Source organism: Phascolarctos cinereus, unplaced genomic scaffold, assembly GCF_003287225.1.
Source record: "Phascolarctos cinereus isolate Bilbo 61053 unplaced genomic scaffold, phaCin_HiC Scaffold_9;HRSCAF=440, whole genome shotgun sequence".
NCBI classification, from domain to species: domain Eukaryota; kingdom Metazoa; phylum Chordata; class Mammalia; order Diprotodontia; family Phascolarctidae; genus Phascolarctos; species Phascolarctos cinereus.
Genome location: NW_027556402.1, coordinates 109,747,452 through 109,891,630, shown reverse-complemented (window position 1 = coordinate 109,891,630; position 144,179 = coordinate 109,747,452). Strand labels below are relative to the sequence as shown.

The 144,179-nt window shown below is 38.4% G+C and overlaps 1 protein-coding gene across 2 annotated transcripts; it reads left to right on the top strand.

Annotated features, from left to right (window-relative positions):
• The first annotated feature begins 47,583 nt into the window (after positions 1 to 47,583).
• On the top strand, positions 47,584 to 132,789 carry EDNRA (endothelin receptor type A). 2 transcript variants are annotated; one of them, XM_020994059.1, is made up of 9 exons: positions 47,584 to 47,995; positions 52,593 to 53,076; positions 92,210 to 92,337; positions 109,989 to 110,187; positions 121,066 to 121,218; positions 125,563 to 125,664; positions 126,359 to 126,492; positions 127,174 to 127,282; positions 129,629 to 132,789. In XM_020994059.1, exons 2-9 carry the CDS (start codon positions 52,657 to 52,659, stop codon positions 129,767 to 129,769), a joined length of 1,386 nt encoding a protein of 461 aa, XP_020849718.1. In that variant the 5' UTR covers positions 47,584 to 47,995; positions 52,593 to 52,656; the 3' UTR covers positions 129,770 to 132,789. The 2 variants fall into 2 exon arrangements, with proteins under 2 accessions (XP_020849718.1, XP_020849719.1); XM_020994060.2 differs by lacking the exon at positions 125,563 to 125,664 and having other exon boundaries at positions 47,587 to 47,995.
• The last annotated feature ends 11,390 nt before the right edge of the window (positions 132,790 to 144,179 follow it).

Genomic DNA, 144,179 nt, shown 5'->3' with positions numbered 1-144,179 from the left:
CTGTGTTCAAATCCCATTTCAGACACTTACTAGTTCTAGTCTCTTCGTGAGCTCCTCAACTTAGCCAGAGATTATGCAATGAGAAGGGTTGGACTCAGTGGCTTCTAAGGATGATTCTATCTATAAATTTATGATCTTAGAGTAATTTGATCCTGCCAGGGCAGCTAGGTGGTGCAGTGGATAGAGTGCTAGGCCTGAACTCAGGAAGAACTCTTCCTGAGTTCAAATTCAGCTTCAGACACTTAGGAACTATGTGACCCTGGGCAAGTCACTTAACCCTATTGCCTCAGTTTCCTCATCTGTAAAATGAACTGGAGAAGAAAATGGCAAACCACTCCAGTATCTGTGCCAAGAAAACCCCAAATGGCATCACAAAGAGTCGGACATGACTGAAATGATTTAACAACAAACAAAAGTATGATCCTATGATAAGCAAGTATTTATTAAGTGGTTACTATGTGTCAGGCACCATGCTAGACGCTGAAGATTCAAAGACAAAAATTTAAAATCTCCCTGCCCAAAAGGTGCTCATAGTCTATCTGTAGAGAAAACACATGCATTTTTAAACATATGCAAAATATGTTTGAAATAAAATAAATATTAGATAATAGGAAGGAGGGCACCAATAGCTGGGATGATCGGGAAAGGTTTTTGTGGTATAGGAACTGAATACTGAGGGAAACAGTGGATTCTAAGAGTCAGAGGTGAAAATCCCATATATTCTGTGCATGGTGGACAGCCAGTGCAAAGGAACAGAGATGGGGGATGAATGGTCCCTTAGCTACATTTTAGGTTAGGGCTGATTTAACTCTAAGCTGTTTGTGCATCTCTTTTGAGAGAAAAGCTGGCTTGTCCTCCACACAAGAAAGAATGGTTTTTAACTCCTCTCCCACCCATGATGCTGCCAGATGTCGCCACTGCCCACTTGTCTTTTGCAGTTCAATAGAGCTTTGCTGGCCTGTGTTATGCTACTTTACTAATAATGCCAAGGAATTGTTTGTGCAAAAAGAAAATAAAGCTGTCTTTCATAATTGTCTCAGGCTGCTTCTTCCATTGGCAAGAAAGAAAGATGGTAAACCCTGCATCTGAGGCAAAAGTAGAAAATATGAAACACTGGTAGCCTACCCACATCCCTACCTTCCCCTCCCCCCAATATCATTTACGTCCATTCCTAGGTGGCCTCTAGCTAGGTTCATACTTTTCTGGAAGGAGTAGCAGGAAGTAGTAGCATTTGGTTGCAGAACTCCCTGACTTGGGCCCTCAGGGAAATTAAGGGGGATGTCACCAGGCTCCATGAAGTCCTGACCTGCAAAATTCCTGCCTCCTGGAAGCTCTCCGCCCAGTGGCCTGGAATCCTGCGAACATTGCTGAAGCTGTGAAGTACAGGTGATTTGACTTCAAGTGGGCCTTGAGCTATTTGTCCTCTTTACAGCCTCAGGCTATTTGGAGAATTGAATTTTCCTGAAAAACTTCATCAAGCCTGAGGGAGCCTTGAAAAAAGTATGTGACTTCCTGTCAGGGTTTCCCCGGGGAGACTAAAATCTGTATATGTATGGGAGTTTCCAAAAGGCCTTTTTAAGAAAGCATTGGCTCTCAAGTAAAGGTAACATGTCACATCATATGCTAAGAGACTAAGTTTTACAGGGGAAAAAAAAGAACAGAGTAATGTTTATAAAAGAAAGCTCCATAAAAGTCCCTTTTGCTATCTCCTGTTGGAAGTCAAGCCTCTGTGTTTTTAACCAAAGGCACAATGGATCTGATCCAACCAAAGAGTAGGGAGCTCATTGTTTGCTCCTTCAAAGGATGGCTAGACCATTAACTGTTTCCAGCCTCAGTTCATAAGTATACTTTCTTTTTTTTTAAGAATACTTTTATTTTCCTCAATTACACATAAAAATAATTTTAATGTTCCTTTTTTTATAACTTTTGAGTTCCAAGTTTCCTTCTTCCATCCTTTCCCTCTCCTCTCCTTGAGAAGTCTAGCAATTTAATATAAATTATGCATGTGCAGCAATGCAAAACATATTTCCAGATTAGCCATGTTGCAAAAGAGAGCACACCAAAAACAAGAAAAAGAAAGAAAGTTTCAAAAGCATGCTTCGATCTGCACTCAGACTCCCTCAGCTCTTTCTCTGGAGGCAGACAGCATTTTTCATCCCAAGTCCTCTGGAATTGTTTTGGATGACGGCATTGCTGAGAACAGCTATGCTATTTGCAGTTGGTCATGGTACAATACTGCTGCTACTGTGTACAGTGTTGTGATTCTGCTCTTGTCACTTTGCATTGTTCATCTAAGTCCATAAGTATACTTTATAGAGCTCTCACTAGACCTCTCACTACCCACCTAAAGCATTAGGTTATCTTTTCCCTCCCTGTCAAGTTCCATAAGAAGTCTATTGAACAAAGCAAAGGTTTTGAAAGGATTTTATGGAAGCTGGAAAGCCTGATGTCTAAATCCATACTACATCCTTAAGTCCATGCCCATCTATGCCTTATAGACTTAAGAAATAGATGCTTGAAACTCCACAAATTAAATGATTTCCTACTGTCATACGGTGAGTGTCAGAGATGGGATTTCCCACAAACAGGCCAGTTTAGGCCTGATATTGGCAAAATCTCTCTAATAATTAGAGCCATACACAAGAGATACAGGCTGCCTGAAGAGATCATGAGTTCCTTCTCCTCAGATGTCTTCAGGAGTATGTTTAATGTGGCAGCTAGGTTGAGCAGTGGATAGAGAGCCCTGGCCCTAGATTCAGGAGGACTTGAGTTCAAATCCAGCCTCAGACACATGATACTCACTAGCTGTGCGACTGGGCAAGTCACTTAACCCCAATTGCCCTCACCAAAAAAAAAAAAAGAAAAAGAGCATGCTTAAAGACCACTGGTCAGGTATGTTATAGTAAAGATTTTTTTCATATATGCATTGAATTGGCTGGCTACCAAGGTCCCTTCCATATCTCAAATTTTATGATTCTATGACTCTCTAGACCTCTGTTCTCTCATCTGGAAAATAAAGGGGTTAAACTAGGGACTAAAGTCCCTATCAGTTCTAGATCTATGATATTATAATTCCAAACACAGCATTTTATATCCATTAGGCCATACTGCCCATACATACTTTTGACCTCAGAAAAAAATCAATAAGATGCCTATTCACTACACCATTAGAGCTTAGGACTTTCCATAAGCATAGTTGGTGGTTCCTAGGCTTTTCATTTCCTTCCTGTTAAAATCTCCCACTCAACTCAAAGACCATCTCTATGATGGTGATCTGTGAAGGTTTCCCTGATTCTCCAAGTAAGAAATGATCAACAGAATATACTCATCCTTTAGTACAAGGATGTTTGTTCATTCTGTCTCTGTATCTCTAACACTTAGATTAGCACTTTGCACAAAGGTAGGCACTTAATAAATTCTTGTTATATGGGTTTGGATTGGCTCTTTCCTTCCTTAGAACTCTTATAGGATTTTATCCCTGTCAATTGCACTTACCATAGTTATTCATAATATATGTAATATGTAACCTGATATGTATATTAGATGTTATATTGATGTTATATATTATGTGTTTTCATTATATATGTGCACATATGCATACACATGCATATATACATACATATACACATACATATGTATATTATATAGTGTGTTTTCATTATATATGTGCACATTTATACACATATACATGCACATGCATGTGTATGTTATATGTTATGTGTTTTCATTATATATGTGCATATATGCATATACATGCACATACACATACATATACACATATATATTCTTTCTCTGCCATGCCACAGAAGATTCTTCATCTTGGAAGCTAGTTCATTCTACTCTTGTACTTCTCACATTAGAATTACTCTCTGCTCAGCGAACCTCTCCCTCTGTTTGGCTGGTTCCTTCCAGAACCTCCATTTTAAGGAGAAAACCCAAGCCAGTCACATCTTCATTCCTCTCCAGGCTGGACTCCAGTCCCTCTAGACTTTTTCTGCAACATCCCATCTCCTGTTTTCCTCTTCCCACTCCCCCCAACCCCCAAACCCACTTTTCAACTTCTTTTTATGTGTTATCTTCCCTAGTTAAAATGTCCTCCTAGAGAGCAGGAATTGTATTTATTTCTGTTTATATTTGGATTCTCAGTGTTTACTAAGCCCCAGGCACTTAGTAAGTGCTTAATAAATGCTTGTTGACTTGGCTTTAGCTCCTTCAGGTTTGGGACCATGTCTTATTCTTTCACGTCTTATTTAGTTTCTTAGGTCTGAGTGCCTAATTCATTGTTGGGCTTGTGTTAGGCATTTAATAAATGTTTAATGGAAACTTTTTTTCAAAATTCAGAGTAACATGCAACATATATGCTTTTGTTACCTATGGCTGATTAAGTAATGAAAAAGTACTCTACTGGGCCACTTGGGGATACCCAAAAAGTCACCTCTAGAAGTGTTATGATGCGGTTCTAGAAGGATGTTCTCACCTAAAAATCATAATCATAATCCTTACTGGAGCAATCACTTTTAGTGATACTACACCTTTTGATAGCCCACAAACCTTGAATAAAAATTAAATAAAGTGATATGATATTCTTCACATTAACATTTTCTTTCTACATCTTATTGCCTATCCTTACTTATTTTAGGGTTGGGGAAATCAAAAGTTTTTCTTAGTGTGCTGTAGCATCATTGCCCATAAATAATTTGATGGAATGTTATTTTAAGGTTATAGCTTTAAGGATACCAGATATTTATGCCAACAGTTTGGGGCTAATTAACAAATTGTAGGAATAAAGCCTTCACATGCTTGCTTTGTTTACATCTTAGTCGCTATTATAAGAGAGCCATAACCTCATTCAGGTAGACACAAATCATGTCTAACCTGTATGGTATGCGCTGTGAAACAAGGCTTTATTTTCCTTATGCACCTTTTGAATGAAGCAAAATTTATTAAAATGAAAAGTGAGGTTTGGGGTAGTCTCTTTACTCCTATAGTATCCAACTATTCATTTCAGGCATGCAGAAAGTTCTTCTTCCCAAAGAATTGCAAAATAGGTACAAGCCACTTAGAAATGGTTCTAACTAAAGGATGTTAAACCATCTTCCCACAATTCCTCAAGGTAACTGATTCATCCTAAAATTTCCCTGTAGTATGTCATGTTTATGTGCGTCACTGGCAACACTTCTGGACAGATGCTAGATTTGATTATGTATAGACCCAGGCCGATATTGTAAGGGAAAAAAAAAACACGAATTCCACATCTGACTTGGGAGTTTGAGACTCCGAATTCTGTGATTCAGCATCCCTGACTCAAGCCTCTCCCTACTTCAATCCATCCTCAACAAAGTACTGCCAAAATGATTTTTTTTAATTGCAGATTTGATCAGGCACTTCTCTATTCAATAAACTCCAGTTGTTTCTCATTATCTTAGAGAACAAATATAAAGTCCAGTTTGGCATTTGAAGTTCTTCACAATCTAACCTCTTCCTACCTTTCCAATTTTCTTAATTTTATTCTCCTCTTCATACATCACACCATATGCCATCTGTCTCCATGCCTTTACACTGGCTATCCCCCATGCCTAGAATGCTCTGCCTGCTCACCTCAGCCTCTAATAACCCCTGGCTTCCTTCAAGGAACAGGTCAAAAGCTACCATCTGCAAGAGGGCTTTCCGAGTCCACTACAACTATGAGAGACTTCCTTTCTAAAGCTACCTTTCACCGTGTACCAAGATAAGGTCAAAATGGGTACATGATTTAGACATAAAGGGTGATACCATTAGCAAATTAGGAGAGCAAGGAATAGTTTCCTGCCAGATCTATGGAGACAGGAAGAATTTATGACCAAACAAGAGATAGAGAACATTATGAAATGCAAAATGGATCATTTTGATTACATTAAATTCAAAAAATTTTGCACAAACAAAATCAATGCAACCAAGATTAGAAGGCAGGCAGGAAGATAGGAAAAATTTTACAAGTGTTTCCAATAAAGGCCTCATTTCTCAAATATATAAAGAACTGAGTCAAATGTATAATACAAATCATTCCCCAATTGATAAATGGTCAAAGGATATGAACAGGCAGTTTTCAGATAAAGAAATCATAGTTACCTATAGTCACATGAAAAAATCACTATTGATTAGAGAAATGCAAATTAAAATAACTCTGAGGTACCACTTCACACCTATCAGATTGGCTAATACGACAGAAAAGGAAAATGATAAATGTTGGAGAAGATGTAGGAAAATTGGGATACTAATGCCAGTTGGTGGAGTTGTGAACTGATTCAACCATTCTGGAGAGCAATTTGGAATGATGCAAAAGGACAATCAAACTGTGCATACCTTTTGACACAACAATACCACTACTAGGTCTGTATCCCAAAGAGATCACAAAGGGAAAAGGACCTACATGTACAAAAATATTGATAGCAGCTCTTTTTGATGTGGCAAAGAAATGGAAATTGAGAGAATGTCCATCAATTGGTGAATGGCTGAATAAGTTGTGGCATATGAATGAAATGGAATACTATTGTGCCATAAGAAATGATGAGCAGGCAGCTTTCAGAAAAACCTGGAAAGTCTTATATGAGCTGATGCCGAGTGAAGTGAGCAAAACCAGGAGAACATCATACCCAATAATAGCAACATTGTGCAATGATCAACTATGATAGACTTAGCTCGTCTCAGCAATACAATAATCCAAAACAATTCTAAAAGATTCATGGTGGGAAATGTTATACATATCCAGAGAAAAAACTATGGAGTCTGAATGCAGATCAAAGTATACAATTTTTTTTTCTTTTGTGGTTTTTCCCTTTTGTTCTATTTCTTCTTTCACAATATGATTAATGTTGAAATATATTTAACATGATCATACATGTATAGCCTATATCAGATTGCTTGCCATGTTGGGGAAGGAGGAGAGGAAGGAGGGAGGGAGGGAGAAAAATTTTGAACTAAAAATCTTATAAAAATGAATGTTTAAAACTATCTATATGTGCAATTGGAAAAAATTAAATACTATTAAAAGAAAAATATAAAGTCGCCTTTCATCTACTCTATATGAATCTTATATGTACCAAATTATTTACTTGTTGATTCCTCCATTAGAAATGTAAGCTCTGGAAGGTCAGGGATTGTTTTGTCTTTTTTTGTATCCCGAACACTTAGTACAGTGCCTGATACATAGTAAATTCTTGTTGATTGATTGATTAATCAATCACAGGGCAATGGACCATTGCTGCAAAACACCACCTTACAAAAAACAGTGCAAGTAAATGACCACTGACCTCTTAGTTCTAAGTGAAAAAGCTGCAAGTTAGCTTGATGTGATCAGATACATAGGTCATTTATTAGTTCTAGAATCACCGTCATTGGTCTTGTGTTTTCCATTTTAATCCATAGGGTGTTCTCTGTGGGAGGAAGATAGCCAATTCATCTGGCTGTACACTAAAATCAGTAACCTCTGTCTTCAATGTTTCTATCCTTCTCAAGTTTCTGTCATCTAGAACCTCTTTCTCGTGAACTCTTTCTCTTCTCAATGTTATCAGTAAGAATATTACTTCTCGGGGAAGGAGATAAGAGAAGGGAGGAGGGAGAGATAGAAGAGAAGGCAGACCAGGGGAAGGGGTATTCAGAATGCATGCCATCTTGGGGTGGGGGGAGAAGTGAGAAATTTGGAACTCAAAAACTTGTGGAAGTGAATATTGAAAACTAAAAATAAATGAATTTATATTAAAAAAAGAATATTACTTCTCAAGATAAAATCTAAAAAACATGAAGAAATACACACGGAGAATCTTATGCAATTAGTATATATCGTTGGCTTGAGAGGTACCATGCTATACTGGAGTAAGCACCGGCTAGGGAGCCAACATTGGATTATGAGTCTCACACAATATGGCAATCCCAATCTGCCTATATTCCTCATCTGAGTTAATTCCATTTAAAATTCGTATGCAAAATGCGAAATTCTTTTGTAAGCACATGTTATATGATGATAAGAGCAACAAATAGTTTCAAAGAGGCAAATGTAAGCTTAACATTAAGAAAAACTTTCTAAAATTTAGAGCTATTCACAAGTGGAACAAACATTTAATAATTGGCTCTTACCAGCCATTTTAACCCGGCTCCAGCACTCTCCTACTTATCTGTAAATACTGAAGACTTATAGATGTCCTTGGATCATAGCATTTAGAACTAAAAGGGACTTTAGAGACCATCTAGTCCAACTACTCCTTTTTATAAATGAGAACACTGGGTCTCATAGTAGTGATGGGGCTTATATAAGTTCATACAGTTATAGACCAGTATTTGAACCCATCATCTAACTCTAAACATAGTACCCTTTCCACCTAACTATACCACCTGTCATGATTAATGTGAGTGATTACTTTTTTTGGTTGTAAAGTTGTAAAGCTGGCTTTTTCCTCAGATAAAAATAAACTAAATATTTATATAAAAATAAACCAAATAAAATAAACTAAAAAAAAACTAAAAATAAATAATGCTTTAAGACTAAGCTGAATGGTTCAATTACCAAACAAACAAAAATATGGAGAGATAGAAGATCTTAGCTCCTACACCCATGTATTCCTAAGGAAGCTACTTTGAAACAAATCAGAAAATGAATTCTTCAGCTGTTATCTGCATAATTCCAGCCACACCCCACATAAACATAGAAACAAAAAATCAAGAAAGAGATGCAGACAACATGATACAAATTCATTTATGAGAAATTAAACTTTATATTTCTACTCCCCAGCAAAGGGTAGCACAGGTCAACCTCCAAAGGAACATGATATTAATAGGCTAAAAAGAAAAGATCAGTAACTGAGAACAGCTGAAACTAAACAGAATGCAAAGTATTCCCTAGACATTAGACTATCCAAAATGCAACCACAGTTGTCTGTTTTGATTATTTTCCAGCTAATCTTTTGTGCTGATCATAAAACTAGAGCCATAAAGCAAAATGAAAAGGCAACTTGGAGGACAATGGAGATCAAAATCTAATTAAGATTCTGAACTTGGTCTCTTGTGAAAAGGTAGAGAATTAATAAAACCATGTAAATCTTGGTTGGTAGGGAAGGTGTGGTGGAGTTGGGAGTAGAGCTATAAAAAAAGGAAGAACATTTTTTACACAAAGTCCTAAGAATCTGGGGCAGCTAGGTGGCACAGTAGATAAAGTGCTAGGCCTGGAGTCAGGAAGACTCATCTTCCTGAGTTCAAATTCAACATTAGACATTTACTAGCTATGTGACCCTGGGCAAGTCACTTCACCCTGTTTGCCTCAATTTCCTCATCTGTAAAATGAGCTGGAGGAAGAAATGGCAAACACTCTAGTATCTTTGCCAAGAAAACCCCAAATGTGGTCACAAAGATTTGGACACAACAGAAAACAACTGAACAACAAACCTGAGAGTTTTAGGAGGGGTCCCAGGCCAGCTGCCTTTATTGCTACTCCCTCATAGCTTTCATGATTAGTGAATTAATGACAATTGTGGAGGTGGTCAGACACTCAAGGACCCACTGGCAGGTTCAGAGGATCACAGAGTTAGAGCTTGAAGCAACCTTAGTGACAGACCATCTAATGCAACCCCCTCATTTTACATATAAAGAGACTCAAGCCCAAAGCTGAGCCAGGATTTGAACCCAGGTCCTCTGACTCAAAATCTAATGTTCTTTCTATTACATTACATTGCTTTTTAAAACTTAAATCATATTCCTTCTTCATATCCACGGGTAAGGCAATTAACATATGGTGGTTCTTGGTACATTTTCAACTGATGTGCCTGATAGCTACCTACACTGAGAACTAAAGAGGCAAAAGGGATGGGGAAAGGAAGAAGAAAGAAGAAGATGGCCTTCTCCAGAATGTGGACTCCATGAGGTCATCACACAAACTGAAAATAGTGTCTGGCTTTCAGATATTAAACTCCCCCACGGGATAGTTAGAGGATTAATGAGATTTTGTTGGTTGTTTCAAGCTCTTAGGAAAAATAAGTCTTTTTGAAAGAAAAGAAAATGTTTTCATTGAAAAAGACTTCCAAGTTTCTAAAATCAACTTTAATTTTCTCTGATACTGCTGCCTGATTACTTCTTTCAAATACATCTTATGCATAAGCAAAATAGCTTATGAAGTGGGTCACCCAGGACCAAATCTCAAACTATATTACAAATCCATAATCATCAAAATAATTTGATACTGGGTAATAAACAGAGAGGTTGATCAGTGGAAAAGATTAAGTATATAATATACAGAAGTAAATGAGAATGGTAGCCTCATGTTTGATAAACCCAAAGACAAGTTCCAAATGGGTACACAATGTAGACACAAAGGGTGACATCACAAACTAGAGGTACGTGGAAGAAATTAACTGTCAGATCTATGAATAGCAAAAGAGTTCACAACCAAACAAGAAATAAAGAGATTCATAGGAGGCAAAATGGACAATGTTGATTACATAAAATTCAAAAGTTTTTGCAGAAACAAAACTAATGCAGCTTCAATTAAACGAGAAGCTGGAAATTAAGGAAAATCTTTGCAGCAAGTCGCTCTGATTAAGGTTTCATTTCTAAGATACTTGGAGAACTGAGTCAAGTTTACAAAATAAGAGCTATTCCTTAATTGATAAATGGTCAAAGGATATGAAAAGACCATTTTCAGAAGAAGAAATCCAAGCTATCAATAGTCATATTGATATGGAAAATATGGAAAAAATATTCTGAATCTCTAATAATTGGGTAAATATAAATTAAAACAACTCTGAGCTACCACCTTACACCCATCAGATTGGCAAACTTAACAGAAACAGAAAATGACAAATGCTGAAGGGACTCTGGGAAAACAGAAACATTAATATACTGCTAGTGTTGTAAACTGATCTAGCAATTGGGGGGGGAGATTTGGAACTGTGCCCAAAATTCTATTAAACTTCATACACTTTGACACAGCTATACACCTACTAGTTCTATACCCCCCCCAGAGAAATCAATGAAAGAGGAAAAGAACCTATATGTACAAAAATATTTATAGTTGGTTTTTTTCTCCTGGTGGCAAGGAATTAGAAACTATAGAGGTGCCCATCAATGGTATATGGCTAAACAAGTTATGGTATATGTGATTGAATACTAATGTGCTGTAAGAAATGATCAAGGGGATGATTTTAGATAAACCTGGGAAGACTTGTATGAACTGATGCCAAGTTAAGTAAGCAGAACCAGGAGAGCAATTCAAGCAATAAAAACTACTTATATAGACAATTTTGAAAGAACCAGAAACTCTGATCAACACAATAACCAGCCAGAATTCCAACAGATTCATGATAAAACATGTTATTCATTTACAGACAGAGAGAACTATTTTTTGGGAATGGCTAATACAGGAGTTTGTTTTGCTTGACTATGCATATTTGTAACAGATTTTGTTTTTCTCATCTTATCAATGGGATAGGAAGGAGGTTGAGGATTTTGGAACTAAAAAAATTAAATTGAATTTCAGAAAATTTAAAGAAAATGTAGCACCACATATAAATGAGGTAAGGGGAAAGTCTGCAAATAAAGTGAACTGAGGCATATCTTTTAAAAAAAACTTTGAGAAATATAAACGTAGGTAGGGAGAACATTGCTTTGGTTGTTAGAGGAAAGTAGAACAAAAGTCACCAACCAAACCTTTCTTCATTCTCCATCTAACATGGCCAGTAATTGGTACCTTGGAAATAAAGTGAAAGATTTTCTCTTGACTAAAAGAGTCCCAGTGGTAGCAGGAAAAGAGGAATTCAAAAAAACAAACTTAAAATGTCTAAGAGCTTCATTAACTAGGATTTGGGGGAGCTGTTCTTTGCTTGTCATATTTCCTAAGCTGCTGCTGCTCTCTGCTGCCATCACCAGTCCTCATTTGATGTGACATCTTTATTTTTTATTTATTTACTTATTTTTTGGTGAGGCAATTGGGGTTACGTGACTTGCCCAGAGTGACACAGCTAGTGAGTGTTACATGTCTGAGGCCGGATTTGAACTCAGGTCCTCCTAAATCCAGGACTGATGCGCTATCCACTGCACCATCTAATTGATGTGACATCTTTGCAAAGCTACATCTGCCCTCTGCTATCATCTGCTCGTCTTGGGCTGTGAAGTGTTTTCTTCCTCATGGCAGAAAGCATGTTTCAATTGTTTAGCTTATAGTTTCAGGGGCTATCTTAGCTCTTTTTGTGATGCAGTCTCCAGCCAGCCTTTTGATTTCGACTGTCATTTCATTTAAAATAATATAGTCCTTTCAATTTCTTTCCGCTCTCAGGATGTCAATTATTATCCATTCTATCACTAAGGAAAAATGAAAAAGACTGAAAAGGGCCACTTACTTTTGCCCTACTTCCCTATAATATATTTCCTACAACAATAAAAACATTGTCACCTTCATAATGCAGGCTGGAAAGTCATGAATATGTTGTGCTATGCACCATTGGAGAAATGACCCACATTCATAAGACAGACATAGCAAAGAGATACAAGACCTTTTTTTTTCAGGCAATGATAAAGCTTTATAGCCAAATGCATACCACAAGTAAATGACATCTATGAAAATTCACCTTATTTATCTATTTCTCATTTGAAGCACTTTCTACTTATGATTATTTTCAGTTGTATTTTTAACTCTAGAGTAACTAGCCTGTAATAATGTTGTCTAAGGCAAGAGAAGAAACTTAGTTACATATTCAAATAGAAATCCTCTCATCAACATATTGAATATTCACCATTTATCAGGTGTTAGACAAGGAAATTTACCTCTCAGGCCTTCAATTTCCACATCTGTAAAACGGGAGAAAGGAGTGTTGGACTACATATTTTCTAAGCTCTCTTCTAATTCTAATTGTTATAAAGGATAATTTAAAATTTTTCAGATAGTAGCTTTCATTACAAAGGTCTGGAGATGACTTCCTTAACTATCCATAAGGTTTCAGATCACAGCCACAAACACCTAGTACATTATATCTATATCTTCCTGTCTTGGCATAAACTGGTGACATCATTTTAATAGCATGCATTTGGCCCCAAATATGGAGCCACAAAGTGTGCCCTTTGTTATAAAACAAGTCACCTATCCTGCCTCTGTTCATTCCAGAGACACCACCAAACCACACATTTTTTCAGTTACTTCCAGCTCCTGACAGAGAGGAGGCATAATGAGATGTAATTTTTTTTAAGAAGTAAAATAAAACCAGAAAAAGTGATTTTAAATGAATTAAGTCTTTGAACGTCTCTCTGGACTCAATCCCCTTTGTAATTAGATTTTAAGTTGCATAAGAGTAGTATACAGTTTAAAAAGTCTAGATTTCAGATAGTTAAGGGGGTGAGCCTAGTGAATCTTATAGTCAGAGGAAATAAGGAAGGAGAGACTGAAAGCATATTCCTCAGATAGGAGCTGGGGCTGGAGATGAGGTACACTGTGGTTTGGCTGCTTCCCCTGTTTCTGTGATGATCAACTCATCTCCCTATAACAAGGCACCCTGTCCCAACCGCACAGGGCCCCAGAGGCAGGAGAAGGAAGAAGAAAAGGATGATAATCAAGAGAATTAGGAAATAACATAAAGAAGGAAAGATCAAGGAAATGAGTCCCAGGGAATGAGGGGATAAGGAGGGGGGCAGTGCAAGACATTTGAGCAGACATATTTGCAAGGCAGGATAGGAAGACCAAACGCAAGACCAAGAATTAGTTATGCTGCATATAGGAATGGGGTAGAGCTAGTGCATGTGAATTTGCACATAAAGTATTTGAGCAGTTATAACAACAACAACAACAAAAAGCCTCCTAAAAGGGCAATGGTCCTCTTTTCACTTCATCTACCACCTCTAAATACTGGCCATCTCCCATGTCTAGAATGCGCTCCCTCCCCACTTCTACCTCTTAAAATCCCAGCTCATGTACCATGGCTCATGTGCCACCTCCCAGAAGAACCCTATCCTGATGCTCTTGGCCATTAATGCTCCCTTCCTCCTCAAATAAGCAAATAAGCTTATATTCACTTATCTGTTTAGATATAGTGTCCCTGTAGGCCAGGAGTTCTTAACCTTTTCTGTGCCATAGATCAATTTGGCAACCTATGGAAGCCTATAGACCCCTTCTCTGAATAAAGCTTATAAATGCATAAAATAAAATCATTAGATTACAAAGGAAACTAATTATATTGAAATATAATTATCAAAAAACATTAAAGTTCACGGCCCTCCTCCCATCCCAGGTCAGGTTAAGAACACTCTACTAATAAAATATAATCTACCTGAGGTCAGGGACTGAATTTCATTTTTGTCATTGTAGTTGGATTATCCAGCATAGGCATTCAATAAATGCTTGCTGGATTAGATTGGAGCTCAATGTCGCTTGATTTCCTCCAAAATTTCTTTTTTAGCAAATTTTGATTACAATTATCAGCTGAGACAGGAAAATACAGAGTTGGAAGAATCTGAGCCATAAGAGGAGGGTTAATCTTCCTGTCCCCCCACCCACCCACTCATTCTGCCTGTAAGACATCTTACTGCTTCTGCTCTGGTAGCAGCTTCACCACTGTGAGTGGAGGCAAAGCCCCAGCCAAAGTCCTACACATATTATTAAGTGGATTAGATGACCTCGAAGGTCCTTCTGGCTCTCTCATTCTTATGGTCCTTCTTGTTGATGGTGGTGTTGCTATTATTATTCTATAAATTTAACTTACCTCTTATTGTTGTTATAATGGGAGTGCGGGAAACTTAACTTTCCTGGGCTTCAGTTTCCTCATCCATAAAATGGGGAGGTTTGATAAAATTATCTTGAAGATCTCCTCTAGCACTAGCATTTTATGTTATATGTTGTTCTCATCCATATCATTAAGTGATAATGATGAGGATGAGGATGAGGATGATGATAAACAACTGTTAACAACAACAATGTGAACTCTAGAGTATGTTAGATCCAGAAGGGATCTTTGACATCATCCAATCTAACCTTCCCATTTTATAGATGAGGAAACTAAAGTTCAGAAAAGTTAAGAAGTTTTCCATACTCCTGTCATGATAGCAACAAGAAAGTGAAATTAAGTCAACAAGCAATCATTAAGGACTAAATGTATATACATACATACACACACATATATATACATATATATGTAAATATACATATATGTGTGTGTGTGTGTGTGTGTGTGTGTGTGTGCCAGGCACTGTGCTAAGCGCTAGGAATACTAAGAATGGCAAAAAACAGTCCCTGCCCTCAAGGAGTTCACAGTTTAATGGGAGAGACAACATGCAAACAACTGTGTTCAAACAAGATAAGTACATGATAAATCGGAGATGATCAAAAGAGGGAGACATTAAGGGGAATCAGAAAGGTTTCCTGTAGAAGGTAGTATTTTAGCTGAGACTAGAAGGAAGACAAAGAATGCAGGAAGTGGAGGTGAAAAGGAACATTGGACAAGCCTCATTGTTTTCCTAAAACTTAGAGGCTCTGCATCTGTAAAATGAATTGGACTAGATCATGGAACCTTTAACCTTTTTGGAGTCATGGACCACTCTAGATGTCTGGTGAAGCCTATGAACCATTTCTTAGAAAAAAGTGCATAAAATGCATAAAAATTTAAATGCATAAAACAAAATACATAGGAGTACAAAGAAAAACAACTGTATTGAAATATAGTTGTCAACATATTTTTTTTAAATTTCACAGATCCCAGCTTAAGAATTCCTAGACTAGATAATATTTGAAAGTCTCTCCCAAATCTAACATTCAGTGACTCCTCCATAATTCTTCCTGTTTGACCCACAAACCACACTTTTCATGCAAATTCACCCAAGTATATTCTATGCTATCTTTCAGATTTTAGGTGGAAGTAGTGAACTGATGAATCCAGACTTCCATTTGTGTGTCTGAGAGTGGATATAGACCCTTTGCCTGAATGCTTTAAAGTCCTAACAATCTTCCTCTCCTCAGAAAGAATATTTCTGGGAGAAGGTTTCATAAGGGTAGGGTAGAGTTCTTGGCTAGAAGCTGTGTCAAAAGAGACAGCCTGTAAGCCTTTCATATTCCGTTTCATGAACATGTAACAAGGCTTATTGAAAAATATGTTTTAGGGAGTGGAGCCAAGATGGAAGAATAAAGGCAGGAACTCACCTTAGCTCTCCTCTAAACACCTCCAAATACTTTTTAAAGTGACTCTAAACCAATTCTAGAGCAGCAGAACCCATGAAAAGATGGAGAGAAACAAATTTCCAACCCAAGTCAACTTGGAAGGTTGGCAGGAGAGGTCTGTTGCACTAAGGGTGAGAGAGAAGCACAGTCCAGCGCAGGCTGGGCCAGCACAGCCCCAACCCCAGCAAAGCCAGAGCAGGGCTCAAGGCTCCTGAATCACTCACAGCAGTGGCAGTTTCCAGACTTCTCAGCCCACAGACACTAAAGACAACTTAGAAGGTCAGCAGGAAAGGTCCGTTACACCAGAGTGAGAGTGGAGCACAGTCCAGTGCAGGCTGCAACACCACAGCCCTGGCCCCAGCAAACCAGGAGCAAGTCTTGGGAGGGACTGAATCAGCAGCAGAAGCGGCTGCTTCTGGAGCTCTTAGCCCACAGACAGTAAGGGGCTCAAACAACTGGTCAAAAGATTAGAGGGATCTTTTTACTAGCACTGAGGCAGAACTATATTGCTTTGCCCATACTCATATCCAGGTCCTAGGTGGCAGTCCCAGGGTGAGAAGGAGCACCAACATAGCAGAGCTTGTAGCCACAGTGGAGGGAAAACCCTCCTCATAGTTTCAGGGCAGAAAAGACTGTTTGTGGTCTCTCATAGACCAGAGCACAGGCCAGGAGAGTAGTAAATACCTCTCCTTAGATCATACCACCTTGGAAGAACTGAAAACTTACAGGTCCCTAGAAGTATCTCTAAAAATAACTACACAAACTCTCTGAGATTTGGAACAATGTGTCCTCTACTCTGGAAGCAGAACCCCTACTTTTTTTTTCTGGTGAGGCAATTGGGGGTAAGTGACTTGCCCAGAGTAACACAGCAAGTAACTGTTATGTGCCCGAGGCCAGATTTGAATTTAGTTCCTCCTGATTCCACTATGCCACCTAACTGTCCCCAGAGCCCTACTCTTAACAAAGACTTAAAAGTCAACTAATAAGCCAGCAAAATGAGCAAACAATGGAAAAAAACTCTATTAAAAGTTAACAAGAAAGATCAAAACCCACATTCAGAAGACAACAAAGTCAAAGCTTCTACATCCAAAGCCTTCAAGAAAATTATGAATTGGTCTCAAGCCATAGAAGAACTCAAAAAGGATTTTGAAAATCAAGGAAGAGAGGTAGAGGAAAAATTGGGAAGAGAAATGACAGTAATGCAAGAAAATCATGAAAAATGAGTCAACAGCTTGGCAAAGGAGACACAAAAAAGTACTGAAGAAAATAACACCTTAAAAAATAGACTGGGCCAAATGATAGAAGAGGTCCAAAATGCCAATGAGGAGAAGAATGTCTTAAAAAGTAGAACTGGCCAAATGGAAAAAGAGATCCAACAGGTTAAAACTGAGGTGACTGTAGGACATCCAGTCATAAATGTCCATGAAGCAATTGGAGACACATGATTATAGCTTAGTAGAGGTTAGGGTTACCTCTGAATATACATACATACACACACACACACACACACACACACACACACACAAATGCATGCATAAACACATGAACACACATCATCTTTTTTTTAGTATTTTTTCCCAGTTACACATAAAAACAACAATTTTTAACATTCATTTTTAAAACTTTGAGTTCCAAATTCTGTCTCTTCCTCCTTCCCCACCCCACCCCAATGAGAAGGCAAGTAATTCGATGGAGGTTAAACAAAACTGAATGCAAAACTAAACTTAGTTCATAACAGAAAACATAGTTCATAATATAACATAGAACATAATAGTCATGTGAAAGAAAACATAGACAAAAAAATAAAGAAAAATAAAGAAAAAAGTATGCTTCAGTCTGTATTCACACACCATCAGTTTCTCTGGGGATGGATAGCATTTTTCATCATAAGTCCTTCAGAGTTATCTTGGATTATTGCTGAGTATTTCTGGGAATAGCTAAGTCATTCACAGCTGATCATCTTACATTTCATTTTGCATCAGCTCATATAAATCTTTGTAGGTTTTTTTGAGAGTATCCCACTCATCATTTCTTATAGTATAATAGTATTCCATCATGATCACATACCATAATTTGTTCAGCCATTCCCCAATTGATGGGCATTCCCTGAATTTCTATCTCTTTGCCCCTAGAAAAGAACTGCTATAAATATTTTTGTACATATAGGTCTTTTGCCTTTTTATTTTTCATCTCTTTTGGGATACAGAGCTAGTAGTGGTATTGCTAGGTCAAAGGGCACATACCATCTTTTTAACAGAAATATTTTCCCAGGGATAGTACATGACTGAATCAAAGAACATCATAATACCAAAGAATCCAAATTGTGGGTGACTCAAAGGATACAGGAGAGGTGCATAGAGGGAGTGAGTATGGTTACCAAGGATGACTTTCTTTTAAGAATTAGAGTGAAGAGATAATATCTAGCTCTAGGAAGTCTAAGATTAGAATAGATCTAAGCCATGTAGTAAAAAAAAGGAATGAGATGAGCAACCTGAGTGCTTCACTAATACCCACAAATTTTTAACGAGCCAGAGGAAACCCACCTGCCTCAAGAAACACTGGGTAAATCTTATATGGGGATTATGTGTCTGGTGGCAAACACAGGAACTATGGGTATAATGCCTAAAAAGTCATAATGACTCTCTTTACAACTGTCCTTACAGCACCAAATTTTTAAAGTGACAGCAACCGTCACAAAGTGGTTTCTCAACCTCAACACATGCATGTGTGACACCATTTTTAATTCAAGTAATACTCCCAGGAGCCATAATTTTCATCAGTGTGAGTATTCCTTCTACTAACACAGATCAAAATGCCTTAGAAATGCAAGAGTCCTAATAGCCAAAAAATTCATCCCTTTGTGACCAACTTGGTAATGAACCTCCCCAAACATTGCTGGGGTTCTCAAAAAATGGAATCCATCTCAGTGATGGATAGTCCATTGCTGGGCCTGTGCTCTCACTCTGACTCTAGCCAGTGTACTTTCACTCTAACTTGCCAGGGTTTGATTAACCTGACACAGCCTTCGAAAACCTAGGGTCTCTGGGCAGCTAGGTGGCGTAGTGGCTAGAGCACCAGCCCTGAAGTCAGGAGGACCTGAATTCAAATTCGGCCTCAGACCAAACACTTGGTACTTACTAGCTGTGTGACCTTGGGCAAGTCACTTAACCCCAACTGCCAAAAAAAAAAACCAAAACGAAAACCTAGGGTCTCACACAACAACAAGACATCAGAATAAATAAAAAGTAGCCTCATTAAAGTTAATGTCCTGTTGCCTTGTGGAGCAATATGGCAAGTAGAACTGACTCAAATGTAGCAAAAACTAGCAATGACCATACTCACCCCAATACTATTTTTGGAACAATGATTTTGTTTTAGAATTTTTAAAGTGAGGAAGAAAGTTCAACATTGTTTTTCTTACTTGGAATCTTGGGAAAACAGTGTTAGAACTCTTCAAAAGGGCAAGACAAGAATGTGGAAAGAGATAACAAGTGATTAGCAAGTGAAAAACATAAAAGGGTATTAAATGCTAAGACACCCAAAAAAGTATGTTGATTGCCTAAGAGAATAAAGTGCCAGCAGAAGGGACTTCAAAGGATATGATGATGTACAAAGGAATCATCAGAGAGAAGTGAGAACTTGATATGACTTAACTATTACCTTTCTTCATTGGGGTGAAGGGAATCTGAAGTTTGAAAAAGGAAGGGAGTAAAAATCCTAAAGCCCATATATGGAAAGTAGAATTATAGGAGTACCTGCCCAACTATCAAAGCAGATTTGATGAGTAATTTACAGGGAATCCAGAAATACCAAGACTATAGATTACAGTAAAAGGAAAGAGAAAGAGAAAGAAAAAACATATCCCCTTTTCTTCAGAACTTCTATTCATTTCTTCTTCCATTCCTTCCTCCAGCTACTATCTGTCCCTAATACCTAGCAGAGTCAGAACAAGTGTGTAATTTTAACATGTGGGATGTCCATGGAAAGAACAGGACAATATAAGGAAGTATGGGTGTCATAACCAGGCAAACTTTAAATAAAGCAATTCAATGAGCATTTATTAAGCACTTATTTTAGTGCAAGTTCTTGTGCTAAGTGCTCAGCATATGAAGACAAAAAAAAAAACTTGCCTAAAAAGAACTTAGATAGAAAGTGGGGAAAATACAAAAGTAAAAGAAAATAGAATTTTTCCAAGAGAAAGTAGGAAAAGAGATGTCCACAGAAATCAAAGAGGAACAACGGGATGGTAGATTCAAAATTATTCTGCTATGTCACATGGAATCATAGAATTTTAGGGTTGGAAGGAACATTAGAAATTACTATAGTCCATAGAAGAGTAAATTAGAGGCCAGAGAAATTAAGTGACCTACTCCAGGTTATATAACTAGCTAATGGTAGAACTGAGAAATAATTCCCTGGTACCCAGGCCGGATGTGTATATATGTATGTATATAAATGTATATCTATATAATATATAGTGGTTATATTTCCACTTTAACAGCAGCCCTAGGAACAAGGATCATCAATAACCCACTATGTCCACCAGTCCTGCTTGCAGCACGCTCTGGTCCAGTCCCCACCAGCACCAGCTGCTGACCATTAGACCCAGACAAGGCAAACCTGCCTGCCTGATGAAAGCAGCTAGAAGCTCTGAGGGTGAGTCAGAAAGCAACAGGGTCAAACTCAAGCCACTATCTCTCCTTAAAGCCCTAAAGGCAGCTCAGATCCCCACATCCAAGATGCCTACCCCCTATCCCCAAACATGGCCCCCCCTTCCAGGTTGGCCATATTTATCTATACTCCCCAGCCAATATTCTTGGGAGCAATCCTTGTGGAGAAGGGCCCATCCCCAACAGCACCACTAGCACTGATTGTTGACCAACTGCCATTGACAAAAATCCCAGAATTGTAGCTCCCCCCCAGACCACCACACCTGCAGCCATCAAGAGAGTCAACCCTTGTGGAGATTTGACCTGGCACGTGCCTTGCCAGTGCTGCAGCTCGTGCCTCCTCAGCAGCCAAATATGCTGAAAACCAGGAAAAGAAAGTGTTTGCCACCAAAGTTCTTAGCACTGCCAAATGGTTCGATGGATGTGGTTTTATTGATAGAAGTAACAGTAAAGAAGATCTAGCATCTACTCTCTACCTAGTTGCCTCACCCTAAAGCCCTGGGACCTTTCCAGGAGGCTTGTAGCCAAAACCTCCTACACATGTTGTCTCTCCTCTTAGAACGCAAGCTCTTGGAGGGCAGGGATTGTCTTGCCTTTTCTTTTTGCATCTCTGGCACTTAGTATAGTACTTGGTATTTAATGAGTACTAACAAGTGATTTTTCTTTCATTCATTCATTCATTCATAACATATTCTTCCTAATGTGAAGGTTGATATATTGAGTGCTGGGGAGGGGAGTACAAAACAAAATAAAGAGCATAATCAGTTGAGTTCAAAATGTGCTGAGACTAACTGCAGGAAAATAATGGCACTTGTATATGTTTTAAGTGCTTAAAAGAAAAATTCTAAGGGAATGACAGGTGATTTTGGAAGTATAGGGATACCTTCTATGGAAGCACACAAGTCTTAGGGACCCATCTGATATGTAGAGACTAAATGATTTGAACAGAACCACACCACTAGGAAGAGTGTTTAGGGCTAAGGAAAGTAGGGTTACTAGAAGTGAGATTTTAGCTAATATGAAACCAGCTCTATCCTCTAAGCCATGCTATGTCTACTTTTTGGGGAGGGGGTATATAACCACATTTAGTACTGTTGAATACAAGGAAGAATCTCATTTTCTACTTTCCTTCCTCCAGCTTCTCTTCAGCAGTCTGCACCAGCTCAGCTTGTAATTTGTAGTCTTAGAGACTGGCTGAACCTAACATAGGGAAAGTGACTTGGCCAGAGTAACAAAGGTAGTAGATGTCAGAGGTGAGATTTTTAACCCAGTCTTTCTGACTCCAAGTCAAGCACTTTAGCTGCAATTTCTCCCCCCCCCTCTCTCTATCTCTCTCTCAATAGAATAGCATTATCTCTACTCTACTCTGTACGTGAAGAAACAAATGTGAGAAGCTGAGCAACTTGCACCATTCATGTAGAGAATGAAATTATGTAAAGAATGTATCATCTCTAAAAAGGAACACCTTAAGTTTCAACCTAGTGACTAGCTGCTTCACATCCTAAATCAAGGGTTGTTCTTATTTTTGTCACTTACATTAACATTTTACCCAAAGTATTAAGCATTTTCTTTATTAGAGGACTGCCAAGATGAGGCATGTAGCCTCCTTGGAAGGTAAATAATTATTAAAGGAGTGTTCCCTTAAACACCATCTCAGAAGATTCAGCCCAGGTATGTCAATTAATACCAGAATCATTAGACCTTGACAGCCTGTAGCTGTTTTATGCCAAATCCTCACAGCTATAATAATCCCAAAGATTCTTTTCAATGATCTGTAATTATTTTTTTTATCATAGCAAGTCAAAGGAATTTCTTTGAGGATGTTTTGCCAGAAAAACAAAAGTCTTCCAGTGTACTGATATTCATTTTATAATGTGATGATTGGAAGGAACTCTGGGAATATGTTTAGGTCTACTTTTCAATTGTTTCCAAAGATCTAAAATATTTTGGAATGGAGTTTGTGTGTGTGCTTGTGTGTATATGTATGTGTGCACACACATATGCATATGTGTATATATCAGAATATCCACTATGGAGGCCTTATAAGCAATATAGCATAGTCAATACATCTCTGCACTTGGAGTCAGGAATATCTGGGTTTAAAACAAATCTCATACACTTCCTAGCTGTGTGATCTTGGGCAAGTCACTGTACATGTTTCAAATGGTGCTTTTGAGGCATTCAAAAAAGGAAGTATAGGCTTTCTTTTTTATGTAACATTTTATTTTAATTTTTTTCTCAGTTAAAAGACATGAGAGATAAGCCTGCCAAAGGTGTTTACCATGCTCTTGGAGCATGCCCATCTCAGAGTCCAAATGGAAGAGACATTTCCTTAGAAGGTAAAGTCCTCCAGATGTTTCCGTTTGGGGATGTCTTTCAACTATGTCAAGGCTTAGGATGATATAGAACCTCCTGAATTAAATTCATCAATCCTCAAGAGATTATGTCCAGACTAACAACAAGGAAAAATCAAATGGATAAAGAATGCCTATTGTTCAGATTATATTATGTTTTTGGATAGAGCTGGTCTAGCAGTGCCTCTATTTTATATCAACACTGATATAAATCCCCATTTTACAGATGAGGAAACTTGAGTTCAGAGAAAGGAAGTTACTGGTACAAGATCATAGCAGTAATAAACAGTGGAGCCAGGACTAGAATTGAAGTTTCCTGAATCTCAGGGCATTGCTCTTTCCTTCAACATTTGGGCCCTTTGAAACAATTTAATTACCATTCTTGGCTTTTTTTTTAATTAATGCAGAGAATTTTAGAAGATAACATTCACTTTACTATAATTTCATTTTGTAAATGGGTTTTCTAAACAAATGAAGAACTTCAAGACCCACATTTCTGGACCAGGTCCTAGAGCCTAAGCCAAAAAGTCCATGTATATACTGTACTGCAGTAGACAAGTGGGATGGCTACAATTAGTCTACAGAGAAATTAGTGTGTGAATACATGATAGACTGTGCTCTCCTCAGTGCGAGGGAACTCCTGGTATAGGTATTTCTTCCACTGATGCAAGTAGCTATGAATATGTCAATCCATTAACAAGTATTTAGTATCACTTGCTAGGCACCAGTGATGTGCTAGACACAGAAGACACAAAGATGAAAATGAAAGTCCCTACTCCCAAGGAACTCCAACGCTATTGGGACAGGGATACCTACATATGTGTGTGTGCACATGTATGCATGTGCATGCATGTATGTATACATGTGTGTACATATATATACATTATATATGTAGATACAAATATATACAAAGTAAATACAAGAGAATTTAGGAAGTCCCTTAAGACACATAAATGTTAAGTGACCTACATAGAATCATAAAACTAGTCAATGTCAGAGGCGGGATTTAAACCTAGATTCTTCTTGACTCCAAATCCATTTTGCCAAACTACTTTTACCTACATAATGGCTCTCCCATCTCATAAATGTGGGTATTCATTGTCTCCAACAATGCCAGATTAAACTCATCACACCTGCTCACCTATATCCAATGTGACTCTTTTTTTATGTGCTTCCATGTGGAATTTCCTCAATATGCTGTGAACTTTCTTTTGTAATCAGAAGATGACATTGAAGCATATACAAAGAAACAAGGAGAATTATTCTAGTCAATTCAATAGACTCAGATGACAAAAATGGGGCAAAATTGCTCCTCAAGCACTTTGAGATATTTATAACTGTTGGAGGTCAATACAAGTCTCATCATTTAATTCAATGCATAAACATCTGTTAATTAAGAATATGCAATACAAGGGAGTGCCATCATAATCTGTTGTATTTATTAAGATTCATGTGAATAAGGTGGAGCCGTGGGCACTAATAAGATCACTTAAAAAGAGTTACAGTTGCTATCCTCATGCTATTTAGTATCTGGAAAGAAAAAAAACTAAGCTAGACATAACAATGATTATCTGACACCTCATGAGCTACACTGAGTAACCATTCTTGGGCAAGAGTACAAGCTTTAAACAGAAACAAAGATAAACATTTTATCCTAGTTTTCATGAGCATGGTTTGTATGTTCTGCAAAGGGTGAACGTTGCTTCAAAATACTGGCGATTGTAATGGCTGTATCCTCCTGAGACAGGGAAGACATCACAGATCAGATCACTTGAAAGTAGCAAGACAAAAATCAAAAATATGTGAAATCCACTTACTTAGCTGTGTGACTCTAGGCAAGTCATTTAACCCCAATTGCCTCACAAAAAAAAAAATGTGAAATCCAATCTCCCCAAAATTAATGGAGTTGTTGTTTTGTTTTTGGTTTTTTTTTTTTTAAAGAAATCCCAGGAATAACCTCTCATTGTTTCATGTCTATGTGATTACATGTCCTGTCTATTCATTATTCCAGGGGGGAGAAAATGCAATTTCAGATCAACCAGTGTTTGGATAGAGTGGATTTTACCCACTGGAAAATAGTGCAGAGTTCAGAAGATTTCCATTCTGCAACAATACATCCACTCATTTTCCAGTTCTATAAAATATCTTCCCCAACATCTGACACAAACCTTCAGCTTTGTTTTTATTGAGGGTAAGAGGGAAAGTTTATTTCTATGACTTCAGGTAAAAAAAAAAGATTTATGGGAAGAATTTTATATGAAGGAACCCTTCTCTTCCCTGAAGGCTCAGTCCCAACACATCTTCTGCCATATATCCTATGGTTATTTCCCCTGGCAAATGAGCTGGTCATAAGGAGGCTGAGTTTTCATGGCCTGACTTTAAAAAAAAAATTCTCTTTTCAATTCTCTTCCTGGCAGAATTTGCAGATTGAAGACTTGAACTTCTGGAAGCTGCCAGACTGGACATTCTTTCCTAATGTATGAAATTCCCCAACCTGGAATGCCTGCCCATGGAAGAAGGCAGCTAAGGGAAGAAGGTGAGTCTTTATGTCTACACAGAAGTTTCTTGGTTTAACCAGCCCAGATATTCCTGTGGAAACACCACCAAATCAGTTCTCCTTGGGTAAAATCTATGCTACACAGGTTTTTGTAGCTGATGGGCTATTTATGCATTATTGAAAGTGAGAAGGTATTTACATCTTTTACACTCCTGATTCTGTTGCATATCACTTATAGGTAATGGAGTAGAATAATGTTTCCTGGATTCAGTTAATGCTCATCTCCCAAGAACTCAAAACTTTGGTTTTTTCTTTCGTGCAACTTTCATAGTTGCCGATGATCCTAGGGAAGTTATAAGGACCCATCCAATCAAGAGCATTTAAAAGTATTTACTAAGGTTTGTTAGTACCCTCCTGCCATTGTCAATGCAGCAGCTGAGGACACCAAAAAACCATCGTAGGGAACCAATGCCTTAGACCAAGATTGAATCTATTCTTTTGATTTTTTTCCCTACATCTTTTGCACTCCTGACTCTGTTGTGTATCACTTATAGGTAATGGAGTAGAATAGTATTTCCTGGATTCAGTTAATGTAAATGTCCCAAGCACTCAAAACTTTGGTTTTTCTTTATACAACTTTCACAGTTGCCAGTGGTCCTAGGAAAGTTATAAGGACCCATCCAATCAAAAGCATTTAAAAGTATTTACTAAGGTTTGTTAGTACCCTCCTGCCATTGTCAATGCAGCAGCTGAGGACACCAAAAAAACCACCATAGGGAACCAATGCCTTAGACTAAGATTGAATCTTTTCTTTTGATTTTCCCCCCTCATTGAAGGACTGAATCAAAACCAACCATATGACTTGGGGCTAGAAAAATGACTCCTGCTAAATCTATGATTGTGAGTGTATATCCCCAATACCATTTTGGGAAATCTTCATCCAACAAAACCCTACAGGAACCTGGAAAGGGCTGAAGTGATACAAAGCTATACTCAGTTCTCTGACTGCTATGCAAATAAAGCTAGAAGCAAGAGCCAAAAGGTTCTGGGAATCCAGCAGGGTCATCAGCCTCCACTCATGTTCAAAATTCTTGCCTTTATTATTCATATCTGTCAGCATGAAAATGACTGGCTTTAGTGCTGATTCAGCATACACCTCACCAGACTCCCTACATAGGGATCACCAAAGTGAAAACTCACTTTCCAGTGATAGCATAACTGAAATTTATTGAAAGCAGATGTCCTGCCAAAGTTCCTGAGAAATTTCCACAAAAGAAGCTCTTAAAGAGAAGCCTTTTCTATTACTCAAATGTGTTCTTGGCTGGGTCAAAAGAAGGAGCAAAGTATTGATTTAGATGTAAGGCAAGCGGCAGTGGTGAAAGTCCAGGAAAAAGCAAGACTAGTTTAAACTTCATATGGAAAGCATTTCAGGGTCTCTGCAGTGTTCCGAGAACATAAGTAACAAGAAAAAAAAATAACTTTTGTGACTGAAAATGATTCTCCAGTAGTTCTAAGAATACTTACGTGTTGGTTCTGAAAGGGCAAAAATAAGAAACCCATCTTGGGTTCCTTGCTTGATTAAAACCAAAGATCCAGAACTGGAAGGAACCTCAGAATTCAAGCCTTTTGTTTTACCACTGAAGAAGCTGAGCCTCAGGGAAGTTAATAAAATCTCAAGTGAGCTCCTACTACCATTAGCTCTGACAAACTGCTTGCTTGAGGAAGTCATTAGACCTTTCTGGGTCTCAGTTTCCTCACCTGTGAAGGGAAGGGGTTCAATAAATAGCCTCTGAAGTCCTTTTCAGCTTAGATCTATGAGCCTATAACTAGATGACCCTTTAAGCTCCCTTCTAGTGTTAAATATGACTCTATGGTGGGCTGACATAGTAAGAATGGAAAAAAGAAGACTACCCAAGGAAAACTTTGCAGATGTCTAAAACTGCAAAGGAAATATGTCTGGCAGTGATCAAAGAAGGTCATGTTCTTCTTTGAAGTGGTTGAGGATATTATATAATGCTGAAGGAAACCAGATATGCATTAGTTTGGGGGTTTTTTAATATAGTCATGCTATAATAAAGAAAAATAAAGGGAAAGAATACTATTGTAGAACAACTGAAGCATAACAGTAGCACGAATAAGCAAATGGTAACCTTCAGTGACTAACATCAATATATCACTAATGTAATAGGTAAATGACATACAAAAAACATATCCGTGAAATTCACTGAGATTTACTGAGGAAATATGAGCTCATGTATGCATTATTCTGCAAATACAATAGGAGCATGCACTTTTTTCGTGGAGAAAAATGATACTAGTGATACACTGTCAATAGGGCAAAATAGGGCTGTTTATCACACACACACACACACACACACACACACACACACATATATCCTCCCACCACCACCATTCCCATCCCCCAGGGATAAATTTATACTGATTCTTTTATTCTTTCTTACAACCAACAACAGTCCACTAAGATACATCAAGGCAGTGCATAAAGAAGTAGAAAGAGTGCTGGATCTCAAATCCAGACTCCAGGGCTCAAATCCTGACTCTGGGTGCTTACTAGCTGGATGACAATGCACAAGTCAATTTAACCCCCTGAGTCTCAGTTTCTTTATCTTTAAAGTGAGAGTTTTTGTGAGAAACAGGCTTTATAAACCTTAAAACACTATCGATGTGAATTGTTATCATTTCATGGAATAAAACTGCCTTTGCATAGAAGATACTGGGGATGTGTGTGTGTTCACAAAATCTTTTCCTATCTCAGGCCCAGAGCTGAAGTTATCCTGATCATCCTTACTTCCAAATACAGAACCCAGGGCACTGGATCCAGGGCACCAAAAAGACAGAAAGATACCTTGAAAAGTTACCTAATCTGCCCGTCTTTCTTCAGAGAGGGCCACAACTAACTCATCCCAACATCATCCATTTTCCCACTTCACCTCTTTCCCCGGTGTTGGCTTTTGCCAAGCTTTAAATTAAAAAGAAACTGTCTTCAACTCTCATTTATGGAGAAACCAATTTGAAAAATTGAGTCAATTGCCAGGATTGGAGCAGGTTAGAACCCTCCCCTTCTCCTACCACCCACTCACTACCTCCATTTGCTGTAATCCTCCAAGGCTTGACTTAGATCTTTCTCCATAAAACTTCCCATGATCTCTCCTTCATCTGATTTGAGTATTTTGTGGTCTTAGGCATTTATCTTCTCTTCTGTATTACCATCTTTGTGCCTGTGTCTTATTGGTCCTACCAAATTAAAATTCAACTATCATTTATTTTTCACCTACTATGTGCAAGTCATTGTGCTTGACACTGAGGCTATCAAGATTAAAAAATGACACATCCTGTTCTTGGTAGGCTATAACCTACATCACATTCCTCTGGGAATCCACATTCTTTGTAATGTTTGTAAATATGTTTATATTTCCCTTCTCCACCTCTCCCAGGCTTCCCTCTATGTTGCCATCTGTCAAGCCCACTGGCATGTGATATTACAGAGGCTTGTAACATAAAAGGTAGGCAGTCAATAAATACTGAATGAAAAAGAATGGCACAGTTTCTAGGTTCAAGGAGTTTATGTGGCAGATTAGGAAAGGGGAACAGGTTTTGTGGGAGGGGACAGAGAGATGAGTTCAATTGTGGACATGTTGCACTTATGTTGCATAGAGGCTAGGTCCACAGCTGCCATCTGGCCTGAAACCATTTCCCAAGTGAAATGAGTAGGTTTCACCTTCATCCCCCAGGGAGCAAGAATTCTTGTCTTCTTATCTATGTGTCACTCTCTCTGCCTAGTACAGTGCTCTGCACATAGTAGGGGCTTAGGAAGTACAGCAGTCACTCATAGGTACAATCAGGTGCTAATGAGTATGGAAGCTTGAACATGCCTGTTTTTCCAACCTAATCCTTCCTTAGACAGACTGGTGGCCCTCCCATTCTGAGGGCTACTCACCATATTAATGCCAAACAGGACAAATACCTGATTGGTTTTAGTCCAACTTCAATTCAGAACTCCCAACTCAAGCAATTCACCAGCCTCAGCCTCCCCCAGTATCAGGTTTTAAAAGGCATGTGCCACCGATACGCCTAACCCAACAAGTTTTTGCTGTTTTCTCTCAAATGGGAGATTTAAAGCCCTTGCTTGAAATCAACTGGGGAATTTTAACAAAGATCCTGATGCTGCATACACTAAATACTGTCACAATTTGGTTCATGTATTTCTAAGCTTTGATCTTTCTGATTAATTTCAAATGAATGGATTCTCCTCAGAACTGGAAAATATCTTAGAATTTTCACAAGTTTTATGAATTGATTCTTTGGGGGGGGGAATGCCACCCTGAGGAAACTTGGAAGGCTTTAAAAAGTAAACAATTCAATTTAGTGAGTTCATCAGAATCTGCTGTTCAAGTAAATTTAAATTTTAAATTAAGGACTGGAAGTCTCACTTCCTTATTTCAAACCAGCTTTCATCTAAATCCATCATTCCATTACCCAACTGGTTTCTTCATGGATATGATAAGGGTCTTAAAGTGAGTTTCATCACATTTAAGAAGAACAAATCATAAAGATATGATCATAAGTTAAAAGGCATTGGCTCCATTTTCACATATGTAGCCCTTATATGAGGTGCCTAATAGATGTCAGGCACTGTGCTATTTACTGGGGATAAAAAGGCAAAAATGACAGAGTCCTTGCCCTCAAGGTGTTTATGTTGTACTGGGGCTAGGTGCTATGACATGTAGGCAGACAATGACATACAAAGTAACTGTAGGATGAAGAGGAAGTTAGCAACTCACCAGATAAGGAAAGATTTTTGCCTAGGGTATAGCATTTGAGGTGAGCCTTGAAGGAAACTAAGGATTCTAAGGGCCAGGCAAAGAAGGCACACATTCTGGCCAGGGGCCATGCTTGCACAAAAGCACAGAGATTTAATATGGCACATAAATTTTGGGAAACAGTTAATAGGCTAGTTTTACTGGAGTGTGCAAAAAGGAATATGTAATTGAAAATAAGTCTTGAAAGGTAGGTGGGAATCAGATAGTGGAAGGTTGAGAATTTTGTGTTTTATCCTAGAGGCAATGCAGGGAGCCATTGTTTGTTTTTTAACAGGGGAGTGACATGGCCATATCTACCTTAAGAAATAGCAATTTGGCAACTGCATAGAGATTGGATTAGAAAGGACAGAAACTGGATGCAGAGAGCTCAGTGAGAAAATTATTGCAATAATTTAAATGAAAGTTGATGAAGGTTTGACCTATTGTAGGGTCTACATGAAAAAAGTGAAATAGATAGAGGCAAGAGATAACTGTGGAGGAAGAATCAACATCCAATATATTTCAATCCCAAAGAGTAATGTAGGATATAAATATCCATTCTTTGAACTTAACTTTTAGATCTTTTAACTTAGTTAAAATATCTGTATTAATTTATCTGTATTAATTGTTGAAATCATCAACTTGTATCTCAAAATCCCAGAATCTCAAATTCCTAGAATTCTCTCCCTCCTCATCTCTGCCTCCTGGAATCCCTGGCTTCCTTCAAGTTCCAGCTAAAATCTCACCTTCTACAGGAAGTATTTCTCAGTCTTCCTTAATATTAGTACTTTCCCTCTGAGGCTACCTCAAATTTATCTTGCATCTATCTTGTTTATACATAGTTTTTTGTATGTTGTCTCCTTAGACTCTAATCTCCTTGAGAATAGGGATGTGGAATTTTGGGGTTTGAGGGAGTTTGCCTTACTTTGTATCACCAGGGCTTAGGACAGTGCCTGGCATATAGTAGATGCTTAACAAATACTTGTTGGCTTGAAACACTCATTGTTGACTCAAAAGTGTCTATTTTAGAAGAATTAAGTCATGGGGAAAGACGTATCATACAAGAAGACAAACACTTAAGGAAAAATAAATCCTTCTGCATGAAAGAATTATACATAAATATAAATAGAATTGTTTTCAAATTAAACTCTTTATTCCATGGGTGACTAAAAACATTTTAAGATAGCTACTATAGTAAATGTTAAGAGATACTTTACAGGGCCAATTCTTCTTCCATACATTAAAAAAAAAATTTAGCAAAATATTTTACACTCATTTATTACACAGTGTTTCTGTATGTCCTTTCCCATCCGTTGCTAATTACCAAGTCATTTTGAACACGTGTAAAACTAGTAAACTTGGCCCCAGAGGCCAAGCCTGACATCTTTCAAACAATGGCCTCCTTCTTGCCAATTCTAAAGGTCTCTTCTCAGTCCTCATCTCTTTCAACCCCTCTTCAGCATTTGACACTGTTGACCACCCACTTATTCTTGAAACTGTTTGCTTCTATTCAGCAGCACTGAACCTTGCCAGTTCTTTTTTCTGAACATTCTCTCTTGATCTATTCAAGCCCCCTTTTTACCCAACCCTACCCAGCCTCCTAATTGTGGCACCCCACTAAGGTTCTGTTTCACACCTTTCCTCTTCACTCTCTACACTCACTCCCTTGTGAATGCATTCATGTCCATGGCTTTTACTATTAAGTATACAAAGAAGTTAGTGAATTTTAATCTTAATTTTAAAAAGTAACTCAATTACACAAAGGAAAAGAGGATCAATCAATCAATAAGCATTTATTAAGCACCTATTATGTACCAAGCACTATGCTAAGTGCCTGATGAGGCAAAAAAAGATTCCCTGCCCTCAAGGAACTTACAATCTAATGGGGGAGCAAAGGACAGGGCCAGGCAGGGAAGAAGCTAATGAAGGGTACATCTGCTACAGGAAGGAACATATGTTAGTTTCCTATTATAAATTTATTGTTCTCACTAACTAGGCATTAAATTCAGTTGCTTCTAACAGCTGAAGGTACTGTCAGTGCCTTCTAAATTTTGGCACCCTGGGGCAAGGTCTCCATTATCCTACCTTCTTTTCTATTTTTTCTAAATATTTTCCTTTCTCAACCCTATTTCCCACCCCCACAAAAGATTTTTGCATACATTGCTTTATACTTTCTGTATATTTCTTCTCTATATTTCTTCACACTTTCTATATAATAAGGTGAAGTAGTCACCAGTTCACAAATTGTATTAAGATGATGTATACCACTAACTTACTTCAAGTGAGGACACATGATTTTAAATTCTTTTTTCTCATTAGTGGTGATGGAATTAAACTGACCCTCTCACACAGTCTTACTCAGTTCCCTTTCATATTCAACACATACTACTGATTTATTTGATTTCCCAATTAATAACAACTTTTTTTAGTCATTTTCAGTTGTGTCTGACCCTTCATAACTCAATTTGGAATTTTCTTGGCCAAGATACTAAAATGATTTGCCATTTCCTTCTCCAGCTCATTTTACAGATGAGAAAACTGAGGCAAACAGGGTTAAGTGACATGCCCAGGGTCACACAGGTAGTAAATGTCTGAGACCAGATCTGAACCCAGGAAGATGGGTCTTCCTGCCTCCAGGTCTGGTGACCTGACTACGGTCATACCTGCTGGTAAATGTCTGAGGCTAAATCTAATACATTACCTACTGTGCCACCTAACTGCCTCTATCCTCTTGCCTACAGAATGAAATATAAATACCTCAATCTGACATTTAAAATCTTTCTCTAATCTGGTTCCAGCCTTCCTTTCCAGCCTTATTTCTCCTTGATCTCCTTCACATATCCTCTGCACTACTTGCTGTTCCCAAACTTGGCATTCTACTTTCTACCTTCTAGGGACCATCATGGCAGAACTTTGCCCTGATTGTCCCCCATGTCTGGGATACACTTCCTACCCCAGTCCTTAGCTTCTTTCAAGACTCAATTCAAATGCCTCCTGCCATGGGAAAGAAGCCTTTTCTGATTCTTTCATTACAAAGTTTCTCCCCTTGCATTTATTTCTTTTATGCTATGTTACCTCCCTTCACATAAGCCCCTTGACAGCAGAAACATTTTTCCATTTTTTTTCTTTGAACATAGCACAAGTGCCTTGAACATAGTAAGCCTTCAACAAATACTTGTTGACAATTACAAAGGATGATGAAAAATGCAATCTACATCCAGAGAAAGGACTGAATGACTCTGAATGCATATTGAAGCACACTGTTTTCACTTTATTTTTGGTGTGGTTTTTTTTTTCCTTTTGGTCTATTTCTTCTTTTACAACAAGACTAATATGGAAATATGTTTTACATGACTACAAATATAATATAACCTAAATCAAACTGCTAGCCATTTTAGGAAGAGAGTAGAAAGGGAGAAAAATTTGGAAATCAAAAGTTTGTTAAAATGAATGTTAAAGAGTGTTTTTACCTATAATTAGAAAAATACTATATAAAAAAAAGTTACCTTCTAGCCAAAAAAAAAAACCAAATACTTGTTGAATTGCATTGAAGATTTTCTCTGACAAATTCAATCAAAAGGTTTAATAATTCTCCATAAATCTTTTACCTCACATTCATGAAACTTTGTTACCGTTATTATTTAAAAGGTCATTATGTAGGGAATCACTAAAGACCTTGCCTAGGAGATGGTACTTGTACTGGGCACTACAAAAGACTGGAGACTCTTCAAGGCAGAAGTGAGGAAAGAATGTATTTCAGATGAGGAGCCATTTGATTGACTGATTTTTGGTTTAGGGACCATCATTATTGGTTTTAAAGAAATAAGTAAATAATAAAATAATAAAATGATCAGCATAGTCTCTTCTTAAGAGGTACAGAATACATTAGCAGGGATCCTGTCTTCTCTAGGTTCAGTCAAAACTTCTCATCTTCTTTACTAATTGCCTTAAAGCAATTAATTCCCTAATAAAGTCTTTCTGGCTACTCCAGATAGTTCAATATTATGATTTACTGGGGAGAAGAATGTACACTGTCTGCACAGACTTTAGAGAATGAGCATTTATTATTATTACAACCATTGAATTTTCAACATTTAAAAGGACTTCGAATTGCTATATTTTAATTATTGCAGAATTAAGGAAAATAAGATTTCCTCCCTTTCAGTTAACTTCAAATCATAAACTAGACACATTAAAGAATGAAGCCTCCTGGGAGCGTGATGAAAGAAGGGACGAGATGCAAATTTTGGCCCAGGAAGAGAGGGTTTGTTTCTAGGGCATGTTCTGTAGGTGGAATCAAAGCCATAAATATGTCAGTACTGGAAATTTATTGTAAATAGAGACCCCAGAAAACAGTAACTTTCCACATTGTTTTGCTAATAGGGTATTTATGGAAAATCCTCTTTTTGTACACTGGCCAGGAGGCTTTCATCAATGGGATCACTTTTTTCCTAAATCCAAAACATCTAATCTAAGACTCTCCCCACTCAAATCCATCCTGCATTCTGCTGCCAGACTAACCTTCCTAAATCAACACTCTCATCTTGATGGTCCATGGCTCCCATTGTCTGGGAGATGAAGTCCAAACTCTAAAGCACTCAAGCGGTCTTCCTAACTGACCTGACCTTAACTTAGTCAACTTCATCTTTCAGGCCTACCAAACATTAACTTTTTGTCACAGACAAACTCACTTTTTTCTTTGTCTCCTGACTGCCACCATGCTCCCTGCCAGCTGCAAACCATTGTTTCTATGCTAGTCTCCACACCTGGAATGTCTCTGCTCTTCCGTCTTTCTACCTATCCACCTACAACAAGGGTTCTTGATCTCTTTTGTGGCATGGCTCCCTTTGGCAGTCCAGTAAAACCAATGGACCCCTTCTCAGAATACTGTTTTTAAATGTATTTTTTTAATTCATATGATTACAAAGAAATGAGTTATATCAAAATACAGTTACCAAAATATATTTTTTTAAAGTTCATCAATCCCACACTAAGAATCTCTGCTCTAGGAATATATATCCAAGTTCTCTCCCAACCACAACAGCCCACATTGACCTTCTCTGAACCATATTGACCTTCTTTGAACAGCTAGAGCATTTATAATTTCTATCATCTACTGAGTGCATTTCATTATATGTTACCTTATATTTATGGCTTATCTCTTTTATGTGTGTATATCTTCTCTCCTCAACTAAATTATAAGCTCCCGGGGATTTGTTTTATTTTCCTTTCAAGCCCTAGCATGATGAAAGGACATAGATAGGCACTCAATAAATATTTGTTAAATGTCACTCACCTCCTTAAGAAGAGTCAGAAGCTTTCTAGTGCCTCTAGGATACAATACAAACTGATCTAATTCTTGTTTAATAAAGTCCTTTACAATCTGGCCCCAGCTTACCTTTCTAGGCTTAATTTTGTGCCTCAAGCCAAACTAACCTATTTACTGTTCCCAATGTCCAGCATTCCATTTTCCGAGGCTATGGCTTTGCACAGGTTGTCTGTCCCCCACACCTGAAATGCTCGCCATCTTCACTTTCACCTTTTAAAGTCCCAACACCTTTCAAAGTACCACTTCCTACAAGAGATTTTACCTGATCCCTTTAGCTGTTGAGTGCTAGAACCCCGATTTAGATTAAACACAAAAGCATTATATCTATATAGATGTAAGCCATTATTAAGTGGCTTGCCCAAGATCATACAGCTAGCAAGAGCCAAAATCAGGCTTCCTGACTTCAACAGGAAGCTTTTTCCTTGACACTATTATCTGGTCAATAAAATTAATGTTTATTTTTCCCTGCCCCCCAACACTATCATCAAATGGAAGACTTGTTAATTATTAAATGACCATATGATGTTCCAGAAGACCTAGAGCTCTGAGTTTTCCCCTCGGCACTGTGACACGAGGCAAGTCACATTTAACCTGTTTGGGCCTCATTTTCTTCATTTGTAATAATAAGGGATTGAACTATAAAATCTGCAAGGTCCCTTCTAGGTAGTTTATTCAAGTTTTAATTCAGAATTTAATTAGAATATTTTACTTAAATATTTCAAGCATCTGTAATTTCAAAGGGATGAATCTTTTCCCACCAACATAAATCAAAACTTCTCAGTGTTCTACCCTGAAGGCCTTGTGAGCACTTCTTCCATAGAGTAAATCACAACTAAATCATACCCCTCATTCTGAGCTGTTTTTGTCCCTGACCTCCCATAAATCGTCTTAAAAAGATCTATTCCACACTTTGGGGCCTTCCTGTAGTCAAGCATCCTTAATTTGTGATCCGTGAACTTGTTTTGTTAATATTTTGATAACCGTATTTCAACATAATTTGTTTCCTTTGTTAATATTTTGATAACCGTATTTCAACATAATTTGTTTCCTTTGTAATCCTATACCTTATGCTTAATGCATTTAAAACATTATTCTGAGGAGTCCATAGGTTTCACTATACTCCCAAAGGGGTCTATGCCACCAAAGAAGTCAAGAACCCTTGTTTGGATGGGCAGAGGGGAAGAGGAATAGAGACATTCCAGGCATGGAGACCAGCATAGAAATAAAGGTTTCATTGGACAAGAACTTTATATTTAGAGTAGCAACAATTAATGCTGATAAACAGTTTAAAATTTGAGTATTTCTTAGCATTCTCTGCCCCCTTTTCTGCTACTTTCACACAATCACTGACAAAACAATAGGGGACTAAGGGTCATTTTTAATTTTCCTGCTTTTGTACATGGTCAAAGTTGTTTAATGCATCACCAAGTGGTCAGTCTATTATGATGTGGTCTTTGTACTTTTGTAGACTTGTCCTCAGAAAGCAGTCTGTTGTCAGGACTGTATTCAAAGCCTTTACAGACTGTTAGAATAACAGCAACAGCAAGACATATAGCACTTTAAGATTTTGCAAAGCACTTTATATTTAGTATTTCATTTGGTTCTCAGAACAGTCCTATGAGATAGGTGTTATTATGCCCATTTTATAGATGAGAAAACTGAGGCTGAGAGAGGTTAAGTGACTTGCCTAGAGTCACATAGTTAGTATGTTTCAGAAGCAGGATTTGAACTCTGCTCTTCCTGACTCCAGGTCCAACACTCTATCTCTAGAACCTGTGGGAGTTTATGGTCCATTGTCATTACATCCAAGAACCCAAACCAAGAACTCCACGCCATGATGGGACATCAGAATAAGACTTTCATTATCAATACTTAAAAGAAGCTAGATCTCATCAATGTGGACGCTCCTTCCATTGGTGCATATCACAACTCATCCATGCCTTCTTATCTTGTTCAACTCCTATCCACGTCATCTTATGAATCTTCCATAACAGGTTCACTGAACATACTAGGGGCCTTTCTCAAGAGATCCTGGCATCTTGTGAATGCCAATGGAACTGTCCATCAAGGTTATCTCATTATTGTTATGTGACTAGCCATATTTTTATCCAATCATACATTTCTCTGACGATAACCTTCACACTGCTTCTCCAGGGCAATTCTCTGTATGTAATTTGTGGCATCTCATTCATATCAACCATGTAACCTTTCCATTGCCCTTTGGGTGATGCTAAACTTAAATTCTTTAGAAACTGTTATATTCTAAGACTCACAGACATACAACATCACTAGAAATATACTGGTGTTAAAGCAAAGAACCTTTGTTTTGGGGGAGGGAGAACTATTTGTCATTTTTATTTTTACCAACATATTTTTACTTCATTAAACATTTCTCAATTACATATAAAAATTTAATACTGTTTTTTTTTGAGTTCCAAATTCTCTCCCTCCCTTTCTTCCTTCCCCCTCCTTGAGAAGGCAAGCAATTTTCTATAGAATTAGATTATACATGTGAAGTCATGCAACATATATTTCCCTATTAGTCATATCATGAAAGAAAAAGACAAAAAAATTAAAACAAGAAAAATAAAGAAAATTAAAAAGTACACTTCAATCTGCATTCATGATATATGTGTGTGTGTGTGTGTGTGTGTGTGTGTGTGTGTATATATATATACATATATATACGTATATATATATATATACATATATATACATATATATACATATATATATACATATATATATACATATATATATACACACATATATATATATATATATATATATATATATATATATATATATATATATATAAAATCATGGATATCGTTTAGAAGGCTTTACAATCAGGGACTGTTGCCATTAGCACAACGTCATCTGCAATTTAGAATAACTAGAGGACCTTACTATTTACATCTACTTTAGAATAATAAAAACTGGTAAATCCCCTGAATGCCAGTGTTTCAAAGATATTTTAATAGGGCTCAAAAGGAAGTAGGTCATTAGAATTCACCGTCACCAGAGAGAGCATCACTACAAGACTGGTAATCATGAGAGTCAATAATACCATTTGCGTCTCTAGGAATCATTTCTTATAAATGTACCTCCAAGTCCTGTTTTTTAAGCCTTTAAACAATCATTATGGCTTTCTGATTCTTCTCTAAGTGTTCCATTTAAATCACAGTATTCCTAGTAAGCACTGTGATACTTAAACACATGAATTCAGAGTTCAAGGAACTGCCCTGTGGGAATTACCAGTTATAAGATGCATCTGTCATTTATTTTTTTTAAGAAACTTGAATCAATTCCCACTTTAACCCAAGGAAGCTAAGGTTTCATTGAAGCATAGGATGTTAATGCTAGGAAAGACCATAGAGGTCATCTAAACTAACCCTCAGCATTCTGCATATGAGGTAATTGAGGCCTGGAGAGGAAAAAAGATTTGCCCAAAGTCACACATCTACTAAGTGGGAGAGATTAGACTCAAATGGGCATTTTCTGGATCTAGGTCTATTGCTCTTTCTAAAACCAAAAAGCTAAGTCTTACATGCCTCACAATCTTTACCAATTATCTTTTCAGTGTGGGTCAATAATACCACTATGTTTGTCAGAATAAATGCAACTATTAATACAGCAGCACTATAGTTAGCTGGCAACCCACCAACAAGAATCCTCAAGTGATCTCAGAAGCTAATAGAAAGTTAAATGTAAGCTACATGGAACCCAGACCAGCTCTGATCTGTAGATTTTGTATTCCTTTTTCCGTATTTTATATTTGCTCATCTGTCTATGCCCAGGACCCCTCTTCTTTCCAGTAGAACATAAGTTACTTAAGGGTTGGTACTGTTTAGTGTTTGTCTCTGTAACTCTGGCAGTATAGTCTCTTTCTTGCACCTAGCGGGCATTTGAGTTGAATTAAATCCAAAAAGTTCAATTCAAAGGCTCGACTCACAGAAAAAAAAAAGAAGAAACAAGCTTCAGAAGTCACTTTGAACAATTTCATAAAAGGCATTTACATATGTTAATAACACACATAAATCAGAATGAGAAGGGATGAGGTAAGTAGAGAAAGATCTTTGTTATCTTGGGGGAGGGGCAGGTGTTGGTTTAATGAAGCTTTATGCTGAATCTATCTACTTGTCATTTCAACTTCTAAAGCATAAATGAGAAACAGGTCTTGATGGGATTCCCCCAACTCCTGGGCTTTTTGTCAAGTATAACCTTAAGGCTCTTGGAATGAGGCAACCCTATTCTCTGAAGAATAAAAACAATCCTGGTATTGCTTGCTGTGTGTTGATTCAAGTTGATTCAAGTATACCTTAGTGAGGATAATAAGAATGGCTGGCATTCATATCATACTCTGTGTAGCACATTTATAAAATCTTTCCCGATAACAACTCCAACATAGGTAGTGTAAATATTATCCAACCCATTTTGCAATAAGGAAATTGAGATTCAATTGATTAAGCAATTTACCTGTGATCAAACTGCTAGTAAACAGCAGAATAAGGGTCTGGTTTTCTGGTTTCCCATCCATTACTCAGTCCTCTACGTGGTTGCTGCCTCCTGATCTCTAACCCCAAGGAACACTTCTCTATCCCAGGGTGTCCCAAAATTGGCCTCTCTGACCTTTCCTAGCTGCTTCCACCCCAGTAGGTCCTCTCCTCCCTCAGGCAGCCCCTTGGTGGCGTCCTTTTTCTTTCAAAGCTGCTCCTGATGTTAATTTTATCCTGATTCACCTCCATAAAAATGGCCCAGAGGTTCCAGACACCGTGATTAATCCTGGGTAAATCTGCAAAGTCCATAAATTTTGCTTTGGCAATTTCCCTCCTTTCCTTACCAAGTGCCTCCCTCACCTACTGTTGCCCTTCTCTCCTGCAATTGCATTTAAATGCATTTATCTGGGAATACCCAGTTCCCATAGAATCTAAGTTTTTTGAAGACTGACACCGTTCAGTCTTTGTGCTCTGATAGTACACAAAGAGTGCACTCAAATTGAATTTTTGAAAAAAAGTCATATTCAAAAAAATTTTTTTAAATTAAAAAGTCATATTCAAAGACCTTGTTTAATTAAGGCTTTCTTCATTTTCAACAATGTCCTCTCCAAAACTCTCCATTTTGACATTCCAGCCAGGCCTACTTGCCAATAAAGTTCTTGTTTTCTTAAAAAATGCCTTTCCTGTCTTCAATTCTGAGCTCTTCTCCCACTTCCTAGTACCCCCTTTTTATTTCATAAGTTTTAATAAAGCCATTATTTTTATTAATATATTTGTATTTAGATATTCCTTTATTAACAAGTTGGTGAAATAAATTAATTGATTGATTGATTGACTGAACAAGTTGGGCCAGTGGAAAGGTGCTGGGTTTGAAGTCAGGTAACTGCCAGTACTACCTGTGTGACCTTGAGCAAGGTCTAACAATTAGGGCTGCCCAAATGTGAAATGGCTTGCCTTGAGAGGTGGTGGGGTCCCCATCCTTGGAGGTCCTCAAGTAGAGGCTGGACAACCATTTATCACAATGTTATAGATGAGGAATCTTTCTGTATATGGGTTGGACTACATGTTCACTGAGGTCCCTTCCAACTCTTAAATTCTGTGCAGTCTCTTCATAGCTATAAGCCTCAGTTTCCTCATCTGTAAAAATGAATGGGCTATGTTAGGAGATTGTTAAGTTCCCTTCACTTTTCACTCCCTTTTCTCCTTCTCACTTCTCCCTCCCCTCTTTCCTCCTCTCTCTCCCCCTCCTTATTTTCCAGGTTTTCTTCCTTATTTTTCCTGTCCCATTCTATTTCTTCCCCTGGCTCTTTCTCCTCTTCTATCTTCCTATATCCCTTTCTCTTCCTTTGCTTATCCTTTCTCTCCCTCCATCTCTTCTTCTTTGTTTCTCTTCTTTTCTTCCATTTCTTTTCTCTTCCTCTCCTAAATTCCCTTTTCCTTTGAGTTTTTTTGCACCATTCAATAGAGTTTAGGTCCCTGTTCTTATTTAAAGCAGATGGAATTTTATATCTCTCTTTTTAAAAAAGCTAACGTCTGAAATGTTTTGGGTTTTGTTTTTTGTTTTTTTTATTTTAGGCAATTGGGGTTAAATGACTTGCCCAGGGTCACACAGCTAGTAAGTGTCAAGTGTTTGGTCCGAGTCATATTTGAACTCAGGTCCTCCTGACTCTATCCACTATGCCACCTAGCTGCCCATGAAATGTTTTGTTTTACTTTAATGTAATGCTCATATGTCCTTTTCCCTCTCCTTAGGTACATTGCCATTAATCAAAAGAAGTTACACCAGGCCTGCTCTAAAGTTTTGTTCCTTCTCCTTCTGTATGTCCACTATATTACAAAATATCAGAGTACAGTAGAAACAGAACTGAATTTGGAGCCAAAAGCAAGGCTGGCCCTAGCTGAAATTATACCTGAGAAATTTAGTTGAGGTAGGTGGAAGGGCACCTGGGAAACCCTGAGGATATCATGGATGAGGGAAAAGGAAAGTAGAGATTCAGAGATCAATCAGTTTCATCTTGAATACAGTTAAGCCAGGAAGGCAGCAACCTGTACCCCAGAGAGTCCCTTGGGGGCAATTGCCCACCAGGTCCCCAGAGAACTATCAGGCATTTTGCAGATACAGCAATCAAGAGGTTAAGAAGTAGAGAATCACTCTCCCCTAAGTCGGGGCCTTGGGCAAAGTTCTGTTCCATTCATGCAGGAGACAGCTCTGGTTAAAAGATCTGGATTCAAATTGTGGCTCAACCACTACAGGGTGGCATTGTCTGGCACAGTTTTCTCTTCTATAAAATGGGAACAATAATAGCACTTACCACCTACCTCCTGCAGTAGTTGTGAAGATAAAATGAGATAGTATTTGTAATGCTCTTTGCAAACCTTAAAGCACTATATGAATGCTAGCTATTATTATTATCTAGTACCTAGTATAGAAGTTTACACATAATAGGCACTTAATGTTTGTTGAATGAATGCATTTCAAAGTTTCAGTTTATTCTTTGAATTTAGACTTTGATCCTCTTAGACTGCAAAATATTCTCATATGGAATAATAATTACCCTTTTTTAAATACCACATTCTTACTGAAAGAATTGTGTGACTTTAAGTAAGTCTCTTAATCCTATTTGCCTCAATTTCCTTACCTGTAAAATGAGTTGGAGAAGGAAATGGCAAACCACTGAAGTACCTCTGCCGAGAAAATTCCAATTGGAGTCACAGAGAGTCAGACACGACTAAAAACAATTGAACAACAACAATGAGAGAGTTAACCTTGTATATAAAGTGGGGAGCTGGCCTGGAATCCAGAGAACATGGGTTCAGATTCTGCCTCTGACACATACTGGTTGTGAACCCAGACCAAGTCACTTAATGTCTCTGTGCTCTGTATAAACTGCAGAGAAAGTTGCTCATTTGTTTTTTACACCCGTGAGATTCCCCTCCTGGTTCATTGCCTCATCCTAGCAGAGGGGGTTGAGCAGCTCAATGGAATTATGAGCTATGCCACCAGAGTTATCCAAGATGGAAAGGTCATTGTGGAGAGTTCTGGCAAAAGGTGATCCATTGGAAAAGGTAATGGCAAAACACTCCAGTGGCACTTCCAGGGCCAGGAAAACCCCATGGACAGTATTAAATGGTCCATGGAGTCATGAGAGTCAGACAAACAACTGAATGACTAAATAACTAATGATGCTAAAGATCCAGTCTTCATCTCCCATTTCCTCATCTTAATCAGTACCACCCATTATCCTGAATACAAGTTTTAGTTGGGACTCAAAGTTAAGTCAACAGTCACTAATTTTTTTTTAGATAATGTATTTATTTTTAGTTTTCAACATTCACTTCCATAAGATTTTGAGTTTTAAATGCTCCTTTCCCCTCCCCAAGTTGGCATGTAATCTGATGTAGGCTCTACTTATACATTCATATTAAGCATATTTTCACATTAGTCATGATATATAAAAGAATTAGAACTAACAGGAGGAACCATGAGAAAGAAGAAATAAAACAAAACAACAAAAGAAAAGGAGAGCAAATTGTATGCTTCCATCTGCATTCAGTCAACAATCATTTATTAAGCACCTACTATATACCAGGAGCTGTGCTAAACACTGGGGACACTATGAAAGACAAAATACTGTAGCTGCTCTCAAGAAGGTCACAATCTAATGGTGGAAAGAACATACAAACAACTATACACAACAAAATACAGACAGGATAAATTAGAGATTATCACAGAGGAAAGGCTCTAGCATTAATGGGAATTAGGAAAGGATTCTTGTAGAAGGTGGGATTTTAGTTGGGACTTGAAGAGGTAAGTTAAAAGGGAGAAGTGTATGTGGGAGGCAGGGAGAGAATCTGGTGGAAAAGAACTTGGGGTCTAGGTGGTTGATGGGTGTGGAGAAGAGCTAAAAAGAGATTAGCGGGAGGAGGCTGAGACCACTAAAGAAAAATCTCACCTCCTTAAAATCTGGCCTAGGGCCAGGCAGATTTTTACAAAATCTCTTTTGCTGAGACTAATAGTCTGGCTACTAGACTAGAGATCTGTGGTTGGAAAAGTGCTGCATTTCTAAAGACAAATAATTGAGTTAGATTAACTGATACAGTTGTGCAATTGTGAAAGTGAGATCCTAAGATTCAGGTCCCTGCTTATCCTACTTGAAGTCTTCTTGCCTTTACAATGCTGCTACCTAAATGAGGCGGTTAAACTCTATTAACAAAAAAAAAATTCTTTCTCCTCCATTTTCCTATCCCCCACTACACTGGTTAATTGAAGAGGTTATGTCAACCACATTGTACATATCATGCATGCCTCTTCTCAAAACTTCTCAATGACTCACTATGGCCTAACAAATCAAATCCGAACTCCTCACCCAGGCTTTAGGGGCCTTCCACAAGTCCACACCAGTTCAAAGTTCTGGTCTTATTTCACACAACACCCCACACCAATCACACTCTGCTACAATCAAACTGGACTATTCCCACAAACCCACAAACATCCTACACTGCCTTTGTTCTTATAAATGCTGACAATTGAACAAACAACTACAAAATGTTATGTGAGGTCTCAGGAAGAAGAGGTAACACAGTGTGGGGAGATTAGCAAAGGCTTCAAACGAGCATTCATTAAGCCCCTACTGTGTCCCAAACGTTGTACTAGGTGCTCGGCATCCAAGTACAAAGAATGAGAGTCCTTAATTGGAAGGAGCTTACCTTCTAAAACGAAGATAACAAGTACTTGTAGAAGTATACCTAGAATAAATACAAATTAATACAAGGTAGTTTGAGAGGGAGGGCACTAGCATTGGAGGATCAGGAAAGGTGTCCTTTAGAAGGTGGGGTTTGAGCTGCACCTTGAAGGAAGAAAAGGATTCTATAGGTAGAGGTGAAGAGGGAGCTTATTTTAGGCATAGGAAATTGCCATTGCCAAGATTTGGAGACCGGAGATGCTCCGGGATGTGGGAAGAGCAAAGGGAAGGCCAGTTGACCTAAATGGCAGAGTGCAGGAAGGCGAGTAAAGTTCAGCAAGGCAGGAAAGATAGACTGGAGCCAGAGTGCCTAAGGCTTTAAAAGCTAAGCAGGAGTTTATATTTTACCCAAGAGGCAATTGGAAGGAGACAGGCATTTGGGTTGAGCCTTGAAGAGGGGTTGGATTTTAACTGGCAGGAATGAAGTGGTTTTTGGGTTCCATGATTATGATTCCCAGGCTAAGGGCAGGAGGACTGAATCTTTTTCTAGAGTTGATTGTCATGGTTCTAATAGCAGTAATAACAATACTAACTAGCATTTTTAGAGCAGCATTTAAGGTTTACAAAGCACTTTGCATATTTTAATTTATTTGATCCTCATGACAACCCCTGTGTGGTAGTTATTAGTATTATCCTCATTTTATAGATGGGGAAACTGAGAAAGAGGTCAAGTATCTTGCCCAGTATGAGGTAAGATTCACACTCAGGTCTTCTTGACTCCAAGTCCTTGCTGAGCTCTATCCACTGTGCCATCTAGCTACTATCAGTAGTACTAAGGGTGCCGGGCTAGGACTCTCTCCAACACACAAGTAAATCCAGAAGTCATAAAAGATGGACCTAATCTTTCTCTTTCCTTAGATCGGGAAGGGAGGTAACAGAAGGAAGAAGGAGGGGGGAGAGTTCATATTGCCTACTCTGCCATTAATATAAAAGGAGTAGGCAGCAGAGGAACCTAGAACCTGGGAGTTACTATACTGGGTCACAGCTTCATAAGGCTAGGAAAAAACCTTAGCCATCATTCTGTCCAAACCCTTTGACTTACAGATGAGGAAAGGAGGCAGAGATCAGGTCAAGTGATCTCCTCAAGGTCATGTAGGTGGTACAAAAAAAGAGATCGAGAGAGACAGAAAGCCTAAGTGATAGAAATGCCTTGTCTCCCTCTCTCCATTTGCAGTCCTTCAATAAAAAGGGTCACTAGTAGAAATAATTTATATTGCCTTCTTACTGTACAATCAAAAGCATTTGCTAATTTTGTAGACAGGCAGCTCGGGGGCACAGTGGATAGGGTGCTGGGCCTGGAGTCAGGAAGACTCCTCTTTCTGAGTTCAAATCTGACCCCTAACACTTACTGGCCCTGTGACCTTGCACAAGTCACTTAACCCTGTTTGCCTCCATTCCACATCTGTCAAATGAGCTAAAGTAGGAAATGACAAATCACTCCAGTATCTCTGCCAAGAAAACTCCAAATAGGGTCACAAAGAATTGGATAGGACTGAACAACAACAATTTTGCAGATAGCAGTCATCTCCACTTTCAATCTGTCTTTATAAGCCGGCTTCCCCTTTCCATAACTCCTCTCTCCTCTCCCCACCCCCTTCCATCCTTCTGACCACTTTAGCTGCCTAAAGGGGGTAGCAGGAGCTTGAGATAAAAGCAGCTACTGACTACTGGCTCTTCCCGAAGTGGGTATGGGTTGAATTGAGCTCCCTATGCTCTCTCACAAAAATACCTAGGAACAACTCTATGATGAGACTAGGAGAGCATGTAGGCACAGACTAGGCAACAGCTAACCAGACCCTTTGGGTTTGTGGCAACCTTGACTTTATTCTAATGAGCTAACTGGTTCATGGTTAAAAGGTTGTGGTTTGTAAGGAACACAAATTGCTGGTGGTCACTGTTTCTTCTCCTTCAGGTCTGGTAGTGAAGCTTTAATTCTATCTGGAAGTATGGTTAAAGGGTGTCTTTGAAGGACATTATTGAGCAATAAGACCTACCTCACAGAATGCTGGAACTTGAAAAACTAGACATCAACTAGTCCAGGCCTGTTGATTTGAAATGGAGGAAAACAGGACCCAGAGAGGTTGTGTGATTTGCTCCAGGTCACTCAGGTAGTAAGTGGCAGAACAGGGACTAGAAACCAGATCTTCTGTTGCCTCTGGTTAATAATCTCTTCCATTCAAGGGCTCCTGGGATCATGAGATTTAGATTTGGAAGAGATCTTAGAGGCCATCTAATCCAACCTCATCACTTTACAGATGAGGAAACTGAGGCACAGAAAGAGAAAAAGGCTTGTTCGAGACCCCACAGGAAGTCAGCAGCAGAGCTGAAAAATCAAACCCGGGTTCCACTTTCAGTGTTCATTCCTAGGCACCATTTCAGAGAGGAAATGGTTAAAAGAACTCTGAGTACTCCAGTGCCTGGGAGGCACATGCTAGTGTTTAATGTAGGCAGCCTCCTTGGGGCTGGAGGTTTGGGGTTGGTCTTGTTTTTATGGAGTGGAGGTGGAGGAGGGAAGTCTTTGGGGGGAGTGGGGAGAGGGAGGAGGGTGTTGCTTTGGAGTTTTCATTTTCTCCCATGATTTCGCTCCCGCACACTCATCTCTTTTCTCTCGGTGACCAGCAGAGGTAGAGAATCTCAATCCCACTCAGCCAGACTGAGACGGGAGAATTTGGAAGACCTCCCCCAAAAAGCCACACTTAAGGAAGTTTGCAGAAGCTGCGGCAGCGGCAGCGGCAGCAGCAGCAGCTGGAAGGGCTAGAGACTGCAGCCACTTCTTCCTCTGTCGCTGCTGCCTCTGTCCTGGAGTCCGCGCCTGGAAGGACATCCCTGCTCGCCTTGACTTTGTTGGGCTTCGTGAATCTCATGCCTGAAACGGGGACTCGGACAGCTGCTAGTGCCCGGAAAACCAGCCCGGCGCGGACCTCCAGGGTATTTGAAACTCTTATGCTTTTCGAGGACTCCGACCTAGAAGAAGAGGGGAGGTAGAGAGACGCTTGGACAGCCAGCCTTATAGGGGGTGGGGAAGGAGAGAGATCAAGGATAGGAGTGGGAGTGGGGGTGGAGGTCCATGCAGCGTCTACTTTCAAAACCACTTAGTTTGATAGAAACCTCTAGTTGGAGGCTTACACTGCAGAGTGTAACCAGCCCTGTCTGGGGAGCGGAGGATTGAACTCAATGCAAATGATATTGATTCTGAGGGATATTGCTGTCAATGGAAGGTGATATTGATCAAAAGCTACTGAAGACTGAGAGGAGGAGGAGTAGGGTGTTCAACTTTTAATCGTCGTTTGGAAAGCCAAGGCTTATTCTCTTTGTCTTCTCATTGGAACTTTTTCTCCATCACCTTTACTTAAGGGTTACCATAAAGCCGTATTATCCCCCTTCCTGCTTGAACACACTGATCTGAATTGATTTCTTTATATCTTCTTACGGCCCTGCCCCCATTCTCTCCAGTAGAGAAGGTTTGGTGGAACGGTAGGAGGTGCTTGGTCTAAGAGAGGGTAAGGAGGGTGTTTTACAAACTCCAGGGCTGCGCTTTTGGGAATATAGCCTTGCCTGTGAATTCGTCTGGCTCTGAACAGGCGTGCCTCTTACTGAAGTCTCAGGCGTTTTGTTCTTGTGTTCACTGCGGAACTGAGTTTAAGAGGCATGTGGACTTTACAGAGATGCAGCCTTTTTTCAAGAGACCTAGCTTCTCTAGGCTCTAATTACTTTCACTCAGTCTAGCTGAAGAAGTAAGCACATGCCCTGATCATCCATTAGTTTTGCTCAGAAATTCACACATGGCAGTAACCAATTTCACTCTTCTCCCTAAATTCCGTCCTTCCTAGTTTCCTTCCAGAGAAAGCCCTGACATCCAACCAGTTAGAATTTTCAAGTTTTCTGGAAGTTTGTTTGTTTTGTTTTTTTTCCCCCCATGGCGTTGCGTTAATATAAAAAAAAATTCCTCTCTAGCCATCCCCTTTCATTTTAAGGTGTCAATCAAATAACACCAACCACCTTCACTTTAATTTCTCAGGAGAAACCTTGCTGTTGTTTTGTAAAGGGTGGTTTCCAAATTGCTAATTAGAGGGGATTGTAGTTGCTGAGAAACAAAGATGTTTCTTTCATAATTGAAGTCTCAGAGCATGAAGATTCTATTTGGCCCAGTGGAAAGAGCTCTGGATTTGGGTTCCCATCTGGAACTTACTTCTCTGAGTCTCAGATTTTTTACCTACAAAGTGAAGGGGCTGAATTAGATTATTTCTAAAGTTCCTTCCACCTCTCAATCTATGATCTTATAATTGGGCACAAACTTCTAACCCTGGTGTTCCCAACATGGAAAAGGGGTTAGTCGTGTTGGTCTGTTTGGCTCTGGAGGATAAAACTTCAATAATGCAGAGAAGTTGAATAAAAGTAGATCTAAGCTTGGTTGTAAGGAGGAATTTCTTGGGTTTCCACTCTTCCTCCTCAAGAACTTCAAGTAGAGGTTGGATGATCTTTTGTTCAAGATGTTCATCCTCAGATGAGATGGCCTTTGAGTCCCCTTCCAAGTTTGAGATTTCATGATTCTGAGAGAAAAAAGATGTACTGATCCTGCTAACACTTTTGTCCCAGACTGCCAGCAGAAACCTAGAGTTGTCTTAATAGAGGCAAGAAGAATTTTGTTACTGCTTAAATGCCTCACTCCAGGAGAATGTAAACCCCCTGAGGGCAAGCACTTTTTTTGCCTTTGTATTCCCAAAGGCCTTCACGTGGACATTTAAAAAATGCTTGTTGAAGTGATCTATAAATCATATACCATCTTCTATGCACAACATAAGCCACAGACTTAACCTCAATTCATCAATCAATAAATACTTAAGCACCTACTATATTTTTACCAGGTACTATACAAAGAACTCAACAGCTTATATTATAATGGGTAAGACAAGAACATTATATGTGTGTATACATCTGTATGTGTGTATATATATAAGTATATATGTATCTAAAATACAAATATATGCATAGTACTTAAATTCAAAGTAGTTTGGAAGGGAAGGAGTTGAGGAGATCAAGAAAGATGAAGCTTGAGGGGCTCTATGAGGCAAAGGCCAGGAGAAGAGTACATTGGTAGTAGAAAGGCATGGAAATGGAGATAGGAGTGTCGGATGTGAGCTGGCTAGTTCAAAGGGGCCAGGTTTTGAAAGGCTAAACAGAAGAATTTATACTTTACCCAGAGGCAATAGGAAGCCACTTGAATTCAGGATTTTCTGGAGCAAGCAAGGATTGGTTTCATGGAACCCAACCCACTATGTTGCCTTGAACTAGCTTCCTGTGTTTATGAGTGATCTGCAGAGAAATGGTGATTTGTAGGGGCAGTATATGGTTATAAATTGGAGGAGGAGGAGAGAGAGAGGGTGATATGTGAAGTTGGACTGATCCCAAGATAAGAACCCACAAACCTCGGCCTCATTAGCACCCTGCTGTAATCAGCCAAAGCTAATCAGTGCAAAATGATGATGTTCAAAGCCTCTGGAGCAACTCTGATGAAAGACGATAGTGTCAGGCAATGTTAACCTCTTAGAAGGCGGTCATTGGCAAGGAGTCCATTCCACTTCTCAGAAACTGTGTCTCTTTTTAGGAAGTTAGCACACAGAGTTCACCTGCAGTGGTCAAACTAAGAAGCTTTAGTAGGGCAAAGTCAGTCTTTCCTGCCCCCTTCTCTTTGAGCTGAAGCACTGTGCTGCTTTGTCCTTGGGTCTTACAGCTGTTCAACACCTCAGAAATATTTGCTTCTCAGACTCCATTGGAAAAAACCTCACATATTTTACATTGTAAGGTACAGAAGCTATGATGGGCATTCATCTTGCACCAAACTCTTGGGTCTGAGCATTTATTTATTAAGGATACATGAATCAGGACTCAAAAGCACATTTGGGTAAAGGAGTGAAACCATTACCCAGGTGCTCCTTTAGATCAAATTCAATTAGATTCCAACTATGATAGGTGGATACAAAAAAATCACATAGTCCCTTCCCCATATTTTACTGGAGAAAAAAAACAACATAAACACAGATAGGCAGTATAGTATAGTATAGTGGAAAGAGTATTTAATTCAGTCAAAGGATCTGGATTCAAACCCATTTTTGATTTAAGTGATCTTGGGCAAATAATTTAACTTCTCTGAGCCTCAGTTTCCTCAACTGTAAAATAAAAGCCTCTATAAGCCTCTGTAGTCCCTTTCAGACTTTAAAACTCTTACCAATTCAATGACAAACCACAATTCCGGAAGGCCAAAAATGAAGCATGCTACCTGCCCCTTTTGTCAGAGAACTGATGGTCTTAAAATGAAAAATACATTTTTGGGCAAAACCAGTGAGAAAATTTGCTCTGCTTGACTATACAAATTTGTTGGAAGAGTTTTCAGGTTTTTTTTCTTTAATTATGAAATGGGGTGGTAGATGGGCATGAGAGAGAGAATAAATGTTTGTTAAATGGAAATATACTAAAAAACAAAAATTTTTAAAGTCCCTTTCAGTTCTAAACATATGATCCTATAAATAAAACAGAAGTAATTTTTTTTAAATGAGAGAGGACAAATAACTGGGGAGACGAAGAAAAACCTTTTTTAAGTTGGCACTTGAGATGAACCCAATCAGAATTTTAAAAAATTTATCAAGGTAAAAATGTGCTACTACAGGGATAAAAAAAGAAATTTTTATAAAATTGAGCTTACTTTTAAGGAATCTGACCATTTCATTGAAGCTTCATAATCTATACCTTAATTAAGTTCAATTCTGATTACTTTTTTAGTACTTTGCTGATTGTGTGACCATTCTTCATTAACAAATAGCCTTTCTTCTATCATAATCCTTAAAAATTCATTTTCTTATATGCCCTAACTTAGCAACAAGTCCTCTCTGTGAAGAAAGGGCTTTGTAACATGTTCTGACAAGTACTAGCCTATATCATTGATGATCATAACATCAAAACAGATTGAGAGTTGGAAGGGACCTTACAGTCATCTAGACCAACCCCACTTTTTACAGAGGAAACTCAGACCCTGAGAAGTGATGTGCCCAAGGTCACACATGTGGGTCAGAACTCTTTCCTCAGTACCATGTTATTGTATAATAATTAATAATAAAAACAATAACAACATTTACAAAGCACTTTAAGATTTGTTAAGTGCTTTACATCTGTTATCTTATTTGGCCCTTGTAACAACTCTGTGAGGTAGGTTTTTGTATTATCCCCATTTTACTGATGAGGAAACTGAGGCTGAGAAAGGTTAAATGACTTGAAACGGATTATGTATCTAGTTAAGTGACTGGATTTGAACTTATGTGTTTTCTTGACTCCAGAAATCTGGCACTCTATCCACTACACTACTTGGTTGTCAGAAGCAGGGGTCTTTACTATAGGATTTTTCTTTAGATATTTTGTCAAATGGTTAGGGTAGTCTGATATTGAAATGCCTTACCTAGTTAGAAGATTCTCTCCGACTTTTGATAATGGGGGTGATTTTACAATCAAGTGTCTTTTTTCTTTCTCCATCCAGGTGAAAAAAGTGACTACACAAGACTAGTCTTGTGAAAGACAGAACGCTTCTACTTGATTTCAAGATGGAAACCTTTTATCTCCGGGCCTCCTTTTGGCTCCTGTTGGCTGGATGTGTGGTCGGTGACAATCCTGAAGGCTATCACACAAATCTGAGTGACCCTGTGGATGACTTGACCACATTTCGTGGGACAGAGCCTAGCCTCCCCTTCACTACCCATCGCCCCACTTCCTTGGTCCTGCCAAGCAATGGCTCAATGCGTAACTACTGCCCTCAGAAGACTAAAATCACTTCAGCTTTCAAGTACATCAACACAGTGATATCTTGTGCTATTTTCATCGTTGGAATGGTGGGGAATGCGACTCTGCTGAGGATCATTTACCAGAACAAATGCATGAGGAATGGCCCTAATGCACTGATAGCCAGCTTGGCCTTGGGAGACCTAATCTATATTGTCATTGATATTCCTATCAATGTATTTAAGGTAAGTAGCAATGTAGATTGAACCGTAATTTATTTATCTGTGATTCCAAAGTCATGACCTGCTAGGGCCTCCATTATCTCTTGGACTTTCCCTTCTGTTTATGTTAAGGGCTATCCTCTGGTGCCTTATGACAGAGAAGAAGTTTTATTTTGAAAGGGAAAAAAAAACATCCTGGTTCTCTCCTCGTTAGTGGTAACATTGATGTTTTCGGACAGTATCTTTGAAAGCGCAGTCTTTCATAAAATAAATGTTTCAAAGTCCCCAACATTAATTGCAACGTTAATTTGATTGGTGGGTATATGTTGTACAAAAAGGAGTGCCTTTTGAAGACCTAATGAATTTTCAGGAAAGAGACACATCTTCCCCCCCCCCAGTTGTCTGAATAATTCAGGGAAAGAATCTGGTTTATTGCAATTATTGTGATGTTGTGGCTGTGTTGACCTGATTGCACAGCATTAGTAGACTAGGCAGAGGACTTACTTTATCATTTATTTATCTCCCAAAATATGGATCAGTTTGGTGCCCTTGAAGCTACAGTCATTTGAGAAAGGCAGGAGGTTTTACTTTTCTTTTCTTTTCTTTTTTTTTTGGCTTTTTGGCTTTTTGGTGAGGTGATCAGGGTTAAGTGACTCACCCAGGGTCACACAGCTAGTAAGTGTCAAGTGTCTGAGGGTCGAATTTGAACTCAGGCCTTCCTGACTCCAAGGCTGTAGCTCTACCTACTGTGCCACCTAGCTGCCCCTAGCAGAAGGTTTTACATTTAAATTTATTAAACTTCATGGAGGCAGCTTGGAATATGGTAAGAATGCTTAGATTGAAGTCAGAAAGATCATACTACTTGACCTCTGGATGGCTCAAACAACTCAATGAAAGAGATAAGCCATGGGCAGCTTGTGATCTGCTTTGATAGAGAGAATTCCCACACTGAAAAATTCACAGATCCTTCTGTAGTTGTGTTAACTGAATAAAGGATTTGAAATAGCTTATCCTCTTACCAAGGTAGACACTATTAGTACTGACACAAGCCAGAAAAGATTTGATTCTCTGTTCTTTCACCCTAAACATGCTAGGAGAAAAGGGAGACTGTAATTTTAATTTGTTTCAACCACAGGTCAAAAATCTAAGACAATTTTTCTCTGAATGACTACAAGAAAATTCAAATTAACATTTAAATTCAATTTTTTTTAGAGTAATTATGATCATACATGTAGGGCTTGACTCATGTGAGGTTTTTACAAAATTTTTTCATTCCTTTTCTTTTTACGAGCATTATTACTCCTTTTTACTGCCTCACCCCACCCCCATAGAATAGTAAGAAAACCCACTCACAATAAGTATATCTTGTCCAGCAAAACAAATTCCCACATTGACCTTGTCCAGAATTGCAGAATTTTAGTCCATTACCTCTCTGGCTGGCAATAGGTGGAGTGATTCATGTTCAGACCTCTGGCTTTGTGGTTTATCATCACATTACTCAGACCAAAGTGCCACTTCTTTGTCCTAAACAAAATTAAAAGCCCTACTATTGGGTCACCGTCATAGGATCATATATTTAGAGTTCAAAGGGACCTCAAAGGCTGTCTAGTTCAATCCTCTCTTTGATAGAGGAGAAAAGTGAAGTCCAGAGAAGTGAAGAGATTTGTCTTGAGTGACATAATTAACAGGTGTCTGAGGAGAGATCTGAACGAAGGTCTTCCTGACTTGAAGTCCAATGTCCTATCCTCTATATCATTGCTGCCTAAGGCCAAACAGGTAGTAAGTGACAGAAACAGGTTTTGAATCCAGGTCTTTGTCCTTGACCTTTGTCTTTCATATTTTTCTTCATTTCATTGTGGATAGGAACATAATAATAAATAGCACTGTATAATCTAGACCCTCCATAAAACGTTACTTTAAGTGGCAAGTTTTATCTGTTAAACATGTGATAAATTTTATTTAGTTAACAACGGATATGCTGATATTGTAGGGAGATTAAACTCCTGTCATAATCATGGGAGGCAATGTGAAGAAGTAAATAATGGAATCAGAAAGACCTGGGTCTAGGTTCTGCCTCTGGCATTCACTAGCTGTGTGGCCTAACCTCTTAGTGTTTTGGTCCAGTTCCTAAAATGAATTGCCAAAGTGTGTTAGTTCTCTAAACACTGAGAATTCTCTAAACCAATGCAATCATTGATCCAGACCAAAAACATGATTGACATAATAAAAATGATGATCAAAATCTACATTTGTCATTCTGCAGTTTACAAACATTACAAATGGTAAAGTCTTCCAAACAATAGAAAAACATTTCACATTAAACAAGGCAAAGTTATACTGTATCAAATACTTGACATTTGTTTTGTTATTGGATGTTTTCCCACCCTGGGGACAAACTCATGTGTTTCCTATTGGAATTTCAAATGGGAATTCTAAATAGAACTCTGATTAAAAAAAAATTGAAAATGTGGAATTAATTTAAAATGCTTTCTATACATTAGAGAAAACTTAAGTCTTACTTCTCTTTTCTAAAAATGTCTCCAGAATTTTCCACAAAATAAATTCAATTCTTTTTCAGAGCAGTTGTGACTATACAGCATAGGTCTGGATTCAAACAGTATTAGAACTAATAATGTCCACATCCATACTTTAATGACACCATTTTTAAAAACTGAAATCATGTGGACATAAAAAGAGATTGTACTACAGAATCTACATCAGCTATATCAATTACTGGTACTTATGGGTATGTTTTTTCCAGCACATTTTGGTTTGATCATAAATTTTACAAGGTATCAAGTAAATTATGCTAGGACTATTCTACACCATTGAATTGGCTCTGGTGTTTTGTCAGTCAACAAACCAGCATTTATTAATGTGCTGTGTGCCGAGCTCTATGCTAGGTACTGGAGAGAGTCAGACTGAGAGTTAGGGGGAAGAGAAGGGGACCAGGAAAAATCTCATGGTCTTTTTTCTACAAAGGAGCAGTTAATAAAATCTTATTTTGCAAATTTAGTGACCCACTTAACCATCAGTGATTGTATGTAGCCCTCCTTCTTGAGTACACAATTTTCCTGTAGTAACTTCAGCCCTACCTAGAGGCACAGTGATATGCCAATCAATCTAATGAAAAGAGTAATGGTGGGCCAATCAATGACTCAAAATCTTCACATTTGGGGCCACCTTTCCTAACTCTTAGTAGGTTTTTTTCTCTGAGTTAGTAGGTTGAATTTGCCACCTAGAGAAAATCCCTGGACAAGAAAAGAAAAGTCTTGAAATACTTAGAAATCTTTCCAGGCCATGGGACTCTGAGGTCCCTTGCCCTTTTTCAGGGGCCAGGCCTTGAAGTGTTTTTGGTGGTGCTTTTAGGTCAAAGAATCACAGAATTGGAAGGGACCTTAGAGGCCATTGGGTCTACCCTATCCTTTTACAGATGAGGAATCTGGGGCACAGAGGGATTAAGTGACTTGCCCAGTATGACACAGCTTGTAATCTACTTTTCCCTGTAAAATCGCCTCTCCATTTTGGCCTCACTTCTACACTTCAAAGCCAGAGAACATCTACCAAACCTCCCACCTCATTTATCAGTGTTCCATGATAACTGTAAAAATAATGGGTGTTCCTTGGCCTTGGTGAACCCTACTCAAGGAAAGCTTAAGCCACCGTTATCTCACATAGTGCTATAAATCAACTGATGGGCCACAGTCAGAAGGACCACAGGAAAGATCAGTTTTCAAACACAGGCAGAAAGTCTCAAGGCTTTAAACATGTTTGCCTACTCAGTCCTAATTTATTTTCCCCTACAGATATGTTTTTTCATAAGCAAGTACAATCCCAAAGTTCCACTGAATGAATCTGTCAGTGAATCAGCATGAATGGGCTATGGCCAGGCTATTGTATTTTTCTCTTTGTTCAAGAACTTTCAATGGCTATTTCCTACTGCCTCAAGTCTAAATGATTTGTGCTGACTTTCAGGGCCCTCCTGCTCAGGTCCTGTTTTACCTGTCCAGTGCAGTCTGCCACTGACCTTCACATGTGTCCTCAGATCCAGCAAGGCTAGTCTCATTCTCATACATTGTGATCATTTGGGCCTTTCTTCTTCCTGCCTGAAGTGTCGTGCCCACTCTCCCAAACCAACTCATTCTCCCAGGCTCAGCTCAAGTCCTGACATCTCTGTGAAGCTGTATCTGACAATTCCACGGCCGACCTTGACCTTTCCTTTCTTGGAACTCCTATTCTCCCTGTGCCCTGCTACTCAACGTTTTATTATCTATTATTCTGCTTAACACTCTAATATATACTTCCTTGTTCTCTCACAGCCTCTGTGGGCCAGTCTATTCCCTAAGAAGATTATAACCTCATTAAGGGTAGGAACCAAGTCTTCTATTCCTCTTGTATTTGTTCTGCTTTCACATTAAGAAGTGGAAAGGTGAAGAAGGACAGACAACAGGATGTCCAGGGTGGGTGGACATGAAGCCTGGTCTGGGACTGGCCACATAGTACTGGGTTAGATGACTCTGCCTTCATTCATCCATCCAGCAAGCTCAGCCTTAAGAAGGAGTACTTATTCTGAGTAGATTAACTCACCTAGGAAATCTTGAGGCTGGACAAAAACATGGCAGCAAAATGGAGCCAGGGGTTAAGTGTCAATCAGCTAGGAAGCCTCAGATCAGAGACACCACCCCAGGTCCTTTGTGTCTCAATCCAGTGTTCTTCTCACTATAGCAGGCTGATTTTCAATTATTTTTGTTTGTTTCTTTTCAAGCAGCCAAATGTAGAATTTATTGTTGGTAAGAATGCTGGATTTATGTTTCTCTGTATAATATGCTTTCTCAATTCCAAGTTCTTTTTCTGTGGAGAATGGAAGGACAAAGTACTATATAACAAGAGATAGTCTCAGAAGGAAACAAAGGAAGCTACACGCTGCTTTGCACGAAGGATTTATAAGCCTTAAAGTAATAACTTAGATCTAAAACTAGAAGGGAGTTAAGAGGCCATCTAATTCAACCTCCTCAGTTTACAGATGAGAAAACCAACGCAAAGAAGGGTTAAGGGACTTACACAAGGTCACACAGGTAGAATTTGAAAGAGGCAGGATTTGAACCCAAGCCCTCAGACTCCAAAGCAAATTTTTTTCTACTGCCTAATAATAACTGGCATTTATATAACATCCTAATGTTTACTAAGCATTTTTCTTCCAAAAACCCCATGGGACAAGTATTATTATCCCTGTTTTTATAGATGAGAAAAGTGAGGGTCAAAGACATGAAGGGACTTCCCCAAGGTCACACAACCAGTAAGTGGCAAAAGTAGGATTTGAACCCTGGTGTCTTTTGACTGCTGATCCAGAGCTCTTTCCATTATTCCATGAATCAATATTACGGGGTAGTAGGTATAGCACTAGCCTGGAAGTGAGAAACAGTTGGCTGCGTGACTTAAGTCATCAGTGACCACAAGCAACTTTCTAAGGCTGTAAGTTGCATACCAGTTGCCAATCTGCTTTGGTGAACAGTTCCACATAGGGAGTCCCCCCTCAGTGATGAGCTTATAGAACCAGACTGAACACGGTATAAATCAGGCAGGCAGCATTAAACAAGGAGGAATAAAACAAGTGAAAGAACATCATTCAGTGTCCTACTTTCCCACACTCCTCCTCCTGGTTGTACCATCTTGGCCCCTGGTGGTGTGATTTTTACAGACAGAGTCTGGTGATAGCACCATAAGCAGAAGGCTTATAAAAACAGGAGCCAGGAGGATGCATCAACCTTCTGGGATGACTAAAATATCTAATTCATGCTCTTCAGCCTAAACTGGTTATATATTCTCTCCATGAAGCAATTATCCCATTTGATGTTGTAGAATTGGGGAAATACAAAAGTTAGAAAAAGAAATTGGTCTATTTTTAAAATGTAGCCTTACTGGTCCATCAGAACATCAACAATGGCAAAAAAGAATTAAAACATTCCCATTTTGCACCCCCCCATTAGATTCTGAGGTCCTCAAGAGCAGGGCCTGTCTTTTTTTTTACCTTTCTTTGTAGGTTCAGCATTAGCTCAGTTCCTGGCACATAGTAGGCAGGCACTTAACAAAAGCTTATCTGTTGCCTTACTGGATAATATTCAGAGAACCAACAACCTAAAAGTTTTCTCATCTCTAAAATGAGAAGGTGAATTGATGACCTTTAAGGTCCCCTCCAGCTATAGGTCAACTATCCTATGATTCCTCCTCTAAATCTACGATTCCGATAGGTAGAAAGAACAGATGTCTCTACTTATCAAAGTAGAGGAAACAATAAACAAATTAATGAATTACCCTTTTATTCACACTACAAACAAGCTCACTGTGTGTGTTTGTGCATTGTAGCTCAGATATAGGTCATTAGTGGCTATTGATACATAAAATGTGGGTTATATTATACAAGCTTCATACTCAACCAAGACTTTTATATGCTCACATCTGGGATCAAGACACAAAAGATGACTTAAACAAAGGACTGCTTCACATAGTGAAGGTTAGTGAATATATATATATGTATATATATATGTATGTATGTATGTATGTATGTATGTATCTGTCACAAACATGAATGAGCACACCCCTTTAAGCTAGAACATATGTTTCCCATGATACTGCAAGAAAAGAACCTGTGGGGTTAATTTTTGCAAGGTAGCTTTAAGGATTGATTAGGCTCTTGGTTTGCATGATTGGCTGTGAGGTGGAATATTCAGTATTGGAACTCTGAAGCTATAGGCATCTTATTTATGTTCTACTTAAACCATTTTGTTACACGCAGATGGACAACCTAGAGTGGACAGAGGAACTCAATAAACTTTCCTTTCTTATAGTTTGCTATTTCTCTCCTTCCTTTCTCTCTCACCATGGTTTAGAACCAGAACTGAAGCTCTACAGAAGTAGAACCCTTTTAAGTGTCCCTCCCCATGATCTCTGTGCTTTCAATTCTGTCATTATAAGATCATAGATTCAGAATTGGAAGGGACCTTAGAGTCCACAGAATCCAAGCCTGTTTTACAGATGAGGAAACCAAGGCACAGAATGCATAGGGTCACACAGATAGTAAGCCAGGGAAGGAAGAAAAATCCTGCCTAGAAGCAACAGGTGGTGACAGGGAAAAGGAAAACAGCAAAGCCATCTCTTGAGTCCTTGGAAGAAAAGGAAATTGATGACAAGGAGATAGCCCAGCCTGGGAAGTATCTTTAGGAGCTTACACTGGCAGAAAGTCATCCAAACTGATCCTCCAATAGCAATGTCTAAATTCTCAGTCAAAAAAATTGTTACTCATTAAATGTTTAAGTAATGTCTGTTATAGTCACGGCAGTGCTGTGTGGTGAAAAGAGCCCAGGACTAGGAGGCAGAAGACTTGGGTGCTAGAGTGACACTGCCTTTAACTATGTCATCTTGAGTGTGTTATTTTAACCTCTTGGGGACTGATTTTCCTCACTTGTAAAATGAGAGAGTCAGACTAGATAATCTCTAGGGAACCATCCAGCTCACAGATGTCATGATTTTATCCTGTTCTATGATTTTTACAGCCAACTTTTTATTTTAGGTGACTTTTATGTTATAGTGAAGTGTTTTTAAGACCTATATAGAAACTTTATAGAGTAATCACATAAAAGTTAGAAGAGACCCCAGGAACCAAATAGTCTCCCCTCTCAGGCAAATAAGAAATCTCCTTTACCACACATCTGGCAAGTGGTCACCTAGCCTTTGCTTGAAGATCTCCTGGGAACAGGATCCCCCTTGCACTCGAGGCAGCTTATTCAGCTTTTAGATAGATTGAGTTTATCATGAAGTATCTCCTGACCTCGAGCCTAACTTGGCTTCTGTACAACTCCTACCCAGTGCTCCTAATTCTGCTCTTTGAGACCAAGCAGGGAAAGCTTGAGGAAGAGTGGTACAGGAGAAAGGGTGCTGTCTCTGGAGTCAAAGGTCATGGATTCAAAACCTGCTGCAGCCCCTACCTGTGTAACCTTAGTGAAGTTCCTTAAGTTCACCACATTTATTACATGATGGATTTGAACCAGATGACATTTCATGCCCTTCCCAGCTCTAAATGTATGATCCTAAGCTTGATTTAAATGTCTATTTTATTAGACTTGGAGCACAGTGTTATTCTTTCGAGGTACAATAGAATAGGTGTCCTCTTTGTTTTTGTCCCATTGTTGTTGATATGCTGTTTTAATGCAGAGAAATTGGTCAAGAACACAACACCCAATTATAACATCCTTCTGATGGGAAAATGTGATCCATTTTACAAGGTTTTACAAGGTTTTTAAGGAATTTTCAAGCCAAAGTGGGAACTGCCTATGTATAGCTCTGGTGCAAAACTCTAAAGCAAATGTAGAAATTGCAGGCCAGCAGATGATAACAGAGCGAGAAGTGACCTTCGAGGACACTTACGCCAACCCCCTCATTTTACAAACGAGGAAACCAAAACCCAGAGGTCTCATAGGGAATGAGCAACAGAACTGGGATTTGAATGCAGGTCATCTAATTCCATATCTGGTGTTCTTTCCAAAAAGTAGTTCTGCCTACCTCACCAGAAAGCCAATTACCACCTCAGCAACCATGGGGTTGATTCCCATATGCTATCTGATATCTTGGAAAACTACATATCTCTCCTTTTAAAACTGGTCCTTTCCCATACTTCTCCTATGCTTAGAAGATTTTTATTTCAACTGTTATTTAGTTAGTCATTTGGTATCTTGCAAATAATTGCTGGTCAATAATTTGGTTTGATCAGGTCCCACACTGCTCTAATGAATTTCTTTAATAAATTAATTTAAATTTTAAAAAGAAGTTAACATTTATATAGCACCTTAAGATTTACCAGTTATCTTTCAAATTTTGTCTTATTTGGCTCTCATACCAATCCTTTGAGGTTGGTACTCGTGTCTCCATTTTACAGATGGGGAAACTGAGGTTCAGAGAATGTAAGTGATTTGGAGAATGTAAGTGACAAAAGTGGGTTTCAAACCCAGATCTTTCCTGACTTCAAGTCTAACACTTTCCACTCCATTATACTGTCTCTACTAGAAGGAATTCTTTTGTCTAGCTTGCACCTGGAGGGTCACTTGTGATCTTGACATACTACATATCTGAGTTAATCATATTGCAAATAGTTTCATACGTAATATACATATTGGTTCTCCTGTCCTCCATCTTCAAGAAAGAGAAAGGGCTTATGTTCTTACTTGCTCCAAAAGTATAGCTGTAATCACATTATTGGAACAGTATTCTCTGAGATTAGAAGGGTCAAATGGCTCCCACAACTGAGGTTTCTGTCCATGTTGCAGTGAGATGCATTCCAGCTGGAACTTTTCCCAGGATGTATGTGGTATTGTAAGAAAGCATCTTGCAGTTGTTTCAGGAGAAAGAGTCTTTTTTCCCACACACTCATAATTCTAAGCTAAATTTTGTAATGTCTTCTTGATGCCTTTGGTTCTCATATTTTGCCATTTTCCTGATAAATCCACCTTCCTGTGGAAACCTACTTTGCAATAAGGAAAACAAATCGTCACAGTGACTGCATCTGACAGCATATGCCATAGCTCCATCCTGTAGTCCACCACCTCTCTGTTGAGAGGAGCAAAGTGTTTCCTTTTCAGTTCTCCGGAAGCCAGTTGGTCATTGAAATTGATCTGAATTCTTATTTCTCTTTGTCTTGTTTCACTGGAGTTATTGTGGTTGTTGTGTATATCACTTACATGATCAGCTTTTTTTCACCGTATTAACAGTTCATACAATATTAGTTCCCATGTTTCTCAGAGATAAATCCTGAAAGCAAGCTTTTATCTGTCACTCCTTCTCTCTCAGTTTTCTATTTCATCCTCCATACTTGGAAAGTACTTTTGTGTCCATAAATCTGAGAGAAGCTTATGCAAAGCAAAACTCTCTTTCCTCTGTAGTAAAATTCTGAAATATCAAGAGTTCTTTTCCTATGGTTCAGCCTGCATGGGGGCTGAATTCATTTCCTGTCTCCCCAGCCCCCCAGCCCTTCCCCTGTAAAAATGGCCCTTTCCATGATTTCTCTATAATACACACATGGAAATATGGCTTAGATTTAGCCCTGAAATGTAGCAGTGACTCATATGATCAGAACAAACATGCATATCACCAAAGGTTTGCCTTGTTCCTTCACGAAGCACAGAGAAATTCAGCCTTCACTTGCTGTATTTGGGCTATGTATAACAAGCGTACATTGCAAAATATGTTTTCTGAACCCAACAATTGTAGACTCTGAGTAAGTTGACAGAGTTGCAAAATGATTACCCCACTTTTCTCTATTTTTTTAAAAGTTCCTGTCTGGAAGCTTTCAGAGCCCCTTCCATCCACCCATACCTCCACATCTGACTTTTCATTTCCTGTGTCTGGGAATCTCATGCTTTCTCATAGTTATGTTAAGTAATTAGTCTCTTGTGAGGTTACTCTCCTAACCAGCAGCATTTGGCTAAAGGCAGAGCTGTTCCCATTTCACCACTGGCCACAGCAAATCTTCATAGCTAACATATTATTCCCATGAACTATGGAGGCCAGGAAGTCAGGAGCCCAGGTTCCATCCGGTTCCTATTACCCAGGTGTTGAGATGTAAATCACTTTATGCACTTCCTTACTTTGCTGCACAACTGGGCATGTGAAGGAGTTTGCTTGATTCAAGAGTTTGTTCCTCTATTATTAAAAAGTACTTAATGTTATATATACTTGGAAAAATAGCTTTACATCGCAGTGTTTATTTTTAATGTGAAAAAGCATGCAATTTTCAACCCACTTTTCAATCGAATAATTTTAAACTGATTTAGACTTATCCTAGCAGTGGTTTCAAGACTCAATTTATATCCAGATAGGAATGATTCTAAACCATAGGGCTGAGTGGGGAGGGGGGAGGCAATGCTCATTAAAGAATGAGTTTGATTCAATTCAAAGTATTTATTAAGCACTAGTTATTATATACCATTCTCTGTGCTACATGCTGAAGAGGTGAAGACAAAAATGACACAGTCCCTGCCCTCAGGGAGCTTATATTCTACTGGAAGAAAATAATATGCCCATAGATTAAAAATAAATACAAAGTAATTTCAGCAAAGAAGAAACACTAGCAACTAGGGATATCAAGAGAGGACTTTTGGAAGAAGTAGCATTTGACTGAGGTAGATGGATCAGACCAGGTAGCCCCGAGGTCTTCTGCCTGTGTGCTTCTGTAACCCACTTTTATCTAAAACATTTCTGTGCTGTATTATCTCGATTTAATGATTAACATGGTCTGGCACCATTAGTATTAAGCTTATATAATAACTTTATAAATATTTTGATTCATCAAGACAATAGGAACCAAAACTTGGGGAGAAAATTCAAGTGAACTTCCCTCTAAAGTTTTTAGTGGTAATATGGTAGATCAGTAAAGAACATTCTCAGCAACACTGTCAAAAATAAATTTGACACACTGCTAGGAATTGTAAAACTGCCTTCTGGGTATACAGCATACTCTTGGGAGCAAGAATTACTGATTTCTACACCACAATCTGTTGGGGGGTTTTGGTTGGTTTTTGGTTTGGTTTTTTCTTTCTAACTTAGGTCTGGTTTTTGTTGGGAAAACTGTTCCAAGTTATGCATGTATTAGTCAGAGATAATATCCAATAATAGATATGCCTGTAAATCATTCAATGTCAAGAGTTTTCAAAAATTTCCTTAGCTTCTAACATGCATATCTAAAGTTGCACAAAACTGACTACTTAGTTTATGTGTTCCAACATACACATGCAATTGTTTTTCAGTCCATTTTAATAAATATTATATAATTTAGTATTCTAAAATACAGCATTGAGCTCAAGGCAGTGGTGAAGATACAATGGCATGTAATGCAGGGTTTCTGACCTCCAAATGCTTATGATCTAGTAAATGAAATGAGCCAAGTATGCAAATACCAAGTATATGACCAAATACAATGCAGTTATGGTTTAGTGGAAAGAACTTGCAACTCATTAGAGATCCTGAGTTTGAGTCTAGAGAACAATTTGGAACTATGCCCAAAGGGCTATAAAAACTGTGCATACCCTTTGACCCAGCAATACCACTAGGTGTGTACCCCAAAGAGATCAAAGAAAAAAGGATCTATATATACAAAAATATTTATAGCAACTCTTTTTGTGGTGGCAAAATTGAAAGGATGCCTATAAGTTGTGGCATGTGATTGTGATGGAGTTCTTTTGTGCTGTAAGATATGTCAAGGGGATGGCTTCAAAAAAAATATGGGAAGACGTATATGAAATCGTGCAAAGTGAAGTGAGCAGAACCAGGAGAACACTGAACACAGTAATAGCAATATTGTAATGATGATCAACTGTTAATGATTTAGCTACTCTGATCAATACAATCAGGGAAGAAAATTCCAAAGGACTCATGATGAAAAATGCTATCCACCTCCAGAGAAAGAATTGATGAACTCTGAGTACAAACTGAAGTTTAGTTTTCTCTTTTTTTTTTTGCCTTTTTTTGGCATTGTATGGCTAATATGGGAATACGTTTTATGTGATTTCACGTGTATAATTGCTAAGATATTGATACTGCTTACCTTCTCTGTGGGTAGGGGAGGGGGCAAGGAGGTAGAGAATCTGAAACTTAAAAAACTTTTAAATGCTTAAAATGAATAATAAATATTAAAAAATAAAAATAAAAGAAATCCTGGGTTTGAGTCCCAGGTCCAGTACTTATTAGTTCTTTGACAAGTCACTTCAATTCTCAGACTTGGTTTCTTCTGTAAATTGAGGATGAGAGTATTTGCACTGTCTGCCTCACTAAATTGTGAGGAAAGTGTTGTGAAGATCATAACTCTCTCTGTAAATATCAGCTATTATTTTTAGAGCGAGGTTCCCTTCAAGTTCAGTTTTTAAAGAGTTATTAGAAAACAATTATCAGGAACCAGCTCATTGTGGAAATCTTGAAGGAGAGCTCTATGACACTGAAGACCTTACTCTGCATCCCCAATGGGTTGTCTTCAGACCCTGAAAGTTAGAGTTTTTAATTAAAGAATTGATTCAAACCTAAGTGAACATGCATGCACACTCACACACACACACACACACACACACACACACACACATTATTTTAAAATATTTTGTTCAATAATTGAAATCACAGAATCAACTTTATAATTAAATGTAGAATCAGAAGGGACCTTGGAAATCATCTAGTTCAGCCCCTTCATTTTGAGGTCCAAAGAAGGGAAATAACTTGTCCAGGGTCACATTAGTAATAAATGGCAAGTCTAGGTTTAAAACACAGGCCCTCTCTGACTTCCAATCCAACACTCATCCCTCTGTGTAGCACACTAGCCCCCATGGAACAGTACTCTGTGTATGTTGTATATTTGAAGTTTAATTTGGTTTTGTTGTTTGCCCAGGATTACTTCAATGAAACTCTATTTTTATTTTATTTGGATGTTCAGGGTAGTATGGCAAAGTAGCTTTAGAGCCAAAAGGAATTGAGTTCATCGCTAAGATATGTCAGCACCAGATAAGTGACCTGGTACAAACAGCTTCACATTTCTGGCCCTTAGTGTCCTCATCTGTAATATAAGAAAGTTAATTACAAACTCTAAACTTAAATCTACAATATGATTTTCATAAATGTAGAAAGCTCTCTTTACAAGTGCAGATGGACAAATCATGTGTAAGTCAGAGAGTTATCTGGGGGATTGAAAAGTTAAATGACTTACCCAGGGCCACATAGCCAGTATGTATCAGAGGTGACATTAAAACCCAAGTCTGACTGACTCCAAGGCCAGCCTAGCCCTCTCTACACTGGGCAATGTTGCCTCTTTGATGAACCACTTGGGGTTATGAAATAACACCATTTTCCCCCTTCAGTTTGGCTCTTCAAGAACTTTAAATGATCGGTTTTAATTTCAAAATTGCTGGCTGATTTTTATTTCAAAAGGGCACCAATATTTTTGGTAGAGGGAGTTTTGGGGGACAATGGCAGCAACATTCAGCATAGAAATCTCTCTTTTGCATATTGTAGCAAGGTTAATAGTTTGTAGACTGCCCTGGTACATCTGGTGAGCAGAATTTTTGTCTCTCATGTTCATTTTCATGGTGGTGAAGTCAAATGACAGAAGAATGGCCAGAAACTCTAAGAACAGCTGAAAAGAAGAGTGGGGCTCTTTAATGAACCAAATTTCTGTTCTTGGACAGCTGGTCACAAGCATCTATGTAGCCAAGGTGATGCCCTATCCATCTATTCACTTAAGTAGTGATGAGTCTGTGCTTATGAAGCTAAAACAAAGGTCTACAAGTATCATTCTCATATTGTCAATCAAGGGTAATTTTAATGATAATTTATAATAATTAATAATATAAAATATAATATAAACAACAAATATATAACATATATCGAGCCTTGAGAGCCTCAAACACTTTAGATATATTATTAAATCTCTGCAATATAATTTGTAGGACACCAAAGTCTCTGTTTAAATTTTCTTTTTTATTATGAACTTAATAAATGTCAACAAACCTGAACATTTCAATATATCATTTAAACACAAACAAAAAAGGAAGTTATATTTGAAACTGAAAACTTCAGTTAAGTCCAGTTTTCCCATCATACACAGTTTGGTGATTTTTTAAAAATAATTCAAATTTAATATATTAGTTCCAACACTGCCCTTTTTGTCTCTGTCCCCTTCGGTACTTCCTTCTTGTCTCTGTGTATTTTTTAATGATTCATTGACACCCTTTTTTTTTTCTTTTTTCAGTATCTCTACCTCTATTGCCCTTCCAATTCTACCTCACCCCCCAAAAAGTAAAACTTTCCCTTGACATTTGCCAGTATCATCACACAAAACAAATTCATGCCTTAGCTGCGTCTGCCATTGTATGTCTCAAGAAGCAGAAAGCATGATTCATCACTGGTCTTCCGGAATCATGATGGTTGTTGCCTTGACCATAGTTCATGAATCTTCCACAGTGTTTTTCTGTATGATGTTGTACTATATAAGTTGTTTTCCTGGCTCTCTCACTTCATTCTTCATCAGTTCATACAAGTTCTCCAGGTTTCTTAGGATCCATCCTTTTCATCATTTCTGACAGCACAATAATATTCCATTATGTTCAACTATTCCTCACGTTGTTCAGCCATTTTCCTATTGCCTCCTCTCAGTTTTCATTTCTTTGCTTCAACAAAACTTATTGCTATAAATATTTTGTATCTATGAGTCCTTTCCCTCTTTCTTTGATCTCTTTAGGGTATAAGCTTAATATTGGTATTGCAGGGTCAAAGCTTGATGACTTTTTGGATCTAGTTTCAAACTGTGTTCTAAAATGGTTTGAACATTTGATACTGTACAAGCCAGTACTTAGCGTACCTGTCCTTCCATAGTCCTTTCAACTGTTATCATTGTTCAATTTTGTCATCTTTGTTAACCTGATGGAATGCTATTTTTAAAAGGAGAAAAAGGCAGGATTAAAGATAATGAAATAAATTTAAGTGGATCATTTTTTAAAAGTCATTTTTAAAAATCAGAAATCCTTCCCCAAACATCATCATTGTGAAGTGATTACAAAGATATATACCATGAAATGTAAAATAATTTAATATGAAATTTCATTCTATATTCTAAGGTAAAAAGTCAGATAGTATAAAGTATATTTGAACTACTGGCCCATGAGAAGATTTGAGAGGGAAAGGAACAATTCCTTCCTTTGCTAAGGATCTGGCAATCCAATTCCCCCCCACTCCCCACCCCCTTAGTCCTTTTCTTTCCAACCTTGAGATTGTTAGGTCCTGACCAAATTAAACTCTAATCACCACAAACTTTCAGTACAAAGGAGACATTTATGAGTTAGGATTTTAGAGTAAAAATGTTTGTTTTAGAATACGTGTCAGGAAAGCACATAAGTTTTATCCTAGAAATGTTTTCATTCACTATTGCAACCTTGTAAGCTTCCCCTTAAACATAACTTCCTGAAACCTACATCTTGTTTTCCAGACACTCTTTGGGTCAGTCAGCATTTCTTCAAAAATGGTAGATGAGCCTGTTACTTAAACTTCTTTTTTCCAGACCAAACTAGGGGATGCATTAACTGAAAAGAAGGGAGCATTTTTATTGTACCTACTGTGTGTCAGGCACTTTGCTTAGTGCTTTTTACAAATATCTCATTTGAAAGCGAAGGTAATTAATTAAATAGAATAGTGAATGATGCAGAAAAATCCCTCCCCTGGTCTTTTTCCCCAGGATTTTCACAGGACTCTGGGTAGGGTCTCTCTGTGGGTAAGTCTAGAGGGGATTCTCTCTGTGGCCCAATTGTAAGGGATCTAGAATCTTCTAAATCCTAGCATAAAGCCCCTTCCCACACCCCCCTCCCCTTCTGCTTCTATAGTGGTTAACATCAGAGTAGAAGCCGAATAACCTTTCTGGGGTGCATCTGATCATTTCCCTGCCTTGGTCAAGATCTTTCGGATTCCCTATTGCCTCCACAGTTAAATACAAACCCTTGAATTCAGCATATAAAGCTCTCCACAATCTGGCTGGTATGGAAAACCACACTTGGCATAACATGATCCCCAAGTGCTATCAGAATTGTACATTCCTATAAAGAGTTAGTTATTCATCTATTTATCAAAACCTCTAGAGCTAATGCCAAAGTAGACACGAGCTCATTCTCAGTCCTGGGTCTCCCTTGATGCCTAAAGGAGTTTCCATTTACACTATAACATTTGTAAATTAACCAATTAAACAGTATTTGCACAAGATATGTGCAATTCAAAGGGCTGGTCCTATGGTAGATACAAAGAAGTGTAAGACAAGTTCTCTGCTCTCAGAGATTTTATAATCTAGTCAGGGGAACTTGTAGGTATGGGATTTTAAGGTAACTAGTGCTACAAAGCAGTAGATAAATAATAAGTACCATGGGGGAGGTAGTTAGAGATAGTTTTCTGTCTAATCTTTCTAAGGTTACTCTTGAACCAACTGAACTAAAATGTTTAGGAAATACAAGATTTTTTTCTTACCTATCACATTTATCAACTGCTGGGGGAAACTGAGAATCATAAATATGGGACTGGAAGACCCCTTAGAGACCATCTAGTCCAACTCCCTCCCCCCTCCCATTTTATTGTTATTGTTCAGTCATTTCAGTCATTTCAGTTCAGGAAAAGGAGAGTGGGTTTAAAAAATTGGCAGTCCAGTTTGGCATAGAGTAAATGAGTGGGAATAACGTGAGATAAGGCTGGAAAGGTAGGCTGGAATGAGATCACCAAAGGTCTTGAATTCCAGGCTAAAGGGTTTGCACTTTATTCAGTAGGCAATAGGGAACCATTAGCTATTTTTTTTTTTAGCAGACACATGACGTGTCAGAGCTGTGCAGTAGGAAGATTACACAAGCAGCAGTGATTAGGACAGTTTGGAAATGGGGGCATTAAAGGCAGGAAGGCCTGTTTAAAAGCCAGTATAATAGTGCCTTTCCACTCCCTCTACCTTGAAGGAAAAAAATATCAATTTGCAGGTTCCTCTGCTAGTAGAATTCATATATGCTGTGCTTGGCTGAAAGGCAGTTTCGATATCTAATGGATAGAGAACTAGTTTTGGAGTCAGGAGCCCCTGAATTCAAGTCTCACCTTTGACACATTAAAAAGATGTTTGACCCTGGACAAGTCTTAGTTCTAGGAAAGTGCATACTAAGAAGCATTCTAAGAACTGAGAATTCAAATTTTTTTTAAAAAAAGGCAGTTCTCACCCTCAAAAAATTTACTTTCCATACCTGGGAAGCAACACATATAAGGAAGTAAAAGGAAGCAATATTTTGGTTTGGAAAGTTCTAGGGACAGCAAGTGCAAACTTAGGGGAGTAGATTAATACATCTTCTCTAAGACAGAGAAAGAGAAAGGAGGAGGAAAAAAAAGAGGGGAGGAAAGGAAGAGAATGAAGGAATGAGGGAGAGAAGAAAGGGGAAAAATAGAGAGAAAGAGCAATAGGGAAGCAAAAATTTTCTTGTGTTATTTTCTTTGTCATATTAAAGGCATGAGGCGTCTTCTGAACACCATTTGCAGAATGGCTTGGTCTCCAAGAACAGTCATTTTGGACATTAGTTTTCAAGCAGAGACTGAATTTGTATTTTGTAGCAGCCTCCACTAAGTACACATTTATTACCATGTTCTTCACAGACATCAGGATCAGACATTGTGCTTGCCCATGAAAGGTGAGAATTCAGCTGTAAAAGGATGCTGTCTATCCCTCTGAGTCAGGCGAGCATTGAGGACTAGAAATAGAATCCAGATCTGTTTCTTTTCAAAAACCAGCTTTAGGTGGGTGACAACTAAGTTCTCCTGTCACCTGATAGCAGCTCAGAAACTGCTAGCTGCTTAGTGACCTCTCTAAAGCCACCTAGGGGATTGCCAGTGGCATTTTTTCAAGTGTCAGAAGAGAAGCTTCTGACTTACTAATTGGTCCTTCCCCTCTCCAAGGAAAATAGAGTCTCTTTGAGCTAGACATCAATGATCCTAGGATATCTCAACTTCAGATTGCTGGATCACATTATCTATCTTATAGAGTCACAGTAAAGGAAATTGGCCCACATGAACTACTTTTATTCATCCAGTACAATATCACCAATATTTATTGAATGCCTACCTTTTTTTTAATATTTCAGAATTTTTAAAATTTCTAACTTAAGTCATGGAACACTAGGATTAATGTTGAATATTGACCTCACTCACCTTCTCACTTGTTATCTGGTTTGTTTTCATGTTGTGTGGATATGTTCTGAGGTTGACTTTAGAAAAGATATTTTTATCTTTTTCTTGGACCAGATTTCACTGGCATAGGGAATTCCCATTGAGTAAACTCTCTGTTTACAAATGGACCTCTGCTTTGTAACTTGGAAGGAGTGGCCTGAGTCACTAAGAGTTTAAGTGACTTGTCCAAGGTCACACTATCACCATGTGTCCAAGATGGGATTTGAACTCAGTTCTTTCTGATACAAAGACCAGCCCTCTATCCACTTATTTCACACTGCCTTTCCCATTTTTATTTGCTGTGCCTAAATTCATATGATTTAATAATCCTTTGATGGGGAACTTTTTTTCCACTGCCTTGAGGAGAATTATTACTCGAAATGCTTTTTATTTCTCAGATTTACAAAAAAAAAATTATTATAAATCCCTTGCCAATGCCTTTTTTTTGCTATACTTGGTTTGTTTTAATTTCATACAATGCCCAGGATATTTTGGAAAGTCAAATAAGAATAAATAGTACTATTCCATTGATTGGTTCCAGTAATGAAACTGTTCTTTGTAAATAATTTTCTTTGGATCAGCTTTTTGTGAGCCTCAGTCTGTTACTAATACTTGACAAAGAGTGGTATATTATTTTCAGGCTCAAGAGACTTGTTTGTAAAAATCATCCTCATTATATTCACTTTTAAAATCAGCCTATGTTGTTTATCAAACAATTGCAAATAACTTGCCTTGTTTTATTTTAATGCCTTCATTTTTTTTTCTTTTGACATAGGCCTATGATCTCTTCAACATGGGTATCAATGTAGAACAACAATTCTTCAGTAACTTGTAGTCTTAGAAAGTTGCCTGGGATCACTGGGAAGTTAAGTGATTTACCCAGAGATCACACAGCTAGCATGGGTCAGAGGTGAACTTGAACCCAGGTCTTTCTGACTCTAAGACTATCTCTTTATCCACTATGCTCTGCTCTTTCTCATTACTTTTTATGATTTGAAAAACACACAGTCAGTTCTCAACTATCTCCCTTAATGCACGGGGAGCACTGGTTGTAAATCACTAGCAACCCACTCAATTAATTCAAGGCCTTGGCTTCATTCATTTCCTGACCCTTCCAGACGACAAGAACCACAGCCCACTGCAGGGAATGGACCCCAGCACAAATAGATACTTGGAAGCTAACTGTTGTGAGCAAGAAATGTTATACATTTCGTATGCCACACAACAAGCCATTGAATTCATGGAAACAAAGTACCTCTGAATTTTCTGTAATTAAACTATAGTCTTGTTATGATGTCATGTGGAGGCATTTTGACCAAGTTGCCTGCCTCCACTGCTTCATCACCCACCTTGTCCTAGGCCCCCAGAAATCTGTCTTCTATCCCCTTCATGCCATGGAAACCTCTCAGAATGTACCAGTGATGTCTCAATCACTAAATCCCATCGACTTGGTTTCGGTCCTCATTCCCTTTATCCTCTCTGGAGCATTTGACATTCTTGACCAACCCCTCTTTATTAATCCTTTCCCTTCGCTTCCAGGTCATTTCACTCTCCTGGTTTTCCTTCTGCCTTTTCTAACTGCTCAATATCTGTCTCAAAAGATTATTGATTTAGAACTTTGAGGAGCTTTGGGGCAACTAAGTGGCATAATGGATAGAGTGCTGGGCCTGGAGTCAAGAAGACTCATCTTCGTGAGTTCAAATCTGGCCTCAGACACTTACTAGCTGTGTGACTCTGGGCAAGTCACTAATCCTGTTTGCCTCAGTTTCCTCATCTGTAAAATGAGCTGGAGAAGGAAATGGCAAATCACTCCAGTATCTTTGCCAAGAAAACCCCAAATGCGGCACAAAGAATTGGACACAACTGAAACTACTAAACAACAAAGAAACTTAGAAATCACTCTGTCCAAGGCCCTTATTTCACAGATGAGGAAACTGAGGCCTGGTGAAGCTACTGAAAGCCTTTCCTGACACCCTTGTAGTTAATTTCTAATTCTCCTCAAATAATCATTTATCTAGTTGCATGTTATATTGCCCAGTAGACTATAAGCTATTTGAAGTCAGAAACTATTTTTTGTTTCGTGTTTGTATTCCCAGCCCCTGCACATAGCCCAAAGTAAGTGCTTGTTGGGTTGGGATAGCGCAAATAGATATGTCATGAGTAGCACAGCCAGAATCTGAACCCAGGTCCTCTGCCTGTAGATTCAGTGTCCATTCCACTATGCCAGCTTGTCCATCATTTGCTAACTCTGTCTATTTCCCCCATCCCATAAATATAAGCATTCCCCTAAGAGTCTATATTTAGCCCTCTTCTCTCTATATTCTGTCTCTCTGCTATCTTATCTCCTCTCTCAGTTTCAGTGACCTCCTGAATGTAAATGACCCCCAAACCTTAGTCTCCAGATCTGACCTGTCTCCTGAGCTCCAGACTCACTGTTAACTATCTACTAGATCTTTTCACCTGGATATCCTGCTAGAACTTCAAAGGCAAACAGGTCCCAGACTGAAATGATGACCTTTCCCTCAAAACCTGCTCTTGCTTTTGCATGGATTCAGAGTGTTCCAGCTAGAAGGGACATTGCAGGCTATTAAGTCTAATCTCTTTATTTACATGAATGGGTAGTCCATGCATGTTTGTTGAACTCAACTGAAAGATTTATTCAGCTTGAAGACTGAAGCAACTGCATGTCAGAAAACTGATTTTTTTGCAGCTTTGAAATCTGAGGACATCTGAAAAATGTAACTGGAAAAAAAAAAAAAGATGGACATGTTGGTGTACTCATTGGTGTTCACCCAGTGTGTGAACTCATGGAAAGCCCCCAAAACATTGGCTGGAATCACTCTGGCAAATTCATGATAGTAAATGGATCAGAGTCCCACCGGATGAGCAGTTTGTGAGTTGCATTATTGGAGGGAATACCCACATTGGTGAGATCACAAATACATTGGAATTTTGGAGTTTAATCAGAGAGAAAGACAAAGAGTTAAATTATGGTTTTGATTAGACTATTAAAGAGAAGAAAATGTTGAAAATAGCATGAAGAAGTCCCTTAGATGCTGATTCCTTCTCAAGCTACAATTCTTGGTAACATTTACCCATGATGCTGACTTCCATATCAGTCTGCATTCACTGAGCCCTTACTGCACACAGTCTGTACCTGAAATATTACATAAACTTCTGTTCGCATCTTAAGAAAGAGCTGACGGCTTATTAGCTGTGTGACCCTGGGCAAGTCACTTAACCCTAATTGCTTCATCAAAAAGCAAAAAAAAAAATTTTTTTAATTAAAAAAAAAAAGAGCTGATGGACTCATGATGAAAACGCTATCCATCTCCAGAGAAATAACTGATGGTGTCTGAATGTAGATTGAAGCATACTATTTTTCACTTTATTTTTGTGGGAGTTTTTTGGTCTTTGTTTTCTTTTACAACACGAATAATATGGAAATGTGTTTTGCATGACTGCACATGTGTAACCTGTATCAAGTTGCAGGGAGCAGAGGGAGGGAAATAGAGAAGTTGGAATTCAAAATTAAAAAAAAAAAGTTAAAAACTGTTTTTACATGCAATTGGGAAAAAGTAAATTATTGTTTTTTAGAAAAAAGAAATTGCTGACAAAGGAGGAAAGGTAATAGAGAGGACAAGTCAGACACATAGAGTATGTGGCTGTAATGAAATCTACAATGCTATAAGAAATGACAAATGTCAGGAATTTAGAGAAGAATGGGAAGATCTGAATGAAATGATAGAAAGTGGAAACAATCAACCACTCCAACAAAAAAACATTGATTAGTCCTCTAATATATGCCAAGCACTATGCTAGGTACTGGGGATACAAAGACAACAAGGTCCTGGCCTTAAAGGAAGTTACACTCTAGCAAGGAAATGAAAGCAGAACCCAGAGAACATACTAGCTAAACTAATGACTAAAATAATGAAAATGAGATTAAAAGGCAGCTGATTTCACATGAAATTCAATAAGCTATTTTAGTCCTGGATGACAGGGTATAAGTGCTGAATGTGGAATGGAGTCAGAGGGAGGTTTAAATCCCTGCCAATGTAACCTTAGGTTGGGTGCGAGGTGGCTCAATGAGCAGAGCACTGGGTCTTGGGGTTAAAAAGACCTGAGTTCACATCCAGTCTCCCTCAGATACTCATTTGCTGTGTGACCTTGGGTAAGTCACTTCACCCTGTTTGCCTCAGCTTCTTCATCTATAAAATAAGCTGAAGAAAGTAATGGCAAACCATTCCATATCTTTGCCAAGAAAACTCCAAATGGGGTCATGAAAAGTTGAACACTACTGAAATGACTGAACAACCTTGGGCAAGTCATTTAAGCTTTGTAACCCTCTGTTTCCTTATGTTTAAGTGAGGGGTTTGAGTAAGATGACTTCTAAGAGGTCCTTTCCAGATATATGCCTATGATCTTATGATGAAATACACTTTCCTTCTTTGGGTACTACAGTTACAGGATGTTAAATATGTTATCAGACATGATCACTATGCCAGCTGGTTTTGTCCCCAACACATGCTACATTTAACTGGTTTTTGTTTGTTATTAGAACAGGTTCTGGTGGTAGGAAGTCAAGGGATGGGGAAGAAATATATCAGAAAATGATGGGTGGAGAAAAAGGAGTAGCCATCAAAAAAACTTCAAAAAAAAATAGATAATTAAAACAATAAAGTATGGAGGGGGGAAGTGTCACATGACTAAAAAGAGAAGGACTCTTCTGTCTAAAAAGACAGTCAGAAATGTGACCACCTCAGAAAATCATGAAGTGCAGAAATAGATTGAATATAGACTTGGTCATCATGTCCCCGAATATTCTAATTAAAAGGCACTCTTTCAAGTTTAAAAGAAGTCAATGTAGAACAAATGAAAGCCAGTGCTATTGACAAAATGGGTAGTAAACCTACAGATTTCATTAAGAGGATGGGTATAGTGTTTTTAATTTTTTTATATTTTCAGTTAATAAGTATTTATTTTCTCTCCTTCCCATTTTACCTTTCCCACATAAAAAAGAAAAACAAAAGCTCTAAAACCAGCAGGCATAATCAAGCAAAACAAATTCCCACGCTGCCACATTCAAAAATACATGTCTCATTCTGCATCAGGAATGATTTTGGATCATTCATGAATGATCATATAGACTATTTTTTCACATATGCTATTTTCAAAATTTTTTTATATATGCTATTTTTTAAAACTTAGGGATGTTTCAAGATAGAGCCTTGTCCTACTGAGGTTGATATCAGAGAAGAGAACGTATTCCTCCAAAATGTCAGAAATGGATGATGGTTTCCCTGGAACATGGCTCTAACCAAGGGTGACAATGGGTTTTGTTTATGTAGGTAGGACTAAGTATACAAAAATTATAAAAATGGTGAAGGAAATAGTAAACAGGTTGAAGAGTATCTTTTCCAAACTCAAAGGATATATATAGATATAGATATAGATACACAGATATAATTTCCTCTGTACTCTGGAATGAGACAACATGGCTGTCCTCTCTAACAACTAAATTGAAGTAAGGAAAATTTGGGTTTGAGTCTTACCTCTGACAGCTACTAATTTTATGACCCTAGGCAAATCACTTGATTTCTCCATATCCCCTCGCCCTCCACAGCTTTCTAAAACCATAAGCTATAGACCATTGCCAAATTGCATCCCTGGACAGAGTTCCAAAACAGGGAGATCCCTATACCAATTAAATCACAAGTCCAGACAAAAAAGTTGTAAACCTTTACATCACAAGACTCTACTGTGAAAATAGTATTCTTAAAAAGATGCTATTAATAAGGGAGCCTTGAGATCCTGAAACTTATTATGACATTCACATCATATTTTTTCTATACTACACAAATAAATAAGCCTGCTTGCCATCCTCTAATTCACACAAAGCATTTGCAAAAATTGTGACTTTTTTCCCATTCTTTACAAATAATATATTTTTCATTTGCTTTTTACTCAAAACAAATGACTGTTGGTAGGGAATAAAAGAAGGGGATCTCACCATTTCATAGAATCACAGAACTGAAGCTGTAAGGGGCCTCAGCAGTTATCTCATCATATTCCCTCATTTTGTAGATGAGAAAATTGAGGCTCAGGACTTCTCATGAAAGTCACTTGGATAGTAAATGGGAGAGTCAGGATTTGAACTCATGTCCTTGTCTTGTTTGAGGAATAGCAAGGAGGTCAGTGTCACAGAATTGGAGTGGACATGATGGGGCATAAGGCATAAGGAGACTGGAAGGGTGTGGAAGGGTCTTGAAGGACTTTTAACACCAAACCTGGGGCAGGGGAAGGGTATTTTTTATTTATTTATTTTTTGCAGAGTGGGGGGAGGCAATCAAGTTTAAGTGATTTGCCCAAGGTCACGCAGGTAGTAAGTGTCTGAGGTGGGATTCGAACTCAGGTCCTTCTGAATCCAAGGCCTGTGCTCTACCCACTGTGCCACCTAGCTATCGGGAGGGTGGGTAGGGATGTTATATTTCATCCTGAAGATGATAGGGGGCACCAATCCATCTGCCAACTCCAGGCATATCCACTGGCTGTTCCCCTCCCCTGCATGTTCTCATTCCTCATCTCTTTCTCCTGGCTTCTCTGGCTTCCATAAAGTCCCAGCTAAAATCCTTCCTTCTGCAGGAAGCTTTTCCCAACTCTTCTTCATTTTAGTACCTTCCTTCTGTTATTTTCAACTTATCCTGTCTATATTTTGTTTGTATATCGCTGTTTATATATTGTCTCCCCCATTAGACTACGAGCTCCTTGAGAGCAGAGACTGACTTTTGCTTCTTTTTATCCCCAGAGCTTAGCACAATGTCTGGCGCAAAGCAGGCATTTAATAAATGTTTGTTGACTGAATATTCTCTGACTCCAAATTTAGTACTCTTTCCACTGTGAGCCACTGCGTCCTAGGGAAAGATAAGGTGGGTCATTTCTCTAAGAGTCCACCATTCTGGTGCAGAGTCATGACTCATAACCAGTGTAATTTCTGCTACCTTGGTTTTTTTTCTTATTCATGCTTCAGCTGTAGATAATTGTGGGGTTTTGTTTTCTGGTCCAATGTCTAGCCTCACACACATCAAGTCACCTCAGCCCTTTTTTACTATAAAATGCCCCCTTCGGCATCAATTACTTTGCTTTTCCTTCAAGGAGAAACATATGGTAGCGTTTTGTTCATGTTGGAAACTATCTCTGTGAACTGAATGGTTCACTGTTTCCATCAACACACGGGGCTAATTATGACCACATGACATACATCGAAATACAGAATGAACTTTTACAATGAAAAAAAAAGTATAAGTTAAGTCATTAAATGAGCCTTAGGCTAAATTAGAGAATTCACCAAGTACCTTTGAAATCTGTCTCTATTGGCTTCCACTTTTTCCCTCTAAATCAGTGAGTGCCTTCCTGATGAGACAAGTTTCTTTGGGCTCAAATAGGAGTCTATTTTCATTGACAGGATTTATAGTTAAAAATAAAATAAAATAAAAACAGAATTCTACCACCAGAGTGCTTTCTTTCTCACTGATGGGCTTGGAAATTCTTCCACATTTTGGGGCTAGGGTTAGTATTTAAATTTTGGTGAAAAAGGTTACTGGGATTGGAATATGTTTTATTATCATTGGGAGAAAAGGGAAAAAAGAAAAGGGAGAGAAATCGGAAAATACAGAGCAAAGCATGAAAGTCAAGGCACCAACCTTCTGAAGTTAGCTGTGTTTATTCACGTCATTGGCTGTTTCTCATTTTTTGAGAGTGCTGTGAACATAACTTCCACAGCTCTCTAAACACAATCTGCAAAGGCTGAATTAATTCTGGAAATCTTGTTGGCAGCCTGTCATAGCATTAGAGTACTGGATTGGGATTTGCAAAGACTTAGGTTCCAGTTGCATCTCTTACTCTGTTTCTCTGTGACACTGGGCAATTTAGTAACCTCTGTGTCCCTATTAGAGTATTCACTGATAATAGCAGTTCTCCACATAAGAAGTTGCCTAAGCTGAGAAAAACGCACACCCTTTGCTCACTGCCTATTGCAGCACTTACATTTTGTCTGGTTTACTGTCAGAACCCATTTCAGGATCTCTGGTTAAAAGAGTAACATTCTTCTACTCTTTAATTTGGTTGTTGTTTGTTTGTTTTTTTAATCATACTTGTGATTTTATTGGCATAGGGAACTGCAGGATGAAAAAACTCCCTCTACCAATGGCGAGCAGTCTTGGAGAGGGGCACTGAGCATTTAAATACAACTAGTATTTATCTGAACCCCAGTCTTCTTGACTGAAGGACAGGCAAAGAGCACTCTCCATAACCTATAACATGTTACCTCTTGGCCTCTTAATATTTTATATTTTAAAATTTACAGAAATCTTAGGTCTCTTTCCCATTCTTGGCAAGCAGCACGATAACTAGCCATCTCTTTGACAGTCTAAGAAATTAGGTGACAGACACATGAAGAAAAATACTGTACTGCCTAGGGCATGCCCAGATTCTGCTCTGTTATCTTAGGTGAGAATCATTTCTTCATTTGCCCTGAGGAGCAGAGGACCTTTTTTCTCTATGTGCCCCTTTTCTGCAAAAGGACCTTTTCTTGGAGGAGGCAGTGTGGTATAGTGCCATTTACTAGCTGCATGACCTTGGGTAAGTCACTTGTCCTCATTTTTAAAATGAGATGGTTGGACTGGGTGGCTTCCGTGACCCCTTCCAGCTCTCAATCTTTTAGCTCCCCGAGGGCAGGGAAGGTTTGCTTTTCTTTGTATCCCCAATATTTAGCCCAAGTGCCTGGCACAGAGTGCTTAATAAATGCTTATTGACTGGCTAAGTGAGTGACTGACTCACTGGGTGACTGATCCTTCAAGTCTTTCTTTGTCTCCTATCAGTGCTGAGAAGATTCTGCATTGGTGCACCAGATGGTGCATCGGGCGCCATCCCAGGAAAATGTTAGCATGATGTAGTAGTGAAAAGTATACTGGGCATCAAGGCAAAAGCCCTGGGGTTAGTCCCCAGATTCTGACCCTTACTAGTTGTATGACTGTGCACAGGTAACAATCATTCTGGGCTTCTCACTCAATCGATGGCATTTATTTAGTGCTTAAGGATTCTACATAAATTTTCTCAGCTGATCCTCAAAACTGCCTTAGGATATAAGTACTATACTTGGGGGCAGAACTGTAATTTGATTGATATAAGGAATTCTCAGTAAGGAAACTTTCCACCAGCCTAGATTGGTACCTGATTTGCAGCCTAGAGATTTGGAGACTTAAGAGAGTTACCTGGAGCACTGAGATGTTAAATAAGCTACTTAGGATCCCACAGTCAGTATAGTATGTGTCACAGGTACCTCCTGTTAAAATTTATAGAAATCTTAGGTCTCTTTTCCATTCTTGGCAAGCAGCATGATAACTAGCCATCTCTTTGACAGTCTAAGAAATTAGGTGACAGACACATGTAGAAAAATACTGTACTGCTCAGTTCTTCCTAACTCTGAGACCAGCTCTCTGTCCACTCACTATGCCATGCTCCTACTCACTACAAATATTATTATCTCCATTTTACAGATGAGGACACTGAGACTTGGGGAGGTTTTCAGTGACTTTTCCCAGGCACACAGGTAGTAAGTGTTAGAGATGAGATTCAAACCCAAGTTGCTTTGGACTCCTACACTTGCCACTACACTCATACTGCTAAGTTCATGGACTCATTGCAAAGAAAGTGTCTTATAAACTTTAAAGTGCTAAAGAAATGGAATTATTATTAGCATAATAATGTATTCTGTGCCTACTAAGCAGAATTGTTATAAAGCTGGAGTTAGATCTTCTGTATTAAAGTGTCATGTAGTTTAAAGCACTACAATCAATAAACAAATAAGCCACCATTATTATTATTGTGATACTCTTCTCATGGTGCCCACGGCCTCTAAACTCATGGTCTAGGTGGGTAAAACTTCACAAGAATGAATTTGACGGTAGAATAAAAGGATTACAGACATAAAACTGGTGAAAGGGATCTTAGAGGTCATCTATTCCAGTCCCCTCACTTCACCAATGAGGAAACTGAGGCCTTGAGAGGTTAAATGAGTTTTTCAAGGTCACCAAGCCTCTAAGTGGCTGAGCCTGGGTCTGAACCCAGATCGCCTGGCCCCATATCTAGCATGCTTTTCTATCAGATGGCTCTTCCTGGCAAAGGCATCTACTTTCAGTACTTGACTGGAGACAATGCGCCTCAATCCTGAAACAATTACAGAAAGATGGCAGAGAACATTTGTTGCTAGTCACGCGATATGATTTATTTATTTATTTAATAGTATTTGCCTTTTAAAATGGTAAGTGCAGAGAACATGTTCTCATTAAAGGCTGATCCCAGGCATCACAGGCTATATAATCATCTCGGCCTGTTTTTGAAATATTTTTTTTAATTTAGTGCCAGTTCAACATTTGTGCCAACTTTATCTGGGCCTCCATCCTAGCCTGCCAAGGGGAAGAGGAGACAAAAAAAAAATAGAGGAAAGAAAAATGATACCTTAAATACCTTACTTTCTGAGTCTTGGAACCTATTGGGTCATATTCAGCTCCAGTCTAATCAGCTCTATCTAATCAGAGATGCTTAGAATGTTTTAGTAGCTGTTCCAAATTATACCCATAAATTCCTAATCCCTATCCAGTGGGTGGGGCAAAAAAGGAAGGAAATGGGAATCCTCTGGAAAGAGTCAAAAGATAATTAGCAAAGGGAAAATATGTGTCACTCATTTTCTTTGTAATGTTTCATGATGCCATGGCTATTTCAAAAACAATGTTCAAATGAAGTATTCAAGCTGTATGTCATCTTCCATGTAGCAAAGGAAGCATGACACACTTTTTCTTTCTTTTAAAAAATGGTTTATGGATGCTTTTGGGGTTTTATGTTTCATAGAACCTTCTGGAGTGGCTATGTGGCAATTGGAGTATGGAAGAGATAGATTCAAATTCTGCTTCAGACACTTAATAGTGGCATGCCTTTGTAAGTGGCTTGACCTCTTTCTGTGCCCCAGGTTTCTTATCCATAAAATGAGGGATTTGGGCTTGATGGACACTAAGGTCCTTTTGAGCTCTAAACAAAGAAAAAGTTAAACAAAACAAAATAATAATTGTATGACTACAGTAGAGAGTCTCTATGGCATAATAGAAAGAGTGATGGACTTAGACTTAGGCTCAGATACTGCCTCAGATGCTTACTGTGCTATGACCCTCTGAGCCCCAATTTCTTCATACATAAAGAAAGATATATACCTCATAAGGTTGCTGTGAGAATCAAATGAAATAATTTTAGAAAGCACTTTTCAAATCTTAAAACAATATACAAACGTCAGCTGTTATTAGTATGAATGTAACATGTAATCAGACTCCCCTACCCTTGTACAGGGCAAAGTCTGAATAACTTATTAGATTACAGTTCACCCCCATAGTCTACCACCTCCCTTTAAGAAGGTGGTTAATGTATTTCATCAATCAGTTTTCCAGAACCAAGGTTAACTAGACACTGTGTGTTAACGGGAATTCTGATATCTTTTTATGATATGTTTCAGATGATTCAAATTATTCATTTAATTTGTGATAGATTTTATGAATAAAAATTTTATTTCCAGAATGGAAACAAATCTATATTGGCAAAAACTCAGTCTCTAGCAGACAGAGGGTCAATGAGTTTGACAGTAACTACTGCAAAAGAAGAAATACAAAATGTAAATAATTGTTTGGGAAAATGTTCAACCTGAATAATAATTTTAAAAATTCTAATTAGAGCAAACTTTCCACCCTTTAAATTAGCAAAAATAAATAAAAATATCCATGGGACATTGGAGAAACATGAACACTCCTAGATTGCTAGTGGCCTGCAAATGAGATAGCCTTCTTGAAGATCAATAAAGGAATAAATACGACACTGATCCCAGGTTTGAGGACCGCCTCAGACTCTTACTAGCTGTGTGACCCTGGGCAAGTTGGATTAACCTCTCTGTGCCTCAGTTTCCCCATTCATAGAAGAAGGAAGTTTTGACTAGATGGCCTTTGAGGTCCCATCCTGCTCTAAATCTGATTCCATGTACAGCAAAAGCCTCAAGACGAGGCATTCCCTTAGACTCAGTCATGCCACTATTAAGACTCTGTTCCAGGAAAATAAGTCCAAAGAAAAAAGTCTGTATTTGTACAAAGATGTTTATAGTTGTTCTATATATAAAAGTAAAAACCTGGAATTCATCCAAATGCTCAGTGGTTGAGGAAAGAATAAGCACAACGTGTCACATCAATGCTACAGAGACATCATTGCTGGGAAGGATGGCAAACACAAGGACTTTGCAGAAACATGGACTGGCCTGGGCAAAGTCATGCAAATCCAAAGCAGTAGAAATTTGGAGTCATGCCTACCCAGCGATCACAGCTAGAGGCAAAGTCTGTTTGTGTAATTATAAGAAACAAAGGAAGGGGATTTAGAGTTGGGATTGTTTTTAGTTAGTTTTGACACATGTTGGCTTTTTATTGGAACATTTACCAAATATGGATGTGTTTTTTAAAAAAATTTATATGGCATAACTATAAGTACATTTTCCATGTAACTGAAGCCTATTTCTTTAAACGCAGATACTTTTTTTTAAAAAGGTCAGCCATCTCTAATTTGTTCACTCTGTAACATGTATTAGTTACGCACTTACTGTGTCCAACGTCCTAGGGAACAGAGAAAGACCCCATGCTTTCTCAAACACAGATTACTGTATCATAAACCTCAAGCTAAAGGTAACTACATCCAACCCCCTTATTTTACAGATGAGGAAACTGAGGTCCAGGGAATTTAAATGACTTGCCCAAGGTAGTACAAGTAGTTAACCTTCAGAGGCACAATTTAAACCAGTGTTCTTTCCATTGTTCTGGCATATAGTGAATATGATGAATTTCACTATTATTAACTAGTTATTATACTGAGTTGTGAAACATTAGTGATCTTATTATTGTTCATCCCTACACTAAAAATATTAGGGCAGTTAGGTGGTGCAGTGGATAGAATGCCAGCCCTAGAGTCAGGAGGACCTGAGTTCAATGGGGGCCTCAGACACTTTCTAGCTATGTGATCCTGAGCAAGTCACTTAACCCTGTTTGCCTCAGTGTCCGCATCTGTAAAATGAGCTGGAGAAGGAAATGGCAAATCACCCCAGTATCTTTGCCAAGAAAACCCAAATAGGTTTACAAAAAGTTGGACATGACTGATCAAAAAAAAAACACACTAAATATTCCCAGACTGCTCAGCTTTTTTTTTTTAGTACTTGTGACTGTTTTTATAGTTTTTTCCTCTCATTCTTTGATGTCAGACTGTTAGCTGCCGCCTTTACAAAGGTGGCAGCCATCTTTGTGGAACTAAATAGTAACTTTTGCCAAACATGGATTTGAACCCTTTTCCTCTTACTCCAAATGTAGCACACTTTCCATTGCACTAGGATGCATTTTGATACCATTTTGGAGACTGGCATAAAAGTACACCACTTTCTAAAGCATAAGATACCCCCAAAATCATGTCCATGGTAGAATTTCTAGTTGAATTGAGAGTGAGAGAAAGAGGAACGATCTGCCATGTGAAACAGAAGTAGTGATTCTGTGATTACAGCAGATGGGGGAACTTTCATTGTTTTTTTAATGTTGTGAAGATGGAAGCTAAAAATAAAGACTTTTCACTATATTTACCAGACTTAGGGACATCAGCATAGCCACTACAGGTCATTTCCTCCTCAAGTGTCAGGCAATAAGTCACAAAAATTCTTGTTTGCACATTGTGTTTTACATGCCCACCATCACACACACACATACACCTATGCCTTGGGCAGTTGCCAATCTTGCCCACTTCAGTTCCCAGTTGTGGCCTCCATATCATCCTTTTCCCCTCACTCTATCCACTCCACCCTTACCACCCAAAAAAGCTACATTCCAGCCCTCCCTTCGGCATCAGAGAAGATTAAAGACTGAAAGGTTAGGATCATCAAGGGAAGGCCCAAATGGAAAGAAAACTTGTTTATTTCTGGTAATATAATCAGTTATTCTAATCAGTGAGTGAGCCAGCTAATCAATCAACCAATTCAACAAACATTTGTTCGGTCCACGATACCCCCATGATGCACTGTTCATAGGAACACTACGCTTCTCATGTTGCATGATTACCTTATAATTCTCCCCCAGCCCACCTGAATGAAGAACTCAGTTTGCAGATATAGAACACTAGAAGAAATTTTAATAATCAGATGAACGATTGGTATACTCGTTGAGCATTAGTGGATATTGATGTGCAGATGGCAAAGAAAACACGTGTCAGATTATACAACCATAGAGTATGAAGGGACCTAAACGATCACCTAATCGAACCCACTTGTTCCAAGAGCTTGTGGCAAATATAAAACTATCCAGTTCATTAGACCCTTAGCATAAATGGAGTTACTCTACTCTCTCTCTCTCCCTCCCTCTCTCCCTCCCTCTCTCTCTCTCTCTCTCTCTCTCTCTCTCTCTCTCTCTCTCTCTCTCTCTCTCTCTCTCTCTCTCTCTCTCCTGTCTCTCTCTCTCTCTCTCTCTCTCTCTCTCTCTCTCTCTCTCTCTCTCTCTCTCTCACACACACACACACACACCCCCCAACAAGCAGACATCCAACCTTTGCCTGGAGATGCCTACTGAGGGAGAACCCCTAATTCCCAAGGCAGCCCAGTCCACTTATGAATAGCTGTAATTGCAACATACAAACATTATAGTTTTGCCCATTCCAGACAAGCAGGAAACATCCAATCCTTTTCCATTTGATAGCCTGTCAGATACTTGGAGACAAATAATATATCCTCCCTAAGTCTCTCCATAATAATAATAATAATATACTTTAATGTTTCCAAAGTACCTTGTAAATACTGTCTTATTTTATCCTCGCGAAAACGTTGGGAGGTAGGTGCTATCATTACTCCCATTTTATAGGAAAAGGAGGCATACAGAGATCGTGACTTGCCCAGGGTCATACAGCTTATAAGTATGTTAGTTTAGATTTGAACTCATGTCTTCCTGACTCCAGGTCCAGTGTTCTGTGCACAAAGGCACCACCTAGCTGCCTCAACATCCTCATTTCCTTCAACCAGCCTTGATATGGCAAAATCTCAAGGTCCTTAATCATTTTGCTCATCCTCCTCAGGATGCTAAAAGGTTCTACAAAAGTACCACCAGTAGTTTGGCCATTAAGTAATGGATTCTTTGGTCATGTCAACCTATAAAACAAAGAAAAAATTTTAAATAGTTCTCAGCCAGATGTGACCCCCTTTCAGTTTTTCTAATGCTAATGACATAATAGTGAATAAGCAGGCAGAGTATGCTAAGAACTATGCAATTTTTGCACCATCTATAAAAAAAAATTTTACTGTTGGTACTCAATGTGTAAGGTCCTTGTCCCAAAAAAAGGCAAGTTTATATTATTACTGGAGAAAGTGAAATGTATCAATATTGTTATTATTGGTTCAAATGAATGGGCAAGTCATAGTCTCTCTGGACCTCACTTTCCTTATCTATAAGTTAAGGAGGTTAGACTAAATGACCTCTAAGAACCTCTGTAGTTCAAAATCTATGAACCAGTGAACCCATGATTATTTTTGAAAAATATATCATGTGTTATTAACCAAAAAGGTGAAGTTAGCAATAACTACTGATTCATATGCCAACTTTCTCATCTTTATGGATTCTTTATGAGAATGGTCTACATATATTGGGAATGTCCTCAATGAAAACAGGAGAAGGAAACAGATGGACTTTTCCCAACAAAGCAAAACACATCTTCATAATGACAGCACTTAACTGAAAGATGCAAAAAAAAAAATGGAATATCCCATTGTGTCTGTTTGCTGATTATCTAAAGCATTTGATGAAATATAGAAATACACCCTCAAAAACTATCCTTGTTTGCACACATTAAGATTCTACAAGATTCCTCCATTGACATAAACACAAAGATAACTTTGTTCAGTGATCTTCTATTATTAATACCAAGTTATATGTAAAAAAAGGAGACATATGATGGCCAAAGGGGACTACCACTGTCATGGAGAATGCCTTGCCCAAGATCCAAATGGAAAAGGAATCCCCTGCGAAATGTAGGGATCTTCTAGGTGGTCCACTATGGTCCATCTCACTGGACTGCATGAAGCCATGCATACCATAAATCTCCTTAATGAGATCCACAACTATGCAAGACAGTTCAATGTAACAAACCATACAGGAAAAACCAAGTGGATGAATGCTGGCTTTCTTTATAGACTAAAAAATATAGTCGAGTGCATAAGCATACACTTTAGGGAAAGGGCAGTGATTATGCTCACAAGAGTCACATAGAATGAGAAACAATGTGTGTATAAGTTACGGCCTGTACCATAGAGGGAGTACCTACAGGGAAGGTTTGGGTTGGTTTTTTTTTTTTAACCAGACCTGCAATTTCGTTGTTTGTAAAGAGAGTCTTTCTTCCAATGGGCTCAGTATATGTTCTGTCACTTTTAGTTAAAAAGTTACCTCAGCAACTGGGACATAAAATGACTTGCCCAGAGTCACATAGTACTTGTCAGAGGTAGCACTTGAACACAGTACTTCCTGACTCTAAAGACAGACTAACCATCTACTACCCCATGTTGCTTCTGAGTGAAGGTTTTATATATGGAAATAATTTTATTTATAATTCCAAGACATAATTTTTTTTTTTTCAATTACCAAGCACTTATTTTTTCTCTCTCCCCCTTCACCCCTGCTCTGAAAAAGAAAACCCTTGTAACAAATGCATGTGGTCAAGTAAAACAAATTCCCATATTAGATATTTTTTAAAAGAAGTATCCCATTCTGCACATTGGTCACGCTTCTGTCATGACAGTGGTAGCATTCTTCATCACTGTTCTTCTAGAGTCATGATGGATCATTGCATTGTGCAAGTTCTTAAATCTTCCAGAATTGCTCATTTTTATAACATTGGTGTCATAATATAACTTTTTCTTCTTGTTCTTCTCTCTTCACTCCACATCCCCAACACATTTTTTATTCCATTCAAGGAAGTCTTTGAATAGAAATTCCCATTCAGGTTGTTTTTGTTTTGTCTTGTTTTGTTTTGAAGAAAACAGCACTGTCATGCTGCAAAAATAATTTTAAAGTTTCCTTTTATTTGCAAAGATGTGAGTCAGTCCCGGAGTATTGCTTTGTAGGTGTCTCTACTTGTCCAAATCTTTGACAACCAGCCATTAGAAAGGGATTCTCGTTAGTGCACTAATTATCTGCAGTCTTTATGGAAAGCAGGCATTACCAGTACCCTATTTCCTAAAAAGCCCTGTGGTCATGAAGTTTTATATGGAGATCTTAAGTCTCAGAACATACATAGGAGTTGAAGAACTAGAAATTGAATTAGATTATACTTGAAGAAATAAATAAGAGGCCAGAGATGGGGCTGGATCCCTCTGAATGCCCTCTGAAGAAAAAATATGCAGCAGGCTCCCTCCGAGTCTGCAAAAGGTCATTGGGACTCTACAAAAAGGTTTTCTAAGGGACAGGAAATAGAACTCTTTCCCCTAAGGCACAGGGGAAGTGAGAAGCCGAATACAAAGATACCTAAACTGGAGGGAATTGTTGGTGGGAAGGGGGCGGGGAATGGATGAAAAATAGCTGAAGGTCATTTGTAGAGGAGTAGAGACTGAGTGTCTAGGGTATTGCGGCTGTAATAATAACAAGAGCTGACATGTATATAGTACTCTACAAATTTCTTTATATCCATTTTCTCAACTGAAGTAGAAAAATATAGTGTCTCCTAGTAAGGGTAAGGAAAGGGAAAGGAAAGGAAAAATAAGAAATAACTCCTGAAACAGAGTTAGATGGAGCTTTGGGTAGGAAAAAAAAGATGAGAAAAAAATAACTATATAATGGATTAGACAGTTCCAAAATACTAAGGTTCAATTCAACAAACATTTATTAAGCACCTACTGTATGCATGGTAATGTGATAGGCTCTACACATACAGAGACAAAAACAGGATTGACCATGCCCTTATTATATGCTGCCGGCATACAATAAGCAAAAACAAAGTTCTTATTCCAAGACCATGTGGTCCTAGGCTGTTTTATGGTCAAGCACAGAAAGTCATTGCTAATGATCATGGTGATGAGGTTTAACAAAAATCAATATATGCAGCAGGGAAATCTTGAGCGGAGATGAATCCTCATGACTTGTGAATGGTGCCTTCTTAGCTGAAATTATCACTATCTCTTCCTTACCCACCTAACAGAGTGACAGCCCTGAACTACTTACCTCACAAAACATAAAATGGTAACCAGAAAGACCAGAACCTGCTTCTGATTGCTAAAGATACTAGATGTAAACAAGAGTTTGCTTCCACTACAATAATGTTCATGGTGATTCTTACTCCAAGTTGTAAGTTTTAATACAGTCGCCAAACAAAATATTAAGCAAAAGTCTCTATTTTCTTTTTTCATTATTCACAAAATACACTGATCTCCAGAAGAAGGAACAGTGACCATCCAAGACCTATCGTGAAGGCATAGCTCTCGGGCTTTGTTCCAGAGCCAAAATTTAGGAGGCATTGAAAGCCCATATATTATTTTAGCAGGTAGAAGCAACTGAGTTTAGTCCCTAGTTAGCAGGAAAAGTTATTTAAACTAGGAAGCAACATGGACACGGCCAATGTGGGGATTTATTTTGCCCAACTCTGCATAGTCATTGTGAGGGAGGTTTGGGTTGTTGTGGTAATTGGGGGAGGGATGTCTTTCTTGTATTGTTCTATTTCAGAGAGGGGATTGGAAGGGAGAGATAATAAAACACTGCTTAAAAATAAATTAATTTACTTTTAAAATAAAAATTTAAGAAGCTCCCATTGGCACACTTCTTCCCTAAATTCCTTCCCCCAACCCCTGCCTCCAATCCTTCCTGGCCCACTCCGCCCCATTTCCTCTGCATTCAGTGGTTTCCCAGGCAATGGTCTCTCAAGATCCAACGTTCTCTATTCCACCACCCTCACACCAGAATGACTGAAGCCTCTCCCAAGATATCCAAGCCTCCACCTTACAACTGAATTTGCTCCAAAACCAGAATTGCTGGTTATGCCTCTGGTTCCTGTTTCCTGAATCATCTGGGGTAAAGGAAGCTTGGACAGTCTATACTTTTACTCCCATTGATTAAAATAGTTTGCTAGGAAAGCACCTGCACCGCATCCAGGTGCTATTACAGCTATTCTTGCTGTCTATCCTCTTCCTACCCACCCCAGTCCAAAGGATAGGGTGAGCCCTTTCATTTGAAACAAAGATATTGTGTTAGTGGAAGAAAGGACTTTTTCCGTAAAGTTAAGGATCCAGGCTCATTGTAAATGGCCATGACCAGCAGTGATAACATAGCTCAGCCTATGGAGAGAAACAGGGAAATTGGAAGCTGAAACAAACTATGATAGCTTAGAAATGGTGCCTTCACACCCCACATCCTTTAACGCCATCAAGTAGTAGAAGAAAGGCTAGTCATTACTTAGCTGAAACTGTATCAGAGAGGAGCAATACAACTCAAGTACTTCCTTTCTCCAACAGCCCTTCTTGTGCCCATAGCTGTATATTAGCAACTAATTGGTTCTCCAGGCATCACTGACTGCTTTGGCAAGAACAGTGCACCCAATATCAAGAATTTGTTTTCACTTGACTATGCTTATGAGTTCTTTCTCTGGATGCAAATAGCATCTTTCTTCATATGTCCTTTATAGTTAATTTGGGTATTTATAATAGTCAAAGAGACTTATTCACTCAAAGTCATTCTTAAAACATTCTTAAAACTGTATACAATGTTCTCTTGGTTCTGCTCATTTCACTCTCGATTATTTCATGCAAGTCTTTCCATGTTTTTCTATGATCATTGGGCTCATAATTTCTTATATTAGTAGTCTATACAGTAGTATTCCATCACAATCATATACCACAACTTGTTCAGCCATAAAAAAAGAAACTTATATAATAAAGTTATTATTTATTTAAAAGGAATAGCAAGCTGTCCCTAATAGAGTTGCAGTTGTATGTGCAATCATCTTTTTTATTATACTATGTTATAGAAATGCTTGTATTATTCCATAAATTAAAAGATATTTTTTAAAAGTGTTATATGATAGGAGTTCTCTATTTTTTGCTACCTTCTTTCCTTTCTTTCTTTTCAGTGAGTGGAGAGACATAAGGAGAAAAAAAAAATTTTAAAGACTGATCAGTGAGCATAAATAGCTTGCCAGTGTTAATCATGCTCACATACAACACACCTAGCCCTCTGCAGAGGCCCCCAAACACATACCTGGCCTCATGCTTCTTGGTGGTCTTAAAGGTTTGACTCATTGTGGTTCTAATCACAGTCCCTCCTTTCTTTAGCTCTTAGCTCAGCGTTGGCCTTTCGAGCAGAATGAGTTTGGAGTCTTTCTCTGCAAGCTGTTTCCCTTCTTGCAGAAGGCCTCAGTCGGGATCACAGTCCTCAATCTCTGTGCTCTGAGTGTTGACAGGTACTACATTTTCTTCCTTCATTTTGAACTTGGGGAAATGTTTTATTTTTTCTCAAAGATAGTTGTTGTTTATTCAGTTGTTTCAATCATGTCTGACTCTTCATCAACCCATTTGGGGTTTGTCATTTCCTTCTCTAGCTCATTTTACAGATGAGGGAACTGAGGCAAACAGGTTAGTTAAGTGACTTTCCTGGGTCATGCAGCTAACCTACTAAGTGTCTGGGGCTGGATTTGAATTTAGGTCTTCCTGACTCCAGACCCAACACTCTAACCACTGTGCCACCTACCTGCTGATCAAGGTAGACTAGATGACACCATTTTAATTTTGAAAATTGGACTCCTAGAACAGCCTAGACAGTAATCCAGAAGCAACTTAGCTGTCCTGGAATGAGAGGAAACATTAATTAATTTGTTACTTATTATGACTGATTTTTATCCCTTCCAGACTCAGGCAGGCTGAGTTAGTTCAATTCAATCAATTCTGGCCATGTCTAAAGGCACGCTAGAGGCAGCTTAAACCAGTTTATAAAAGCTGATTGTTAAATTTTCAGTGTCAGCATTGACAACTTAGAAATCAGTAAATGCTATAAATCAAGGCCTGATTTATTGTTTTGTTGCCTAAGACTTCTAAAATGATGGCGAAGATTTTAATAAGGCAAATTAAAATTAAAAGTAGATTGTGAGTGCTTTTTTTCTAGACAGATAGCCAGTTGTTAAACATTTACCAGTATACCACTGACCATGCCATAATTTAATGCAGTTCAGTAAAGCCACAGTGTCCAAATAGGCACATTCCTCTGTCTGTTTTGAGGAAATATATCCCAGCCTCAAAAGAAACAGAAAAATATCTCTCAATACCTATACATGGCTTTAGTGAGAAAACACAGAAGATGAATATCCCTAGATCAGTTTCTCAAAAATCTAGTAGGTGGTCCTCAGTCTTCCAAAAGTGACTCCACAAGGATGCCTATCAAAATCTCCCCAAATACTCCCTTTTGAATCTGATAATCCTGATGGAATTCCTTGACCTTTTTCTCATAAGTAGTAAAAATGAAAAAGTATCACGGTGTAAAGAATTAGCCTCATATTCAGGCCAAGTACATCAAGTCCCACTTCTAATAGATTCTAACTGTATCACAACCACTTAACCATGCTATTCTATAAGATTAAAATTTGCAGAAAAGTTGCTAATCTGCATTGATAGGAATTCCCTCAGGTAAATGAAGTCATGTGTTCAATCTTAAAAATAAATAAATAAATAAACCTGCTGGATCACTGTCTTGTGACCATGGGGCTTACACAGCTCAAAGAAACCCTGAGCTATGCTGTGCAGGGTCACCCAAGACAGACAGGTCGCAGTGGAGAGTTCTGACAAAAGGTGACCCACTAAAGAAGGAAATGGCAAACCACTCGAGTATATTTGCCAAGAAAACCCCACGGACAGCATTAAAATGATAAAAAAAATTAAAATGATAAAATGATTATAATGATAAAAAAATGATGAAAAGTTAAAATGATAAAATGATTATAATGATAAAAAATTAAAATGATAAAATGATTATAATGATAAAAAAAGATTAAAAAAAAAAAGATAAGCCTCTCAGGTCAGAAGATTTCCAATAAGCTACTAGCATGGAAACAAGTAACATGAAGCTGTAGAGACTTCTAGAGATAGTGGAGGATAGACGAGCCTGGCATACTACGATCCACGGGGTCACAAAGAGTCAGACCCAACTGAACAACAAAAGGTAAAAAATAGAGAAGGCAAACAATTATGAGATCAGTAAGACCTGGGTATGGTACATTCTGACACTGGGTTGTGTTGAATAAAGTGCTATGTGATTGCTTACAGGATTGCTTGATTGGTGACTAGACTGAACTATCAAATTGATTTCTAAAAGTTCAAAAATCTTTAAATTATACATTATATACTTATTGATATTTGATTAGTGCATAGCATAGTACTATGGAAGGAATGCCAGATTTGGAGGGAGAGTACTCGTGTTCAGCTCCTAGATGGCTCTTGCTACTTACTACCTACAAATCACTTCACCACTATGGGCCTCAGTTTCCTCATTTGTAAAAATCAAAGAGTTGGGCTAGGTGACCTCTGAGGCCCCCTCCAACTGTAAATCAATCAGCAATAGTTTATTAAGCATTTACTATGTGACAAGCATTATATTAGATACCTAGAATGCAAAGATATTAATAATAACAGTAATTACAGTATCACTACATGCTAGGCACCGTGTTGAGCACTTTAAAATTAATATCTCATTTGACCCTCACAACAACTCCAAAATGTAGGTGCTATTATTTTTCCCACTTTACAGATGAGGAAATTGAGGCAAACAGAGGTTAAGTGACTTGCCCAGGGTTACATAGCCAGCAAGTATCTGTGGCCTATTTTGATCTCAGGTCTTCTTGAATTCAAGTCCAGCAATCTGGCCACTACTCCACCTCACTAACCTCAGGAAGCTCTTATTATCTAAGGAGAGAAAGCAAGTGTCCTCTCAAGACCCCCCCCAAAAAAAAACCTCAGTAAATCAAAGAATATGTGAAATATCCACAGAATAAAATTTTTGGAAGGGGAGGCACTATTAGCTAGAGGAAATCAGGCCATATGTCTGAGCTGGCATTTGAATTGAGTTTTGAAGGAAATTATGGATTCTGAGAGTTGGAGGGAAGGAGGGAAGGCATTCCTGGCCTAGAGACCAGAGATGGAATGTCATTTGCAAGGATCAGTAAGAACCTTGTTACACGAGGAAAATCAAATCTGGTTTACATCACTATAAGCTCTGTGAGAGCACAGACCATACCATAAATGTTTATATTCCTCCCAGCTCCTCTCAAACCCACATATGCATAGAGCTGCATAGAGTTAACACTTCGTAAATGACAGTTGAGGTACATCTAAGTGGAGCAGTGGATAGAGCACTAGCCCTGGAGTCAGAAGGACCTGAGTTCAAATGCAGCCTCAAACACTTGACACTTACTAGCTGTGTGACCCTGGGCAAGTCATTTAAACCCCACTACCTAGCCAAAAAAATAAATAAATAGTTGAATTCAACTGATTATGACTCTTCCAAAATGTTAAACTCAGTACTAATGTATTTCAGATTTTTGTAGCAATCTCAAGCCCCTCACCCTCTCCTCACACGTCTGCCCTGTATTCTATATTACCTAAAAAGGATGTAATACTTTCTGTTTGCCATACTAATAAAAATGAAAATTTTCCTGTCAGCCAGACTTCTATCAAACTATATTTCTGCACTGCAAACTTGAATTTCAGGTAACTGTATATATAATCTCATGTTTATAATAGCAGACTTTATTTTTTTTTAACGATTACTTGTTCTATAGTTTCCAGACATCCAGATAAAGTTGTTTATAGTCATAATAATAATAATAATAATAATAACAATAACAACAGACTCAAGGTCACAGAATTAGTTAGTGTCAGTGTTTTAAACCTAAGTCTTCCTGACCCCAGGTCCTACAATCTGACAACTACACTATGCTCTACCTGGTTTCTTTCTGTCTACACCTAAGAGAGATTCTTCTCCAGAAAGGTTAAACTCCCTTAAAAATCTTTCCAAAGGAGATTAAAATATAATTGGGAAATGTTTAGCAAAATAAAACAAAATTCAATACAACACAGATAATGTTAATCTGTGGTTTTCTAAGTGATGTCGGGGGTCCTCAGTTTCTATTTGAGTTTGAGACCACTGCCCTTCCCTAATCTTGGTGGCTCCATACCCAGAAGACAAATAGAGGCCCTAAGGCTCCTCCAAATCCCATTATATCCAGGTCTGATAGAGCTACTAAGGTAGCAAAGATGCTTATTTTGTCTTGTCTTTTCTCCTAAAATAGACCTGGAAGTGCCTTAATCACAAACCCATATAAGTAGAAATATGTAATGAATTGTCAAGAGTACCTAAGTGATGCAGAGGATAGAATGCCAGGCCTGGAGTCAGGAAGACCCCTCTTTGTGAGTTCAAATCTGGCCTCAGACACTCACTAGCAGTGTGACCCTGGGCAAGTCACTTCACCCTGTTTGCCTCAGTTTCCTCATCTGTAAAGACAGAAATAGCAAACCATTCTAGTATCTTTGCCAAACAACCCCCAAATGGGGTCACAAAGAGCCAGACCCAACTCAAAAATAACACAAATCAACTGTCAAATGAATAAGTTGTATTAAATTATCCACCAAGGAAGCAGTGTGGTATTTTGGCTGAATCCCTGAATCTGGAGTCAGAAGGACCAGCGTCCAAACCCTACCAGCCTACCTGACAATGGGCAAGTCAGCTCACCTCCGGCCTTCAGTTTCTTCAACAGTAAAATAGAGATAATCTCTCTCCTTCCCACCTCACTGTATTGTTCTAAGGCTCCAGGGCGGTAAAACAGAAGGTCTTAAATGTCTCCGTGCAGCTAAATTTAAGTTAAAACTGCACTAAGACTTTTGGGATACCCTGTATATGTCAAGTGTTTTTCAAACTTTAAAACTCTAAGTAAATGTCAGTTATCATTATCATTCCAGCACCAGAAACTTATGTGACTCTATTCACTAAAACTTCCCTGTCTTCAGGTTAAGTAAAATACATAGTCACATGTTACTAATTAGAAGATTCTTTCCAACCACCCTGTGATATACAAAGGAAAAGTAACAGAAACCATTTTGCACAGAAACAATTATGCAGAATCCATTCTATTAGGAAATATTCCTAATTTTAAACAAATCAATCAAATCATTTTCACATTCTCTTTATGGAAAACTGCATCAACTTAGGAGATTTTTTCCAAAGTAATAAAGCCATCTCCATTTTTTTCTCTGCTCCTCTAGGTTTTATTTTAATATTCCAACCTGCATTATAATAGCTCAGGGCAGGTAGATGGCACAGTGGATAGAATGCCAGGCCTGGAGTCAGGAAGACCTGAGTTCAAATCCAAACTCATATACTTACTAGCTGTGTGACCCTGGGCAGGTCAATTAACCCTGTTTGCCTCAGTTTCCTCATCTATAAAATGAGCTAGAGAAGGAAATGGCAAACCATTCCAGCATCTTTCTCAAGAAAACCCCAAATGGGGGCAGCTAGGTGGTGTAGTGGATAGAGCATCAGCCCTGGAGTCAGGAAGATCTGAGTTCAAGTGCGCCCTCAGACACCTGACACTAGCTGTATGACCCTGGGCAAGTCACTTAACCCCATTAAAGAAAAGAAAGAAAACCCCAAATGGGATCATGAAGAGTCAGATACAACTAAAAAACAATTAGGCAACAATTATAATTAACATAATATATTTATATAAAACGATGAGGTTTACAGATCACTTTCCTCAAAATAAGCCCAGTGAAACAACAATGTAAGTCTTATTTATTGTACCTATTTTACAGATGAGGAAACTGATGCTCCATTATGTAGTGATTTACCCAATCACACAGATAGGAGTCAGAGAGTTTTAAACACTGGTCTTCTGGCTTCAGGCTCATTGTGTGTTCCAGTACCCTAGGCATTCAACTCTGGGACTTAAAACCTTGAGACACTATGCTGATATTTTTCTTTTAAAAGCTTTCGTACTATAGCAAGAATTATTATCAGTTAATGCCTAGAGATAAGATAATGTCTGCTCTGGGTCTTTATTTGGATGAATCTGATTCTAAAAAGATTCTACCATTTTCCTGCAGTGGATAAGACCTGGGATAAGTGGGGCAGCTTTGAGAATCTTTCGTAAATCCTTCTGTAGTTTGTGAAACACAAAAAGCCTGGAGCTCTTAGCTTTATGAGCTAGAGCCAGTTACAGCCTGTGAAAAGTCTTCAAGCAAGAATTTACAGTATAGTATATTGGTGGCCTGTGACATGTGTTATGTCCCAACCAGGGCCAAACTTTATCTGTAGTTGTTAAAAAAAAAAGTGAAAACTCCTAAGGAATGGCTGTAGAAATTGCATATGAGTTCCAGATGTGAATTTTATTATTATTGTTCTCAACAGTTGGGATCCTGGGCTTTAGACCTGGAAAGGACCTTGGAGGTCATCCAATCAAACGTCCTCATTTTACAGATGAAAAAAAAAAATACACATACTCAGAATATGTAAATGTACCAAAGTTTTGTGCTGGACAGGATGCTGAAAAAGGAATGAAACTCAAATTTCAACTAGATTTTTCAAGATCCCTGGTTTCTCCCAAGGCTGAATTCAGATGCCACCTTTTCTGGAAAGCAAGCCTTTCTAGAGTCCTATCTGCTTGCAAATCCTCCTCGAATTACCTTGTATTTACTTATTGGTGAAAATGTTGTTTCCCTACAGTAGAACGTAAGCACAATGAGTTGAGAAACTGTTTCATCTTGTCTCTGAACTTTTAGCCTACTGTAATGCTTCACAAATAGGAGCTACTCAATATAAGCCTGTTGAATAAATGAATGGATGGATGGATGATAATAATGGCTAGCATTTATATAGTGCTTTAAGGTTTGGGGGCAGCTAGGTGGCTCAGTGGATAGAGCACCGGCCCTGAAGTCAGGAGGACCTGAATTCAAATTCAGCCTCAGACCAAACACTTGACACTTACTAGCTGTGTGACCCTGGACAAGTCACTTAACCCCAATTGTCTAAAAAAATAAAAATAAAAAAGGTTTGCAAAGTGCTTTATGAATACTGTCTCATTTCATCCTCACATCAACCCTAGGAGATAGGTGCTATTATCCCCACTTTACAGATGAAGAAACTGAGGCTTAGAGAGTTCTAGTGACTTTCCCAGAGTCACACAGCTATTAAATGTCTGATGTAGGAATTGGAATTTGAACTCAGATCTTCTTTATTCACTGTACCACAAAGATGTCAAAGTAGCAGAATTTACATGTGATACAAAATATCCTCAGCAAGAATCATTTCTTTATGTTTTGCATCATTGCACATGTATGACCTATATCAAATTGCTTAATGTCTCAAGGAAGGGGGTGGGGAGGGAGAAAGGAAGAGAATTTGGAACTCAAAAATTTTTTTTAAAGGATGTCGAAAATTCTTTTTACATACAATTGGGGGGGGAAGCATTGTTAAATGCATAAAAAAGGAGTCATTCCTTATATCTATCACCCCTGAGAATATTTGTGCTTTATGGATTAATTATTGGTCAAATAAAATTATACACTTGATCACTTAAGAAAACATTTAAAGAAAGAACTTTGGAAAATGCAAGTGTGATCTTAGGAAAATGCTTTGTCATTATCTGTCATTCCCTACTGGTTTTATTAGCCAAAGGAATTTGTTAAATGCTAAGGAAGGATTATTAACAGGAAAATAGACTTTCCTCAGAAAAATGGGCACAACAGCTCATTGCCAATAATTGAAACAATACAAAAAACACCAAGAGGCAGCATCATACAGTAGGAAGAGTCAGATAGATTTCACTTAAATACTGCTTCTGACACATACTGGCTGTGTGACCGTGGGCAGGTCACTTAATTTTTCTGCACCTCAGGCAACTTTCTAAGACTAAATTGCAAAGCAGCTGCTAATCTACATTGGTGAAGGAAATCTCCTTACTGGAAGTTCACTAGACCAATGATATCATGGGTCTAGTTCAAAATAAAAACCCTTAAAACATAAATGATGAGTATGTTTCCTGTTAAATATGGGTTTATTCAACCCTGTTCTTCATCGGTTAACAGCGTCATTTAAGAAATTTTTAAATGACTGAGATCATCCCCGAAAAGCAGGCTGACTGCTGATCCAAATTCCCATAAAACATTGTCTAGTGAGGGAAGCTGAGACAAGATGCAGCTGCCTTAACTACTACTATTATATAATTAGGTATCTAGAAACCGCCAAAGTTCAAAGAAACAGCTTTGTTTTATGTGCCTCAAACAAAAAGGCTGATGTCAGTTGTCCTTCTACTCATCATTTCACACACAGCTTGCCATTTCCTATGGGATTCCCAGAGATTTGGCCCGGCTCTAAAACCACCAGGGCTCCCATCTGTAATTCCTGTAATGCAGTGAAGTTGTAAGAACCCTAGACTTGGAGTACAAAGAGCTGGGCATCAAATCTCTGCTCCTCCGTGACTGAAGGAAGGCATTTCTCTACTCGGAGACTGATTTCCTCTCCAATAAAAGGAGTAGATTAGACTGGATGATCTTTGAGACTCCTTACGGCTCTAAATGCTATTATTCCTGCTAGACTTGAGCTAGAATAACAGCCAAACTCAGGACTTCTCTCCCTGTTCTTTCCCAATACTTTCATTTTTCCAAACTTGTAGAGAAAGTCCCTTACTGAGTTAATTTTTTAAAGATTCACTGAACATGTACCCAGTGGAATCATGCCACATAAAATATGGAAAATATCTATCTTTAGAAACTTGGTGATGTAGATTTTTAGACATAAAAGAAATGTGGAATACACACATACACACATGTGTGTGTATACATATATGTGTGTATAGTATATAGCACACATACAGTATATATGTGTGTGTATACATAGATAATATATGTGTGTGTGTATACATATATATATAGTTTTATTTTATTATATTTGTCACTTAAAAAAGCAAAAGCATGTGGCTACAGGTGACACAATGGATAGAGCACTGGCCCTGGAATCAGGAGGACCTGAGTTCAAATCCAGCCTTAGACACTCACTAGCTGTGTGACCCTGGGCAAGTCATTTAACCTCCATTGCCTCCAAAAAAAAAAGAAAAAGCGTGAGGCTGTGTGATACAGTGCAGAGTATTAGTTTTAGTTTTCTCACCTCTAAAATGAGAGGGTTGGACTACATGGCCTGTGAGATCGCTTGTAGCTCTGAATCTATGGTCCTTTATTCTGGATTCTAAAAACATGAGTTCTTAGCCCAGCTTCATTACCTATTGCTACTGCTGCTGCTGCTACTTATATAGTGCTTTAAGATTTGCAAAGTGCTTTGCAAATATCTCATTTTATTGTCACAACAACCCTGGGAGGTACATACAAAAATTATCCCCATTTTACAGATGAGGAAACTGAGGCAGTCAGAAGTTAAGTGATTTGCCCAGGGTCACACAGCAAGTAAGTGTCTAAGGCTGGATTTGAACTCAGGTCTTCCTGACTCCAGGACCAGTGCTCTATCCACTAAGCAACTTACCTGCCTTGGTGAAGAACGATGATATTCTTGGCTATAAAAGGAAAGTCTGGAAAAGGAGTGGGTGGGGAAGAGAGATGATGAGTATGGTCATTTTGAGGCTGAGACATCTACAAGACCATCACTCTATTCACTGTACCACCTAACTGCCTCATATTATCCAAGTGGCTTAGGGCAAGTTATTTCTTGGGCCCCAGTTTCCTAAGAGGTTGTGCCACGCCTCTTCCCACTCTATATCCTAGGATCCTTAAGTAGCTAAATAGCATATGTATTCTCCAATTTAGAACTGACTTGAAAAAACTGGAAAATATCTGTCCTACAAAGTGTGAATTAATAATTAACTAGACACTAAGAGGAAGACAGGATTGCTATATAGACAGTTCTCACTTTACCTAAGTTCCACCCCCACCTCTACGTAAAACAATTTTTATGTAATGTGAATTTGTCCTACCCACCCACTTCATTTAGCCTATGTAACAAAGGCATACACAAAATGATACCTTTATGCAAGTCATAAAATGGGCTAAAATGCAGACATATTAAATACTATACCATGATAATAAACAGAATTATGAAATGAAAGTCAAAGTTAATGATAAAGTATGCACAGATGTGCAGTATGCTGCCCTTCCTCACCCAGTGCACCTCGCCTTTGTCATGTTTTTTTTTGAAGCTATTGAGAGATGTTTGGACAGTGGCTCTCTATTTTTCCTTTTATATCAATAGGAAGCAATATTATCCTCAACTAGTCTTCGAACTAGAACTTTGAATTCTTTCAAAATTCTTTCAGTAAATACATTATTATGTGAATTTACTTAAAGCCAGAACTATCTTGTTTGTGATAACAAAAACACAAACAAAAGATTCTCATTCTTAGATCTTGTAGCCCAAGAGTATAAGATCTCTCTGATGCACTATATATAACCAATTATTAATAGCCCATGGCAGTCACACCTCCTTACATAGTCCATATATGTTTCTCATACCATCTCTGAGTTAAGGAGATATAAGATGTCCTGGTGCCTGACCAGGGATAGAATAGAAGCAAATGATCCACAGGATATGCAGGCTTCCACTCTCTGCCTTGCCCTTCTTGCAAAGCTATGAGTTACAAGTACAGAATTCATAAAAAGAGTAAAGTCAGCAGGAACAGAAAGCTAAGTAACAGCAGCCCTGGTGCTCCCTACCAGGGACAGTCTGGAAAATAGGAAATGGAGATTCGACTTATACATTAAAGATTTTCCTGATGTGCTGTTTAAGCCATAAATTATATGACTATTTTAAGTCACAAATAGTAATTTTAAGTTATGAAATTGAGCAGTAAATTTAAGTTGTAAGCAGAATGGCAATGTTGAAAGAAAATGCAACTTGGACTATGGAGACAGGTTCACATCTTAGCTCTAAATATATGGCCACCTCTCTCAGATTGAATGTGCTCATTTGTAAAATGGGGGCGCTGTCCAAAACACCCCTCCCCTGTATATGTTGATGAGGTAGCTAGGCAGAGCAGTGGATAGAGTTCTAGGCCTGGAATCAGGAAGACCTGAATTCACATGCCTGTCTCCAACACTTAATAATGTGTGACTGTGGGCTAAGCACCTATCTAAACCTTAGTTTTCTCATCTGTAAAATGGGATAATAATAGCACCTACCTCCCAGTGTTATCTGAGGAGCGAATGAGATAATAATTGTAACACTGTTAGCACCGTACCTGGAACTTAGTAAGTGCTATTATTGGGCAACTAGGTAGCACAGTGGCTGGAGCACCACCAGGACTGGAGTCAGAGAGACTTTAGTTCATATTCAAACTCAGATACTTACTATCTATGTGACTTACTAGCTAAGTGACAAGTCACTTAAACCTGTTTGCCTATTTCTTCATCCGTAAAGTGAGCTGGAGTAGGAAGTAGCAAACCACCAGTATCTTTGCTAAGAAAACCTCAAATGGGGTCACAAAGAGTCAGATACAACTTAACAACAGCAAATTATTATTATTATTATTATTATTATTATTATTATTATTATTATTTTCACAAGGTTGTTGTAAGGACTACACAAGATATCACTTTGCAAACCTTAAACAACTTTGGTAAATGCTAGCAAATATTATTGTCTTTCCTCTTTAGAATATAAGCTCTTTCTGGGCATAGACTGTCTCTTACATTTTTATCCCCAGTGCTTAGCACAGTGCCCAGCACGTGGAATATACTTAATAAATGCTTTTCATTTGCTCATTCATATTTGCATTTCCTACCTTCCAGAATTATTCTGAGGAAAGTATTTTGTAAAGTCCTAAGTACAAGCTATTATTAACCTATGGCTGAGTCTGGATTTTTTTCAGTGTCCTACTCCAACATACACAGATCTTGTTTTCTTTTAGAAACATATATTTCTGAACCTTTCTTCAACAAACTACGCAGAATGCACACTATACATGCTCTGCATGCAAGATACATCTGCACTAATCTGCAATTAAAGTGATAATGCCAGTACATTTATCCAGAGCTTGCACGTTCAAAGGTCACGCTGTCCCACAGCTTTCCTGAGAAAGTACATCTAGTGAAGAAAATGCAGCCTCACTTGGTGAAATAGAACTCCATTTGATATGACCCAAATAAGTGAATATGTAATATTGTGTGTTTTAATGTACAACAAATCTTATATCCCCTACTAATAAGTTTTGAGAGGCCTGGAAATGTGTCTCATCTGTGCTTATATCCCTTCTCAGTGCTCAACACAGCAGTCTACATAAAACTCCGTAAAATACAAATTTGTGCATTTGTCATTTACACCCCTTCAGATCTGACTCCAACCAGTGCCTAGCACAGTGTCTGACATTAGCATGAGCTTGCTAAATGCTTGTTAATTGATTGATTTCCAGACAGATTTCACATTATCCCTTCATTCCTGCCCAACTGACCCCATTCCTATTCCCCAGACTTAGCATTCCATCTCCCTCTTGTCCTCTGTACCTGGAATGTTGTCTCTCTTCATCCCTATTTGTCAGAATCCTTAGTCTTCTTTAAGATTCAACTCAATTGGAATCTTGGTTGGTTATTGATTTGATCAGAGATATTAAGTCTTTCATGGTTAGATAGTTTACAGTTATCATACGGATCTCTACATTCTACTCTCTTTCTTTGTTACAATGGTTTTCTCTTTCTCTTTTATATTGGGAGGACAAGAAGGAGAAAAAGTAAATGCATGTTAATTGAAAAAATAAAATGAAATGAAAAAGAGAGTTAAAAAAAAAAGATTCAACTCAAGTATCACGTCCTAAAGGAGGACTTTCCTGATCCCATGAGTTGTCCATGCTTCCCATTGAAATTACTTTGTACATATTTTATACTTTATGTATCTGTGGATGTGCCCCCTATTCCACTACCTCCCCAGGAGAATGCTGTTCTACTGCATGGCAGGAACTTCTTGAGAACCCAGCTCCTGGAGGGTAGGAACAATTTCATTTATTCATCTCTTGTGCCTGGCACATACGAGGCACTCAATAAATGGTTGTTAAATTGTATTAAATAAATACTTCTTATGTTAATGAATAGATGAACCAATACTTTTCATCTGTACAGTTCTTGATCTACTTTTGAGAAAATACATCCAGTATAGAAAACAGTCATGTTTAAGAAATAATTAACTCTATGTGCTCTATTTTTATATCAGAGGTAGCAGGGGCTGGTAGGTAGAGGACCAGCCACAAGGTCAAGAAAACTTGGTTCCAAGTCTAGCCTCTCACTTAAACTCATTTATGATCATGGATAAGTCATTTAACCTTTTAAAATGATGTACCTCTCTAGGACTGTAAGTTACAGATGAGTTGTGCATCTTGTATTGGTGGAGAGAGTTTCCACATGGGGATAAAAGTTTTATATGATTTTGTAAAATATCTCTATCAAACATATTCTATTTTAAGAATAGGATGGAAGGACAGAAGGGATGGGTGAATTTCCCATTAAAAAAGCAATAAAAATTTCAAGGATAAAGCCATGAAAATACCATATCAAGCATTCCGTGTTCTGTTCTATGGAGCCTTTCCCTAACAGTAACTCCAAAAGTAGTTTTTATTTGACCTTCACACAGGGCCAAAGGACATGACATGCCAAAGACCAAGACATCAGCTTTTTTAATTTATTTTTTTAATTCTTGGAGCTGAACTTTGAAATCTGAATATTATAATTGGAAGAACATTAAAGCAAAAAATAATCCAAGCATCATAAGGCCAATATATGTTACTTAATTTATAAGCTTGCAAAACATATATTCAAATTGTCCTTTGGGTCTGTCCAAGTCTGTCCTAGCTGATGAATTGTGAGTTCCTAGAAATCAAGGAACAGATCATTTTAACCCCTTTACCAAGCACAGGGCCTTATCGAGAATGATACGAAATGACTTGACTTATTCTCAAATAGCTAATTAGGCTAGTATATATTTAGTCGTGAGCATTTTATTCAGTTAGAGATGAGGAAAGCAAGTACATTATCTCATCTGATCCAGGATGATCTGGATTCAAATCCTGAAAAAACACTAACTAGCTGTGTGACCCTGAACATGTCATTTAACTTCTGCTTGCCTCCACTTCCTCATCTGTAAAATGAGGATAACAATAGCATCTATGTCAAAGGGTTGTTTTGCAGATGAAATAAGATAACATATGTAAAGCGCTTTGCCAGCCCTAAAGCCCCATGTAAATGCTGGCTATTGTTTTCATCACTATTATAAGGGTATCCACATATACTCTAAAACCCCAAATCTTATTTTTTGCAGAACAGAAAATGGAGTAAGATGCCTCTAGAACTACTACCAGCAACTGCTACATGCTCAAGTCTGCTTATAGCCTAGAAGGTTTAGGCAAATGGATTTATTACTGCCTCCTTTAAATTTCCCTGAGATTTTTCTAAATAGCAAAGAACTTTGACTTGGCTCTGTCTGCAGTTTTCAAAGGGCTCTCTCTTCTCACTCCACTAGAGAAGAAAAGTCAGTCTTGATGCACGAAAGGAGATCAGGCATCAGGAGACTGGCGTCCATGTCCTGGTAATCTGTGTGACCCTGGACAAGTGATTTCACTCCTCTAGGCCTCAGTTTCCTCCTCTGTAACAAAATCACAAGTGCCTACTATGTACCAGGCACTATGCTGAGTGCTGGGTATACAAAGTCAGAAACAAAACATTTCCTGCTCTCAAGGAGCATCCTTGCTAGCCTAAGGAAGAACATGTAGACAGATAAGTCAAGACAAAGGAGTTTGGGGGATGAAGGTGGGAAATGCAGTGACCTAGACTGTAATGACAGAGCTGGCCCTGATGATTCATCAGGTCCCTTCCAGCTCTTAAACGAAGGCCCCATGAATAATTTGTTTAGTAGTTAAGAAAGCTGCCTTAAATTTGTACAGAAAACCAGTGACAAAGCATGCAGTCAGAACCTTTGCCTCCTGCTTGCTAGTGCTTCCCTTAGTATGTGGGTTACTCTCTTCAGTGTTCTCAGAATTACAGAAATAGCCCACTTTAACAGAAGAGTTCTTAGAAATCTCTACATCCTGGCTTGGAATTCCAGGGGGTGGTACAGCCAGAGCAGCCAGCATGATCAGGGTGTCTTCTCCTGATTCTTCTCTCCCAGCCTACATGTCCAGGTGTTCAGCAGATAGAAGAACAGAGCCAGATTGTTGACTCCTGGCCAATGGGAGGAAACACCTGCACAGTCTCAGGCATCACTGAATAGAACAGGCAGCCTGAATTTTTTTTTTGTAATTCATTCTGACTCTCCTCTGATTAATCACAAAAACCTTACCTAAGTGAAGTGTGGGAAGACCAATAGCCAGGAAATCAAAGAACCTCACTGGAAAGAGCCCTCAGACAACCTTTTTATCAGCTAATTACTCATTTCCCCCTTACACACCTATGAGACATTTATGCCTTCTACCTGGTCCTGCCCCAACCATCTTTCTATGAACTACCCCCAGCTCCCTGCACAGTTAGCTCAGGGGAGCTAGGTGACTAAGAAATAGCACATGGGACTTGGATCAGAAGAACTGAGTTCACATCCTGCCTCAGATACTTACCGGCTATGTGACTTTGGACAAGTCAATTAACCTGTTTGTCTCAGTTTCCTCATCTATAAAAATGGGGATATAATAGCACTTACCTCACGGCGTTGTTGCGAGGATAAAATGAGATGATATGTGTAAAGGATTATTTTGCAAATCTTAAAGTACTATAAAAATGCTAGTAGTTATTATTATTATTATCATTGTCATTATAATTATTATCCCTGTGACACACCTTAGCTTGCTTCTTCCAGGCTTCTGTTAATAACTTTAAGGAAATATTTGGCAGAACAACAAAATCTGGCCAAATCAAGAAATTCACCCACTAGCTGACCTGAAAATTGAGAAGTATTTTTAAGGGAAGGAAATCCTTGTTGCATTTAAAAGATGGTGTTTAGGGGCAGCTAGGTGACTCAGTGGATAGAGCTCCAGCCTTGGAGTCAGGAGGACCTGAGTTCAAATACACCCCAGACACTTGACACTTAACGAGCTTTGTGACGCTGGGCAAGTCACTTAACCCTGATCGCCTTACCCCCCCCAAAAAAAAGATGGCATTTAAAGAATTGTCAATAAATTGGCTTTTTAGGCCTGGTCTGAAAAGGTGGCAATACCTTGATGGATCTAGGGATTTGAGACCCAGGAACTTGATTCCGTCAATCTGTCCTAAATATGATGTGTGGGCCTTTTTGACTGATTGATTAAAAGATATTTGTTGGAATTACTCAGACAGATGAGACTCTGGCATATTAACTATCTAAGGAAACCCTGATCCTTGGTTTCTGCTTCTCTTACTCACTTATCCTATTTCATTTTGTAGGGTCCTTTCATTTTTCTAAATTATGACCTTCAATCATTCACAAACATTAACATTTTAAATTACCACGGAATCAATCAGTCAGCAAGCAAGCACTTATTAAGAGCCAACCACGAGCACTGTGCTAACCTCTGGGGATGCCAAGAAACAGACCTGCTTAATGGGGAAAACAAACAACATGCAAACAATTATGTACAAAGAAAATACAGACAGGAAGATAAAAAGATACACAACAGGGGGGAGGCACACACAGAATCGGAAAAAGCAAAGAAGAACAAAAATAAGGTGGTATATGAAACTGTGTACTATTACTGTTTGTTTTGGGGGGCAGGAGGAAATATATACTAAATAAGGTAACTATCCTATTTCATTCCGCATTAAGTTACTCATTTAGAGGAGATAGAGGGAAAGAACACTGGACCTGGAGGCAGAAGAGACCAGGATTCAAATCCTGGCTCTGATACATCATCATTTTATGACCAATGACAAATCGCTTCTCTCTGAGCCTGTTTCCTCTTCTATACAATGGTGTCAATAATATTTGTAAATACATACCAAGGTTATTTATGAAGCTCTTTGAAATCCTTTAAACACTACTGTGCATAGCTGGCGGTTATTGTACAAATGTCTTACCTCATCTACTAGTTAGCAAGCTGCTGAAGGGAAGCTTTATTTATCTTTTTATCTTCTTCAGCACCTGGCAGGTGGTTTGCACATAAGAAATGTTTAATTATGTTTACTGAATAAATGAATTCACCCAGATATGATCAGGCACTGAAGAACTAATTCATACTAACCCTATTCATATGCTGATTAGTGAATCTGAATGCCAATTTATTCATTTCCAATGGGAGACCTAGCTGACTGGATAACCAGTATTCTATCAGTTATTTGCATTGGCCACACCCTCCTGTTGGATAGGTCCACCAGTTACAATTCCAAATTATAGCTTGCTTGATAAGCAAAGAATTAGACCAAAGTTTCTAAAGATATTCTTAGACACTTTTATTATACTCACCTCTACTTTAGGGGTATTGTTGTCTTTATAACAAATGCTGATCAATAGAATAAATTACCCTGAAAAATTCTTCCCATCTAACTATCTTTTTATCAATTTCCATAGGATAGAAAGCATCCTGGATTGAGAGTTCAAAGGGACATTAGAGGACATGTAGTTCGATTTCCTCATTTTACAAACGAGGAAATTGAAGCCCTGAGTGACAGTGATGTATCTAAGTTCACACAGATAGCAACTAGAAAAATTAGGATTTTTATCCAGGTCCCCTGACAGCTCTTTCTGCTTTGCCAGGAATGGGAAGGTTGTCTCATTCAAGCTATTCATTTTACAAGTGATGAAACTGAGGCCCAAAGAAATAAAGAGACAAGGACACAGACCCCAATAACATAGTCAGGATTTGAACCCAGCTCTCTGACTCCAGATGCAGACCTTTTTAATCATGCCACCCTTTCTCTAAAACCTTGTCATTGCCTCTGCTTCCTCATGACCGACATAATATCACCATCCCTGTAACTTTCCATAGTAGGACATGTAAGGACACACAATAGGCAATACATGTATTAAACCATTTTAGGCTGATTTCATACGTATTTCCATTTTGAGGGTTAAATTATTTTACCTAACCCTCAGTGATCTAATAGTTGTTCTTTCACCTATTTATTTCAGGTACAGAGCAGTGGCCTCCTGGAGTAGAGTTCAGGGAATTGGGATTCCCTTGATCACTGCAATTGAAATTGTGTCCATCTGGATTCTGTCCTTTGTCTTGGCCATTCCTGAAGCCATTGGTTTCGTCATGGTGCCTTTTGAGTATAGGGGCAAAGAACACAAAACCTGCATGCTCAACCCCACAAACGAGTTCATGGAGGTACTTAGTAACTTTGCATAGTCTAATTGGGAAATGTTCTTTTCTAATTAAGCATTTATTGTATAGATACTTGAGTTGTAGTGAGGCTAAAAAGTGTCTAGAGGGGGACAACCAAAATGGTGTTAAGACCTTGAAGTTAAAAACATAAGGATGGGGAGTGGGGTCGGAGGAAGGACCTTGGACCAGAGAAGAGCAGAGAAATCTTATCTATCTTCTGAAGGTTGTCACATGGAAGACAGATTAGGCTTGTTCTGCTTGGCCCCAGAAGGCAAAGCTATGAGCTATGAGTTCAAGGGTAAATTAAAAAATGATGTAAGATGAAACTTCCAAACAATTAGGGCTACACAAAGTTGAATGGGCTATGTTGGGAGGTGAGTCAGTTTCTCTTCCTTGGAAGTCTTCAAGAAAAGGCTGGATGGCCATCTGTTGAGTGTGTTGAATAAAGGATTCTTGGTAGGTAGGGGTCAGACTAAATGGCCAGTGAGGTCCCCTAGAACACTAAAATTCTATTATTCTGGAATCCTTGTGTGATTCCAGGATCTGTGGGGAATTCAGCTAGTGCAAATCAGAAATTGTCAACTTGTGAGAAAATGAGTGAAATGGCTCTTTTGGCATTTTTGTAAATAATCAGGTTTATTTTATGTCAGTGGATAGAGAGCAGAGAAGTCTTGGGTTCAAATCTCTCCTCTGACACATACTGTCTGTGTGACCCTAGACAAGTTATTTAACCTCTTACTCAGGGCAACTCTCTGGGACAGTAAGCTGTGGGGAAGCTCCATACCTGCATCGCTAAAGGGAAGTTTTCTCACCTGGGAGTTCTCTCTATCAATGAAATCACAAGTCTAATACTTACCATCTTTGTAAACAAAACTAAATTTATTAATTTTTTTTCACTCAGTTATAGTAATACCAAGTAATTTTGCATTGTACGATTGACGACCTCCAGATAAATCTACTAGATGAAAAGATTTACTGCTCACTATTATGTGAGAGGGAGCCTAACCTAGTGGCTAGACAGCAGAAAAACTTGGGTTCAAATCTAACTTCTGAAATATACCACTTGTGTGACTCTGGCCAAGTCATTTAACCCTCAATGTCTCAGGCAGCTCTACAACACTGTAAATTGCAAAACAGCTGTTGGTATGTACTGGTAAGAAAGAGTTTCCTCATCAGGGGTCCTCTCTACCAATAAAATCACAAGTCTAGAACCCATTCCCACCGCCAGCTAGGTGATTCAGTGGGATAGAGCACTGAGCCTAGAGTAGGGAAGACCTGAGTTCAAGTCTCACCTGAGACACTTCCTTGGTGTGTGACCATGGGTAAGTCATTTAATCTCTTTTGCCTCAGTTTTCTCTATTGTAAAATGAGAATAATAATAGCATTTACCTCCTAGGGTTGTTGAGGATAAAACTAAATAATATTTATAAAGTGCTTAGCACAGTGTCTGGAATATAGTAGGCACTTAATAAATGTTTGTTTCCTTCCTTCCCCCTCAAAAAGAATTATAGCTATATCTATAAAAATGTTTTATGTTGTTATAATATAACACATAGTATGGAATTTGCATGGTGCAGTGGAAAGAATACTAGGTTTGGAGTTGGAGAATCTGGGTTCAAATCTCAACTCTACTATTTATTTGCCATAATATGGCCTTGGAAAAGCTCTTTAACTTTCCTGGGCGTCAAGGTCTGTAAAATGAGGGGGAGGGGAGGGAAGGAGGAGTTTCTAGATGATCTCTCAGATACCTTTCAGTTCTAAATCTATGAGTCAATAATCTGTCGGTCCCACAAATAAGGTTACAAATTTCACATGTCCTGGGAAAATCCACATTCTTCCATCACATTCTTTCTTACTAAGTCAGCAAAGTCTACAAGGTTTGTACGTAAAAGAATCTATCCTCCTGTTATGGTCACATGTAGATCATAACAACATAACTAAATGAAAACATTTTAGATTTTTTTTAAATTCCAAATTTTTAAACATACCTGACCACAAAAACTTGACCTCATTCAACCAAGGAGTTCAAGTGCACTGGAAAATTCATTTAAAATACACATTCTCTATGAAAACAAGTTCCATATGGAACTAAGAAGGGAAACCAAAGGGATAACTATTTTTTAAAAATAATTATTATTTACTGCTTCAGTGTAAGCTTCCTGCTACAAAGATTCCAAAATTGTCATTCACAGACAGGTCAAGGTATGTTTTCATACCTTGGAAAGTTCTCAAACTTGGTGATTTTACAGGTGACTGATTATCCAGTTTGTAACCATTTTTTTTTGAGTTCACAGGAGTTGCCAAACTAGCTTTCCTAAAAACTAAAATCTTATATTTCTCAACTAATTTTCATGTCAAATCCTCTTCCAACTTCAAAGGACCTATGATTTCATTAGTATGGGGGCTCTTTTCACCATTACAGATTACATCCCCTCCACACAGTGGTTTAACAACTAGCTCTCTGGGGGGGAAATATATCATAACATGCTTTTAGGTTTAATCTGCATTACTAACATTTTCTCCATCACTTTTTAAAGTCAAGACAATCAATAAAAGCAAGCCCTGATTTGTGGCACATGCTGATTTCCAAGGTGTACATGTTCACAGTGAAAATTTAACACTTTCTTATTAAGAGCTGGCTCAAGAATACTTCTACCTACATGCCTCAGGTAGATAGCCTTCAAGAGGTCCTATGATCAAAAAAATTCATCACCTAATAGCCAACCTTCTGGTGATAAATAAATGAGGTGAACATGGCCCACAAAAGGTAAAAAGTTGGCAGTTACTGTCTGGTCAATGCGAGCAAATAACCTAAAAATTTTAGTTAAAAAATTCTATACTTTCAACTCAATTATCTATATAAATTATCTTTATAGTTAAATAATTATCTCTATAATCAATCAATCAGTAATGTAAAGTTGACCTTAAAAGAGTGGCCATGGTAATGCAGACTTTCTCTTAATTTCCTGCAGAAATGAATGGAAATAGAGCACTCAGGTTGTAAGTGAATAAAAATTAGTACAGTGTAATTGGTTAATACAGTAGTGCTGAAAGTAAAGGAGTCCAAGTTGCCCAGGAAATAAGGTGAAAACAGAAGCAAAAAGCCAAGAATCATCTGCTCAGAAGTTGGTAAGCCTAAGAAGTTTGGATATAACTTAGACATTGGAGAAGCCTCTATTGGATTGATGTCCCAGTTGAAATTGGCATTGAAACTGAAATTGAAATTACCTCCTCAATGTTACTACAGTATTGCTTTAAGAATGGTGTTCCTAAAAGGAACCTGTGAGCCCATAGAGAAGGGAAAATGAGGTCATTTAAGGTCAGAAATACCAATGGTATGACTACAGTAGGTCAGCTGGGAAAATATGAAACAGAGAAAAGAGGAAAAATGTGACAGTACGTATGTTCATTTTGGAGAACGAGTAGAAAGAAACATTCACCTTGCTGAGCTTGGATCCCACATGTTCATATTCCAAGAGCTCAAGGATTAACTGATTAATTTAACAACTGATCCTGGGGATTATAGCCTTAAGAACTAACAAGGGAAAGTTGAGTATGACTTTGTGTCTAATGAATTATCTGTTTATAGATTATTAGGAAGGGAAATTTATATTCTTGATTTATTACTCTTGGGCCATTTTCTATTTGGGTAATTATAAAGCCCATCCAATTTTTTGACCAAGTTACTTAACCGAAGACCACCTCTTTGTGTCCACATAAATAATTAGACCAGAACATAATAAATCCCTTCTATGTAGTATTCATAAAAATGATCTTCATACAATATTAAAGTTCATAGAAAATTTAAGAATATTTAATCTGACCCTTTTTTAAAATGAGTAATTAAGGCCCAAAGTGAATTGACCAGAATCACAAAGCTAGAGAGAGGACTTTTTTGAACCTAGGACTCTAGTTCCACCCAGGTCCCCCGATTCCAAATCCAGAAAGAAAAGATTCACAAATGACATCGTAAAATTGACCTCATACAAATACTTATTAAATGATGTTCAATAAGTATCATTGCTGAGTTTGAGGAATTAAAAATCTGCAAATACTTCTCAGGATTAATCTCTTCTAAAAAATAAGGGGTCTTTTACTACACTCAATGTTTTTTTCTCTTGCACTTGGAAGAAAACTCAAAGGCAAACTCAACTATAACAACTGTACTCTAGAGGCTTCTATACAGCAATTCTAGAGCTGCTCAGAGGGACTATTCTCCAAGAAACTTGTGCTTAGAGGGAAAAAAAATTGTCTCCTATCTATCCTTCATGGAAACAAAGAAGAGGAAATCCTGCAGCCAGTGGAGGAAAACAGATTCAAATTATGAGCAGTATTTTCAGCCTGAATTTGTGCTTGAGAGATACTCTGCCTTTGTTTTGCATAATGCCAATGTGTCAGTTTAAGTTCCAAAATAGCATGTCAGAGCTCTCTCAGTAAGCTGAATTCATCCCCAAGAAATGCTTTCTTTTGAAGAAAAATAAAAGAATTAGTACTAATAGTCTCTCTTCACTTTTTCATCCTACCAAAAAATTTTTAAACTGGAATTGGTCCTTAAGGTTGTCATGGTGATAATAGAGCAACATATATTAATTATCTAATATGTGCAGAATCATAGAAAGTTGGGAAGGAGCAAGAGGCCATCCGGTGCACCCTTCACCTGAATAAGGATCCTCTCTATAATATATCCCACAATTGGCCATTCAACCTTTGCTTGGGGGCCTCAAGGGAATCTTCTCCTTCCTGAAGCAGTCCGTCTCATTTCTTAATAGTTCTAATTGTTGATGGTTTTTTCCTTATATCAAGCTTCAATTTGCTTCTGCAGCTTCCACCAGTTGTTTCTAGTTCTGTCCCTGAGACCAAACAAAGCAAGTTGAATCTCTCTTCTATACGGCAGCCCTTCAGTATTGGAAGACAACTAAGTTTTCGTTGTTGTTATTGTTTCCTTTTGTTTCTGCTTTTAGGTGAGACAATCAGGGTTAAGTGACTTGCCCAGAGTCACACATCTAGTAAGTGTCAAGTGTCTGAGGCCACATTTGAACTCAGGTCCTCCTGACTCCAAGGCCAGAGCTCTACCCACTTCACCACCCAGATACCCCAAAGACAACTAAGTCTTGACTTATGCAGGCCAAACATACCCATTTCCTTCACCTGATTCTCATGTGTCATGAACTTGAGACAGTTCACCATCATGATTTCCCTCCTCTGAGCATCCTCCAACTTATCAATGGTCTTCCTAAAACGCACTGCCCAGAACTGAACACTTTAATCTACATGTAGTGCGACAAGAATCAAATGTAACAAGACTAAAGTTTCTGAATTCTATGAATCTCTTAATGCCACCAAAGTTGGCATTAGTCCTCTTGGCTTCCATATCACAAAGTTTAGAAAAGGACAAGGTCACTGCCCTCATGAAACTTATAGATTAGTAAAAAAAAAAAAAAGACACCAACACAAATACCTGGCTGTACTACTTTGGGACTTCTCTGATTGACTTCTCCACCCTGCCCCAGAAAACTCATTTTGGGGATAACTTCATCATCCTGCAAGATATCATCAGCCTTGATGTTTCTGTGGTTGTTGTTTAGTCATATCTGACTCTTCGTGACCTCATCTGTAATTTTCTTGGCAAAGATACTGGAAGCAGTTAGTCATTTCCTTCACCAGCTCTTTATGCAAATGAGAAAACAAAGGCAAAGAGAGTTAAGTGACTTGCCCAAGATCTCACAGCTAGTAAGTGTCTGAAGCCAGATTTCAACTCTCAAAGATGAGTCTTCCTGACTCGAGGCCAGGCACTCAATCCACTGTTCCCACCTTGACAGCCCAACTCTATACCACCCTTTGCCTCTCTGATTAGGTGATGGGGCCATGAACTCATAACCTCCACTTACTTAGACAGCTCAGCTCAAACACCTCATTTTTCACCTAGTTGTACTACTTTGGAACTTCTCTGACTTCTCCATCATGCTCCTCTGTTGGGTACCTACCCCCACTTTTCAGCTTTTTGTGTTGACTTCCCTCATTAGAATATAAGTTCCTTGAGGGCAGGGAATGTCTTTTTTTTACATATTTGTATCCCCAAGGCTTATCATAGTACCTGGCACATAGTAGGTGCTTAATAAATGCTTACTGATTGAATTGAGATAACTATAATTTGCAGCATACATTTTAATTTACATAATAAGTACCTTAGAAAGTATAAAACTATAAATTCTCAGGGATTAAGTCCTAACTTACTCAGAGGGAAGGAAAAGTGTCATCAAGGAGTCATATCTAAATGGGCTTAAAGGATATCCAGAAACGACTGTGATGTAAAAACAAAAGGCACCAATGAAACTTCATTTTTAATTTTTTTAAGATTTCTAAGTTAATGGAAATCAACCATCAGTAGATGGAGAGGAGAAGGGAAGGCATTCCAGGCATAGGGAGCAGTGTGAGTAAAGGGACAGCAACAGGATGACGCAGTGTGGCAGAAAAGAGTCCGGTTTAGCTGGAGCATGGAATGGGTCATGGTGGGTAATAAGAAATGTCTCACAAAGTAGGATGACATAGGAGTTTGAAATTTATTCAAGAGGTTATGATAGGGAACTACTAAAGATTCTGAAGCATAAAAGTAACATGATTATGAGTATAACATTTCCAGCTGTTATCATCTAGTGTTCAAATACCAAGATCCAAGATGCCATGGAAATGAGAGAGCAAGTCTGTAACCCGGTAGCAGAAATTACTCTCCAAGGAAAGGCCATCAACCTATGTCCCTACCACAATCAAATGAAGTCTCAAGGCTCATGAAATCTTGCAGGATGATGAGGTTATCCTAAACAGTTATGAGGGTCAGATTACAAGGCCCTACCATACATACATCTCTTTTTTTCCCCCTTCTTCTTTCTCTTAGTTCTTCCCCCTTAGACTGTATCTGGTGTTATGTGTTCAGTTCTGGGTGCCATATTTTAGGAAGGACATGAATAATAAGTTGGAACATGATCAGAGAACTGTAACCATTATGGTGAGATCATGCCATATGAGCATCAGTTGAAGGAACTGGGGGTTTTTAGCCTTCAGAAGACCAGCAAACAGCATTTTAGCTGTTTTCAAAAAGTTAAAGGCTGTTGAAGAGTATGTTGAAGAGTAAGCAGACTTTCTCTCTTTGGTTCCAGTGAGCAAAAGTGATGGAAGTTACTAGGAGGAAAATTTAGGTTTGATATAAGGGAAATCTCCCTTAGAGCCATCCCTACAACTAAATAGGATTCCTCAGGAGATAGCAGATCTCCATTCTCTTAGAAGTATTCAAAAAAAATTTTAAATAAGGTTTCATTGGTGTTTTTTGTTTTTACATCATAGTCACTTCTGGATAATACTCCCCTCTCTAATCCCCTCTGCACCTTGCCCAGCCCTTTCTTGTAATTAAGAAAGTGGGGGCAGCTAGATGGTGCAGTGGATAAAGCTCTGGCCTTGGAGTCAGGAGGACCTGAGTTCAAATCCAGCTTCAGACACTTGACACTTACTAGCTGTGTGACCCTGGGCAAGTCACTTAACCCCGATTGCCTCACCAAAAAAAAAAACCCAAAGAAAAACAGTTCAATAAAACCAATTGACATACCAACTATGTCATTTGGTCCACAAGCCTTTATTAATCACCCATTGTGTTGCGAGAACTATGCTAAATCTTGGGGACAAAAAGAAAGGCAAAAAGTATGATCCTTGTCTTCAAGGAGCTCAAATTCCATCTATCAATAGATAGATGGAATCAATAGATTAGATTGTAAGCTCCTTGAGGGCAGAGACTGTCTTTGGCCCCTGTGCTTAATACAGTACCTGGCATATGGTAGGTGCATGATAAATGTTTATTGATTGAAAAGTCTGGATAACCACTTGAGTATGTTTTAAAGACAATTCTTGTTTAGGTATGGGCTAGACTAACTGGTCTCTGAGGTCCCTTCCAATTCTGAAATTCCATGATTCCTCTCTAATAATCTTTTTTCTCATCTCTTTCTTATACTCTCTTTTTACCTTCTTCCCTACCAATAAGTTAGGCCTGCCATTCTCTACCCTCACCCAACTCCCCACATTCCATTCATTTTAACCATGCTGGCAATAGTCCCATAAGACAAAGTTTCTGACCCTTGTTCTGGAGACATGAAGTAGCCTTTCCCATCCTAGAGCTAGTAAGCCTACTCTCCAAAAATCATGGGGTCAACATCCAGCTTTCCACATTTGACAACAGGACAGGGGGCACTGGGAAAAATACTGTACATATAGCCCTCACATTTCTGGGAGGACAAATAATAAAATAAGGAGTTCTCTCTCTGATGTGGATTTTTTTTACAGTTACAAAGGTAAGAAGTTGTGTGGAAGGAAAAATAAAAGATATCAAAGAAATCCATGAATGAATAGATAGGCTAGTCACATGACAAGCATGAGGCACACCTGATAGTTCCAGCAATTAGTCACTCACTCCTCTGGTGGCCTTGTGCTGTTGAGAGAACAAAAGGAGTGCCCTCAGTACATTGGGCAGATCTCCTGTAGTGCATTTACAGAGGATGTAGGCTAGAGCAGCATATATTGTGTAGGCATGGATGGTTTATGATCTATGAAATTTGGGAGAATACTAACATCACGGAGATCATAGATTCATTGGAGTCAAAGAAAAGAAGACCCTTTCTGTAATTTGTGTTCTGCAAGACATAGCTTAAATTTAGCAGAGATCCTTTGTGGCCTAAATACGCCACTTTGGCATTCCTTTTCTCCACCAGACTTTGCCATTGTGATAGAGAACACAATACCCCAGCATTCGTTCCATCATCAATCAATCTTGGGTTTACTCATCTCTTTACTTGTTTTTATTGCTTAAAAGAATAGAATGATTTTGAATGGACATCATTGGCTTAACTCAATGTCCTACCCATAAAAGGCACTCAGTCAGTTCTTTGCCCATAGAACCATAGGATCACAAAGTTAGAATGAAACTTAGAAGTCATCCAGTCCAATCTCATTTTACAGATGAATAAACTGAGAGGTTGAAGTGATCTGCCTGTGATCACCCAGGAACTAACTGGTAGAGAAAGGATTAGAACCCTGGTCCTCTCACTTTTTCCATTGTATCACATTGTTGAACTGATGTAGAATGGAAACACTTCCAAGGAAACACTTACATAAATAGCCCTAAATAAGTTAATTTCTTTGTAATTTTGTATAACATTTTTATTACTCAGGAGTCATTAATAGAAATACTGTAAACACTACCCTGTGGGCCTCTCATTGTTTGTATTATAATCAGAAATTACCTAACTCTTCATAGACTAGTCCCATCATTTTTTACTGTGGGAACTGACGTGACAGAGCAGGGTATGTCCTTGCTAAATAAACAATCTGGAAGGAAATGATGGGAAAGAAGGGGTTTTTTTCCTTCTCAGATTAATCATTTGAAGGCAGGAAGTCTATAAGTATAGTGTTTCAATCTCCATCTTCATTGAAAATCAAAGTTTTCATTTTTAAAAGGAAATAGAACAGTCCTTGGGTTAGCTAGTATGACCACTTCCCTAACCCAGCAGGAAAGTTAAGCTCAGTCCTCCTTGAGAGATGGTATTCTCTTCAAATGACTTCCAGGTGGTAAGCATTTTTTTAAAAAGCAGTGAAAAAAGTTACTGATGGCTCTAATTTTCCAGCAGTGAGGTCACATAGCATACATACCAGGCAAGGGGTTAACTGCCTATGAAGCCAAAGTAGTCACACTGACCATTCATCAGCCTCATATAGTCCATTCACCCAAGGGATAAAAGCAAACTAGCATCAATAAAATTTGCTGGGAATTTATTAAGTGCCTACTATGTGCTGGGCACTTGCTAGGACCTAGGAATACAAAGACCAAAACAAAACAATCATGCCCTCAAAGAGTTTGTGCTCTACTGTAATCAAATAATAATTGACATTTATTCAGTGCTTTAAAGTCTGTAAAACACTTTACCTACATCATAACATCCAAGCATCACAATAACCTTGTCAAGTAACTATCCCCATTTTAGAGATAAGAAAACTGAAGCTTAGGGAAGTCAAATGATTTTCTGATAGTTACATAGTTAATAACAGCCAGACTTAGGATGTGAACCCAGGTCTTCTGACTGCAAGTTCAGCTTTATCTACTACACCATACTGCCTCTTATCATAATAGCTGGTATTTGGAGAGCACTTTAAGCACTTGCCATATGCTACATAACATAGCCATGACTACATGTTTCAAAACACAGATTAATTTTTTTTTAACCAAAGAGAGGTCTTTATCCAAAAGTATTCAATTGAAACCTAGGTGTTTTTTTTAATTTAAAGTATTTTCTTAAAAATCCATTATTTCATACATGAGGTACTACCACAATTGGTGTAAATTATAGTCCCTTCACATTTCTTGAATTGCTATGGCTAAAAAAAAAAAAATTGATTACTTGGCGGCTAATCTTCCAGGGCTGAGTTTCTGTGTGCTTGGCCAGGCTGGTCCTTGGACAAATCCCATATTGTCTATCACCAGGACCCGGACTTGAAGCCCTTCCAACTTGGGAGCACCTGCCAAAGCTTGCATTCCATTGAGAGAGCCTTCAAGAATCCAGGGTCACCTCTACAGCATGATGGAACATTAGCATATGTTAAGTTTAAAATTCTACATTATTTATGTGCTAGTAAAAGAGTAAGATAATTTTCTGAGTTTTCCACTTAAGAATTGACTTTTTCCTCCCTTGTCATCATTGAATTATTACAACCAGAACAGGGGTACAAACTTTTCTCTATTTATAAGGATCTTGCTGCTGCAGCCTTGCCATTAGCATATTTCAGGGATACTTTGCACTTAATTTGCATGATTATTCTTCTCTTTTCTTCCCCCTCTTCTATTTACAGTTTTACCGAGATGCAAAAGACTGGTGGCTCTTCGGTTTCTACTTCTGTGTACCGTTAGCATGTACTGCCATCTTTTATACCCTAATGACTTGTGAGATGCTCAACAGAAGAAATGGCAGTTTGAGAATTGCACTCAGCGAGCACCTTAAGCAGGTAATAATCATGGTAATGATTTGCATTTATACAGTGCAGTACAGTACAGTACAGTACAAATGTCATCCCATTTGAGGTAAACAGAAAAGAGAACCAAAACCTGGCAGTAGAGTTCCTTCTTGAGCAAATACTTCATGGTCCAAATAAAGTTGTGGATGTAGTAAGTAGGTAGCCCTATGACCTCAAAACCCAAACCACAAGATAGTTTAGTACCATTTTTACAAATGTAGAATGTCACATAATACAGTATGATCTAAGGAAAAGATGACTTACTCATGTAGCAAGAGAGAGAGAGATAACCAATGGACGGCCCACATTGGTATCTAGACAATGTGAAGTAGCTGTTAAAGAGCTTGCCGCCATATTGGATGGATCCAAATTATGGTAGGATATGGTAGCCTGTTCTTGTATAGAGCTTTGCTGTTTTGAAAGCATTTTCACATATGGTATATCATTAGCACTGGACTTGGGGTTGGGAGACTCCTGGGTCAGAATCCCAGTTCCATCATTTCCTTGTGACCCCAGAGCAAAGAGAGAGGCATCATAACAACAACACTGGATTCTGAGTCACAGAACAGGGTTTTATGGCTAGGATCTGCTACTTGCCACTCATTAGAATTTTGTCAGGCTACTTAACCTCTTTGATGAAACTCATTTCCCTGATCTATAAAATGAGGGGTTTAGACTATTCAGTGACACTGGCCTCTTTGCTGTCTCATCAACAAGACACTTCATTTCCCAACTCTGGGCTTTTTCACTGGCTATCCCCAAGTATGGAATGTGCTTCCTTATCACCTCCTGACTTTCCTGGCTTCCTTCAAGTCCCAGCTAAAATCTCATCTTCTACAGGAAGACTTTCCCAATCCCCCTTTTTTAAAAAAAATTCTAGCATCTTCCCTCTATTAGTTATTTCCTATTTATCCTACATATATAGCTTCTCTGTACATATTCGTTTTCTTATCATCTCCCCAATTAGATAGTGAGCTGCTTAAGGGTAGGGGCCTGTGTTCTGCCTTTCTTTGTATTTCCAATGCTTAGCACAGTGCCTGGCACATAGCATGCACTTAATAAATGGTTACTGACTGACTAGCTTTAAATTCCTGATCCTCAATTAAAAATCATCTAAATCTCTGAGAACCTTCACCATAAAATGAAAATCATAATATTTACCCCCCCCCACACCTCACTCACAGCTTGCTATGAAGAAAGTACTTCGTAAACCCTTAAGACACTATTTTTTAATTTATTTTTTGCTCTCGATTGAAACTCCAACTCCCAGTAAAGAAATTCCCTATACCTATGTTGTTTGGCAACTCTTTTGCATCTCAGGGACTTAGAGAGTTGCCTGGGATACTTCAGTTTAAGAGATTAAGTGAATTGACATGAGTCATACAGTCAGTATGTGTCCCACATCTGAAAGCTTATAAATGTGATTATTTTCTTGACACTGTATGGAAAACAATGAGAAGGACAGCTTTTCTTTTTTCAATTAATACACATTTTATTTTCTCCCTCAGTGGGGAGGAAGAAGATGGAAGAGAAACAAATCTTGCTTAAGACATATACATTTACCTCATGCTCCATTTGGGCAGCTAGGTGGCTTAGTGGATAGAGTGCCCTGCCTAAAGTCAGCAAGACACATCTTCCTGAGTCCAAATCTGGCCTCAGACACTTACTAACTGTGTGACCCTGGACAAGTTACTTAACCCTGTTTGTCTCACTTTCCTCCTGTAAAATGAGAAAGAAAGTAAACCACTCCAATCTCTTTGCCAAGAAAACCCCAAATGGTATCATAACTGAACAGTATTTTACAGATGAGAAAACTGAGACTTGAAGAAGTTAATGTCACACAATGAGTTATTTGTAGAGCTGGGAAAATAACCCCATTTTGCAAATAAGAAAATTGATGTCCAGAGAGGTTTGGTGAATAATGCCTCCCACACTGTAGCTGTTCTATAAATAATCTATTAAATTGAATTGAATTGAGTGACTTGATCACATAGCTGGTAAGTGATCTACTGCATTCTAATTATAGAACCCAACTCTTAATTTCTTCTGATACCTAGCAAATACTCTGTTACACCACTCTGCCTACCCTTAGGCACCCTTAGGTCCTTTTAAAAAGCTGCACCAATAAGAACAAATAGGCCACAGGTAGGATCTTCTTTCTGCAAGAGATACCTCTATTCTATTATGTTCCACCTGAGACCACTGTTTTTCCATATTTCAGCTTAACTGGTAATTCTAGAAAATCAAATAAGCACTCACTGGGTAGAGGGGAGGCAACCCTGTCTTTACTGACTCTCCTGAAAACCTTTAGTGTGGTTGTACTAGTCATGTGGGCTTATTATAGGCTTCACACACCTAATACTAGGTGGTTAGGGGCAAGGCAGTGTTACGCCTCCAATCCCCATTTCAATCAGTTTTCTCTTGATGTTGGCTAATCCCAGTTGCAGACAGTCTGTATTTTACGTGGCTAGCTCAATTTCTAAATGTACACACTCTTAGAAAATAAGCACAATGTGTCCCAGTTAATGGCCAAAAGAAAAATCACAACCTGTGATTTTCCTAATCCGGTATAGACTTTGGAGCGCCCAGACCTTCAAAGCCAGTCCAATCCACACTGGCTCCTCTGCTTCATAAAGCAGCCCTATACCTAATAGTTCAAATGGTTGCTGATTCTGGGCCTCAGTTTCCTCATCTATAAAATGATCTGTTAAAGCAGATGATGTCTGAGGGCCCTTTTAGCCACAGATCTGTGTGTATGGTACTGTTCTTTCAACCACACCCTATTGCTTGAATCCCACGTTATGGTTATAGTCGTCCTGCATCTCCAGCTTCCTTCCAGACATCTCAAACTGGATATCCACTCAACATGTCCAAAACTAAACTCATTATCTTTCCCCTTAAAACCTCCCCACCTTTTACCTTCCCTGTCATTGCAGTGGGCAACACCATCCTCTCGCTACCTCAGGTTCACTAAAGAGTTATCTTCGACACTTCAGTCTCTCACCTCTCCCATATCCAATCTGTTGCCAAAGCCTATAAATTTCACCTTTGCAAGTGCTCTCAAACACACTCCCTTCTCTCCTCTGACACTGCCACCACTGTGGCTTGGGCCCTCATCCCCTCACTCCTGGACTATTGCAGTAACCTGCCAACGGATCTGTCCCTTTCAAGACTCTCCCCTCTCTAATCCATCATCCATTCAGCCACCAAAGTGATTTTCCTAAAGTGCAGGTCCAATCATGTCACAACCCTACTCAATAAACTCCAGGGGTTCCCTATTGCTTCCAGAATCAAATTCAAACAAAAATTAAAAAGCCTATTTGCCATTCAAAGCCTTTCATAACTTAACCCATTTTTCCAGTCTTCTCACACCTTACTCACCAACATGTACTCTTTTATCCAATGACACTGGCTTCCTGGATGTTCCACAAACAAAGACTATCCATGTCACAGCTCCAGGCATTTTCTCTAGCTATCTCCCATGCCTGGAATGCTCCCCTTCCTCATGTCTGCCTACTGGCTTATTTGGCTGTCTTCAAATCCCAGCTAAAATCCCATCTTCTTCAGGAAGGCTTTCCCAACCTCTCAATTCTAGTACCTTCCCTCTCTTAATTATTTCCTATTTGTGTGTGTGTGTGTGTGTGAGAGAGAGAGAGAGAGAGAGAGAGAGAGAGAGAGAGAGAGAGAGAGAGAGAGAGAGAGAGAGAGAGAGAGAGAGAGAGAGAGAGCTTGCTTTGTATGTATTTGTTTGCATGTTGTCTCCCACATTAGATTGTAAGTTCCTTTAAGGCAGGAACTGTCTTTTGCCTCTTTCTGTATCCCCAGCCCTTAGCACAGTGCCTGGCACATAGTAAGCATTTAACAAATGTTTTTGACTGATTGACAATAATAATAATAGCTGGCATATATGTAGTACTGTAAGATTTGCAAGACACTTTACATCCATTATAGCTTTTGAGGCGCATAACAACCCAGAGAGGTAGATACTACTCTCCCTGTTTTAGAGATGATTCTCTTGCCCACAGTCACATCTGTGAACCCAGGTCCTTTCTGACTCCAAGCCTGATGTTCTGTCCACTACACTTCTCTGATTAGAAAGAATCATTAGAGCCTAGATTTAAAAGCAAAACAGACCTTGGGAGACACCTAATCCAATCTCTGTTTTACAAACAAGGAACCTGAGGGCCAGTGAAGTTAAGTGACTTTCTTGGCTCAGGTCTCCCAGGAATAGGATTCAAACCAATGTCTACTGACTCAAAACCCAGCATTCTGTCTACTGCATGATGCTACCTAAAATCAGTATTAACCAAAAGAACTCTAATTGCTCATTTTCAGAATGTGGTGTCAGAAGAAGAGGTAACCTTTACTCCTTCCCCTCCTGTGCATAATACCTTTGGGTGGTCAACAACACTTCTCTGTATACAGCTGCTACCCGAGGTTAGTTACAGCCTCTTGCCAGCAGATAAAATACAATCTTTTTGCCCAGCATAACACTCTCAGCCAGAGTTTTACACATTTTACAACTCTGATTCTACTACCCTTATCTTCCCTAAGCCCTCCTTACCTCTTGCCCTTTTCTGTCTCATTGCTGGGAGACTGCTCCCCCTCCCCCAAAATTAAAAAAATTAATAAAAAACCCACATTACAACACCACCAATGAAAAGTTCCTTAAAAGGCATCTGAATGCTAAGTAAATGCAAAATTAGTCATGGTTACAAAGAACAGATGAAGAAATATATATCTTTGTCCTTCCTATTGGTTGAGAGGCAGGGGACTACTAAAGCAGAATACTGAACACATCATCAGACAAAGTATTTGCTTCAGGCATTTTTCCTTAACTATTTTTCTGTGTCCCAAGGTGAGGAGGGCAGAGGGTGGGAGTTTGCAGGCCATCAGCAGGGCAAGGAAGGAGTGACTGTGACATAAGAACAAAAATCATTGTTTTTTTCTTAAATTAACAAAGAGTTCATCTAGAATATTGACTAGTATCTAGATTCTTTACAAGGTTTCTGGAAAACTATTTATCTGACCCTTTGCAAGGACAGGTCTTTCTCTCATGGCTATAGTCACTTTGTGTTATGATTCATCTATCTCAGCATAACTTTCTTTTGTATTTTTTTTTCCTCTCTAGCGCCGTGAAGTGGCAAAAACAGTCTTCTGTTTGGTTGTGATTTTTGCTCTTTGCTGGTTTCCTCTTCATCTCAGTCGAATCTTGAAGAAGACTGTGTACAACGAGAGAGACATGAACCGGTGTGAACTGCTTAGGTATTGCACCAGACATTTACCTATTTCCTCATTCAAAATGAGTAAAATGAAGTTCAAACTTCCCTAGGAGAGAATTAGGGCATTCCCCCAATAGACTAAGGCTTTTATGACTCTATTCTGCACACTTTAATTGTCCCTTTGGGTGTCCACTCTCTTCAAGAAGTCTCCTACTGTTTAGATGCCATCCCTTTGAGGGAGAGCCTCCCTAAAGGAATCATACATTTAAAGGCACAAGAGACTTAAGTCATCCGGTCATTGGGTCATTCAATCCTCTCACTTTGTAGATGAGGAAACTGAATTACAGAGAGGTTAAGTATTTTGCTCATGGTCAAACAGGTAACTAATAGAGTTGGGATTATAGCCCAGATCCCCAACTCCAAATCCAATAACTTTCCACTACAACACGCAAGGAGACAGACAGGGTAGTTTCTTCCCTCCATGTCTGTAGTCTTCCTGCTACTGTGTTTAAGGGTGCTATCCAAACTATGTAGCAGCTTTTGGGGCCAAAAAAAAAACCTTATGAAACTGAGTCTACCATCCTAAAAAAAACAGAATATAGAAAAGATTGGTTGGAAATGGCTTCTGGGCAGGAAGAATGCTTACTTAAGAAATATGTTCTAGTTACCATGTGAAAAAATAATGTATGTTCTAATTATTCTGCTTTATTTTCTTTTGCTCTAGTTTCTTATTGCTTATGGATTACATCAGCATTAACTTGGCAACTATGAATTCATGTATAAACCCGATAGCACTATATTTTGTCAGCAAAAAGTTTAAAAACTGTTTCCAGGTAAGAGCTCTTTAGGAGGTGATTTTAAGAAAAATGAAAAATAGTAACAATAACTGGCATTGTGTATGACATTGTTATTATTGGTTTTATTATTAATACTAATTATATTAGCTAACAAATGATGCTTTATGGTTTAAAAAGCACTTTACAAATATTATCTCATTTTATCCTCACAACCACCCTAGGAGGTAAATGTATTATTATCTCTATTTTTACAGATGAGGAAACTGAGAAAGACAGAGATTAAGTGATTTATCCAGGGTCATATAGCTAATAAGTCTCTGAGGCAGGATTTGAACTCAGGTCTTTCTGACTTCAGATTCCGTGCTCTATTCATGACACCTAACTGCCTAGAGGATGGAGAATGAATAGCAGACCTTGACAATATTAACCTTAAAAGTAACTATTGTTTTCACCAGCTGGAAGAATTGTAAAGAAATTAGATGAGATGAAATTTAATATATATAAAATAATATATATATATATATATACATATATATATATATATAAATATATATATATATATATGTATAATATATCATATATATATATATTATATATATATCTATATATATATATATATATATATATATATATATATATATATCTAATTTAATACATCAAACATCTATCAAGCATCTATGTGCCAGGCATTGTGCTAAGCCTTTAATAGACAAAAATGGAATAATCCCTGCTCTTCATGAGCTTATATTCTACTAGAAATGGGAGGATGGATGGAGAATATAGCATGTACACAAATAAGTATGGCAAGTAAATACAAAAAGTAAGTAAATAATATAGGTAAAGACAAACCATATACAATGTAATCCAAAGTAAATTCAAGAAGGAAAGAACTAATAACTGGTTGAATCAAGAGAAAGTCTTTTTGTAAGAGGTGATACCTGAGCTGTGCTTTGAAGGTTTCTCCAAAGTAGAAGTGAGGAGGAAATACATTTCCAGATAGGGGACATGTGCTATATAGAAAAACATGGAGGCTGGAAAGTTTCAAATAGATGGCATAGCACCTATAGAGCCAGAAACTAGAAAGTAACTCCCATCTGAATTGCAGATAGTTAGCCTTAATTAAATTATTATGGTTTTAGTATGAAAGCATCATAATTAACATAGCAGCCCCATAATATGGAATTTTACTTGTTGCTCCATAAGCTGAATCTTTGGAGTTGATGCTCAAATTGTTAAATATTTATAATAGTCATAAAACTATTCCATTAACCAGGAACATTAATGGCCAGACAAATGCTAATTAATTACTCCTGGGGAGACAGGGAGGCGGAGGACAGCCCATTTTGTTGATCTAAGGACCATTTTATTCTTTTAAAATACTGTAAACATTTTATTCATGTGCATTTTGCCCTGGACACTGTCACCTCCCAATGACTCTACCCAATGTCCCCAGTAGATCTCTTCCTTGGAGCAAAGTACTGTTGTTTGGTCATTTCAGTCTTATTCAACTCTGTGATCCCATTTGGGGTTTTCTTGGCAAAGATACTAGAATAGTGTGCCATTTCCTTCTCTAGCTCATTTTACAAATGAGGAAACTGAGGCAAACAGGATTAAGTGACTTTCCCAGACTGTCTGAAGCCAGATTTGAATTCAAGAAGAGTCTTCTGACTCCAGGCCCAGCACCCAAGCTACCTAGCTACCCCAAAAGTACTGCGAAGTCTAAAACAAATCAACACAATGGTGGTGCCTGACATTGCATTCCTCATCCCATGATTAGTTCACTTATCTCTCTTCAAAGAGGAGAGAGGTAATGCACCACCAGCAGTCCACTGACATCATAATTAACCGCTGCATTGCTCAGAATTCAGCTATGTTTCTGTCTGGTTTTTAAAGGCTACATTACAACAGCACACTGAGAGCTAAGCTGGTACCCTAACTTGCCCAAAGAAGTAGAAAGCACGCTTTGTGACTTTTTACTCATTAAACTACATGGTCTTCCTTTGTTCTTTGCAAAGTGGAAAGAATTAATCAGGAGAGAGACAAAATAACTGTTGGCACTGGAAGGGACAGCTTTTTATTTTATTGCTATTAAACACATATTGTTTTTTTAAGAGTTGGGGCAGGTAGGTGGCGCAGTGGATAGAGCACCGGCCCTGAAAGCAGGAGGGCCTGAGTCCAAATCCGGTCTCAGACCAAACACTTGACACTTATTAACTGTGTGACTCTGGGTAAGTCACTTAACCCCAATTGCCTAAAAAAAGAAAAGAAAAAGAAATTTAAGAGTTAAACTGGTGTTATTCTATAGTTTATTTATAGCTTATTGACTCTTTGGGGGAATTAATTGATAGAATTACATTTTTTCAATGCTTTCCTCTTTTCCAGTCATGCCTCTGCTGTTGCTGCTACCAGTCTAAAAGCCTCATGACCTCAGTACCTATGAATGGAACAAGCATTCAGTGGAAAACCCATGAACAAAACCACCACAACACGGACAGGAGCAGCCACAAGGACAGCATAAATTGATTCCCAGAATACCAGCAATGCCTCAAGCCTTAGGAAGAAAGAAAGACTGATCCCCACAGATGTTCTTCCAGGAAGTTTACCAATTTTGTCCTTCTTCCCTGCCCCCACCCCTGAAGAATGCACTTGAGAACCGCTGTCCAGGAACCTGGTTATGTCTTTTAAGTCCTGTGAAGCTGACTGCTTTCAGCTGACTTGACATTTTTCAGAGATGGCATTCAGCAGTGTTGGGGAGAATCTGGAAAGAACTCTTAGAGTTCTTAGCCCCCAGGGACATATCTGCTGCTTCTGCAGGAAGTGAGAGTTTTCCCCCTATGTGTGACTGGCATACAGTGCACCTTCTGGCTGAGCTCTGCTGGGAAATGGCACCATGAAATGCTGGTGAGGGCCATGAGAAGGAGGACTGTGGACAATATAGTGCATCTCCAGCCTCTTGAGTGTTGAAATTTGTTTTTCTTATAAAACACAGTATGAGTTTAAGCCACATTTGTTTTAAATGTCAGTCCACACCAGTATTCTTTTTTTAAAAATTACATATCTTAGTAGCATAGCCACAATCATTTGCTCTTGTTCTACACATATTTTGTAAAGAAAGCAGTAGATTTAGTGAGCAGTCAGAAAGTAAGTTTTCTCTAAGCAATGATGAATCTATAAAAATGTATGTCTTAAAAGCAGGTACTTAAAACTCAAACTGAAAGCACCAGAAGGTATGATGATGTGCTGTTAATAATAATTGACATTTACTGAGTGCTTTGAATTTGCAAAGTGCTTATGAATGTTACTACATTTGAGCTCCAGAATAGCCCTAGGAGATAGCTACTACAGATAGAATTGTCCTCATTTTATAGATGAGGAAACCGAGGCTCAGAGAGAAGTGACTTGCTCAGGATTACAAAGCTAGGAAATATGAGGCAAGCTTTGAACCCAGGTCTTCCTGCCTGTCAATCTAGTGTTCTATCAGGCTGTAACTCTAAGAATTAGTCTAAGGACTTTTAAAGAAACCTCTTGGGGAAATTTTTTAATGGTCCTTTCTAAGCTAAAGGGCACACTGAAACTCATCATAAATTCCCAAATCACATTTCAATTCCATAGGCATTTACTAATTACTAGAGTTACTTTTAGATTCAAAAGTCATTTTCCATAAGCCCATTCCTTTCTTTGGGGGTATCTATTTCTCCTACAAAATGAAGAGAATGTACTAAGAAGTAAAAGACAAAGCACTTAAACTATTTCTGAAATTTCCAGTAACTGTCACTGACTTAAGAGGAAATGCAAGGAAATATGGAATTCAAAGTCTAAGCCAAGTATCCCATTTTCATTGGAGGTTTTTGTTTGTTGTTTGTTTTCAATTTTAAAGCCTAGTAATCCATACTCTAGCAGCATTTCTTTTGATACATCTGGATATATGTTTTAACTCTCAGTGATTCTCAAAAATGGCTAAGTGATAGCACCAGTTCTTAGCTACTGAGTGTTCCATGTCCATCCTTAGACATGGAACATTAGACATGCTATGTTTCAGTGCCTCTTCTCTCTACTACAGAAGACTGCTAGGAGAGTCATGGGGTTTAACATGTCAGGTTGAAATGTAATCATCCTAAATGCCAACATGGACTTCTTCATATCCTGGGTCCAAAGCGCAAGCCTTCTTCACGTTAACCTGCTCACAAGGTCACCATTTCAAAGTGCTTCCAATGACTTATCCTGGGCAACTTCCCAGATGTTTACAGTCTGTGCACAGCAGAGAGCCTTCAAGTGTACATAGAAACACCATTTGTAAATTTCTTTGCAGAATTTTTTTGAGATTAAATGTCCATGATGTGTCTTTGTGTATGTACATATGTGTGCATATAATATATGCAATTGTGTATCAAACCTTAACCTGATAGTATTATTCAAGAGTAGTGCCCCCTAGTGGATCCTGAAATGTCCTTAGGGGACATTTAACCAAGATGATTAATTCTACATCAGAAGCCTCTTTGTTCCCAAAGTTAGTGACCACGCTTGTCATTCCAAAGGGGGAGGTCCAATACATTGAACAAATGCTGGCTGTGATATACAAGGCCACTGCAACAAGATGGTTTCTTCTTTTTTTCTAACTAATTTTTTTGATTAAGTAACATATTGGGTTGTGTCACCTCCTGTGCTACAGTGATAGGAATGTATTATCTTATAATAACCTCCTGCTGCCACCTCCCTCTGTCCATAGGCACACATAGGCAGCTATGTGTAATGAATAGAGGGTAAGCCATGGGGTCAGGAAGACCTGAGTTCAAGTACTATCTCTAGCATATCATGGTGGAGTGACTAAATCACCTATCCTCTCAATGCCCAGGAAGTTCTTCCTAACTATATGTTTCAGACTATTTGACACAGTTTACAGCAGTAGAGGGAGTTACCATACAGGGCTTTCCCTATCCCGATGAGGTCATCTGCACCAGAAAAAAAAAATAGACAATACATTCATGAGGATGCCGAGAGTAGTGCTAGAAGACAGTGCCAGGAATCCTGCTTTGCTGACACAGAGCTAAGCTCATTTATGGTGCTTCATTTAGACATGATCCGAGACACTGCTCCACCTAAAAACTTATCCTAAGTTCTGCCATTGAAACTGAGAGGCTAGAAAACTTTGCTTATTCAAGTGTTACCCTGTCACATTCCCTTCATTTATTGGTACAGCACATGAAATGACATATGCCTATAACATAAGCTATAGTATTACAAGAATTTTGTTTAGACAATCATAATTGTAAAAACATACACGGTTTCTTGCATATGGATGAAATGTATTTTATAAATCTAGAACGTCATACATTTCTGGCATCAAATAGCAATTGCATGAGCTTAAGTATGTGGGTTGTCAGTAAGCCTAGTAGGAAATAATTATGCTTTTGAGGAGACTAATTTCCACAGAATTTATCATATCTATACAGCAAAGTGACTCCCTACAGAAATGAGCCAGATGCCAAGGTCCCATAATGGAAGTGGCCCAGAAATGTAAAATAAAGCAGATATTCCTACAAGTATTGCTGGTATTTTGATCATTATTCCCACTTTGTTCTCCATAGGAAAAAAAAAAACACATTTCTGTTCCTTCCCTTCACCAATCATTTTTACACACACGTAATTGCTAAAATAATCTTAGAACACAAGTCTGTGTCACTACTATACAAGCTTCAGTGGGTCCCTATTGCTACTAGGTAAGAAATGCGAACTCCTCAGCTTGGTCACTTAAAGCTTTTCATTGTCTGGCTATAATGGATCCACCTTTGTAGATTTCCTTCCCACATTACTTCCATTTGCCCTCTGCTGCAGCCTAAGTGGCTTCCTCGGTGTTTCCCAAATCAGAATACCAGCTACTACCTCTGACTTTGCCGTTCCAGCAGGAGTGATGGTGTTCTGCAAGCTGAGTCAGCAAAAGAAGATTCGACCCAAGAGGAACAAGGAAGTCAAAGATAAGGTCCCTAAGGAGGGAAGACCAGAGAACAAGACTGGCAATTGAAACCAAGGAGTCAAGGCCCAGAGTCAGTCACATCAGGAACTAGAGCAAGGCTCTATCATTGTTAGTAGCTCCTTTTGTTTGCCCCAAGTTCTGTGATCTGCAGGTGGTTCTCTGGTGAAATGTATCCTACCTATCTTACGGAGTTTCTGTTAATTCAATGTCTTTGTCTCTCCAGTGCCTGGCACATAGTAGGGGCTTAACAAATACTTGTTGATTGGTCTGTGGTCAGGACTTTTTAAAAAATTACTCCAGTGTTGTCTTGAATGCAACTAAATTATATACTATACACATACATCTATATGTATATAGTATATAATTTGTATACTAAATTATATTTCCTGCCTCCAACTCAACGAACATTGAAAAGGATGAATACAAATTCCTTAAACTGACATTTAAGGACCTTCCATGTGCAAAGCACTGTGCTATGTGGTATTGATATACAAAGATAAAAAATGACACGCTACCTGCCGTTGGGGAATTTTCATTCTACTACAGAAGGACAGGACAAGGATAGGACAAGGATAGGACTTGCCTTTTGATTTCATTAACACAGGGAACTCTCAGATGAGGAAACTGCCTCCACCAATGCAGGTCAGCAGCTTCTCCAGAACTTCTAGTCTTAGAGTTACAGGGGGCACTGAGAAACTGCAATATGCCCACAGTCACAGAGTCAGTACATATCCGAAGCGGAATTTGAACTTAGGGCTTCCTGACTCAAAAACTAGTTCTTTGGCCACCGTGCCCACGTTTGACAAAAACATAACTGATATCATTTCAATGTCACCTAACTGATATAGACACAGATTGCAACCTATCCTTTCATTTCATTTCCATTCCACAATCATTTTTTACTTGAAGCAAGTCGCTGTGCTAAGTGCTAAGAATGCAAAGGAAAGAGTGATAACCAGTCCCTGGCCTCAAGGAGTTTATATTCAACAGAAGGTACAACACGTGGCTGGATAAGTAAACATGAGATCATCTGAAGAGGTATAGAGCGCTTGAAACAAGAGGGGATCAAGAAGACTTCTCACAGGAAGAAGTACCCAAGCTGAGTCTCAACAAAAGCGAAGGATGTGGAGAGACAGGAGCAAGGAGGAAGTGCATTCCAGGCACAAGGAAAAGCAAGTTCATGTGCTTCTGTCTCTTCCTCTAAGCCTTTCAGAGGAGATCTATCACACTCACTGGAAGCTTTCCATCTTTTAATATCTGGTGGATACTGGGGGCGGCTCGGTGGCGCAGTGGATAGAGCGCCGGCCCTGGATTCAAGAGGACCTGAGTTCAAATCCGGCCTCAGACACATAACACTTCCTAGCTGTGTGACCCTGAGCAAGTCACTTAACCCCACTGCCTAGCCAAAAAAAAATTAAAAAATTAAAATGTTTGATGCACACCAGTGCCACATCCAAGCTATCTTTCTTGATACATGACCAATCTACATCATGTCACGTATGTGTCCTTAATGATATCTTCTACTCCACTTCTCAAATGAAAGTCATGTGGCAGAACGCTATAGACATCTTGTGCCCACCGTGGGTCTTTTCACTTCCCACTGGGCTATACATTCACTTAAGAGATTAGCAGTCCTCCACATAGGAAAAACCTAAATGAATTAAAAATATGTACTGTCCAGATCACAAAGTATGATTACATACGGATGAAATGTATTTTATAAATCCAGAACTTCGGTAGCGTGATTAGTGTACTGAGTTATTTCCTCGGCATATACATCTTGGAAAAGTGTCAGAGACGGACAATGACCTGAGCCTAGCCTTAGGAGGAGAAGATTAGTTTGGATTTCATTTAAGAACATGTGGCATGTTGAATAATCCCAAGATTTTTAACATTAAAATATAATAGGTACAATATTGTCCCAGCACAGACAAAGAACCACAAGGTTCCTCAAAGAACCAAAAGCTGGGATAACACAAAGAGTAATGGAAAAATGCTCAATGGGTAGAAGAAGACTGAAGTACAGCTAATCATGTAAGTCAACGGGTGGCATAGATTGTAAACTCCAACACAGGTCAGGCTAACCTTACTGTATCTCAAACATGGTTCCCCATCTCCTGACCCTGGGCCTTTGCAGTGACTGTACCCTATGTTTCGCTTCTTATAGTGAGATTTCATTGTTTCTTTCAAAACTCAGCTAAAGAGAAACTTTACACAAAGCCTTTACTGTTCTCTCCCCCATTACAGGTGATTTTGTATAAACTTATAAATGTAGATGATGTTTTCTCTGGTAGAACATAAACTACTTGAGGACAGGGAGTCTTTCAGGCTTGTCTTTGTTTCCCAGTGCCTAGCAGAGCACCCAGTACACTGTAGACACTCACTAAGTGTTTGCTGATTGATTAAAAACAAGGAGTAATAAGTCATTTTGTGCTGAGGTGGTCAGGAAAGGCTTCCAAGAGGAGGTACAATTAGAAATGGCAGCGCCGTGCAAACATCCCCTCTTTGTGGACAATGAGGGATAACCCAAAAGGCTTTACAGCAAAACTCATGTAGAATTTTAAATTTACTTTAACAGTGACATTTAAGCTGAAGAAAGAAAATAAGTTATCTCCAAAACAAAATCAGGATGCCAAGTAATATCCAGGCTTTCGTAGGCCAATTGCTTGCCATGAGTCCACTCAGCTTATCCAAAGCAGAACTCATCATCCTCCTTCCCATCTGCAGCTCCTCCTAACTTTCCTATATCTTTTGACACCACTAGCATTCTTCCAAGATTTGCAGCCCTGGAGTCATCCCTAATTCCTCTGCTTTTATTGCCATCCATATCCAATCAGATGTCACCTCTTGTCAATTCTATCTCTACAATACACCCTGAAACCACCACCACCACCACCCCTCTTTGCTTCACTTGCAAGGCTATCACCCTAGTTCAGGACCTTAATGCCTCAAAGTATAATGGCTTCCAAATTGGACTACCAGCTTCTAATCTTCGCTCTCCAATCTATCCCCCATGCCACTCTCCCATCATCTCCCATACCACTGTCCTGTACCACTTTTTTATTTCAAGCAACATGTTGTTTATCCTTATTATTATTAATCTGTCCCTCCCATCACCCTGACCCCCAAAGCTAAGCAGATTTTGTTAAATCCTTCATATATCCACACATCTGCCAAAATCAGTCCCCACATTAACTACGTGTGGGAAACAGATGTCTCTTTCTGCATTTTAAGTCCATTTCCTCTCTACCAGGAGGTCAGTAGAATGTTTCATCTTCATTCTTTTGGACTCGTGGTTTATCATTCTGTTGCTCAGAGCTCTAAAGTCTTTCCAAGGTGTTTTACTCTGTAATGTTGGGCATCATTCTATAAAGTGTTTTCCTAGTTCTGTTCATTTCATTCTGCACCATTTCATAAAAATCTTCCCACTTTCCTCTAAAATTATCCATTTCAACATTTCTTACAGCACAGTATTATTTCATTACATTCAAATACCCCAATTTGTTTAGCCATTCTTGAATAGGAGGACAACCTTTAGTTTCTACTTTACAACTAGCCAAAAACAGCTGCTATAAGTATTTTTGGATATGTAGATCTTTTCCCTCTTTCTTTGATTTCTTTGGGGTATCGGCTAAATAGTAGTACAGCTGGGTCAAAGAGTATACACAATTTGGCAACTTTTTGGCTAAAGTTCCAAATTACTTTTCAGAATGACAAGACAAATTCAGAGCTCCACCAACCATGTGCTAGTCTACCTGTTTTCCCACCAATAGTTTTTTTTTCCTCTCTTACTATCTTAGCCAGTATAACGAGTATGAGGTGAAACCTCAAAATTGATTTAATTTGCATTTCTCTGATTATTAGTGACTTAGAGCATTTGATTGTTAATAGATTGAATCTGTTCCTTTGAAAATTGTCTCATATCCTTTGACTATCTATTGGGGAATGGCTCATCATGTTCTAAATTTGAATCAGTTCAGCTGAATTTTGGAAATGAGAGCTTTAAAAGAAAAACTTGTTGGAACGATTATTTTTCCCAGTCATCTGTTTCCATGCTCATTTTCACTACATTGGATGTGTTCAAGCAAAAACATAGTTTAATATAACTAAAATTTTTTATTTTATCTTTTTTGATCCTCACTATCACTTGTTTAGTCATGATGTCTTCCCCTGTCCATACATCTAAAAAGTAATTTCTTCCTTGCTCTTCTTATTTATTTATGATCTGAATTTTTATATCTATGTCAGATACCCATTTGAAGTTTATCTTGGAACATAGTATGAGTTACTGGTCTAGACTTAATTTCTGCCAGACTGACATCCAGTTATCCAGCAGTTTTTGTCAAAGAGTGAGACATTCCCTCAGGAACTGGAGGTTTATTGACACTGTGCAACTATGTTTGTTTACTTCTCTATATCGTAGACCTAGTCTGTTCCATTGATCGGCCTCTCTTTTTTAATCAGTACCAAATAAAATTTTAGTGATTAGTGCTTCAGAGTATAGTATGAAATTTGATACTGATAGACACTCTTCCTTCCCACTTTTCTTCATTATTACCCTTGAGATTCTTGCCCTTTTTAATGTAATTTTTATTATTTTTATTAGCTCTATAAAGCAATCTTTTAAAAGCATGATTGGGTCAGCACTGAATAAGTAAATTAATATAAGTAGTATTGTCATTTTTATTAAATTGGTTTGATCTTTCCATGAGGAATTAATGTTTCTCCGATTAAGCCCGTCAATTTCTGCAACTATTGTTTTATACTTAGATTTACACAATTCCTTGGTGAATCTTACAATATGCACTCCCAAGTATTTTAAAGCTTCTGCTGTTATTTTGAATGACGTTTATCTTTCTAGATCTTCTTGCAGGGTTTATTGATTTTATACACATATATGTGTGAATATATATATATATACATATATATATATATACATACATATTACACCTCTATATGGATACTGATGATTTATGTGGATTTATTTTATATCCCTCAACTTTGCTGGAGGTTTTAGTTTTTTCAATTAACTTTTAGTTTGCTCTCCATAGTTCTCTAAGTACACCATCATATCATCTGAAAAAAGCGATCATTGTTTTATCTGTTTATTCCCTTAATTTCTTTTTCTTGTCTTATTGTTATAGTTAACATTTTTAACACTAAGTTAAATTGCAATGGTGATAATGGCCATCTTGCTTTACCTCTGATCCCATTGGAAAGGGCTCTAACATTTCTGCATTACAGATAACGTTTGCTCTTCAATTTCACCAAATTTTATTTTCTACATTAAGGAAAGGTCCACTTATTTCTGTTATTTCTAGTGTGTTTTATAAAAATGAGTTAGATTTTATCAAAAGCCTTTTCAGCATCTATTAATATAATTTTTATTATTTATATTATCACAACTTATTATAATCTTCCATATATTGAACTAGCCCTGTTTTCCAGGTTTAAACCCAACCTGGTGATAGTGTATAATCTCTCCAATGTGTTGTTACAGACTACTTGCTAATATTTTGTTTAAAATTTTGGTCTTAATGCTCATTAGGGTTATTGGTCTGAAGTTTTTTTTTTCTCTCTGCCTCCCCTTGGTTTAAGTATCAAGACTATATTTATAGCCTTGAAAGGAGAATAGTACCTATTTCCTTATTATTAGTTCATGTAGAATTAGAACTACTTATTCTTTGAACAGCTGATAGAATTCATTTGTGAATACATCTGGACCTGAAGGGGTTATTTTTTTTTCCTTTGTGAGTTCATTATGGCTTTTTCCATTTCTTTTTCTGAAATCAGACTGTTTAAATTATCTATTTCTTTTTTTGTTAATCTTGATATCTTATATTTTTTAAGTATTCATCTATTTCCTCTAAGGTATCAGGTTTGTCGGTATACTGATGGGCAAAATGATTTATCATAATATCCTTCATTTCCTCTTAAATTTTTAGTAATAAGTTCTCCTTTTTTAATTTTTGATACAATTTGTTTTCCTCTTTTTATCAAGTTAGCCAACTGTTGATATATTTTGTCAGAGTCTTCTAAATCAGGTCCTACTTTTATTTATCAATTAAAAGGGGGGGGTTGCCTTAAATCTTATTAATATCTTCTTTAATTCTCAGAATTTCTATTTTGTCATTTAGCTGGAGACTTTAAAATTATTGTTCTTCAAGTTTTTTTTTAATCACATGCCTAATTTATTGATTTGTTCTTTCTGTTTTACTAATAAAAGAGTTTAAAGATGTAAATTTCCCCCATAGAATTGCTTTAGCCCCACCTCCACAAGTTATGCTATGTTGTCTATTATTGTCATTTCCTTTGGTGAAATTTTCTATTATTTTTATAATTTATTCTTTAATCCACCAGTTCTGTGGAATTATGTTAGCTATTCTCCAATTACTTTCCAATTCTTTCTTTAAGGACTCTTTATTGAATACAATTTTGTCGCATTATAATCAGCAAATTGTATGTTTACTATTTCTGCTTGTCTACATTTTTGGTTAAAGTATTTATGCCCTACTACATAGTCAATTTTTGTAAAAGTGCCAGGCATCACTGACTAATGTGTAAGTTGTTTTCTTTTCCCATTTAGTAACTACCAGATACCCATCGTCTCTAATTTTTCTAAAGTTCTATAGTTGTTCTTGACTTCTATTCTTGTTTATCTTTTTTTGTTAGCTCTGTTTATGTGTAAAAGGGGTCTCCCTTTTTAAGGTCTCCCACTATTATAGTTTTAGCATATATTTCTTCTTCCAATTTGATTACCTTTTTCTTTTAAGTATTTAGATGCTATATTGTGGGGTGCTTATATATTAAGAATTTATATTGATTCATTATCAATGGGACCTTTTAGCATAATGTAATTTCCCTGCTTATGCCTTTTTAAAAAATATTTTCTATCACTGAGACCTTATCTGAAATCATGCTTGGTACCCCTGCTTTTTTTTAGTTCAGTTGAAGATATTTCTTCCACTCCTTATTTTGTGCAACTTTTCATTTCTTATAAACAACATATTGTCAAATCCTATTTTTAATCTAGTCTGCTATCCTCTTCCATTTTATGGCTGAATTTATGCCATTCATGTTCACAGTTATGATTTACAATTATGTATTTCTTTCTATCCTGTCCTCTTATACTTTTCCCCTCTCTTTATCCCAACTTCTCTCACTATAAATAAGCAGGTGGAGTAGAGAAGGAATTTACCCAAAATTTGAGATGGAAGAGAAATAACCTCTTTCTTCAGTTATACCTCTTCTCTTCTCCTTACCATGTTCCTGAACACAAGTTTTTACTCTTCCTTCCTTCCCTTTTAATCTTCCCTTCATGTTCTTCTCTCAAACATTCAAGATTGCTTTGTTTACCACTATTCCCTTACCTATTCTACCCTCCCTATTAAACCTCCCTTACCCTTGTTAGGCCCCATTCCTTACAATTTTCCTTTTGAGTGCATGTGGGAGGGGTGAGTAATTATATTCAATCTTGCGTTATCCAAATAGGATACCTGTTCCACCCATAGTTAAATACTTTTCATCTTATGAAGTTCTATTATGCAATAGTGGTCTCCCTCCCTTTCTTCCTCTTTTTCTTTCCAGTATAAACCCATCTCTTTTTTTCTGTCTTCTAAGATCATTAAAACAGAACAAAACAATCCATGTCATTTCAACTTTTCTCTATGACCCTTAAAGATTTTAGAATTTTGAGAAGACATTTGTCTCTTATCCTCTAATAGTCTGTAAACAATTCATCCCCACATATACCCTTTCAATTATATAAATATGTGTACCTTTCTCTTGTTTCTTGAATTTCAATTTCCAAATGTCTACTCAGTTCTAATCTTCCCATCAGGAACGCATGGAAATTCTCTATTTCATTAAAGATCCATTTTTTTTCCCTGTAGGATTATACTTAGTTTTGCCAAATAAGTTAGCTTTGGTTGTTGATCTTTATCTCTTGCCTTTTGGAATATCATACTCCAAACTCTAACATTCTTAATAATGGCAGCTGCTAAGTCCAGCATAATCTTTATTGTAGCTCCTTGGTATTTGAACTTCTTTTGGCTGCTTGGAGTAATTTTTCTTTGACTTGGAAATTCTGGGTTTTAGCTCTCATATTCCTAGGAATTTTCATTAGGGTTTTGATTTCTCCCCTAAAATTGTTTCTGTTTTCACTTCCTCTTGTCCCTGGTTCTAGAATTTTCATTTTCATTTATACTTTCCTGAAATATAGTAACCAGATTTCTTTTCTCATCATAATTCTTCAGAGAATCCAGTAATTCCTAGATTGTCCCTCCTTTACCTGTTTTCCAACTCAAGTTATTTTTCATGTTATATTTCTCAATTTTTTTAAATTTCTTGTTTGTTTTTATATTTCCTCTTGTATGGCTGAGTTAGTTTTTTGCCTGGCTCATTTTGATTTCCACGGTATTCTGTTCTTAAGTGAGGCTTTCATTCAAGTCATTTTTCTTTACTATTCTTTTCTCCCTAACTTTTCTATTCTTTACTGTATTTTGTATCTCTTCTGTACCCTTTCATTTTCTCCAAGCACTCCTGCTCCTGTAGTCCCTGTCTTTACCTAGACTTGGGAGGTTGCTGTCCTCTGAGATTTATCTACTGGGTATGGCTCAAACTAAGGTAAAGCTCTGCACCCTGAATGGTTTTGGTGGTACCTGCCCAGTTCTGAGTATAGTAGGCCAGACTAGGCCTCTCCTTCAAGGGTTCTGCTGGGGCCTCTCTCCAGGAGGTCTCCCTGACGTAAGCTGCTGGGCTCATGGCGTGTGGAGTTCCACAGACTTCTCAGGTGATTTTACTTGAGGCCTTCGTTCTGCTGCCAGGCCGAGACCACGGGTGACCCTGCAGGATCCTTCCCAGAACTCCCGAGGGGAGGCTGCTCTCTCAGCCAGGCTGGGGCCGAGGTGGGGCCTCTTGGGAACTGAGCTGGCCTCAAGCTGTCCCTGCTTGGTGGTGGACCGGCCAGGACCACCTCAAGGCTGCTCCCTCAAGCCAAGGCTTTGGGGGCCCTGCCTGACCTAACTCTCCACCCAGAATGCCCCAGAATCAGTCTCCTGCAGCCTGGGGTCCTAGGGAAACCTCAGTCTTGGCTGTGCTACAATGTGTCGAGCAACAGGAGAAAGTGCTGGGACCGCTCTTATTCTCCAGGGTTGTCTGCCTGCACGCTGTGCTCTGCCTTCTGGTCTCTGAGCGTCGGCTCAGGACTACATTTCCCAGGATTTTCGCAGGAGTCTGAAGGGGTTCTCTTTGTGGACTTCTACATTAGGTGGGTAAGTCTAGAGGTGAATCTCTCTGCGGCCTAATAGAATGGTGCCTCCCTATGTTTGTAAGGGGATCTAAGATCCCCTAGCACAAAGCCACCTTCCCACAGGCCCCTCACTCTTCCACTTCTGATTACTGTCAGAGTAGCTGCCAGATAAACTTCCTGGGGTACATCTGATCATTTCCCTGCCTTGGAGATTCCCTATTGCCTCCACGATTAAACACAGACTCTTGGATTTAAAACATAAAGCTCTCCAACAATCTGGCTACAGCTTGCCTTTCCAAGCTAATTACACATCCCTCAATGTTCCAGCCAAATTCACTAATTCCTCAATTTAGCATTCCATATGCGGTTTCATGCCCTTTGTACGATCTGTCCCACCTGTCTGAAATGCTCGCCTTCCTCACTTATGCCTCTTAGAATCCTTTGCCTTCTTCAGGCTCAGCTACGGTCACCAGCCACCAGTGGTGGGCATTCCACCTTCTCTGATACCGATCTTTCTCTCCCTTCTCAGATTATATTGTATTTATTTGTCTATGTAATGATGAATCTCCCTAACTGAATGTAAACTCCTCAAGGGCAGGGATGGCTTTTATTTTTGTCTTTATATTTCCAGCACCTGGCATGGTGCCTGGAACTTAGTTGGTGCTTAGGAAATGCTTAATGAATTGAACTGATTAATGCTAGTGCCTTCCAAGCTTACTTTCCATCTCTTCTCTATGGCTCTTATGTGTATTTAATTATGTGAATGTTAGATCCCACATAAAATGTAAGCACTTCGAAAGCAAAATTATTTTTGCTTTTTCTTGGTGCCCCAAGTACTTAGCACAGTGCCTGGCACATAGTAAATGCATAGTAAGTGCTTGATAATTGATTTATTAAGGCCCTCACCCCCGCACCCCTTACCAGGGCCATACTGGTCCATGGCATAATAATTAATAATTAATTATAATAATTAATGATGGGCTATGGTGAAAATTTCAAAGAACAACATAACACATTTATATAGCACTTTGAGGTTTGCAAAGCACTTTCTTCACAACCCTATGAGGCAATTTGTTCAAATAGTAATATGCCCTTTTAACAGGTGAGAATACTGATGATCTGAGAAGCAAATCAAGTTGCCTACACTCCACAACTATTAAGTGCCTTAGGCAGAGTTTCAATCCAGGACCCTTTTTCCAAATCCAGGTCTCTCTCCAATAGGCCACTCTGACTCTCATGGGCCTGCAGTGATCTGAATTCCACTTACCTCAGGAGGACTGCTTCTCTGGGTTAGACTGGTTTCTCCCTTTAAAATAAAATCATTGGGGCAGCTAGGTGGGGCAGCAGATAGAGCACCAGCCCTGAAATCAGGAAGACCTGAGTTCAAATGTGGCCTCACACCAAACACTTGACACTTACTAGCTGTGTGACCCTGGGACAGTCACTTAACCTCAATTGCCCCAAAAAACCAAAATAAAATAAAATCATTTCTTGTTCTTCTGCTATAGCAGCAATTTGTGTGACCCAGTGTTGCCCATTTGTTTTCATCTCATTCTAGGCCTTCCTGAACTGGAATTTGCAGGGATATTCTAACGTGAAATCCTAAATTCAAATATAGCAAATATTTATTAGGCACATCCCAAATCCTAACGTGAAAAGAAAGATTTTGTGGCGTTTTAAAGAACAGCTTCACTAGTTATCTGAAAGGGCAG

What these genes read in the sequence shown, in the direction of transcription:
- EDNRA (XM_020994059.1), top strand. Translation starts at nt 52,657, where the DNA reads ATGGAAACCTTTTATCTCCGGGCCTCCTTTTGGCTCCTGTTGGCTGGA. An exon ending in CCACAAACGAGTTCATGGAG is followed by an intron (nt 110,188 to 121,065) that starts GTACTTAGTAAC and finishes TTCTATTTACAG; the next exon opens with TTTTACCGAGATGCAAAAGA. An exon ending in TCAGCGAGCACCTTAAGCAG is followed by an intron (nt 121,219 to 125,562) that starts GTAATAATCATG and finishes GCTCATTTTCAG; the next exon opens with AATGTGGTGTCAGAAGAAGA.